The 144,179-nt window shown below is 39.8% G+C and overlaps 2 protein-coding genes and 1 long non-coding RNA gene across 4 annotated transcripts in view; all 3 read right to left on the reverse strand.

The window, feature by feature from the left end:
- Positions 1-385: 385 nt before the first annotated feature.
- On the reverse strand, positions 386-67,061 carry LOC140070975 (mucin-2-like). Of its 2 annotated transcripts, XM_072118129.1 has the most exons (67): positions 66,968-67,061; positions 66,260-66,521; positions 60,994-61,108; positions 60,727-60,817; positions 59,696-59,811; positions 58,606-58,822; positions 57,454-57,579; positions 56,972-57,089; positions 56,471-56,609; positions 55,638-55,748; positions 55,477-55,546; positions 55,216-55,353; positions 54,774-54,938; positions 53,615-53,709; positions 53,403-53,529; positions 52,625-52,880; positions 52,386-52,432; positions 51,761-51,861; positions 51,503-51,654; positions 50,178-50,316; positions 48,744-48,854; positions 48,188-48,367; positions 47,232-47,471; positions 46,966-47,122; positions 46,704-46,835; positions 45,227-45,374; positions 44,569-44,615; positions 43,106-43,303; positions 41,530-41,574; positions 40,700-41,356; positions 38,619-39,074; positions 38,186-38,329; positions 36,802-37,248; positions 36,293-36,436; positions 34,586-35,050; positions 34,081-34,224; positions 33,008-33,472; positions 32,573-32,692; positions 31,110-31,580; positions 30,672-30,791; positions 29,213-29,677; positions 28,651-28,791; positions 25,067-28,042; positions 24,488-24,631; positions 22,973-23,488; positions 22,458-22,607; positions 21,360-21,377; positions 20,248-20,301; positions 18,587-19,156; positions 16,641-17,752; positions 14,335-14,509; positions 13,975-14,222; positions 13,502-13,685; positions 11,940-12,138; positions 11,669-11,844; positions 11,501-11,570; positions 11,246-11,358; positions 10,810-10,841; positions 9,077-9,254; positions 8,885-8,989; positions 7,869-7,909; positions 6,703-6,822; positions 6,503-6,598; positions 5,808-5,936; positions 3,115-3,154; positions 1,879-2,002; positions 386-749 (listed from the first exon to the last, which is right to left on the reverse strand). In XM_072118129.1, exons 1-67 carry the CDS (start codon positions 67,041-67,043, stop codon positions 512-514), a joined length of 15,966 nt encoding a protein of 5,321 aa, XP_071974230.1. In that variant the 5' UTR covers positions 67,044-67,061; the 3' UTR covers positions 386-511. The 2 variants fall into 2 exon arrangements, with proteins under 2 accessions (XP_071974230.1, XP_071974231.1); XM_072118130.1 differs by lacking the exons at positions 24,488-24,631; positions 25,067-28,042; positions 28,651-28,791; ... (3 more) ...; positions 32,573-32,692; positions 33,008-33,472.
- A 25,427-nt stretch (positions 67,062-92,488) lies between these two features.
- Positions 92,489-144,179, reverse strand: part of LOC140070239 (mucin-5B-like) — a 51,704-nt gene continuing 13 nt past the window's right edge. Inside the window, exons 1-40 of the mRNA XM_072116594.1 lie at positions 144,139-144,179; positions 143,613-143,717; positions 143,304-143,373; positions 142,253-142,393; positions 141,288-141,452; positions 140,373-140,467; positions 134,605-134,704; positions 133,852-133,952; positions 133,431-133,582; positions 132,796-132,934; positions 131,261-131,371; positions 123,470-123,649; positions 123,119-123,358; positions 122,301-122,457; positions 122,006-122,137; positions 119,306-119,453; positions 118,366-118,406; positions 117,374-117,457; positions 115,615-116,082; positions 113,258-113,320; positions 111,876-112,601; positions 110,307-110,441; positions 108,731-108,915; positions 107,908-108,082; positions 107,356-107,600; positions 107,089-107,272; positions 106,673-106,877; positions 106,403-106,578; positions 105,974-106,043; positions 105,114-105,223; positions 103,997-104,028; positions 102,124-102,301; positions 101,641-101,745; positions 101,348-101,388; positions 99,392-99,508; positions 95,093-95,197; positions 94,892-95,017; positions 94,518-94,557; positions 94,040-94,163; positions 92,489-92,731 (exon numbers count right to left, since the gene is read on the reverse strand). The exon at positions 144,139-144,179 is cut by the window's right edge and continues 13 nt beyond it. Of these exons, the coding sequence (XP_071972695.1) occupies positions 92,503-92,731; positions 94,040-94,163; positions 94,518-94,557; positions 94,892-95,017; positions 95,093-95,197; positions 99,392-99,508; positions 101,348-101,388; positions 101,641-101,745; positions 102,124-102,301; positions 103,997-104,028; positions 105,114-105,223; positions 105,974-106,043; positions 106,403-106,578; positions 106,673-106,877; positions 107,089-107,272; positions 107,356-107,600; positions 107,908-108,082; positions 108,731-108,915; positions 110,307-110,441; positions 111,876-112,601; positions 113,258-113,320; positions 115,615-116,082; positions 117,374-117,457; positions 118,366-118,406; positions 119,306-119,453; positions 122,006-122,137; positions 122,301-122,457; positions 123,119-123,358; positions 123,470-123,649; positions 131,261-131,371; positions 132,796-132,934; positions 133,431-133,582; positions 133,852-133,952; positions 134,605-134,704; positions 140,373-140,467; positions 141,288-141,452; positions 142,253-142,393; positions 143,304-143,373; positions 143,613-143,717; positions 144,139-144,179 (6,041 nt within the window). The 3' untranslated portion in view covers positions 92,489-92,502. The remainder of the gene's footprint in view (positions 92,732-94,039; positions 94,164-94,517; positions 94,558-94,891; positions 95,018-95,092; positions 95,198-99,391; positions 99,509-101,347; positions 101,389-101,640; positions 101,746-102,123; positions 102,302-103,996; positions 104,029-105,113; positions 105,224-105,973; positions 106,044-106,402; positions 106,579-106,672; positions 106,878-107,088; positions 107,273-107,355; positions 107,601-107,907; positions 108,083-108,730; positions 108,916-110,306; positions 110,442-111,875; positions 112,602-113,257; positions 113,321-115,614; positions 116,083-117,373; positions 117,458-118,365; positions 118,407-119,305; positions 119,454-122,005; positions 122,138-122,300; positions 122,458-123,118; positions 123,359-123,469; positions 123,650-131,260; positions 131,372-132,795; positions 132,935-133,430; positions 133,583-133,851; positions 133,953-134,604; positions 134,705-140,372; positions 140,468-141,287; positions 141,453-142,252; positions 142,394-143,303; positions 143,374-143,612; positions 143,718-144,138) is intronic.
- LOC140070984 (uncharacterized) lies at positions 137,195-138,671 on the reverse strand. The gene is made up of 3 exons (XR_011849021.1): positions 138,549-138,671; positions 138,111-138,360; positions 137,195-137,242 (listed from the first exon to the last, which is right to left on the reverse strand). It is a non-coding gene; the product is annotated as an uncharacterized lncRNA (long non-coding RNA).

Raw genomic sequence — 144,179 nt, forward strand, 5'->3', positions numbered from 1 at the left:
AAGCCGGAGCTGCTGTACATGCGCAGAACTCTGGCTTCCCCAATGAGTGTGCAGAGCCGCAGGATGCTCTGAACTGGGAAACAACATTGGCTCGGGCTACCGTTGCGCGGAATAGCCTTTACTTCCACGTTGTGGCTACTCCACGCTCCAGTAGCCTCAGGCCACTAATTTACATAATATTGAGAAAAGCTTTTTATCCTATTATGCTTATTTGATTGATTAACAAAATATACTATAGGAAAGGGGATTTCAGCATGAACCTACCCGCGGATGTTACTTATTAGGTAGATCTGTGGTGGTAGGTTTCCTTTAATTTGTACATCCTTAAATATTGTGTTACATTCACAAGAGAAAAAAACAGGCAGATAATATGATATAAGTGCTTTTATTCATGGCAGTGAAACATATTCAGCATTTTTAACAAAAACATTTTATATTAATTATATTAATTCTGGGACAATATATTCAGTTTTTAATTGTTTTCTTTATTGCGAAAGGAAGTAGCTTATTTCTAAACTGTACGATGAACTTTCCGTTTTAAGGCGCGCCTAGCGCGGACCGGGGTTTGATCCTGTTCTGTTCCCCCATGTCCACAGTCAGTAGTGATACAGTCACATTTCTCTACATCGATGTAGTCATGGTCCACCTCACTGCCATCTGAGCATTGCAGCTTGACGCGCTTCTGGCTGGTCTGCACCTCCTGGCAGCAGGTACATTTATGTGACATAGCTCTGGCTTCTGCAGAGTACCTGGAGAAGAAAAAATGGCACATGTATCAGTTTTTATTTCACTCTAAACTCCTGCTTTTTTTTCAATAAAGTTCATGATTAAAGAGTAACTGTAAAGTTACTGACAAAAAAAAATGTTTTAGCACAGCTGGAGAGAGCCTTTGACAACCATTCCAAAGATATCTGTATTATGCTGCTGGCTTCACCCTAACCTTAGATACAGCTTGGTATTTCTATAATCATTTCTTATAAAATGATATTCAGCTATTTCTGAAGTGGGCGTCACTTCCTGGTTGTCACATCAGCTAAGGGCACTGAGGCCCGAGCACTGAAGGCTTTCATATTAATCAGGACAACATGTTTGTACTGGGTTGACCTGAAGCATGTCATTCTTGAGTTACATGGCGGTGACATCACTCAAGGTCCTGTGTCAGAGCACTAAGGGCTTTCCCATAAATCAGGACAGCATGTTTGTAATTGGATGACCTGAAGCATGTAATGTGTCATATGCTTGTGAATTCTTTCAATGTCCTGTTTTCTAGCACTCCTCTCCTACTGCCCCTCCCAAGAAGCTTCACCCAACCTCCTCACATCTCCAGCGATCCAGTACGGATTCCAACGGTTACCAGGAAGCATGGCAGAAGGAGAGCAGCCAGATGGACAAGGTAAAACCTCTTAGCTGCTTCATTTGGTGTCTGATGGCAAGGGTTTGGCAATTGGCATTGTATGGCATCTCTTACCCATCACCTTGCAATCATGCGCCTATAAATGGATGGGGAGGGGCTGGAGACAGTGATTCAGGTGTTTCCATCTGGTAAGCGATTCTTCCAACTATCCAGACATTTTGAATGGGCAATAGCATCACATTTGAATTAAAAATCCCAAGTCCTTACCAGTAATAAAAAAAAAACATTCAGATGCATGGATATAGATTTCAGATGCAGGTGGGTGCACCATAAATCTGTGATGATCATAATTATTTGATCAGTTGATCACTATTACATATACATGTGTTTTATGCATTCTAATCCAACCATAGGAAAAAGTAAGTGATGAACCACCACAATATTGCATATATTATTCAGATATTTACATATGGCAAATAATGTTGTATGTATCATTGATTTCCCCTATCTGCAGCATAACTTACATGGAGTAGGTTCCACATGTCCCATCACAGCGAGAAGTCGCCACCTTATTTTCTGAGCGGCAGTTATTGTAGACCATGTAGTCATAATTTATTTGGAGCTCACAGGAAGATGTCTTTTGAATACCTGCACAATAAACAATAAAAAATAAACAATATTATTTTTGTTAACATAACCAATGTAAAACCACCTTTTTATTTCTCAATTCATATTAATTATACTAAGGCCTTATTCATCATGTAACTCTTTGGGTGCAAAGATATATCCAACTACAGTATAATATATTGTTTACTAGCTGTATCTCACGCCGTTGCCCAGGATAGTAAATAGCTGCCAGTCTCTGTCAATGAATATCACTGAGTGTGTCTGTCAGTCTGTCTTTGACTGTCTCTGTCAGTCTCTGCCACTGACTGTCTCTATTACTGTCTGTCTCTATTACTCTGTCACTGATTATCATTGTCATTCTCTGTCAGACTCTGTCACGGACTGTCTCTATTACTGACTTCATCTGTCAGTCTCTTTCACTGACTGACTTTGTCAGTCTCTGTCTCTGACTCTCTGTCTCTCTCTGTCTTTCTCTCTCTCTGTATGTCTCTCTCTATCTCTCTCCATCTTACCTGACACATAAGCTGTCTTATACTCATTGGGGCATATTTATCAGAACCTCTGCGCCACGCCAGTCCCCACGTAGGTGCACTCGCTGCTGCCAGCGACTTTTCATATGTGAAAAGTTGCCGTCTTGGCTGCCTGGCGTAGGATAAACACTGCGCAGCTGGCTGCCCGATACATCCAGAGTCGGAAGCCTCTTGATGTATCCCGCTGCGAACATGCAGCGGCGGGGCTATCATATGCTGGCGCACGAGCGCCAGCGTATGATAAATATGCCCCATTGCCTATAGCAACCAATCAAAGCTCAGAGCTCATATTTATGACCTGTAGCTTTATATATAAGATTGCACTGATAAAAATACTTTATCAGTATTAGAAAACTCCTGAGCCCGAATACCCTCTGCATCCATCTAGGGAGCACCCCTGTGGCTCCTTAGTATGTTCAAAAAGGTTCATTTTAATTGTCCTGAGCTGGAATGGCCCAAGGTGATACTTTTGATAAGGGTGATACTGCTTCTGGTAAAAAGTTATAATCGACATTTTTTTAAAATTAAACACAACCCCTATAAATTACTGCATCAATAAAATCACATAATGAAAACCATAACTACAGTTTTTTCTATACTTACATATTTTACAACATCCGTTAGGTAAAAATTGAACAGTTCCCTGAAAATATATGCAAAAATAATTACAGTCTGATGAAAAAAATACAAAAAAATAAGAATGTATTGGATATAAAACATTTTAAACAGTGAAGAGTTTATCATTATGTGTAGTGTTTTATATAATAGGCTATTGTGCACATGTTGGCATCAGATATTCGAGACATAAAAAGGGCAATATGAAATCATTTTTGGGGCAACATAATTCCATTTGTAAAATCTTGCTGGTAGAACAGGGGAGATCAGACAACCTGATGTATTCGAGATCTCTCAAGTGTGAGATTTCAAGTTGTAAAAATGAGCTCACTTGTTCAAGTACAATTGGTTGGATACAAAAGTAATGTAAAAACTATTGACAGAAGAGTTATACTTAAAGGGAACCAGTCATCAAGAAGGTAATTTTTAGGTTCAGGTTCTGATAGCCTATGGCAGTGGTGGCGAACCTATGGCACGGGTGCCAGAGGTGGCACTCAGAGCCATTTCTGTGGGCACTCAGACCATCGCTCCAGGACAGAGTTCACTAAATAGGACCAAATCCACCTGCAGTCCCATGCAACTTAAGAGATGCTGTTTTAAAGCGACATTTCATTTGCTGTTTGGAACTGCGGGAAAAGTGAGAAGGTGTTGACAGAAGTACAATGTAGGTCATCCTGCTGGACCCACTATTCTTTCTCTACAGAGGTACCCTGGAGAGAAGCTATAATGAGGGTCTGCATCTGTGTTCCTTCTTTCAACTGTATTGGTGGCCTCAGGGGGTCAATACGATTGAAAGACGAGGAAGAACAGGTAGCAATAAGTTATTGCTCAAAATGTCGTGTTGGCACTTCATGGTAAATAAGTGGATTTTGGTTGTAGTTTGGGCACTCTGTCACGAGAAGGTTCGCCATCACTGGCCTATGGCATGTTCATTTAAAAAATGCCATATGAATAAATCCAGTGGTTTTAACCCCTTAATGCCAGAGCCACTTTTTACCTTCCTGGCATGTCCCAATTTTTCAAATTCCTGTGTCACTATAAGTGGTTATAACTTTGGAAAGCTTTAACCTATCCAAGTGATTTTGAAATTGTTTGACACCTTGAAATTCATGTTAGTTGAAAAATTTTGGTCGTATATTTTGCTTTTATTTGTGAAAAAAACGGGTATTTTATGAAAATTTGAAAAATTCTCAAAAATTTTTTAAAATGTTTTACTTTTTCCATACATAGTCATAACAGCAAATAAACTTGATATCTAACATTAACTGAATGTCCACTTTATATGGACATGGTTTTTTTTGCATCCTCTCATTTTTGTTATGGGGCTTTGAACTTTAGGTGCAATTTTTCACATTTTCATTAAAAAACTCAAAATCACGCTATTGAGGATCCTGCTCAGATTTCAAGTCACTTTAAGAGACCTTTATAAAAAGTAAAACTCCATAAATTACCCCATTATAGTAACTAAACCCCTTAATGTAAGTAAAACAACTTTCATGAAATTTGTTAACCCTTTATTTTATTTTACAGGGGATAAAACAAAATTGTGGGCAATTTCGAATTTTTCAATTTTTTGGTTAAATGAATGTGTTTATCAAAAAATGGACAAATTTTCAGAGGATAAAATACCAAAACGCTCCACAAACTTTGATACCCAATTTCTCCCGAGTACAACAATACACCATATGTGGTGCTATAACGGCTAAACAATCTTTCTTTTTTTTTGGCAATTTGGACAAATTATGACTTATTTACAAATTCGGCATTCGGCAGCCGGTGCCAGAAGCTGGACGTAGTACTACATCATGATGTGATGTAGTACCACGTCCAATGTCAGTAAGGGGTTGATCTATTACAGCAGCTTATTTTTAAATGAACATGCCATAGGCTATTGGAACCTGTCTTCATGTCAAAATTAATTCCATGCTGACAGATTCAGATTAAGGATTTCAGATAAATCTTTGTTGTGATCATAAATAGAGGCAATGGTAAATTATAATTTAAAGAAAGAGTTTGTTAAATGGTAATGGTACAGCAAGCCGACAGCTCTGATATGAGTGCAGTGGTCAGACTAGGTTACTGCAGATCAGCTCCCATTAATTTCAATGGTGAGATCATCAATATATTAGCCTAAATGGGTCTTGAACACAGATGGATGTGTCAGATTAATTCTATTCTCTATAGCAGTGGTGGTGAACCTATGGCACAAGAGCTCTCTGTGGGCATCCTAGCACACAGTTCACCAGACAGGACCTCTTCCCGTGATCCGAGGAAGCCCAGGACATGCCATGCTCCATTCTACTTTCAAGCACACCTCCTAGGCTTCCTGGGACTAGTTGAAATGTAGGAGGTGTGCACAGAGCTGGGTTAACATTGGCTTTTGCACCGGGACAAACAATTATTCCTCTTCAGGGGACCCTGGAGGGAAACTACAATGAAACATCAAATTTCTCAATTTTTTTTTCTGCTGTATTGGTGCCCTCAGGATGCTGATACGATTGAAATCTGTGACAGAGCAGAGATCAATAGGTCACAGCTTAGATTGCCATATTCGCACTTTGCAATAAATAAGTGGGTTTTGGTTTTAGTTTGGGCACTCGGTCTCTAAAAAGTTCATCCCTGCCCTATTAAACTACAATTTCAGCTTTTAGTACAGGATTGGTTAGGATGTTGATACTCACAGGTTCACACATGGCCTCATCAAAGAGAGGGCATGAGATATGTGAGACGGATGTGATGAATTGATTCTTTATGACAGAACAGCTGTACATGGTGCAGTTGTCATTTTCATCATGTAGAGTCTCTCCAGGCTGTAGATGAAAACAATAAAGAAGTATGAATCTAAAAGTAAGTACTGTATACAAGAGTCTGAGAACAATCTTGAGATATTAAATTTCCATTCTAATCAGGTGGCTTAAAGGAAATCTACCACCAAGATCAAGGATTTTAAACCAAGCACACTTAGATGTAAGTGTGTGTCCCCTCCACTCTTCTTTAGCTTCTTATTCCCTTGTTTTTACAAAAAAAGGCTTCTAAAATTATGCTAATGAGCCTGAGGGAGTTCGGGCTCCAAAGCTGTTAATTGAGCCCAGAGCCCCTCAGACTCGTATGCATACTTTTTAAAGGCCTTTTTTTGTAAATACAAGGGAACTAGAAGAAACAAAATGAAGAGCTGTTTTTAAAGAGGGAGTGGGGGCACACTAGCATGTAACTTTACTTGGTTTACAATCCTTCATCTTTTAGGTAGATGTCCTTTTATCAGGATCAGTTGACTTATGTGTATTGCCTGATTCTCCCAGATAGTTGATGTCGAGGGGAAGAAGAATTGTTACATTTTAAAGGTATGAAAATAGAAAGGTATGTAATATGTACATACCTGCATGAGTTGGTAAGTATTCTCCTGGCTTAGAACACAGTGGGTCTGCTCACATACCCCACAACAGTCTTGTGTGCTCTTCTTCAATTGGAAACCCTGTGATTAAGATATAAGTAGAATAATATATTATAAGAAATATTTCCTTAACCAAGTTATTTGCCCATATATGACATTACATATACAGTTTAGATTGCACTTACCGTGGGGCACTGTGTATTACATGGTACGTGGGTGCATTTTATCTCTAGCGCCGTTGAGTTGTTCTCACTTCCTGTACACATGCAGCTCTGGCAACTATCGGAAAACACTGGTGCTCCCGGCTGAAGAAACACAATGACAGGTGTGATATAAGTTAATAAACACTATGCAAATACAGTAATAAAATGAGTGAAATCAACCATTTCAAATAGTAAACATACATGTTATATCTCACAACAATTTTATAGTGTATACCTGTGTGGTTATACCATGGCTTGGAAGCAACATGTACTTCTAGACCCATCAATGCCTCACCCTCTCACCTGCTCCCTCAGCATTTGTGAAGTGACCACTTCCCTCTGTAATTTCAGTGCTGAGGGAGCAGGGGGAGGGAGACACAGTGTAACAGCTTGTAAAACCAGATCACAGAGGGGCTATGGCAGCCCTTCGGACTCATTAGCATAATTATAAAATGTGATTTTAGAAGGAAGGAGGCCATAGATAACAAATATAAGAAGATACCACAGCCACAGCCTGGATCTATGAGAAAGTGTCCCTGGTTTATCACAATGGATTTTGATGATAGATTTCCTTCAAATGGAATTTACAATAGAGGCTCCTTAAAGGAAACCTACCACTTGTAGTGGCAGGTTTCCGATGGCAATACCGGGCACCAGCTCAGGGTGAGCTGGTGCCGGAGCTTATTTTAGTTAGTGTTTTAAACCGCGGTATCGCGGTTTAAAACACTTTTTAAACGCTATAGCCGGCGCAGGCAGGTACGCGCTCGGCGCTTACCGTGCACGCGGCTCTCATTCACTTCCTATGTAGCCGCGCGCACGGTAAGCGCCGAGCGCGTACCTGCCTGCGCCGGCTATAGTGTTTAAAAAGTGTTTTAAACCGCGATACCGCGGTTTAAAACACTAACTAAAATAAGCTCCGGCACCAGCTCACCCTGAGCTGGTGCCCGATATTGCCATCGGAAACCTGCCACTACAAGTGGTAGGTTTCCTTTAAGGATTTCTCAGCCTTCCCTGAAATCAGTTGTCTTTCCATGTAATGAACAAATGCCATGAATCCCTTGTAGCTCTATCTAAATGATTTAAGAAATGAGTAGGAATGAGCCAGAGTGGTGAATCATGAAACCATATCAGAAAATGCTGAAACCTACCAAATATTCAGCGTTTCCATGCACACAGACATTCTTACGAACTGCAAAAGAGCAAAAGAGAAATATTTATTTTTTGACAAATAGACAACTGTTTAGTAATTGTGACCTAACCGGGAAATTTATTTCCCACTATAAATAACTTAAGTCTTAAAAGTTTATTAAAAAATTGGGAAAATGAATCCGTAGCCTTAAGCACTTAACCAGAAAATTAACAGTTTTCACCAAGATATGGTAAACATATTTAGCATTTTTTTTGTTTGCATTTTACTATCTATATTAAATAAAAAATCACTATAACCTTCAATTTTTACTCTAGCAACTAGCCTTTATTATAGACTGACATTTGTTAATTTGTTGGAGGATTTCTCTGCAGCAGTCAGATGACAATGCAACAGAAAGTAATATTAACTTCCATATTTTACTTAATATTTTATTAAAAGGAAACAGCATCATTACATACACAGCTGACAACATGGGGCGGATTAAGACCACCATGGGCCCTGGGCTGTATGAATATTATAGCCCCCTAGAAATGTGGTATTCACTTCCTACATATGGTACTAGAACCAAACTTTTTGGAGAATGGAGGATGAGTTTCTTCCTAATTTCAGTCTGCGACTGCAGGACCACTGGGAGACCTTCAAAGGTTCTCAATTGGCCCTTGTGTATATGTGTATTGAAAGCATACACAGATGTATGAGGATTTCATGGGTGAAGGTCCTTGTCAGTATAAAATTGGTGGGTGGATTGGATGGCCATGGAAGGCTTAGGCCCTAGGCTACCGCCCAAACCACCTATTTTATAGTCCACTATTGCTGACAGCAGATCATGCCACTGCTTATCTGCACAGAACATGCCCCTTCACCTCACTGAGTTATCCCCAGACCATTGCGGTCTATGGTATATGCGAGTTCATCGCATAACACTCGCGACTGTATAAGGGGCCTAACTTTGCTGATTTAGATCATGATAGAAATTGACCTCTCTGCGGCTCATGGAAAGATAAGATCACTTACCGCATGTGTACACAGGACAGCAGTGTCCTTCTGGAATGCTGCCAACCATCTCATAGCCAAGATCACAGTTGGGTGATTTTGTTGAGCATAATTTAGTGTCACATTCTGGATGGGGAAAAACATATTATTAGTTATACACACACAATTAGTCCTATGTCATTCCCAATGTCTGTAGATAATCCCATTACTTACTGCACACAGTCTCATTACAGCAGCTATCGGTGGGGCTGATCTGGATCTCGAGATAGAAGCCTTCCAGGGTGCACTTCAATTGTTTCAATGGTCTACATTCATGTTTCTGACAAGTGATTCCACTTCCACCCTCCCGGCAGACACAGTCCTGGCAGTTGAATTCAAACTCTTCTCCAAACTGTAAGGACAAAAATTTTGTATAGAAACTTATCCAAATATATTTAATGTATACTTAAAACAGGTCATGCAATGTGCCAAAATCCACTTTGATTCGGAAACCCATGCAAAAAAAAATGTATATATAACGTCCATACTTTGGGGTAAGCCTCATTTGCACACAGATTTGTCACTTTTAGACATTTTCTTAAAAAGTGAGTGGTGCTTGATGGTGTGTGGCCCCTTGGATCCCAAAAGCTTTACCATGAGCAGAAGTTCAAGGCCCCAAACCTGAGCACACCATTAACAATGCAAGTGCCGTATGCCCATCATTTTCCCTAGGATTGTCACTTCCCGTGACATCATCAAGGAGCGACGATCACAGTGAAAATGGTGGTGAGCACGTGCCAATGGCATTTATTGCTTTGCTGACTACATTTAAGGGGTTTGCACCTGCAATTGTAGCTGCAATCGCCACAATCTGGCTGCAGTTTGTGTCAGTAACTATGGCCTATAGCAGAAGTTGATAGCTGGAGTTAATTTTATTTACAGTTAAAAAGGCTAAATGTTCCAATAAAGTCTTTGAATTAAAAAAAAAAGGCAAACAGTTGCAATACATTTTAAGAAAGCTTGTCCCTTTTAATGAACCTAGGGTATCTTTGGCTGCTTGCCCACAAATGCCACAAAAATTGGCTTTGAAAACTGATTTTTAATTGCATGGTATGTCTTTTTACATATCCTCATGAACTTTAGTGTTTGAAAGATCTGTGAAAAATGGATGTCACTAGGACATGTTCTATTATTTAATGGATCTTTTACATGGTCTGTTACAATAACTACCATGCGCACTGCATTAGGTGCAGCCAAATTCTACCCATTTAAAAATTTTAGTAAATTTGCCTTAAAGGAAATCTACCATTTGTTTTTATGCATTGTGAACCAAACATACCTTGAGAATGCTGTAGCTACACTGACGCTGAAACATATATTATTAAATCTCTGATCTGGTTTTGCTCAAAAAACAATTAAAAATTCAGGACCTTGTGAAAGCTGGGTACAGACTGGCTTCCGTACATAAAAGAGCTGCCTGAATTGTCCAGACAGGACTAATCAACCTGAGCTGAATGACTCATACAAAGCAGCAGGGGGATTGTGCAGCGATTGATTACTTCTGCCTGTCAAGGACAACACAGTGATGACATATTCTCGGCTTATGCTGGGCAGGGCAAGGCTGAAGCAGTGCATAATTAGGGTAAGAAGAGCGCTGGGGCAGGCACAGGAGTGACAGAGACTTATTATCATAATTTTATAATTGTTTTTTCAGCAAAACCATTCAATTAAGGGATTTAACAAGATATATCTCTGCATCAGTGTCACTACAGCTTTCTCAAGATATGTTTGGTTCATATTGCATAAAAGCAAATGGTATACTTCCTTTAAAGTTTCTTAGTGCGCTGTGATTGATTATGATGGACTAAAAAGCAGTTTTACTTTTAGATAATTTTAAAAAATTTACAGCTGTGGAATGAATCCTTTTTGAGTGTGAGAATATTATAGTAAGAAGGTGTGAGACTTACGTGTCGTGGTATGTTGTCAGCACCAACACATCCTTAAAGAACAAAATACAATCATGAGATCCTGATACAAAAAGCAAATAAAGACTGAAGATTTCTGAATTATTTCCCAGATTACAGTATATGAAACCAAACCGATCATCTGCCTTTCCACCACTAATACCAAAATATTAAACCTCAATGAATTACATTCCCCACACAACCACAAGGTCATATGTGTATGCACAAGGTCATATGGGGTACGCTACTATGTGCACTGAAGCTCCATTAACCTGGGTTCGCATGCTGTTATTTTGCCACACCGCTTTCACAGAGATTACCTCGCAAATACAGTAGAAAGCATTAATTGTAACACTAGTGTGAAAAAATATAAAAAATTTAGAAAAATTCTCGATATCTTTTAATTGAACAAACTAACTAATATGCTGTTTCCTCTTACCACAAGTGTCCACGCAGACGTCCACTGCTTGACTAAAGGGGATTTTACCCGGTGGACAGAAGCATCCTTCAACGACACGATAATTCTTCTTAATCATAGCATCTTCTTCTGGACTAAAAGACAACAACAACTGTACTTTATGTCTTTACCTAGATATTCTGTACGTGCAACTGAATCATGCTAGTATATATTTTTGGAAAAACTCAGTCATCCTATTTCATCATAGAGAAACAGATCATTTTCCTATGAACTTACGTGGTTTCACATGTTTTTGATATGGCTGGACCACAAGCCTGGTAGACTTGGTGTGAAGGGCAGGAAATAGCTGCAATGAATGAAATCCAAACATTTCACATAGTCTGTTACTTACTTTTGGAAAAAACTATATGATTTTTGTAAAACTGCTATAAAAGTTAAACTTACGACATTCTGGAACTCGAGATCTCCAGTCGATGCAGACACCTTGATCTCCGCAGAGAAGGGCGTATTGCTGCAAGCTGGAGCATTCGATGTTGGAGTTTTCCACGTGGCAACTATCATAATTACAGGCCTTGTAAAAGTCATCTGGTGACACGATATTGTGGCACTTCTTGAAAGGTCTTTTTAATGAAAACCCAAAAAAAATTATATTTAGAGGAAGTGAAAAATAATATATAAATGAGTCAAAGCTGTAAAAATGAAATAAAATTCTTACGCTTCCAAAAGTAGGCCACATAACGGTGATGGTTTGCAGGGTGTTGCAGTAACGGTCGGGGGTACAGTTGGCTTTAGGTTACCGCATGTAGGTTTCCTTGGATCTGCCACAATCCAGGCATCAGCCATGATTTCACAGTTGGATATAATAGTTCCATTAGGTAATCTGCAGTCATCTTTCTTGTTATTGGTACAAGTACCTGCAGAAGTAGAGTGTATAATTCAATAATTCTACAATATCATTTATAAATATTCCATTTTTAGACGAGTTGTCCAAAAAAAAAAATTATAAAATGAAATGTAAATGGACTTGACAGGGGGACACAAGAAAACCACAAGAAATTCTGGGAGCAGTAGTTTAACCAAATACTGGTCAGAGTGAGGTTCCAGTAATTGAGAGGTCCTAGAATTGACTTTGAAAAGAAGACAAATAGCTAATTTTTAACAAAAATTTCAGATGAAAAATAAAATTATTACATGATGGTCAATGATTTTCAATAATATGATTTTGATATGATGTGATATGATTTTGATATAATATCATTTCAATAATATGATTTTCTCATGGTACATGGTATTGAAGCTTTTTTACAATTAAAGGTAAGAATCAATCAAGACACTTTACATTGTTTAAGTTGTAGTAGACCTAAGACATATGACTGCACGGGGATGATGACATATGATCACTCGGCGATCTCCATCAGTTCCATAGAGATTATTGGAGCAGAACGGTCATGCTTGGCCGTCTGCTCAATTAGTCTGAGGAGTGGGTCGGACCCCTTGTTCTCGCGATCTGGAGGGGTCTCAGCACTGAGATCCCCACTGATCAGGAATTTAGGCCCTATCCTGTGGATAACCCCTTAAAGAAAATCCACCATCAAAACCATCAGAGACATCTACCCATAGATCCAGGCACCGTGACTGTGGTAATCTTCTTATATTTGGCCATTGGCTAATTCCTTCTAAAATAATCCCTCTAAGTGCTATAGCTACACAGGCTGTTACAGGTGTCCCCCTTTCCCTGCACTGCTTGCTGCTGATAGATTACACAGGCAGAGGGAGGAGGGAGTGAACAGGGGGATGGGTAAGACATGTTCTGTTCAGTGTAACAACCTGTGAATCTGAAGCACTGAGGGGCTCTGGTAATGCTCTCAGAGCCCTCCAGGGTCCTTAGCATAATTTTTAAAGTTGATTTTAGAAGGGAGGAGGCCATGGATAACAAATATAAAATGATCATCACAGTCACCGTGCCGTGATCTATGAGTAAGTGTACTTGGTTTATTATGTTTGATGTTGATTTCCTTTAAGTTATGGTAGTTACTTCTTCAAGTGACCAGCTTTCATATTAATGGAATTTTCTATAGCTTAAATTCTTGAAAGAAAGCTCCATATGGGTAATACACTATTTTCTTTTTCATAAATCTATCAGGTGTTAAAAAAAAGGTTTTATTTCGGTAGAAACATTGGTAAATGAAGGAATTTACTTGAACAGAACAACTCAAGGCTTTTTTAATTTATATATCAGGAAAGAAAGTCAATAATATGCTGTAATCAAAAACTTACCGCATTGTCCTTGTGTGTTATGTCCAAAAAGTCTAAAGGGCAAATTAACGGAGAAGGATAAACCATTGTATGTGATATTGGCCTCCAACTCTGGGATCTCCACAACATAATTTATTCCAGATGTATACACTTTCACTCCATATTTCTTGTAGGGTAAACCTACTACATCTTCATTTACAACAACCTGCAGACACATTTATAGAATAAATGTAATATTAGTGTTTAAAACTTTTAATATAGAATAATAAACAGTTTGTGAAATTAAATAAATTGGTCTACAGACAATCTTCTAGTAGAAATCATATTGTACTTCTTTTGGCACAACTCTGGCTCTTTAGCCAACTGTAAATACTAACAATGCTATACCAAAATTACTAATGCTTTACAGATGTTTCTGCTTCTACTTTATAGAAATCCATTACCCCGATATTAGTGTTTCATAATCCATCAAATGTATTCTTGATCCATCCTACCTGTAAACTTAATGGTGCCAAGCGCGCGGCTTTAATGCGTATAATCTGCGTCTCATGCCTGACAATGAGATCACGAGGACAAGAGACTCGGTCTTTGGCTCCACAGTCATAGTTATCAATGTATACACCAAAGTTGTCAATTCTCTTTTCAATCTCCTCCACCAGGGTGTAGGTGCAGTTGCCTTGAAAACTATAATAGGTTCCATCAAAGGTGACATAATGGGGATCTCCCCAGCCTGTGCAAACACCTAAATAGAGAAATGAATATTAAGCATTAGTTACCAAATTTAGACTCTAGATCATATATTGATAGCTAGAAATATATATGTTGCATTAATTTTCCAGAACAGAAACACTCACAATCACATTCCCAGTGCCAGCAGCAAAGGTCATCATCTGGTACTGGTTTTGGTGGACGCCCATTAGCACATGTGATCGGAGGTGGTGGCTCACACTTGAGTTCAATGATCTCAACTGTGTTGTTTTCAAGACATCTAGCCATGGTACAGTTACACAGAATCCAGGTTTCATTATGCTGGAAAAACATACAAATTAGAAAAGTCCCATTAGAAAATAAATGTCTGTAGATTTGTCTCATCTATTACAGAAGAGCACTTATTAAGTGTGGGTGACTATATAGTATACGTACAAAAGCATAAGAGATATTCATATTAATCAAATTCCAACAAAGCTATAGTGCATATAAAGAAATATTTTGTATGAATATTTCCTTATTTGTATTCACTTTTTGGGTATTAAAAGATTTATCCAGAAAAGACATTAGGAGGATTCATGATCACGTGGTCTGGTTACTTGGACTTCTTGACAATTAAAATCTCAATTCAAACAAGAAAGTCTCCACTCAAACAAAAAAGTCTCAAAAAGTAGTACAAGAAAGCACACAATGCAAACCATGTTCCACATTATTCTATCAATTCAACAGTGTTATCTATGACTTAATCTGGTTTGCTACATGGTTATCCATTGACTTAAGATCTTTGCAGAACTGTCATCAAAAGGAAAGGACTAAACATTTTCTTTGCACCACTGCCAATTTGGTTGGATCCATTCTTCACCATTTGTAGGCTAATAAGAAGGTATTTCCCATCATCGTCTTCTTGAAGTCATTTCCATTAAAGGGGTTGGCCAGATTAGTGAAACGGGAGGTAAATATTGCTAATATTGCTTTTACAAATACAAAAAGGGATTTTGAGGGGCATTTCATTATGGTTTAATAATAAAGTCCCTGATGTTACGATGATTTCAGAGTTTACTGGAGTAAATGGGGGATAGGCACATATCACAGTGGTTATTGATGGATGCATAATTTTCTTTGAGTCACTACTTTATGGCTTTAAATCAGGGGATTTAGTAAGATATTTACACCTTACACACACTTTAAAGCTAGGTAAGCATTTAGTTTAATTATATGAAATCTATAATCAAAATCTAGCATGATAAACCAGGGACTCATAGATCCAAGTACCGTGATTGTGGTAATCTTCTTAAATTTGTTATCCATCGTCTCCTTATTTCTAAGAGCAACTTTACAAATTATACTAATGAGGCTGAGGGGCTACCCTAGCCCCTCTTTGATCTGGTGTTACAGGCTGTTAAACTGTCTCATCTTCTCCTTTGCTCCCTCAGCACTTCCCCCTCCCGTTTCCTGCTCAATGCACAAGGGGGGAGGGGGAGGATTATACAGTGTAACAGCCTGCCAATCAAGATGAAAGAGGGCCTAGGGTGGCCCCACAGGCTCATTAGCATCATGGTAAAAGTTGATTTTAGAATAAAGGCGGCCATTTATAACACACATAAGAGGATTACCATAGTCACAGTGCCTGGATCTATGAGAAAGTGCCCCCAATTCATCATGATGGATTTTGATGGTAGATATCCTTTCCCGGGAGACATATGATTGTTTGAAAATGATATAATCTATTACAAGCACCAACAAATATTTCAAATTTATAAACTATTGGAGAAGGAGCATTGAGGTCAAATAAAACACAAAGAAAAATGTTAATGAGACAGGAGTTTTAAATGTTGAGAACTAACAAATGGTTTGCAGGAATAAGAAAAAACGCTCTTTTAATTGAAACCACATAACTATTCATTTAAATTTTTTGAACAGAATTTATTATACTCCAGTTGACTTGCATAAGAAGTAATTTATGGAGAACACTAAATGTAATAAATGTGAGAGATCTGAGGCAGAGTTTTTACATATGTTATAGAATAGCTTTTCAAATTTTTTATTTTCTTTTTAATTGCACATCAGAAATATTCCATATAACTTTGACACCAAATATTTGTGTCACTATCTTTGGTTTGGTGGAAGATGAAGAGTCAAAAAAACTGTTTGGTAGTTTAGTTGTTGAAATGATGAATTTGGCATTTGGCACAGTGGTATAATCTAGTGGAGACTGGAGAACCATGATTAATAATTCCCACTAAGGACCTAACCACTAGGTACCTTCACATTACTGTTTGAAGAAATTATTGTGGTACAGAACAGTACTATTTCAGATCTTCATAAATATCTTCATAAATAAGATCTGGACTTCTTTTAGATAACTTGATGTGACATGGTGGTCCCTCAATAAAATATTGAACTCATATAGGACTTCAGCTTGAAAAATAATGCACATAAGAAGTTAACTCACCTCACGATATGGGTCGAATGGACAACCAGGTCTTTGACTTGTTGATGGAACGATAGATGTTGTAGTTGTAGACTTTGTTGTAGTTGTTGTAGTGGTAGTTGTTTTTGGCATGCTAGTGGGAGTACTTTCTGTTGTCGTGGTGGTTGTGACAGTTGTTTGTGGTGTTGTAGTACTTTCTGTTGTGGTGACAGTTGGTGGTGTGGGTGTACTTTCTGTTGTGGTGGTTTTGACAGTTGGGGGTGTGGGAGTACTTTCTGTTGTGGTGGTTTTGAAAGTTGGGGGCGTGGGAGTACTTTCTGTTGTGGTGATTGTGACAGTTGTTGGTGGTGTGGGAGTACTTTCTGTTGATGTAGTGGTTGTGACAGTTGTTGGTGGTGTGGGAGTACTTTCTGTTGTGGTGGTTGTTACAGTTGTTGGTGGTGTTGTAGTACTTTCTGTTGTGGTGGTTGTGACAGTTGTTGGTGGTGTGGGAGTACTTTCTGTTGTGACAGCTGGAGGTGTGGGAGTACTTTCTGTTGTGGTGGTTTTGACAGTTGGTGGTGTGGGAGTACTTTCTGTTGTGGTGGTTGTGACAGTCGTTGGTGGTGTGGGAGTACTTTCTGTTGTGGTGGTTGTGACAGTTGTTGGTGATGTGGGAGTACTTTCTGTTGTGACAGCTGGTGGTGTGGGAGTACTTTCTGTTGTGGTGGTTTTGACAGTTGGTGGCGTGGGAGTACTTTCTGTTTTGGTGGTTGTGACAGTTGTTGGTGGTGTGGGAGTACTTTCTGTTGTGGTGGTTGTGACAGTTGGTGGTGGTGTGGGAGTACTTTCTGTTGTGGTGGTGACAGTTGTTGGTGGTGTGGAAGTACTTTCTGTTGTGGTGGTGGTGACAGTTGGTGGTGTGGGAGTACTTTCTGTTGTGGTGGTTGTGACAGTTGTTGGTGGTGTGGGAGTACTTTCAGTTGATGGTGGTATTGGAGTACTTTCTGTTGTAGTGGTTGATTCAGTTTCAGTAGTAGGACTTAACGTGGTTGAGTCGCAAGGCCATTGATGAAAATGTATCTTGCATTCATTGCTGCAAATTATTTTATAGCACCAAGGCTTATTTGCAATACCAGTAACAATTATTACACCTGGAATTATAACAAAGAAAGGAATAAAAAAGAGTAAGCATTCTACAGTCCATAGTTATTTGTGTTATAATCAATTTATCATTAATTCACAAGCAATAGAAAAGGAGTTCAAAGTTTATGAGGATGTAATAAAGAAAGAAACTCGAAGAGTACAAAGCAGTTTTGTAAAATGCCGCTACAATCAATGACAATATATTGTGGTGCCAATGATGGAAGTTACAAATAGGCTTAAAAGTACTATTGTACTTTTAACAATTTTACCACTGTAAATCTTTCAACATTGTTCTGCATAAAGGTGGTCCCCTACTTAAGAAAACCCGACTTACTGACGACCCCTCATTACAAACGGCCCTTTTGATTTTGGTAATTTACTGTTCTTTAACCCTAGGCTACAATAAACAGCTGTAACAGTTATCAAAGATGTCTGTAATTAAGAGTTATTGTTAATCCTGGTTCTTATGACAAACCAACATTTTTAAAATCCGATAGTCATAGGGACCCAAAAAATCATTTTTGCCTGGAGATACAATTATAAAGTATATAGGTTCGACTTACATACAAATACAACTTAAGAACAAACCTGCAGAACCTATCTTGTACGTAGCCTGGATACAGTCTACCAGACATGCTTTCCCTCCAATATCCCCCTATGGTAATCTTTAACCTTTCAATTACAGAATTAGCTGTAAGTAAGGTACTCTGAGTAAGGTACTAGATGAAAAAGGATCTCAAGATTTAAAGATCTCAATTGTATTGTATTGTGACTGCATTAAAAGAAGATGTTACTGGATATATCACTTATTTTTGTAAGCCTTGTACCTGGGGATAACTTACCTGGTGGATATGCTGTTCCATTGTACATACAGACGCATTCTGTCGAAGATGTGATGATAGTTTCAGAAATAGTGGGGATTTCTGGTGTTGTTGTAATAGAACTAGTGGAGGGCTTTGCTGTTGTTGGACTAGTTGATGAAGGTTCATGAGTTGTGTATTCAGATGTAGAAGTAGGTGGAGTAGGGGTTGTGGTAGTGGACTGTGATGTGGTGGTTGTAGTTTCAGTTTCTAAAGTTGTGGTTGTTGTGTATTTAGTAGGTGTGTAAAGTGTAGTAGTTGGCGCGGTTGTAGTTGTACTGGTGGGAGTAGATGTGGTGGTGCTAGCAGTTGTAGTTTCAGTATTTGAGGTTGTTGTATATTCAGTAGGTGTGTACACTGTAGTAGTAGTTGGTGTAGTAGTTGGGATTGTGGTAGTAGGGGATGCGGTGGTAGTTGTAGTTTCAGAAGTTGTAGTTGTTGTGGGTGAGGTGGTGGTGCTAGCAGTTGTAGTTTCATAAGTTGATATTGTTGTGGGTGAGGTTTTGGTGCTGACAGTTGTAGTATTAGTTTTGGGAGTAGTCGTACCCTGACCTGGTAAAATAGAAATAAAAACAAAATGAAAATCAAATGAATTTTAACATGACAATTATTATGGTATATAAAACCCATAGACAAACCCATACAGGACTTTGATGAAAGAAGAGAGAAAAGGCAGTGTGCTCTTGTTGATTTTGGAGGGAGGAGGTGCAAGTTACAAGAAGCTATTTCTGGAAGTCCTATGACATAGCAGATGTTGTGCTCAAATTTCTGCCAAAGATTCTTATTTTTTTTAAAAATTTAATTGATCTTTCCTCGATCTTGATCAACTGTATGTCACAGACACATCTCCTAATGGGAAATACAACTCTGGGAGGTAAATTGGGCATGAGGGATGAAGGAGGAGAAATGGTCTACACTGAGCTGCTTTAGACCAAGGGATAGAGTCTAGTATTAGGATTTATTCTTCAGTATTTTCGATAAATAGAACTATCCCTGTTTTCTCTTGAGTAAATAGTGCAGCATTAGGATGACCAACAAAAGACTACTCTGCTTTATACTATGCTGCAAAGATGGAGTCTACTATACTACAGTGTGTGAAGTTTAGATACTGCAAGCTAACAAGTGTTAGTGGACTTACAGTTAGGATATATTTACATGGCGGTATGCCCACTGGGCGGAGAGGAGGAGGAGGTGATCCCTACCCCTCCACAGAAAACAGCGGCGCACGGCCACACACACGGGAAAAGATAGAGCATGCTCTATCTTTTCCCAGTGTACGGTGCGAAACGGTGCCACCGCCAATGCAGTCTATGGGAACGTATATGCAGATGCAAATTTGCGGCGGCATATACAACCCCACAGACTGGCGTGTGAATGAGCCCTTATGTTGTATAGAGGGGCACACTTACAAACATAGGGCACCACCGTAAATACTTAGGACCCTTTCCATGACTACAGTCAGTTTTGAGTGTATTCATTGAGCACTGCCGGCAGCTAAACAGTACAATGCATATATACATATGTATACACACACACATTAATATAGTCTATACACAAGGCCCATTCACACACATGTACACAATAGTGGACTGAGTAGCAGAGACTGATGTTAATTTAAATTTAATGTTAATTGTAATAATTACCACTGGGTTCACTGAGTATAGTTGTACTTCTTGGTGTAAAGATGGAAACAGACTCTATATGAAAAGAATAGTAATGCTGATTATATAACAGGTTTAAAGTTAGCAAGTTAACTCATTTATCTGGATAACCTTTAAAAGCTGTATAAACTTCTTTTTTGATTGTTCCCATTTAACCAGTTTCCATACATAAAACCGTAGTAAAGCCGGTGATACGGGGATTCACAATTTATTTTGGAATAATCTTTTAAAAATCTTTTCCATGTAAAGAAGGTTAGACACATTACTCTGGAACATATTACCACCTGCGCCTTACCTGAGCATGTCACTGATTACACACTAATGTCTGACAACTGTTTCATTGTTATTACTGATACAAGTTATTTATCTAATGAGATGTAACTTTAAATGTTATAAAATGTATGTATACCACTTTTTCTGAAATCTTTTCACAATAAAGAATGATAAACAAAAATCTTTTCCAATATGTGATATGAGGGGGTTCATCGCTCTTGATGTCAAGTAAAATACTTGAAAATCTCTGGCCCTGCTGGAAAAGGTCACAATAGGAAATATTCTATAACATTTTACTAAAGGGCCCATGACTTGCAACGCTTATAGTGATGCAACCTATGATCAAAACAAGTAAGTTTTAAATGGTTTCAGTGATAAAAAGGGGTTGGCCACTTTACCTCATGTACTTTGTAATGTGTGTGTAAGTGTCCGGGCAGGAGGATATTAGGTAATTTACCAATATACATCTATTATAAGTTCTGCTCTGCTTTCTTGATATGTAAAGTGAAGCCTCCTGTATTTTACTTCATCAGCCAGAGATTCCTGTCCATAAAATGTGATCTCTATCTGTAGATGAACAAACACTCTAACAGGACCTTATGATAGTATTCATGATCAAGATCAAGGTCCTGGCAGGGTGATTGTTCATGGACATATAGGGATAACAGACCCTCCATCCATAGATGTATATTGGTAAATTACCCAATATTCTGCTTCCCCACACTTACACACAGAACAAAACATATGATAAAATGGCCAACCCCTTTATCCAAATAAAGTTAAACAATTTCATGAAAATTAATTTTTTATATTCCACTTACCGGTAGTTCCATTTAAAGCTGTAAATCAGAAATTAGAAGAAGAGAGTTAGTTGAGCAAAATACAGTAGTACATGCAGATACTAAAACTACATTGCACGTTTCAAATCTTCAAGGTATCAAAGTATCATAGCAGATAAGGCTGAAAAAAAATGGATCCATTAAGCCCAACTTTTAACCTTACATTGTTGATACAGAGGAAGGCAAAAAGAAAAAAATCCTATAATCTTGATATTAATTCGTCCAGAAATATTCAATTGTCAATTTGGTTATTGACATGGAAATTTGACATTTGCCTATTGTACTAATCCAATGACCAAAGTAAAATATGCTTGTAAAGAACATCCAATGCTTTGGAGGAACCTTTATGTCCTGCATTATTTAGACTCCAACATTGTGTAATGCTTAGTTTTACCTGCAGGGGTGCTATAGGAAAAGCATGCTAAGCTTAAAGGGAACCTACCCCCACGGATCTACCTATAAAGGTAGATCAGGTGGAAGGTGCATCTATAGGACGTGAGGATAGTTAAAAGTTAGTAAAATATTGCGGGGATGTGAGGATTAGCCCTTAAAAGGGCTATCCTCACATCCTATAGATACACCTACCACCTGATCTACCTTTATAGGTAGATCCGTGGTGGTAGGTTCCCTTTAAAAACTTATTGTTAGTTAGTTGTTTTTACACATTTTTTAAAGACAAAAGAGGTTTTACCTTTGTTCTCTAGAAAAAATGCTCCTGCAAAATAGTAATACTTATACTGCTGTCAGACCACCACCTATCCGACTTTATCCCCTACCATGTAGACAGGAGATAGTTAGTATTTACCAAATACTAGATTAAGCGTTAAAAAATGAACAAAACAACAAGTGTACTCTAAAATCTTTAAAGAATATCCATAGTAAAAGAGGTGGTAGGTCCATCAAGCAAGAGGTCAGAATGCAAGAGCTGTGCCAGCTTATCCTTTAAATAGAAATGCACTGATTAAAACATCTCAGTACACTGGTCCATACGTTCACATCCTAATCATTGAGCATTTTCTAGTTTTCAAAAACATGCATATTGCAATAATTTATCCTGTTCCTCCACAAAATGAGTCTTACTTGTAGATGTGGTCACAGATGTAGTGGTCGTTTTGTTGGTTGGAGTAGTTGTGATGACAGTAGTGGGTGTAGTCTTGGAGGTGGTGGTAGTAGGCGATGTACTTGTTGTACTTGGTGTACTTGGTGTGGTCTCTGTGGTGGTTGTTTGACCTAAAATATAAGTAGAAATTTTAGAATACCATGAATCTTGTATATGTTCACTTAAAAAAAACTAATTGGTCATTTCATGTTTGCATTTAAGAAACTTATCCCCAGAATAGATCATGTTTTATAGGTGTTAAAACTTATCATTTTGATAAGGATCCCCTAAACAGTTTGTACATAGTAACATGTTACTAAACCATACTTTATTTAATTTAAACCTTTTCAATAACCATTCAAATTCTGTTTATATCGTCCAAAAATAGTTTCAACTGGTTTTTTCTTTGTAATAAAACAAAAGAGCTAAATAGAAAAGGAAACTTTTACAAATTCCACACATAAATGTTGCTTATTGTTCCATTTATTATTCTTACTTGTAGTTGTGGTCACCACTGTAGTAGTTGTTGGCCTTGTTACATTTGGAGTAGGAGTTTCTGTGGTGGTGGTTGTTGGGTATGTAAGTGTAGTACTGATAGAAGTTGTTGGAGTCTCAGAGGTGGTTGTTGTTGGTGATACAGTTGTGGTTGTAGAGGATGTAGTAGTTTGAGAGGTTGTAGAGTAGCATTCAGGAGGTAAAGGACGGCAGCAGTATACACTGATCTCATAGTTGTAGCACACTGGCATGAACCCAATAAGATCCTTGTTGTTACAGATGAGTCCAGTGGAGACATCACAGGTCACCATCTGTCCCAGCTGGTTGAGTGGTACATCTGGATATTTTTCTGCTCTGCAGGAAATGTTCTCTGGTCTCATATCCCCCTCACATACTATAAGTCCAGCCTTCACAATGTTCTCATAGGTCTCAAAATCTCCTCCATTAGGTTCATTTTTAGGAGTACTGACATCAAACCATTCTGACCAGTCACACTGAGGATCACAGTTTATAGGGGCTAGAAAAAATAAAGGAAAAATAAATCCATGTGTACAAAGCATGTACACAATAGGAGTCCTGGGGAATACATCAGAGTTTAGCCTTCATTCTTTAGGGACTACTAGTACAAATATCAGAGACTCTTATTCGTGAGATCTCCCTTCTATTCTAACTTTAAATACATATACTATACAATCTACTATACTTTAAAGTCCTATTTACTTTTCTTCATGTAATAAACTCCATAGTTCATAAGAATCCATAGTCTACAGGAGTCTAGTCCATAGAAGTCCATAGCATTTGGCTACTCTTTACCTGGAACAGCAGTGCTTGGGAGTATCCTACCAATGCATCAATGTGGGGTTCACCGGACCAATGATCTCAGAATTACTAAGGATCTTTGGCAGTCCTATATAACAGCAGAGTACCCTGGCAGTGGAGTATGAAGAAAATCTTGTTTTGTGGGACTAACTCTAATGGCCAGATTGTGGTACCAAAGGCAAGGCACTTTATGCACGTCAAACCCATTTATATCACTTTTAGAAAATCTGAAACCAATAGACTTGTGTAATTTGAACCTTGACTGTGAATGATCTGTATATTATAATTATTTTCTGTTGTATAAGCCCCTTTTTGTACCACAGGTTCATAAGCTCAGAGTTAGCAATTGAATAAATGCTTTACTCTATAAACTATATTCTCTGTAAATGAGACATATAATATTCCTCATTAGTGAATTATGTCACAAAATTGTCAAAATTGTGACCTTCAACCAATTAAAATTTTGACCTTTGCCTATTTTACTGACCCAATGACCAAAGTGAAAGGTGCTTGTAAAAAACATCCACTGCTTCGGAGCACTTTTTATGTATTGATTTGAAAATTGTAGTGAATTCAAGAGGATTTAAGCTTAAAAAAATACATCTTGTAAATTGATTCACACTTTTTTTTTACAGACAAAATTTATTTTTCTTTTTTTTCTCTAGAAATAGTATTTTCTCAAAATAGTATTACTTACGCGTTGGAGTTGTTTCTTCAGTCTCTTCAGTTGTACATTCTGTGGATGTAATTGTTGGTGGTAAAGTTGTCGTCACTCTTGTAGTAGTGGGGTTAGTAGTTGTTGCCTTTGATGTGGTTGATGTGGATATTGGAGTTGTAGACACTGCATATTTAGAAAGAGAGAATAAATAATTGGTGGAGCCGACATTGAACATTATCAAAGATAATGAAATAGTGAAATTTAGAAGATTAGGCAAACAAATTGTAATCAGTATGCCACTGAGGATTGTGTTGCAATCCAGGTATTTCTTTAGACTATGGAGCACCATTTCACCACTCATCCCTCTTGCACTTGATATCATAGTACCATGGCTCTTAAAAAAATCTCTTTTCAGTATGGCGGTATCTTTAAGGCTAATACTAGTTGACTAATGGTGGAATATGTGGATATGATTGTTCATTTATTTAGATTATGTGGTTATTATCCTTGGCTTGCACCTTACTCTTATAACTTCAGAAAAACACTAATTATACTATAATCAATAATATAATCATAATAAATTTCAATAATTATAATAATTAATATTGTATTTGTTACCTGGGGTTGTTGTTGCTGGTGTAGTGGTTAGTGGTGTCGTAGTTTCAGTTGTTGTGGTAGTAGTTTCTGTAGTAGTAGGAGTTGTAGTTCCAGTTGTTGTTGTTGTTCTGGTGGTGGTCTCTGTACCAGTAGGAGTTGTACTTATAGTTGTTGTGGTGGGTTCTGTAGTGGTTGTAGATGTAGTTTCAGTTGTTGTTGTGGTTTCTGTACTGGTAGGAGTTGTACTTTCAGTTGTTGTGGTAGTGATTTCTGGAGTGGTACTTTGTGTTGTTGTGGTAGTGGTCTCTGTAGTAGTAGGAGTTGTGCTTCCAGTTGTTGTGGTGGTGGTTTCTGTAGGAGTAGGAGTTGTATTCTCAGTTGTTGTGGGGGTCTCTGTAGAGGTTTGAGTTGTAGTTTTTGTTGTAGTTGTGGTCTCTGTAGTGGTAGGAGTTGAGCTTCCTGTTGTACTGGTTTCTGTAGTAGTAGGAGTTGTTCTTTCAGTTGTTGTTGTTGTTCTGGTGGTGATCTCTGTACCAGTAGGAGTTGTACTTATAGTTGTGGTGGTGGGTTCTGTAGTGGTTGTAGATGTAGTTTCAGTTGTTGTTGTGGTTTCTGTACTGGTAGGAGTTGTACTTTCAGTTGTTGTGGTAGTGGTTTCTGGAGTGGTACTTTGTGTTGTTGTGGTAGTGGTCTCTGTAGTAGTAGGAGTTGTGCTTCCAGTTGTTGTGGTGGTGGTTTCTGTAGGAGTAGGAGTTCTATTCTCAGTTGTTGTGGGGGTCTCTGTAGAAGTTTGAGTTGTAGTTTTTGTTGTAGTTGTGGTCTCTGTAGTGGTAGGAGTTGAGCTTCCTGTTGTACTGGTTTCTGTAGTAGTAGGAGTTGTTCTTTCAGTTGTTGTGGTTGTAGTGGTCTCTGTAGGAGTAGGGGTTGTACTTTCCGTTGTTATTGTTGTGGTCTCTGTAGTGGTAGGAGTTGTGGTTCCGGTTGTTGTTCTGGTGGTGGTCTTTGTACCTGTAGGAGTAGTACTTATAGTTGTTGTGGTGGGCTCTGTAGTGGTTGTAGTTGTAGTTTGAGTTGTTGTAGTAGTGGTTTCTGGAGTGGAAGGAGTGGTACTTTCTGTTGTTGTGGTAGTAGTCTCTGTAGTAGTTGGAGTTGTGCTTCCAGTTGTAGTGCTGGTTTCTGTAGTGGTAGGAGTTGTACTTTCAGTTGTTGTGGTGGTGGTCTCTGTAGTGGTAGGAGTTGTTGTTCCAGTTGTTGTTCTGGTGGTGGTCTCCGTACCTGTAGGAGTAGTACTTATAGTTGTTGTGGTGGGCTCTGTAGTGGTTGTAGTTGGAGTTTGAGTTGTTGTGGTAGTGGTTTCTGGAGTGGAAGGAGTGGTACTTTCTGTTGTTGTGGTAGTGGTCTCTGTAGTACTTGGAGTTGTGCTTCCAGTTGTAGTGCTGGTTTCTGTAGTGGTAGGAGTTGTACTTTCAGTTGTTGTGGTGGTGGTCTCTGTAGTGGTAGGAGTTGTGGTTCCGGTTGTTGTTCTGGTGGTGGTCTCTGTACCTGTAGGAGTAGTACTTATAGTTGTTGTGGTGGGCTCTGTAGTGGTTGTAGTTGGAGTTTGAGTTGTTGTGGTAGTGGTTTCTGGAGTGGAAGGAGTGGTACTTTCTGTTGTTGTGGTAGTGGTCTGTGTAGTAGTTGGAGTTGTGCTTCCAGTTGTAGTGCTGGTTTCTGTAGTGGTAGGAGTTGTACTTTCAGTTGTTGTTGTTGTGGTGGTCTCTGTCGTGGTAGGAGTTGTACTTTCAGTTGTTGTGGTGGTGGTCTCTGTACCAGTAGGAGTTGTGCTTACAGTTGTTGTGGTGGGTTCTGTAGTGGTTGTAGTTTCAGTTGTTGTGGTGGTGGTCTCTGAAGTTGTAGGAGTGGTACTTCCAGTTCTTGTTGTTGTGGTAGTAGTCTCTGTAGTTGTAGGAGTTGTGGTTCTGGGTGTTGTTGTTCTGGTGGTGGTCTCTGTACCAGTAGGAGTTGTGCTTATAGTTGTTGTGGTGGGTTTTGTAGTGGTTGTAGTTGTAGTTTCAGTTGTTGTTGTTGTTTCTGAAGTGGTAGGAGTTGTACTTTCAGTTGTTGTGGTAGTGGTTTCTGGAGTGGAAGGAGTGGTACTTTCTGTTGTTGTGCTAGTGGTCTCTGTAGTAGTAAGAGTCGTGCTTCCAGTTGTTGCGGTTGTGGTGGTTTCTGTAGGGGTATGAGTTGTACTCTCAGTTGTTGTGGGGGTCTCTGTAGTGGTTTTAGTTGTAGTTTTAGTTGTAGTTGTGCTCTCTGTAGTGGTAGTCATCGGACTTTCAGTTGTTGTTGTGGTGGTCTCTGTAGTGGTAGGAGTTGAAGTTACAGTTGTTGTGGTGAAGGATTCTATAGTAGTAGGAGTTGTGCTTTCAGTTGTTGTGGTGGGGGTTTCTGTAGTGGTAGGAGTTGAACTCTTGGTTATAGTGGTGGTCGTTTCTGAAGTGGTTGGAGTAGAACTTTCAGTTGTTGTGGTGTATGGAGTTGTTAACTCTGTGGTACTTATTAACTCAGTTGTAGTTGTACTTGCAGTTGTGGTAGTTGCTGTTGATGTAGTGGTTGGTATCTCTGTGGTAGTGATCTTGGTAGTAGTACTTTGAGTTGTCATTGTAGTAGTTGGAGAGGTTGTAGAGTAGCATTCAGGAGGTAAAGGACTGCAGCAGTATACACTGATTTCATAGTTGTAACACACCGGCATGTATCCTGTCTGATCATTGTTGTTACAGATGAGTCCAGTGGAGACATCACAGGTCAATATCTGACCCAGCTGGTCCAGTGGTATGTCTGGGAATCTCTCTGCTCTGCAGGAAATGTTTTGAGGTCTCATATCTCCCTCACACACTTCCAATCCAGTATTTTGAATGTTTTCATAGGTCTCAAAATCTCCTCCGTTGGTTTCATATTTGGGATAACTCACATCAAACCATTTTGACCATGAGCAAACAGGAACACAACTCGGGGTTCCTAAATAAAAGAGAAAACATGTATTAAGCAAATTTTGGCAATTCTTTAGGCACTTAAATTCTCTGACCACAGAACTGGGTACAAGTTTCTGATCACCAAATAAACTCCTAGGATCCCAGTAATCAGGAGAGCGAGGGCCTACACTCCAGTGAAACATGTGAATATATTTTGGTCATGTTCTCCCTAGGACAGGGTTATGTTGTGGTACTATTATACTGCTTGTCCCTGACTCCAGCCACCGTGTCTACCTGTTTTAGGTCATACATGTAATATATATATGTATTGATTGTTTTTATTATTTGAATTGCCAATACAATATATTTTTATACTCTTGTAGTTGGTGGTTGCTAGGCTTAGTTTTCACTTCCAAATATTTGTGTGGGGTTTCTAGTTTTCATAAGTGATGCCTTACAAAAATATGTAATTTAATCAATTAGATTTTATGTTTAGTTTTGATTTATATTAGTTTGGTTTTCCATTTGAAATATCCAATATCTTTAGACTAGAAGAGAAGTAAGCAATGACTGGACTGGATACATCTTTCGAGTTGATCCATATTTATTTACACTCCTCTTTACTCAGGAAGTTGTACAGTAAGTGTTTCTTACGTGTTGGAGTTGTTTCTTCAGTCTCTGTTGTACATGCTGTGGTTGTGATTATTGTTGATGAAGTTGTCGTCACACTGGTAGTAGTGGGGCTACTAGTAGTGGTCTTGGATGTAGTAGATGAGGATGATGGAGTAGTAGACCCTGTATGTTTACAAACAAAATATAAATTAACAATGGGTGGGTGACACTGGACATTATTATTGTGGAACTAATGGAAACATGAAATGGGCTTAGATTAATGGGGTATTCCCATTTTGGCAAATGAATATTATTGTTTGTATTATTTATACAATTTTCCAATATACTTTCTGTATCAATTCCTCATTTTTCAAGACCTATTTTCTAGACAATGAAGCTTTCTATAGAATGACAGCAAGCAGAGATCTAGAAGGTCATCACTTCTGGGTCCCCCACCTATTGGAAGGTTAATGGCCACAGACAATGCTTACCCCAGGTTACCCCACCCTAAACAACCAATACTTTTCTTTCTAACCAATAATACATTAAAAAAAACCAAAATTAATACAATGAACTAGAAAAAGGTTCATAGTTTTATTCTCACTTGTAGTGGTGGTCACCACTGTAGATGTGGTTGGTTCTATAACAGTTGGAGTTGGAGTCTCAAAGCTGGTGGTTGTTGGTGATGTAGTTGTAGTTGTGGTCGTAGGGGTGGTAGGAGTTTCAGAGGTTGTAGAGTAGCATTCAGGAGGTAAAGGACGGCAGCAGTGTACACTGATCTCATAGTTGTAGCACACGGGCATGAACCCTATAAGATCCTTGTTGTTACAGATGAGTCCAACGGAGACATCACAGGTCACCATCTGTCCCAGCTGGTTGAGTGGTATGTCTGGGAATCTCTCTGCTCTGCAGGAAATGTTCACAGGTCTCATATTCCCCTCACACACTACAAGCCCAGCCTTCACAATGTTCTCATAGGTCTCAAAATCTCCTCCATTAGGTTCATATTTAGGATAACTCACATCGAACCATTGTGACCATTCACACTGGGGATCACAATTTGGAGTGGCTAGAAAAAAAAATTAGAAAGGAATATAAGACATTTACCAAGGAAATACATCACAGGAGTTCTAGGGAATAAATCAGAATTTGGTATTTTCTTTTTGTAGACTAGTAGCCCAAATATCACAGACCCTGGATAGGTCAACATCGTCAAATATACTATATTTCGCCATCTAATTCAGTCTATTCTATGTATTCCTGCTTTCATATGTGCCAATTTACAGTTTTTGTTATGAAATTTATGAGAAAATGTTAGGAGTGGATTGTTAGGACTAGTCAAAAATGATAAGTTATCCCCTATCCACGGGATTTCGTCTGATCATTTTTTTCCCCTTTATAATACTCTTTGTCCTTCAGACCAACTAGCACCAATATGGGAGCATACGTGAGCATCCGATGGCTCCATTCACACAGGATCACCTTTCTTGTTATTGGCTGGGATACCAGTCAATGGAAGCTGTTGTTCCATTCATCTAAATGGCAGTGCTATTAAAAATCCAATGACCTTCTTAAGCAGCACCAACTAAATTAATGAAGCTGCAATGCGCATTCATGATTTGCGGCACTTATCATGGCACATGGGTTCTCAAATCTCATGATCAGTGATATTTCAGTGGTAGACAGATATCAGCTACTCTATGGACAGGAATTGACATTAATGTTATCAATGATATGGCAAAGGACTATAAAAAAGAAGTCCTATTTTTCTTATTCTCTCCTTATTTTGATAAAAAATAAAAGTTTTGATCAAAACTTTATGTGTAAAGGTACGTTAAAAGCTTTGAAGAAGCATTTGACAAGAAGTCAAAGTTAAATAACATCAACTGCGTTTTAGAGTGACCTCTTGAACTGGGATGGATTTTTGCACAGCTGGGGAACCCCTGCTATTTTTTTGTAAGGGCTTATCCCCCTATCAAACTTTTCCACTCAAAATAACAGAGTGGAATCTCTATGAAATAATTTGGAATGTCTTTATATTTTACTTGTTCCATGGGTCTTACTTGGAGACTTTGTCAGTGAGGTAGAAGTAGACTGTGTAGCGATTGTAGTCGGGGAGGTGGTAGTTGTCGGTGATGTAGTTGTACTCTGTGTTGGCGTGGTCTTTGTAGAGGTTGTTTGACCTAAAAATAAATGTAAGTAAATATTTTAAAGAAAATGTTGTCAATAATTTCATTTTAGGAGTGAAAAGATCCACAGTATCTGCCATAAATATTTTATAGTTGGGTCAGCATTTTTGGGTCTCACACCAATTCAATGAATAATTGCACTTGAACACTTTTACCTCCTATTAGATGGTGCTAACATGTTTCCTTGAACAACCAATAATACTATTCCTTCTATATAGCAGGATTTAAATAATTAAAAAAAAATAAGATTCTAACACAATGTATGAACTTAGAGCAATTGCAAAAACTAGAAGTCAAGAGTTTTATTCTTACTTGTAGTGGTGGTCACCAATGTAGTTGTGGTTGGTTCTATAACAGTTGGAGTCGGAGTCTCAAAGCTGGTGGTTGTTGGTGATTTAGTTGTAGTTGTAGTTGTGGTCGTAGGGGTGGTAGGAGTTTCAGAGGTTGTAGAGTAGCATTCAGGAGGTAAAGGACGGCAGCAGTATACACTGGTCTCATAGTTGTAGCACACTGGCATGAACCCTGTCTGATCATTGTTGTTACAGATGAGTCCCGTGGATTTATCACATGTCAGTATCTGTCCCAGCTGGTTGAGTGGTATATCTGGGAATCTCTCTGCTCTGCAGGAAATGTTCTCAGGTCTCATATTCCCCTCACACACTTCAAGTCCAGCCTTCACAATGTTCTCATAGGTCTCAAAATCTCCTCCATTAGGTTCATATTTAGGATAACTCACATCGAACCATTGTGACCATTCACACTGGGGATCACAATTTGGAGTGGCTAGAAAAAAAAATTAGAAAGGAATATAAGACATTTACCAAGGAAATACATCACAGGAGTTCTAGGGAACAAATCAGAATTTGGTATTTTCTTTTTGTAGACTAGTAGCCCAAATATCACAGACCCTGGATAGGTCAACATCGTCAAATATACTATATTTCGCCATCTAATTCAGTCTATTCTATGTATTCCTGCTTTCATATGTGCCAATTTACAGTTTTTGTTATGCAATTTATGAGAAAATGTTAGGAGTGGATTGTTAGGACTAGTCAAAAATGATAAGTTATCCCCTATCCACAGGATTTCGTCTGATCATTTTTTTCCCCTTTATAATACTCTTTGTCCTTCAGACCAACTAGCACCAATATGGGAGCATACGTGAGCATCCGATGGCTCCATTCACACAGGATCACCTTTCTTGTTATTGGCTGGGATACCAGTCAATGGAAGCTGTTGTTCCATTCATCTAAATGGCAGTGCTATTAGAAATCCAATGGCCTTCTTAAGCAGCACCAACTAAATTAATGAAGCTGCAATGCGCATTCATGACTTGCGGCACTTATCATGGCACATGGGTTCTCAAATCTCATGATCAGTGATATTTCAGTGGTAGACAGATATCAGCTACTATGGACAGGAATTGACATTAATGTTATCAATGATATGGCAAAGGACTATAAAAAAGAAGTCCTATTTTTCTTATTCTCTCCTTATTTTGATAAAAAATAAAAGTTTTGATCAAAACTTTATGTGTAAAGGTACGTTAAAAGCTTTGAAGAAGCATTTGACAAGAAGTCAAAGTTAAATAACAGCAACTGCGTTTTAGAGTGACCTCTTGGACTGGGATGGATTTTTGCACAGCTGGGGAACCCCTGCTATTTTTTTGTAAGGGCTTATCCCCCTATCAAACTTTTCCACTCAAAATAACAGAGTGGAATCTCTATGAAATAATTTGGAATGTCTTTATATTTTACTTGTTCCATGGGTCTTACTTGGAGACTTTGTCAGTGAGGTAGAAGTAGACTGTGTAGCGATTGTAGTCGGGGAGGTGGTAGTTGTCGGTGATGTAGTTGTACTCTGTGTTGGCGTGGTCTTTGTAGTGGTTGTTTGACCTAAAAATAAATGTAAGTAAATATTTTAAAGAAAATGTTGTCAATAATTTCATTTTAGGAGTGAAAAGTTCCACAGTATCTGCCATAAACATTTTATAGTTGGGTCAGCATTTTTGGGTCTCACACCAATTCAATGAATAATTGCACTTGAACACTTTTACCTCCTATTAGATGGTGCTAACATGTTTCCTTGAACAACCAATAATACTATTCCTTCTATATAGCAGGATTTAAATAATAAAAAAATAAGATTCTAACACAATGTATGAACTTAGAGCAATTGCAAAAACTAGAAGTCAAGAGTTTTATTCTTACTTGTAGTGGTGGTCACCAATGTAGTTGTGGTTGGTTCTATAACAGTTGGAGTCGGAGTCTCAAAGCTGGTGGTTGTTGGTGATTTAGTTGTAGTTGTGGTCGTAGGGGTGGTAGGAGTTTCAGAGGTTGTAGAGTAGCATTCAGGAGGTAAAGGACGGCAGCAGTATACACTGGTCTCATAGTTGTAGCACACTGGCATGAACCCTGTCTGATCATTGTTGTTACAGATGAGTCCCGTGGATTTATCACATGTCAGTATCTGTCCCAGCTGGTTGAGTGGTATATCTGGGAATCTCTCTGCTCTGCAGGAAATGTTCTCAGGTCTCATATTCCCCTCACACACTTCAAGTCCAGCCTTCACAATGTTCTCATAGGTCTCAAAATCTCCTCCATTAGGTTCATATTTAGGATAACTCACATCAAACCATTGTGACCATTTACACTGGGGATCACAGATTACAGGGGCTAGAAAAAATATAAAAAATTATAACACATTTACCAAGTAAACACATAAAAGGAACTCTGGGGAAAAAAAATCAGAATTTAGCATTTACTCTTTAATGACGCAACAGGTTCAGCACAAATAACAATAATAGGTGGGATTCTCTGCCTATTATATCTTCACAAAAAGTGATAAAACTTCTATACTTACCTGTCCTATTCACTTTTCTTCATGTAAAATTGCCTCTAGTCTATGTATCTCTGCTTTCACATATGTCATTTTGCTGTTTTTCTTATACAGTTTAGGGGTATTCAGACAAACACGAATTATCACCTATCTACAGAACCTACGATTGGTCTGATCCATTTAATGTTCTTCTTATTTCTACAGGATCACTGGACCAAGTTCAGTGGGGGAAATAGATTTGGGGGTTGTTTTCTACCCTCACTCCTAGTTTTGGCTTGAAAACTGCAATCAAAAATTTCTATCAAACTTTACGTTTGAATAAACCCTAGTAGATCAGTATGGCCAGACAAAACATTGACAGGGTTTGAGGATAATATTTCACACACCCTTAATAAATTTGCCCTGATGTCTTCATGTAATATGCTCCCAACAAAATGAGTCTTACTTGTAGTAGGGACCTGTGTAGTGGTTGTAGTCGAAGGCTCTGGAGTAGTTGTAGCGATAGTAGTGGTTGTAGTCGGGGAGGTGGTAGTTGTTGGTGATGTAGTTGTACTTTGTGTTGGTGTGCTCTCTGTAGTGGTTGTTTGACCTAAAAATTAATTTAAGTAAACATTTCAGAATACCATGTAACTTATACATGGCTTATATACACACAAGTTATCAGTCATTTCATTTTTTATATAAATTTCCATCCAAAGGATATTCCAATAAAGGTCCTTTAGTTGGGAGTTACCAAATCTGGAAACCCCATCTATTGATAGAAGGTGTTGACATGTTGCTACAACATAGTTAATTCACTTTAATTGCAACTAATAATATTTCTATTGCAGGCCTGAAACAAATACATCAAATTTGTTCAACGCACAAGTTGGGTGTCTTTGTTTTGAATTAAACAAAATAAATATATTGATAATAAATATTGCCTATTTTTTATGCCATTTTATTCTTACTTGTAGTGGTGGTCACCAGTGTAGTTGTACTGGGTCCTATAACAGTTGGAGTCGGAGTCTCAAAGGTGGTGGTTGTTGGTGATGTAGTTGTAGTTGTGGTTGTAGGGGTTGTAGGAGTTTCAGAGGTTGTTGAGTAGCATTCAGGAGGTAAAGGACGGCAGCAGTGTACACTAATCTCATAGTTGTAGCACACCGGCATGAACCCTATAAGATCCTTGTTATTACAAATGAGTCCAACGGAGACATCACAGGTCACCATCTGTCCCACCTGGTTTAGTGGCAAGTCTGGAAATTTCTCTGCTCTGCAAGAAATGTTCTCAGGTCTTATATCGCCCTTACACACATCAAGTCCAGCCTTCACAATGTTCTCATAGGTCTCAAAATCTCCTCCATTAGGTTCATATTTTGGATAACTCACATCAAACCATTGTGACCATTCACACTGAGGATCACAGTTTAGAGTGGCTAGAAAAAATACAACAAGAATTAAGATTAGCTTTTACTCTATACGGGCAAATAAAACATTTTTTCCTATGCAGCTTCTGAATCTTATATAACCAACACGGTAGCATGTACATAACCGAGACACAGACATGGGGATTCATGGATCGAGATAAAAGAGCAATGCAGGTTAAATTTTACATTTAATTGCCTTAAGGGCACACTAGTCAAACAGTAGACACAATATATATATATATATATATATATATATATATATATATATATATATATATGCAGTTAGCAGAGTACAAAATAGAAGGGTAGGACTTCAAATATCAGCAATTCATATGTTAGTTATCTTATGTGTGGACCAAATGGAATAGTTTCCCAGAAGAAAGACAATGGGCGTCAGTGGTGTTCTGATTGTATTAGGTGCAAACACACCCCTGAACTCCCAAAGGAGGGCTTTGAGGACCCTCCTACTTGTCATTAAATCCCGAACCTTGGAGAAGTCATAGCATCTCAAGAAGAAGTCATAGGGTCAGGGTTCTGTTATCATTGGATCAGGATGAATCCCTGGATCGCATTGATACCAAATCTGACACATTTGCTATGGTCCTATCCCGAGAAATTTATATCTTGGGACCCAAAGATGCCAGAACCTAATTATTCCTATCTATTTGATACCCTGGTGATACAGATTCCAAAATTATATTTGTCCTTGGGCTGAGATGGACCATAACTCCATAACCAACATGTTATACTGGGATTTTTATAATCCTTTGTCTTCTGGTTTAGGAATTGGAGGGATGTCTCCTCAAGTCTTTCGGAGTCACTGTGGCTGCAAAAGGTGTTAGTTAATAGCTCGCCCCTACAGAGCCAGAGTCCCTCTGCAGCCTTTGTAGTAGGAAGTTTCCAAGGTCTCATTAGTTATACAAGATAAGGTTAGGGGGAAGTAAGGGATATTAATGGCTTGATGAGCAGGACAAAACCTGGCATGTGAATCTCCCTTGTTTATCGCATAAGGTGTAATTATTTAAGGTGTATTCTAACTATTACGTGTCATCCCCTATCCATAGGATCTAGAATTGGTCTGATTGCTTTACAGCTCCAACCTATACTGTAAGACTATTGGACCATAAACTTTGTAGCAGTCAAATAGCCAAATAGGTAGTGTATTCCCAAATTTGGGTTAGGGGGTATTTTTGTAATGTACAAGACAAATGTACAATTCATTTAAATCGTTCATCAAAAAATATGTCTTACTTGGAGATGTGGTTACAGTTGTAGGAGTCATTGTAGTAGTTGGTGTAGTTGTACTGATAGTAGTGGTTGTAGTTGGGGAGGCAGTAGTTGTTGGTGATGTAGTTGTACTTTCAGTTGGCGTGCTCTTTGTAGTGGTTGTTTGACCTAAAAATAAGTGTGATTAAAAATTTGAAAACGACATACAACTTGTATATGAGGGTATATGAAGGTTTCCTATACTCAGGATATGTCTCAAATGCCTTATAGTTTGAAATAACACTTATGTAACCCATGTCTATTGGATAGATAAGGGCCACCATAATGCTTTCATCTCAAGTTAGGGGGTGTTAAAAAAGTTCACTACATCATTGTTTTTTTTATTATAATCTCACCATGTGAAACTACAAATATTTCTATTTTGGGTCTAAAAAAGGAGAAGAAATACACCAGTTTGAGTTAAGCACACATTGGTCTCTTTGTACAAAATTTTTATACAAAACATTGCTTATTGTTACATGAATTTTACTTACTTGTAGTTGTGGTCGCCGGTGTAGTTGTTGTTGGTTCTTCAACAGTTGGAGTTGGGATCTCAGAGGTAGTAGTTGTTGGTGATGTAGTTGTTATTGTAGTTTCAAAGGTTGTAGAGTAGCAGAAATCTGGTAAGGGACGGCAGCAGTATACACTGATCTCATAGTTGTAGCACACCGGCATGAACCCAATAAGATCCTTGTTATTACAGATGAGTCCAACGGAGACATCACAGGTCACCATCTGTCCCACCTGGTTTAGCGGTAAGTCTGGAAATTTCTCTGCTCTGCAGGAAATGTTCTCCGGTCTCATATCGCCCTTACACACTTCAAGTCCAGCCTTCACAATGTTTTCATAGGTCTCAAAATCTCCTCCATTAGGTTCATATTTAGGATAACTCACATCAAACCATTGTGACCATTCACACTGGGGATCACAAGTTATGGTGGCTAGGTAAAATATAAGAAGATTTGAGTTTAGCCTTTATTCTGGCAAAAATCGAAAATCACAGACCCATATTTTTGGTTTTCCCTTTCCATTATGTAATCACAGACAATGCAAGTCTACACCTCTTTTACTTTTTTTTTTTTACTTAACAGTGTTTCTAGTTTTCATATTGGTGCTTTTACATGTGTCTTCAAGCATCTTTTCCTATCCAGTTTCTAAAGCTAATATAAAGAGTAAATTATTTTAGGGGCATTCTTAATATTAAATGCCATTCCCTATCCACAGGATCTAGAATTGTTCTGATCACTTTACTGCTCCATTTAATCCTATGATACCATTGGAGTAAGCACTCTACCCTTTGTAGAAGTCTCATTGATAAAATTGGAATCTCAGCATGAGTACCCTACATCTCCACTCAAACGGGACACACAGGTCCACCTTGTCATTGGCAGAGAAGTCAGTCCTCAATTCATCTGTATGGGATTATAGAAGCCAATCACGGTCTTCAGAATTACCACAGAACCTCTGTGCTGCACTCTCTGTATACCGTACCCCATTGTTTCCAGTGGTCATACCAACACCAATTAGACATGCATTGCCCTCCTATATATAGATGTCATGTAAAGGAAAAGTTATTTTCCAACTTTCCACTCCTTAACTGGATTATTCCTTATTTTAGCTTAAAAACTATCCCCAAAAATTTTTTACTCCAATCGTTATGTGTACACGCACATAAAACAAGATTAAAACTGTTTTAAGGTAATATTACAAATTGTATGAGAATTGCCATTTTGGGGGTCCCAGTAATGCTTATGTCTTATTTCATTACAATGCTACAAATAGCCAAATAGGCAGAATATTTCCATCAGGTTAATGAGTATTTTTATGTACAGTGTACATTTACAATTCATTTTAATGTTCTTAAAAAATATATCTTACTTGGAGATGTGGTGAAAGATGCAGTGGTCACTGTAGTGGTTGGAGTAGTTGTACCGATAGTAGTGGTTGTAGTCGGGGAGGTGGTAGTTGTTGGTGATGTAGTTGTACTTTGTGTTGGCGTGCTCTCTGTAGTGGGTGTTTGACCTAAAAATAAATGCAAGTAAACAACATGCAACTTGTATACAAAATTATATAAAGGTTTTCAATCCTCAGGATATGCCTTATGGTTGGAGATAACAACACAAAAACCCCTGTCTATTGGATAGATAAGGGCTATCTGAATGCTTTTACTTCAACTTAGATGGTGTTAAAAAAAGATAACTCCATCATTCTTACATATGTTTTTGTTAGGAATTAACAACAGAACAACATAAAAATATGAATTCATTTTATTACAAACAACCTTACTTATTGTTTGATGTATTTTACTTACTTGTGGTTGTGGTCTCAGGTGTAGTTGTTGTTGGTTGTGTAACAGTTGGAGTTGGGGTCTCAGGGGTGGTGGTTGTTGGTGATGTAGTTGTAGTTGTGGTCGTAGTAGTTTGAGAGGTTGAGGAGTAGCAGTAATCTGGTAAAGGACGGCAGCAGTGTACACTGATCTCATAGTTGTAGCACACCGGCATGAACCCAATAAGATCCTTGTTGTTACAGATAAGTCCAACGGAGACATCGCAGGTCACCATCTGTCCCAGCTGGTTGAGTGGTATGTCTGGAAATTGCTCTGCTCTACAGGAAATGTTCTCCGGTCTCATATCGCCCTCACACACTTCAAGTCCAGCCTTCACAATGTTCTCATAGGTCTCAAAATCTCCTCCATTAGGTTCATATTTAGGATAACTCACATCAAACCACTGAGACCATTCACACTGAGGATCACAATTTCGAGTGGCTAGATAAAATATAAGAAGAAATGTATATAAGAAATATATATATAAGAATATGGCACATGTTTAAACAGCAGCATATCTAGATTCTGGTTCTAACACTATGTTATAAGATTTTCAAATGATTGGACAAGGCTGGGCCATCACGCCCATCGGATTCAACAGTTTTCGGGTGTAGAAGCTCAATATAATTGACTCCAGGTGCCTTCTAGAGTCAATTTAAACTAACTGTGTACCTAATGTATAATAAGGTACAAGCCCTCTCATGTCAATTCTTTACCTCCTTATTTGTTATATCAAAAAAGGAAAACAGCTAACCTCCATGCAGAAAAACTGGATTTACCTGGGCCTACTCATTTGGAAGAGGCAGTAATTTGCCGCCAGACACCTCTGTCTTTGGGTCAATGTATGGCCCCTGAGAACTATTGGCATTGAAATATAATTCACCATCACAACATAAGTAGTTGGGTCAGGAGACCCACATACACAAAAGTCAGTGATTAGGTTGTACCGAAATCGGTGGCTTCAACCTATTGTAATTTTCTGTATATGAGAGCCTTATGTCATCTGCCTTTTTATATTGAGAGTGGTAACCACAATTTTATTGGCCAAATGTGATAATTGATTGTTAAACTGATTACGGTAACATGATTGGTCCATTTGTTTTCTTTCTTTTTTTAAGGAGGTATGTAAAATTACATGAAGATCCCTATGTCATTCTATATACAGGCCGTCCCCGGGTTACATACAAGATAGGTTCCATAGGTTTGTTCTTAAGTTGAATTTGTATGTAAGTTGAAACTGTATATTTTATAATTGTAGTTCCAGACAAAAAAAATGTTTCTCCCAGTGACAATTGGAGTTTCAAAATTTTTTGCTGTAATGAGACCAAGGATTATCATGAAAGCTTCATTACATACAGTTTACAGCTGATTATTGCCTGGGACTAAAGACAAAGGTCACAGTGGGCAGAGGGGGTCCATCTTTAATGAGGGGTCATCTGTAAGTGTGGTATCCTTAAGTAGGGGACTGCCTGTATTGTTCACTGTGTGAAAGTCCAAATAAATATACTGGTGAATTTCTTTTTCCCATCATTTTAATTTTTGGTATAAATACAGTAAGGTAGTTTTTCTGAGCAAACGCACTAGAAGTCTGACCTAGTGTAATTTTTACCAACAACTGTCTGATATTCTATGAATCACATATATTAAGTTCCAATGCTGTGGTGAAAATGTATAAAAGTGCCACAGATATATCAACATCAGCCAATATGATAAGCCTGGGACAGTATAACACTATTTAATCTAACTTTTGCATAGTTTAAGTATATTTGCCCCCACTTGTATTTTTTATTGCAATCATTAAATATTTCTCTTTAATAATTAAGGCTTTTATATATCTTGCACCTTATTGTCTTTTCATATTTTCATTGTGCTTTTGTTTTTATAAAAAAGTAGTAGAGTTTATCTGGCACTCAACATGGTAACACCAATGTGGCATAGAAGGTTAACTTTTTCAATGTCTTTTCAGTAACTTAGGGTAAGTTCTGTGGTAGGGTATAGTGCTGATATTATTGCCTAGTTGTGACAGTTAAAAACCTGCTATAGTTAAACATTAGCATTTTTCTCACCTGTTGTTCCTTTTGTAGTAGTGATGGAAGTTGTCGTTGATGAAGTTGTTGTTGGGGAAGCCGTTGCTGTTGAGGTCGTTGTTGGTGAAGTTGTCGTTGGTAAAGTCGTTGTTGGTGAGGTCGTTGTAGGTGAAGTTGTTGTTGGTGAGGTCGTTGTAGGTGAAGTTGTTGGTGAGGTCGTTGTAGGTGAAGTTGTTGTTGGTGAGGTTGTTGGTGAAGTTGTCGTTGTTGGTGAAGTTGTCGTTGGTGAAGTGGTCGTGGGTGAAGTTGTTGTTTCGGGAGTTGTAGTAACTGTACTAGTACTTGTAGTAGTGGTTGTGGGTGTTGTGGTGGTTGGTGTATGACACACAATTTCACAACAGTCTACTCTGATCTCGTAATTGAAACACTTTTGCCAAAGGTTGTCATCTGGTTTCTGCTCACTGTTCCTGCAGATGAGTCCATATGACAAATTGCAATGTACAACCTGGTTTAATTTATCCAAGCTGACGTCGGGTGCATTTACTGCTCTGCACTGAATATCTTCTGGGACATTACAGAATGTATGATGCTCTCGTATCTTGTCATATGTTTCAAAATCACCACTTCCCAAATCATCTCCAGGCTTGCTGACATCAAACCATGAGGTCCAGTGGCACACCTTTTCATAAACACAAGCTGTATAAAAGAGATGAGTTACCCATATTATTCAGATTTACAATATGTAAGATCAAAAGTTATTTCTAATGGTTTACAGCTAGGACTTCATTATAAAACTGATGAAATCCAGACATGATTATACCAGGACCACGATGCTTTGTAATTCCTGTATTACTACAGCAAGTACTTACTTGTAGACGGTGGGCTTGTTGATGTCGAAGGAGTTGTGGTGATCACTGAAAAAGAAATGCTGGTTTTATCTCTCTAAATTTTTCATTAATATTTAAAATTTTACAACCAATGCCAATGTTGATTCAAAAAATATATTATTTCAGCCATTGGTTTTATGCATATGGTAGTAAAAAACAAAAAAAAACTTTAAAGAAAATTTATAAGAGAGCAATTTGACTACATTGTTTACAGAGTTTTAACAAGTGAACCTGCGATTATAGACCTTGAAAGGTGATTGGCCTAGAACCTTGTGGATTCAGTCCCCACTATCTGCACTTTTAGCTCATATTTTAAAGGGGTATTCACATTTCAGCAAATAAATGCCATTATTTTTTTAATATACTTTTTTAATATATGCCATAATTTTCTAATATACTTTCGATTATACTATCGATTCCTCACAGATATCTAGATCTCTGCTTGCTGTCATTCTATAGAAAGTTTCTATGTTTACTACTAGTGGACAGAAATCTGACCATGGTCACACAGGTGCACAGCTCGTTATATCACAGACAGTAATCAGAGCTGTGTGTTATAAGGAGCCGTGCATCTGTGTGACCATGGTCAGATTTCTGTTCACTTGAAGTAAACATAGAAGCTTCCTATAGAAGGACAACAAGCACATATTTAGAAAACTGTGAGGAATTGATACAGAAAGTATACTGAAAAATTATATAACTTTCTGTAATACAAATATATAATTAATTTGCCGAAATAAGAGCACCCCTTAAAGTTTTACTCAACTCATCAGAGTTGAGTTTTGAGACTTTTCAGTAGCTTCAATATAGCGAGGGACATGCTGCTGGCTAAGCGACCACAAACCTGGTGACAACTTTTTTTTATGGTGTACTAAGTATTGTTAAAGGGGTATTCCGGGAATATGAACGTCTGACACAAAAACCCATGATGATATAAATAAATGAATACAACAATACTCAATGTCATTAGTCACAAAACAGAGCTTAAATAATTTTATTTTATGATTTACAAAATTTATGACCTCTCTAAAGTAGGTGGAGTTATCACTAAGATGGCTGCCACTGGAAACTACAAGTTCCATGATCCTTTAGTTCTCAGTAACTCCTCCTACCACTTATGCTCTGCTCCCAGTGATGATGTAACAGGTTTTCTTGCTCTGTTACCATAGTAATGATGTGTAACTGCCATCACCACAACACTGGCCATACTGGATGCACCGCAACCAACCGACAACAGCCAAACTTAGTGGTGATCACATGACTTGCCCAGACAGGTAAAGGACATGTGATGTGGACATGTGACCAGCGGCCATCTTATTTTCTGCGACGGACCACGCGGAGGAAACTAACGGACTGATTAAAGGGCCAGTAGCATTTTAATTCTCCATCACAGTCTATGTCACCAGCATTTTCTGCTAAGGGGAGCAAAATTTTAAATAGCAACTAATTACACATTAGCTTATATTTTGAGTGCCCACTTGTATATGAATTATGCTGATTCCTGGAATACCCCTTTAAGTTATTAACATAAAAGCTTCATCTGATAAATTATTGTTACCTGTTGTGGTGGATGTAGTAGGAGTAGTTGTAACAATAGTGATTGATGTAGTGGTGGGTATTAAAGAAGGACAGGGTTTGAAGTATGGTTTTGCTGTGCCATTTATACATCTGATCTCAATGCAAACATCTCCATGATCTTCTTCACCTATAAGTTCCCCTTCTTCATATCTTGTTCCATTGATTAAACAGAAACATGCTGTAACCCAAAGTGTACATTGAATTATTAGAAATTCAAAAAATCAAACAATAATGCTTTATTTTATAATAATGAATGGTGGGATCAATTGACGATGTCACTGCTGTACTGAACCATCTAGATTCACTGGTTATGGTATGTTAGTTCTGGATCAGGATCCCCTTTTAAGGGGCTAAGGTAAGATGATAGCAATCCCCCTTAAAGGTTTTCTGAACTACTATAGAGGCCATTTCACTTCAGTATTTATAAAGCTCCCATTGTTTCTAAATGCAATGTCCTAACCCATATGACATTAGCTCACACTGAAACCTTTTACACTGCATTATACTATTTAACTGGATGGTTGTTAAACCAAAAAAAGGTGGAAATGTGCTGCAGAGGACACATCCATGCTGTGCTCAGTCTGCCGAAAGGACAAAAATATTGTTAAATCCCACACCTTTCTATAATTCTTTGGTGTTTTTGGCGCTTTTACCTATTCACACCAAAATTTCGCCTAATATATAAAAAAAAAACACAATTTAGAAGTATAAAAAAAGCACAATTTTGGTACTATTCTTAGTAAAATGGTTCAAATTTGGTTTCAATTTTCATATAAACTCTAGTCCCAGTGAGACAAAGGTTCAGAAGGAGGAGAAGTGCAGAAAAATATGAAACTTTTGTGCACCTTTTTTAAAAGTTGATATATTACCCTCTAGGACAGTGATGGCGAACCTTTTAGAGGCCGAGTGCCCAAACTGCAACTCAAAACCCTGCTTATTTTTCGCGAGGTGCCAACCAAAAATTAAAGCAGTAATTTATTGCTCCCTGTTCAACAACTTTGAATCACATTGGCCTCCCGAGGACAGCAACACAGTAGAAAATTTTCATCATTTTAGGTTCTTTCCAGTTTCCCTCTGTACACAGAGAATCGTGGGGCCAGCAGGAGGTCCTCCAAAAATAATTAGACCCTGTCAAATTCTCCCTCTTCCTACGGTCCCAAGTAGCAAAGTTAGTATCAAATATCAAAAGCCGCATCTTTTAAGTTTCTTGGAACTGCAAGAAGATTATTTGAGTCTTGTCTGGTGTGCTGGGGCGATGGCCCGGGTGCCCAGAGAAAGGGCTCCGAGTGCCGCCTCTGGCACCCGTGTCATAGGTTCGCCACCACTGCTCTAGGATAACTGAAGTAAATTCAAAACCCAGATGAAGCAAAAAATTAACACATACAAATGTCCTGACAAGATAAAATAATCAATTCTTACAATACATCTATAATGTTATTCTACCTTCAGGATCGTAGGCGCATTGAAGCTTTGATGTTGATGAACAAATGCTAAATAAAGAAAAATACACTGTTAGGTTCTTGTCTTCTGCACACATGAAAACTAAAAGAATGATACTCAATCAAATAACTATTGCACTATTCTAGTTTCAACATAAACAGGTGCTGGACTTTGCAACTTATAACACTGATGTGTGAAATCTCTTCACTGAAAACAGATCAGCCCCTCTCCTATACTATGAGTCCCTGCTGTAGCAGCTTCTGTTTGAATACTACAGCAGTTACTAAGAGGGAGGGACTGTTCTGTGTTGTGTTTAGTAAAGATATTTTACTCATTAGTACTCCAGAGTGCTTCAAGTCCAGTTACAATCCAAAAATTTGTTCACAGTCCTTCTTTGACAACAAACACAATGATATGGTTACACAGATCTCCAGGACTGCCACTTAACATGATCTACAGTTTCACATGACCAAAACCAATGACCGATTCACTTTAAAATAGCATTTAAATTTTTATATCTATCATTACATATTATGACAACATTATAAGCAAGGATATGAATGTTGTATAGGTTTTATAGGGCTGTGGTAAGACCATCCCTAAAAAGTGATCCATTTTGCGAGTAAAGTTTTGCATACTTTCAGGTTGCTGTAGTTCTTACCAAGTGGTACATTTCTCAGTAGTAGGCACCTCATCACCAATCTCATAGTGAGTTTTATTCACGTAACATCCACAATCCTCCTCAGTTACACAAATTCTTTTTGACTCATCAAATATAGGCCTCTCCTCAGGGCAAGTAGGGTAACAGCCTAAAACCCAGATTATAAAGCAGGTTAAGATATTGGTATAATAATAATTATTATTATTATTATTATTATTAATAACTGTTAGTTAGTTGGTTATGCAGAGAAATTTGTGGAGAATCAAATTAAAAAAGATAAACCTCCTAAACCTCCACTGTTATGGTCACCTCCTGCATGCTCCATACCTCCTGGTGTTTTCTACAGGATATGTCACAGACTTAATACTAAATACGGAAGTTCTACAGTGAACATCATCAATACAGAAGTTGGGTAGGACTCCCAAAGGGGATTTGTAATTATCTATTCATGTGTAATTTTTTGCTTTGTGTTGTATGCTTGTGGCGTTCATCTTAACTTTACTTTGTGGTCTGTGGGGATTGTTCTTCCAAGGACAACATTGTCCACTATTCAACTGCAGCCAATTTAGTATATATATATATATATATATATATATATATATATACCATTTTTGATACATATAGTATATATATAGTATATACCGTATACACTCAAGTATAAGCCGAGTTTTTCAGCACATTGGCTTATGCTCAAGTCTATTTTTTTTTTTTAAAGTGTACTCACCTTCCGATGATGGCGCACACAGTAGAACGTCATCGACGGCACCACACTGAGAGAGGGAGCCGGAGCCAGCACATCAATGGACAGAAGAGGACCTCCCGGGGTGGGGGGCGTCAGAAGGTGAGTACACTTTTTTTTTTCTTAGAGGCTTGCCATTCCTCGTGAGGGGCTGTATACTGGGGGCTGCTGGCTGTATACTGGGGACAGGGGGCTGTTGGCTGCATACTAGGGACAGGGTGCTGCTGGCTGTATATTGGGGGGCAGGGGCTGCAGGTTGTATACTGAGGGGCAGGGGCTGCAGATTATATATTTGGGGGGCAGTGGCTGCAGGCTATATACTGGGGGGCAGGGGCTGCAGGCAAACCTGAGGCAGGAAAAACTATTTTTAATTTTAAACAACCTATTGCACAAAAAGGCTGCATTTAGACAAACATATGCCCGCACTGCTACAGCCGGCCATACGTCCGCCATGATGGAGAGAAGGATGGTTGACCCCTCCCCTTTCCATAGAAATGCACGCCATATGGGCCATAACAGGGGGAAAGATGTGTGGAACCGTATGGCTCCATTCGGCCATTGCCGTCTATGGGAGACGTATGTACGGCCACAAGCTTGCAGCTATACATATGTCCCACATACAGTTTTGTGGACTTACCCTAAGATAAATAACCCCTAGAGGTGAGCAACCTACATCTTTTTACTAAAATATCTCTACAAATCAGCTGTTTGGTATCTGTCATTCAGTAAGATGCTTACCTTCCAGATACGTAATGGTGACATTAGTGTAGACATTGTTAATGGAACGGCAGGTCTTTATGTTGTGATGGCCACAAGGGTGATAATGCCACTCACATTCATCCTTCGGGTTGTAGTAGTCACAAAATATGGCTAAATTGGAAATAAAAAGAAATTTTAACTACAGTTCTTAAAAGGTTTACTCCGTGATCCATCATTCCACATCATACAGATATTATTATAGTGGGTGGGCATTATGATTGGTAGTTAATGATTGACTCACGGCATATGTCTGGTGTCCTCCAGTAGACGCAGGCTTCTGCTTTGGTACATTCCTGGGCGTAGGCAGCAATGGCAGTACAGAAGCACTCGCAGTCTCCCCCGCTATCACAGGAGCAGGCGTCATTCACACAGGCCTCATAAAATGGTTTTGGATCAACCTTAGAATAGAGTAAAAGCAATAAACTTCACGTGTTCATGTAACACTAGAGTATGTCATGCATTTTTATATATGGAGATATGAATGCCGTTTGGGGGTTTGTACTTTACCTTGCTATGACAGACTTTAAATACTTCACTTTTGATAAGTCCGCATTGTTTTTCTGACCAGGAGTGGCGGTGTGGATTCTGACTACAGGGATTGACTATATCTGTAGCATCAGGACAGGAGGAATCCACCTTCCAGCTGTTTCCAAATTCAAGGACATCGGTGACTTGTAACATATGACTGGTCGTAAAGTCATTCTGAGAAATGTCATCAAAGTTTCCACACAAACCACAAAGTTTTCCCTAAAACAAGAGGAAAAAAGAGGTGACATTTTAATAAAAGCTGAAAAAATTCAACATCCGCACAGGATGTTTCAATGTATATCCTGCATGTAAAGGTTTCAGTTCGTATAAAAAAGGGTGAATTTTGTGTGTTTTCTATATATGTTTTTTACCTTTTCTATACTTTTTTATAACTTTAAACTGAAAATAAATTAAGTTAACCTGCATCTTAATCAGGTGAGTTTTGGATTCTGCCTCTATGCTGCGCTCCTAACAAGGCACAGATTACAAGAGGAGCTGGAAGGTGATCATTTGAACCAGAGTCTTAAAGCGACACTGTTACAATTGATCCGGTGTCCAAAATGTTTTTTCGACGCTAGAGTGGGCCCCTTTAGCAACCTCGGGCCCCAGTACTTGTGGGTGCTGGCGCAGGCCTGGTCTTATCAATGTAATGAATAAATGTGATATATATGAAATAGACTAATTCTTTTATTGCTCTGCTGACATTTGTAAAGCCTATTTTTGTGTGAACACCCTGTATTGTAAGACGGATTGTAAAAATTCCCATGTTTGCACATCCGTAAAAAAACACGTGAACAGACCCATGGGGACTTCGAAATTTTATTAGTTCAGGGGTGGTCCTAATTTAGGACTAACCCCTAAACTCATAATCTCAATGTAGAGGTTTACATGAATAAATTAGAATAAGCACAGAATACAGATTATTCTATACATACCTTGTATGCTGGTGACACCTTGATAAAGATAGTGGTTTTCCTATCCCAGATAAGCAGAATTCCGTTGCTTGTTTCGATGACCAGGTAAATCCCCACTTCCCGGGTCAGGTACTGCACATCCTTCACTCCTTCCCCTACTGTTTCCTCGATGTGCTTGTCCGCAAACTTCAGCACAGTTTTCTGCAAGATGTCCATATAACCAGAGGATAGGTGTTACTTCATAACTGTATACAGGTTATTACACCATAGCATTGCTTGTTATATGACACTGATGTATTATATGTCCATTTAAAGGAAACCTACCATGAGGAATCTACTATCATAAGTAGGTCTAATGGTAGATTCCTCCTGCCTGCCTATATCCTAATATGTATTTAAATAATCCTGGAACCAAACCTAACTTGTTAAAAACTTTATTTTAGTTAATATGTAAATTAACTGCAAAGGCTGCTGGGGCGTGGAGTAGTCTTAGCTCCCTGTGCCCTACCATGTTAGTACACAGTAGCCTCCTCCTACTATAATTCTTGAAATATGTTGAGAAAATCCAAATACATACCCCAAGAAAGACTTTTATAGACTTTGAACAAGTAACTCCAGTGGTGCCGCATGGGATGTTTTCTGTGATAATGCTAAAATTCCCTGTAGAATGATTAGGACCACAGTAATCCTGCAAGAATATATGTTATATACATGAGCTTTATACTGAAAATGGGAAGAAAACATTCCACCTATAAAAGATCAGTAAGCCCAGAAATGCAGATCTTAGCATAGCCCACAAACAATTGGTAGTTAATGAACTGCAAATAATAATAATATTTATTTATATAGCCCCATCCTATTCTTAATTTTTATGTAGATATTCAGTAGGCGGGGCTTAACAATGTGCATTCTATTGTAAACGGAGCCCTTCTGCACAGCCAGTTATCTTATAGCAGTAGGACAGAGACGGAAAGCAGAAGCGGAGACACTGCAAATATTAATAATAATATTTAGTCATTTATATAGCGCAATCCTATTTTTCATTTTTATTTAGCTATTCAGTAGGTGGGGCTTAATAATGTGAATTCTATTGCAAAAGGAGCCCTCCTGTTACAGACAGTTATCTTATAGTAGTAGGGCAGAGAAGGAGAGCAGAAGCTGAGACATGGTTGTTTACAGGGACATAGAGAGAATATTTAGTATATTTCTCAATTAATTTCAATTTGAAAAAAATGTAACATTGTATCCTGAATTTTATATTTAGGGGCATTTTCTATGTTTAATGTTCCTTTAAACACATTTTAAGAACTTCACTTATGCTATTTTTTAATGGCTCAAAGTCATCAAAGCTCTGTAACAGAAAGACTGTTCTTGTTACTTTAGTAACCAAACAAAGCTCAACTTTCATTTTTCCAAAGTAGTGTAAGAAATTGTCTCAATATTCATAATCTATAGGGGGAAACTATTCAAGCAGAAGGTGAATGAGTCCACACTAGGTTGGTTCCATTTTTCAGGGGTTAAATTTCTTGGTTAAACCACAAGTATACAAGTTACAGATGTGCTTTTTCATGCTTTGACAGCATACTTTATATTTTCCCTGTTTATTTTGTGTTCTCTCTAATCCATTGTTATCGTTAGAAATGAATAATATGCATTGCTATAGTGTAATGTGCAATGTACATATCTCAAAGCTTTTGATTGTAGAAAAATAGTTCCTGTAGTACTGAAGAATTTAAAAAATATCTCTCACCTACTTTTAAAACCATATCTCATGGAACCCCACCTTCAGCTATCAGGATTCTCCATTCAAGGATTATGTGGTGGAATTTTAACCCATCAAAAATACATATATAAATAATATAATACCTTATGTTATGTAAGATAACGGCAATGGAAAAGTTACAAATATTAGAAATACAAATAATAGAGAGACATGATCAAATACTAGAGAGTGCAAGCTATGGTTAAGGTTAGTTGCTATTTTGAAATACATTGGAAGCACATGGCTTACCTGGGCAGCCACAAATTCACAATTTCCATCAAAGTCATAAAATTTTTCATCAAATGTGACATAATGACCATTTCCATAGATTGAACATGTTCCATAACAGACAGCGTTGGTACACGTCCATTTTCCTCTCTGACATAAGCTGTAAGAGAAAATTTGCAATAATCTTTATCTAGATGATAATTAATTTCATTTATTAAAAAAAGGTGACAGGTTATCCAAAAAATTTGGGGACAAGCTTGGAACTGTACATATTCGGAAAACAAAAGGAATGTCTGGGGAAGCACAATCTAGAGAACTATTGCAGCTGAAAAAAAATCTGGGAGACGGAAGTGTTAGGTTTCAATTATGCAGAATGTAATTCTCAGATGGCTGGTGCATGTTCGGTAGTATATAGGGATAGAAGATCCCTTTACAGAATAAACAGTAAAGTGATGGGCCACAAGAATAATAACCAAACAGAAAGACCAATGTGATTTGGCTAGTAGGCATGAGCCTTGTAGGGTTTTTGCCTTCTTTTGGATCAACACAGATACTATATCTGGCCTATTTAGGGGGAGTGTCTCATGCCTCCTAAGCAAAGAGTAATCAGAGAAGCTGGTGGACATTTTTCAGAAAGGGGGAGGTCGCTGAGTATTCTGAGAATTGGGGAAACAAACATTTCAAAGATGACTTGTCACTTCTTAATTCATGACGGAAGAGGTTACAGGTCTTCCATAACTATGAGTTATTCAGTTATTAAAAAGATCTATGATTGAAGTGAAGGTTTGCTTAAAGGTCTCATGTACACTTGTCATAGGGCCATGTATAGGCAGTCTCCGGTTTACGTACAAGATAGGTTCTGCAGATTTGTTCTTAAGTTGAATTTGTATGTAAGTCGGAACTGTATATTTTTTTTGGTCTCTTTGGTCAACATCCAGAGGTCAGTTTGTAACTAGGGGTTGTCTTTAAGTTGGGTGTTCTTAAGTAGGGGACCGCCTGTACTAGTAATTTTTCCAGTGGCTAACACATGTCCCCATTACTTTCTATGGGTTCATGTCCATGGCCTTTGCATCTTGAGCTGACTGTCTGTGCCACAAGTTCCTATTCCTTTCCGTCTTCGCGGCCCTTGTAGTCTATTTCTACTGTCATCAGCGGATGGGCCACAAACAAGTGATCAGGTTCCCTTGTTTGCGGCACACAAAGTGCACATGTTCGTGTGCATGCGTCCAACTGTTTATTAGATGTAGAGATGATTAAGGGTTGGCTAGAATAACATACCTTTGAATCAAAAAAGAATTTAATTTATCTGCATACAAGAAATTTTGTCCATTAAATTGTGAAGTTACCATGTATTACAGTCCACCTTGACCTTGGTTCCATGGGGATAAATGTCTTTATTATGGACACAGGGACATCTATCTTCAGGGACGCAACCTCCGGCTCCATCATCTAGAAGTCCACTGGGGCAAACACACCCTGAGATACACTCTGTCTGGAACTAAATTAGGCAAAAAATAATAATGCTAAAATCTCTGCTTTACAATTGAATTTACACTTCCTTGAATAATAAAGAAATATCAATTAAAGAGAGAAACTCTACATACATATTCGACTCCAAGAGTCTTGCAGCTCCGATGCACTGTGGATTCTACAACACCTGCGTTGACCTTGTTACAGTCAAAGTAGACTTTTCCCTCAGGGCAAGCTGTAAAGAGACATTGAATGTGTGGGTAATACATCTGCCTGATATCTACGTGTAACTTACCCAAAAAGTGCAAATCCTAAAATTAAAGCTTCTACTTCGCTTCTGGTACATACAAGACCTATAAGCCAGATGCAACTCTTAGACATGAGTAGTGCACATAATCTTTTACCTAACCCTAGACAATTCTTCGTAGGAAACACAAGAATGATTTATCTTATCTAAAATTTTGTATTTATTAAAATATTTATTAATATATTTTTTTATGTTTCTGTTATACATTTCTCTTAATCACCACCTACCTTTTTGATATATTTGTGAGCAAACTTTCTACCATACCAAACATACCAGATACTCCTACTTGTTTGTATAACTTAAGAAAGTGGGACTTATCTAGTTGGTGAATACACTAGTGTAGCCCATAACTGGTTGACTTTTAAAAGTCTGGATCTCACAATTTTTTAACAAATGAATATAAAATTGCGGCATAATAAATTGTAATAGAGTGTAGTAGAATATTTCCTTACTGTCATTGACATGGGTGGTGCAGAGAAGCTTTCCATTATGGCAGGAGCTGTAATAGGAAATAATAGAGTATACCATTAATAATGTAGGTGACAAGGGTACATTTTTGGTTTTAATTAAAGTAAATTTTTAGGTAAGTTTTGTTACCAGATGCAACCATTAGACCAAATGTTTGACTTATCTAAGTAACCTTGAAATTGTTAATATTCGTCATAGACTAAACCTGTTTTCACACACTCACCATCGCTCATCGTGCTTGTAAGTAACATCTAATGGCTCCACGTATGTGCCCTGGTAGTAGCAGGAACACTGAGATAGGTGCACACAATGGTTCTTCTCATTCAAATACTCCCCGTCTGGACAACCACAGCCATCTAGTGGAGTAAACACAGTGGCACACGCCTTCTCCCCCTCTGCCAAGGATCGACAGGTTGGCTGACAGGTGGTCACGTTATACAGATAGACTTGGGTAGATGGACAAGAGCTAATGTCATGGTCTGTAGGGAATAAAATGGGAAAAACAAAAAGTTTTGGGCTTTGGTTGCTTTCTTTTGAATTATAAATTTCACAATTAATGTAAAAATTGTTTCTACTGAAGAACACAATATACATGAAATATATAAAAATGTTACTTTTGAAAGCTTGGCGTCGCTTGAGTAGAGAATCATCTCGATTTCTGATCGAAAACTCTCAGGTATTGTTTAAAAAACAATGGTCCCACTATTTCAAGCCTTGTGTGCTAGTTTTTGTCCCATTAAAATAAGTGGGAAGGGCAATTGTTACAGCTGAAATCTACTTTAGGTTGGACAAGTCCTGCTGTGGAATTACTACAAACTGTTCAATAAATAGGACTGACATATAACAAACTAGTTTTGATACATCAGCCCCAATGTATAAGAAAGTAGAAAAGCAATGGGGGCAATAATGTACATCAGCAGATGTAGGGGACTTTTAATGTTGTTGCTATGGCCTCTCTACTTTAAATAAGCTGAAAAATTGAACAATGAAAATGCTCTTACCACAGATTCCATTCTTCCATCCCCATAAAATGATCCCTTTGGCAGCACAGGCCCTGACATAGGAGGACATAGCGGCACACATACAGTGCTCACTGTCCTTACAGTTACAGGAGTCATAGCGACATCTCTGTGGGTGAAAAAGAAGTTACAATTATAGAAAGAAAAAGACAACTTTATGGTCTTGAGACTTTAAACAGACAATAACTGCCAACCTTGATATATTCAGTGGGGTCTATTGTGGAATGGCACTTAGAGAAGTGCGACTCGTCATGTCCCAGCTTAGAGCACCAATAATCTGCATAATTTTCTGCAAAAAAAAAAGTGAGGCGAGCTTATTATACATTATACACTTTATCAGACTCCTTTATCTCTCAGATGTCACCAGGATCAAGGATTGTAAACCGATCACACTGACATACTGGTTTGTGCACCCCCTGGCAGAATTCAGAGTTGAATTAGAAATTTCTAAATTAATGTAAAAATTGTATCTACTGTAGAACACAAAATACATGAAATTACTTTTCGGAGCTTGGAATCATTTGAGTATAGAAAAATTCCAATTTCTCAGAGGTGTCAACAATTTAAAGGCTCCACCCCTACAGGAAAAGTCTCAGGTATCCTAATCCTACACTCTATCAGATTGCTTTATTTCTCAGCTGTCAGTGGTTACAGGAAAGAAAGCTGATTTATAAAAACTGCTTAAAAGACATCTACCACTAGGATGAAGGATTGGTAAACCAAGCACACTGACATACTGGTGCATGCCCCCTCTGGCAGAATCCACTTTTCTTTAAGCTTCTTATGCCCATGTTTTTAAGAATAAAAGGCTTTAAACTTTATGCAAAAACTATGGATCACAGAGCGCCTCAGGCTCATTTGCATTATTTATAAATCCTTTTTTTTTTTAAATCATGGAATACAAGACTAAAAGAAGAGCAGATCCTGCCAACTGGGACACACTAGTATGTCAGTGTGTTTGATTTACAATCCTGTTCCGGGAGGTAGATTTCCATTACCTAAGGGAAAAAGAAGGAAGTAAAAGAAAGACACAGGGATATAATTTAAGTATATTACAAAGTTTAGTACACTTTTCATTTATGTATTTTGTTAAAATTTTACACCTTTCTTCATATGTTACTTTATCACTCCTACACCGCTCCTTTAATGGAATGAGATTGTGTCAATGATTAAATAGATAAATCAGTCTAAACCTCAAACAACATGTAAACTATACCCAATATATGCATTAAAATATAAAATATATGGTCATGGCACAAAACAAACACACAAAAATAAATCAAACATTAGATAAATCTCCGGAAACTCAGTTTACTAAGGACATTTTGGATGTGGGTAGAAATGCATTCTTACTGTTCTCAATGCTTAGGCTGCATGGATCTTCCAACCAGTCTGATACGTCATGACAACTGGCCTGGGCCTTCCAAGTGTTGGCAAAAGCAGATGCTGTGGCTTCCACAAGACCACCGGATGTTTTAAAGTCATCTCCTTCCTTTGAGTTAAAATTTCCACAAAGTCCTGAAGAAGACAATGAGAAACAAGTACAATAAAGTCTACAGTCTACAATTTCTTATGTAATTGTATATCACGATATCATAAAAATTACAAAAGAAGAGTCAAATAGTCAATCTTTTAAAATATTCTATGTATAGAGGGAAGGCTATCAATCACAGAACAGTATGATTACCTGACTAGTGACCACTATATGACCGGAGACTCAAAACATTTATGAAAATGTATCCAATTTTTCTTTAGGGCACAAATACTATGAATCATCGCCAATGGTTTAACTGACCTTGTAGATGTCTTCTTGCAGATTTATCCCTAGTGATGTACAGCTGCATTGTGGGTAACAGCTGAATCTGCATTTGAAGGCCATTAGTTGCTTGAACAATGATGTTGTTTTCAACCGGCTGCAGGATCGAAAAACTGGCTGTGATGGAAACAGATAGAGACGGTGATAGTTACCTTCATGGTGCCTCTGCTGGACTTCCTTAGCTGATATAATGCTATGGTATTAGTATGCTATAATGTATTGTGATATTTGAGGTTTTACCTGTAACATGTGGTAAGGTGATTTTAAGATCATTGAGGAGCACCGAACCATCTGCTTTGAAGACCACGACCTAAAGAACGTAGCCTGATTAGTTTTCTTCAGTCTTACTCTCACAGTTTAATAATGGGTTAAACTCTCTTTATACACCAGTCTCTACTTACATTCTTCTTGCTGTCTGTTAGGAGGACAACAGATTTAAGACAAGTTTCCTTGTCAGATGAACTACAAGGTTTCAACTCGCCTATTACAACATGTGATTCATTTGTATAACCCTAAAACAAAGTAAAAACATAAAAAAGTTGATTAACTTGACATGTCAAAAAGATGTAGTCATATAGATAGTTAGAAATACTTTTATTACTAGTTAAATTACAACAAGCCCAATGAGACAAGAGATTTGCTGGATCTTGCAGGTGGCACCCCCTGCTTTAAAGGAAATCTACAGCAATTTTGACCGTACAAAGCTGAAGGCAGTGTTAGATATTGCTCCTGGAGATAGGTGTTATCAAACCTTTTTGTGTGTTTAGTAGCAACAGTACTGAGAGAAATTCATTACTATTCCAGGATTGTAGCTGAACTCCTCTTTAGTGCACTGCTGTGTGTGTGATCCCTTCACTGAACACAGTAAATTTCTTCAATGAGAGCAGTACAAGGTATAGTACAGCATAGAACAGTTAAAAATAAACTCCATATACTCTGGTGCTGGTCTTCTTTAATCTTGACATGCCGGGATTGTGAATTTACACCCTAGCGGTCCGGGCTGCTTTTTATAACTCTTTTTTATAACGCTTTTATTTTACAGCTATCCCGACGTGTCAAGATTAAAGGAGACCAGTGCCGGTATAGAGTAGAAGATGAGGATATGTGAGTATGTGTACTTTATTGTTACTTAATAATAAGATCCTTCTTTGAAGATCCTTCCAAACATAAGGAAAATAGACAAGTATGAGATAAATGGATGGATAGATTCATAAATAGATAGATAAGGTCTTGCCTTAGACAGCACATAGTAACAGTTCCCATGGAAAGTATAGGCTTTCCCATCAAATGTGGTGAAATGGGCTCCTCCTTCAATAGAGCAAACTCCAGGGCAGGCGTGATCCGTACAGCTCCATCTTCCAGCAACGCATTGGCTAAAATAGATATAATATTGGATGATCAATCTTCAAGATACACTGGAGTAGAGCTAACTGGCAGTGGTGTAACTAGAAGCTGATGGGCCCCAGTGCAAAGTCTGTGCCAAGCTCCTGACTATAATGTATGGTTTATAGTAATAGTCTTCTCATAAGGGAAAGTGACACCATGAGGGCCCCCTAAACTTCTTGGGCCCAGGTGCAATCGCAACCTCTGCACCCCCTAATGTTACGCTCCTGCTAACTGGGATTGGTAGGGCTTATAAGATATTATAAGATATAAGGTAGGACAAGGAGAAGGAATGCCTATCTATGGTTACAGTTAGAAAGTCATGGAATTCATGTCATCTCTCTGTCCTTACCATTCATCACAGTCATTTTGCATGGTTTGTCCAGGCGCATATAACGTTCCTCGATGCTTGCAGTGACACTCACTGACTGGCACACAGCCCTGGTCGGTATAGTCATCATGCACAGTGCCTAGAAACCAGGTAAAAGAGCATTTTACTCCTACATTGTATTACATCACAATCCTTTTTACTATAGTTTCTAATAAAGTCATTCTTAGCACTGTTTTCTATAATGGGGCCAATGGCAATCCCAGTGACGGAAGAGAGCTGTGCATGGCCAGCGCATAATTCTCCAGATAGGTGGCACCTGCATTTCTTGGACATACATAGGACATACAGTCTCCACTCTAGATAAATAAGTAGGGATCACATGTTATACCTTACTTCCTTGTACAATCAGTTTTATAGCTTTATTATGTTTGCCCAGTACTAGTAGTAAATCATTAAAGTTGTATTATCCTTAGCAGGAATTCTTTATATTCTGTTTGACTTACCCTCGGGGCAGAAGCAGCCGTCCATGTAATGTTCCTCACATAGGCTGTGTATCTCCAGGTGAGAGCAGGAGCTCTTGCAGGGGGAACCACTTTCTTTATATATCATATTTCCTGGACATTGCTTAGCTGGAAAACACATTGAAATTGTAATAAATATATTATGCATTAAATATTAGATTATTAGAATATTATTAGAATATTAGATAGACTCAGTCTCCTAATGGGCAATTAAGTAGTGGGTGATAATTTATACTAAAATATTGAGGTTGGTGAGTAAAGGAAACCTAGTTTTTTTTTACCCTATTGAGGTATCCTGCATTTATAGAAGGGCATTCCCTATTCAGGATTCTCATCTCTTGGCCTAGGCAGTTAAGAACAGGATCTATCCCTAGGACGTGTGTTGTCCAGCGTTACACTGACACTCCCGTTATTTGAATGAACTTTATGTAATGCCACATTTCCCCAGTGGTGGTGCTGTAGGGAGATGAAATTATTTCCCCCGCTTTTATTTCAAGCAATCGCAAATCTTTATTTAGCATAATTATAAGAAACCATTGTGACAAATAGGTATTGCCCAAAGTGGAGAACCACTTCAACGTTTTGAAGAAGACAGATGATAACTGAGGTGTCAGATTAGATAATAGCTTTCTATATCAGACGCAACATGTGTGGTGGGTTAACAACCAGGGCTGAGGCATCACGTCACTGTGGTGATTGGCTATACAAGTCTGATCAAGGGCTTAACTACAGGGATAGCAGCCCTAGCGGCTGGGGTATTCGATGTGAATAAGCTGTATGAATATACATTTGTGATGTATATATGCTGTATGTCTGTGTATATAATGCATGGGTGCATATGGTACTGTATGTATGTTCATATATGCTGTAAGTATGTATATATGGTGTATACACTGAATGTATATTTTTTAAGGGGTAAGTGGGGCTCTCCTTAGCTCTCCTACTTACGCCATTGAGTCTTATGACATTCAAACTAAGACCAAGTCAACTAACACCAGTTGGAGCAGTGGACAGTAACCCAGTGTAAGGCAATTCAGATAGTTAGTTCATCTACATTCATTTTTTTAACCACTTCCTAATCTAAAACGTTTTCCTGAAATTTGACAGTGCATAAAAATGAACTAAAATCCTTACGACAGAAGTTATCAGTCCTCCAGTTTTCGGGACGTCCTCCGGCGTGAGAACATTGTCGGGAATACTCAGTGATGGTACTACACAGGCAGAAGGAGTCTTGAGACTGATTACAGGAGCACATGTCCAGTGTGCAGGCCTGGATATAGTTTTCCAGATTCAGGAGGCTTTCACAATCTGAGAATGCCTCATGCTTCAGGTGCTGTTCACACACAGAGCGCTACAGGGGGAAATATCATTGTGTTATTAACATTTTACATTCAAATTTTCCCATTTACAGGTGGTCCCCTATTTAAGGACTCAAGACTTACAGACGACCCCTAGTTACAGACGGACCCCTCTGACCACTGTGACCTCTGGTGAAGATCTCTAATTGCTTTACTTTACTCCCAGGTTGCATTGAACAACTGTAAGTTGTCTGTAATTAAGCTTTTTTGATAATCCTTGGTCCCATTACAGCAAAAAACTTTGAAAATCCAATTGTCACTGGGACAAAAAAAAAATTGTCTGGAGCTACAATTAGAAAATATAGAGTTCCAACTTACATACAAATTCAACTTAAGTATAAACCAATGGAACCTATCTTGTATGTAACCCGGGGACTGCCTGTACTTTTATAAACATTGAAATCCATGACATATAAATAATCCTCTGAATCCTTGACCTGATACACCATGGAGTAGATACCAAGTCTATAGAACTTACTTTATGCTGAGCTTTAAATAGATGTTGAAGAGACCATGGTCCTAAAGAAGGCACCATGATTTGATTGTTGCCAACTTATTACCTATCCCTGGGTAGTGACTAATTGCTGGGGTACTACTACTGAGACCCCCCATTAGATTGCGGCTCCCATGCCTCTTGAATGGCCCTTTTATCATGTACCTCTGTTAAGTCCATCAGTACCATGAAAGCTAACAGGAAGCATGGGACCCTCATAAGCATGGTTATTAGAGTTCCCAGAGGTCAGACAATTATCTCCGAGGATATGGAAATATCAGAAAGGTATATCTTAACAATAACATTTCATACTTGACCTCTAGTATAAATACATTGGTTAGGCTTCAACATAAGAGCTAATACAGTTACTTACAAATTGGGAGCAATGGGATGTGTCTGTGCTTTGAGTCTCATCCTTGTCAGTGCACTCAACATTTGGGTCATGGATGTTTTGCAAATTCCCAAATTGTATTGGGTTAAGTAATATATCTAAGAAGAGAAAAGATACATTGGATCATAAAACTTTAATTTTTGTACATTAATAATATATATATATATATATATATATATATATATATATATATATATATATATATATATATTCTATTTGGCTTGATAATGTAGTATAATCTGCTGGCCTTTAAACCAATTGCTTAAAGGGATTTTCTCAGAAAAGACAGTATCCTACAGTGAGGCTTTATTCTGGATGTACTTCCTACACAGGGCAAAGGGATACTGCACTTTGTCTGGCACCTTGGTTTTAGAGATTTCAGTAGAGGATTTCTTAAATCTGCTCACAATAGTGTAGGGGTCAGAAAAGTGTACAGGATTTACATAAGTCCCATCCGATGGAAAGGATGGAAGACATGGGCATGCGGCCAAAGAGAAACCTGGAGGTAAACCATCATGTACCACAATTATTATGTAACAAGAACTGCAAAACCCCAAGTCTGCTCTAATCCAGATTATTCCTTTTCCAGCCCAACTGTATTGCCGACTATTACCTTCTTGCCATATGTATTACTACATCTTCCTTCCATATATGTTGTTGGCTTTGCAAACACTAGGGCAGATTTATTAATCTGTTAGTATGACAAAAGAGGTGTGGCCTGTGAAACGGGCACATGGTCTCATGTCAAAAAAGTCAGTGTGCCAAAAGTAATCTTAACAGAATTTTTCCACAGTTTTCTTCTGTAAAATAAGCCAACTAATAGGAGGTTTAAAATATCACTAGAGTCTTATACTACGACAGATTTATCATCCAGCCTCAGACCTTATAAATGGTAATCTTGTGTCTTGTCTAATAAATCTGCCCTACTATGTTATTTCTGTAATTCAGCTTGTCATATACTTCCATGTCTGATAAGTCAAGTAATTTTTTACTCAATTTTACAGACTACTTACTTCCAGAAACAAATTCATCATAAACAGGGACACCATTGTAGTCACCACATAGACCACAGGTCCGGTTATTGAATTTCGGATCCAGTTCCACCTAAGAATGGAGATATAGGAGATCAGTCATAAAGAAGACTAAACCATGATTCATTTTACAAAAAAGCTCAATAAAGTGGTAATTTCTCTACATAATTTAGTTAAATCACAACAGCCCCATCTCAGTCCCCTATATAATAATATGCAGTAAATCTGTAGGATTAGCATGGAACTCACCATGACAGCATCCTCTTTATTCCACATGAGGGTGAGACCCGTCTTTGTATACAACTTGAAATAGGCATCGTTTTTCGAGATGAGGATTCCAAAGCTATAGTAAGGTGTCTTTGCTCTACAGAATAAGAAATATTGCTATAACTTATAATAGAATACACATAAAGAAAATTACTAAAAAAGGAAAGATGTGTCCTCCTTGACTTTTCTTCTTGGCTGGACATGTTATAATCAGTAGTTGTTTCCTTCATCTCGTATGGGGGCCATGAACATAGCTTTCAGCAGAACATTCATCCAGCTGACAGCTCTTCTTGCTGATACTCTTATACACATTCATGTCTGACCAATGTGCATATGTTTCAAAGAGGAATAAGGCCCTGCCAGGCAGAAATGCATTGCTTTAAAGGGGTTGGCCAAGATTTAAAAAATCTATAAAAAGTTCTTGATATGTAAATTGAAGCCTCCTGTATTTTACCTCATCATTCAGAGATTCCTGTTCATAAAATGGCTGTAGAAGAATGTGATCTACCCATGAACAATCACCCTGCCAGGACCTTGATCTTGTATTAATGAATACTATCATAAGGTCCTGGTAGGGCGTTTGTTCATGGACATATAAGATCACATGTCCCTTCATCTGCAGCCATTTTATGGAAAGGAATGTCCGTTTGATACGGTAAAAGACAGAAGACTTCACTTTACATATCAAGAAAGCGGATGGGGCAAATAATCAACCTACCAATGTACAGAGGATCGTACCCAGAGAGTTGTGGTCAATGATTCCTACTCGGAATGGTCACCAGTTATGAGTGGTGTACCTCAGGGTTCTGTGCTTGGCCCACTACTATTTAATATATTTATTAATGATATAGAGGTAGGAATTAATAGCACTGTGTCTATTTTTGCAGATGACACCAAACTGTGTAGTGTAATACAGTCTATGGAGGATGTTCATAGGCTGCAGGGTGACTTGGACAAACTGAATGTTTGGTCATCCACTTGGCAAATGAGGTTTAATGTGGATAAATGTAAGGTTATGCACCTGGGGGCCAATAATCCAAAGGCAAAATATGTCCTTGGGGGAGTAAATCTGGGAGAGTCCCTTGTTGAGAAGGACCTGGGGGTACTAGTAGATCATAAATTGAATAACAGCATGCAATGTCAATCAGCTGCCTCTAAAGCTAGTAGGATCTTGTCGTGTATCAAAAGTGGTATGGACTCTCGTGATAGGGATGTAATATTACCCCTGTACAAGGCACTGGTTCGGCCTCACCTGGAATATGCTGTCCAGTTCTGGGCACCGGTCCATAAAAAGGATGCCCTGGAGCTGGAGAGGGTTCAACGTAGAGCCACAAAAATGGTAAGGGGTATGGAGGGTCTTAGTTATGAGGAAAGATTAAAACAACTAGATTTATTTAGTCTGGAAAAGAGACGACTACGAGGGGACATGATTAATTTATTTAAATATATGAATGGTCCATACAAAAAATATGGTGGTAAGTTGTTTCAGATTAGATCAAATCAAAAGACGAGGGGGCACTGTCTCCGTCTGGAGAAAACAAGGTTTAATCACCGGAGGCGACAGGGCTTTTTTACTATGAGAACTGTCACTCTGTGGATTAGCCTGCCTCAGGCGCTGGTCACAGCAGGGACAGCAGAGAGCTTTAAGAAGGGTCTAGATGCCTTTTTACACCTAAATAACATTGCTGGTTATGTTATATAGAATTGTTTCCCCTAAATCCCTTCCTCATCCAATCCCTTCCCTTCCTTGGTTGAACTTGATGGACAAGTGTCTTTTTTCAACCGTATAAACTATGAAACTATGAAACTACTTTACTGGGGGAGGTCAGACCCAGGGATGGGACGGTCGGGTTGGGGCCTGGATGGAGGATGACAGGTCTTGAAGACGGTAAACAGTTAGTGTAGAATCCCATAACTTTCCCAACTGGTCAGGACTTTTCCTGTTATCGTATATATTATCCTCTCATAGGGTAGGAAAGAATTCCATCTAACAAGAGAGGAAGATCTACGTTCCATCCATCTCCTGACTAACAGTCTTATTCTTATCTCCCCCAGCATTAGTGTTGGAAGCCTCCCACAAGGAGCTCATAGACCTTTTATAGTTTTTCCTAACAATCGTTAGACTGACAAAAATTTCACTCAACATACATATACACACTTGTTACCACTGAGAATATATGTGTTTTTAATGGCTAATGTAGTATAAGCTGACATCAAAAAGCTTCTGTTGGTGGCTTTTCTCCATGGAGAACAACAAATCCAGCATCGAAGTTCAAATGCCTGTTCTGTCTTTTTCTTGGGGTGAATAAGTAGAATCAACCATTTTAACGAAATGTATACTGTATAAGGGTGAACAAATTTTAGATGATCTGTCCCACTGAAATAAGGGTTGTGCCACATTATTAAAATGTACAGTACTAGCTTTAGTCTGTCTGTTGGGTTTTTTATGTGTATCTCTTTTAATGGGGTGTTTTAAAATATTTTTTTCTGGTCATTGTGTATGACTGATGTGATTAATAAAGATTAATTATGTGTACCATATGCAGTATTGGTTACTTTACTTATTCAGTGCTATTGAGGTTTTTTTGGTTAAATATTAGTTGAGTGGTCCTATATTTAGCCCCTTACTATTTGTATTATCAATTTCCAGTGGTTGATATATTTCTGGTGACTAAATGTGGAGCCTCTCCCTTTGCTAACCACTTAGCAGACTATTTCCCTGTACCTGATCAGTGTTCATATGTAAACCATTTTAATTTCCGATTGCATAGTCCTTATAATATAATATAACTTCTAATTCTCATGACAAAAGATTGTTCTTCAAAATTTCCATATTTCCATATTTATGTTCTATTAATTTATTCATTTTATTTTCCCTTATTAGTTTTACCATAATTATAAAGCAAGATAATAAAACCTGCAAAGATATGTTTACAATAAAATTATTGAATAAGATTAAAAGAGTCACAAGAGATGACATGTCGTAGGTTCATTTTGGATTATTACATTTTTTTTTCAAAGAAGGTTAAAGGGTTGACTTATTGGCCAATCCAAAATAGTCTAATGCTATAAATATTTATAGCTTCATATTAAACTGAGTAATCCGATGGGACCCACATCAGGGTGCTCACCATATGGTCTAAGATACACATAAGTCTTGGTGTGGTCATGAAGAAACTCCACTTTAATTGCTTTATAAAAATGGTCAACACCCAAAGGAACACCTTATACAAATGCTGGTCTATACGCCAAACTCTCAAAACCGCAGCTGTTCTTCCCAGAATGCAGTAGAATAAAAATGTGTTATTTGCAGTAAAGGAACTTAAATTTCAGAACTTGGCAACTGCTATAAGACTACAACAATGTTCAAAGCAAAATGTTAACTACCAATACTCAGATATATCTGAGTCTGGGAAAGGTAACAGAGTTCATCCATGACCATTCACCCATAACTCTTTTAGAAGTTATTACTGTATCTGTGGAATATGTCTACAGTTCATTAGTTCAAACTATAAATCTGAAACAATTGCAGATATCCATCAGCACATTATATAAATGTGAAAAGCTGCCCCATACCTGCATTTTGTTATCATTACTCTCCAATGACTAAAGTAGAAATTATAGAATGAAAATATATGTGTGTCATTACAGAAATGACCTAAAGCAATGATGTCAGTGACCAATGCTCAAAAGTTCTACATACCACATCTACAACAAGATTTGAAACTTCTACAATAAGGAAGACAACCTGGTCTTAGCCAGCTCCAAAATACTTTGCATACATTGTTGAGCCCCATTTTAGTGAAATGATTTGAGAAAAGTTGTCCCACCCCACACCAAGTGTAATGAAGGAATAGCATTAGAGGTCCTCCAGGATATTTCTTAGGACTTTTTCCTTGTTAAACCATCCTTTCCAACCTAAATCTCTTAAACGTTTGGGTTCCAATCATTGGAGGGCCATTTTACACTTCCTACCTCAAGATATATTTTGTAAAACCCAGGTCTAAGGATCACTTTGTGCCCCAGTGAAGTAAAATTTCCCAAAATTATAGGAAATATGCAAAATATATCCTAAATGTAGGGGTTTTGGCAATTAGTGGTACTCATTTTGCTCTTCTTTGACCTGCAGATTGGCCAAACCTCAAATTTGAATACATGGTCATGTAATAGGAGTTATTTAGCCGCACACTAAGCATAAGGAAAGAAAATCATAAGGGGGTCCTCCAGGACATTAATTAGGACTTTCTCACTTTTCGAAACTATCCTTTTCAATCTAAACCTTTGATACATTTTGACACACTCCAACAAAAGTATATGCCAGCTCACCTCTACTTGTATACTTATGTTCTGCTGAATGAAACTGTCCCGAGGCACAATGGTTCACCAATTATCCATAGACAAAGAAGATCCAGCACACCGAAATACAAACAAAATTTTCCAATCTTTATTTCATCACATCGTGTACAAGAAGTTATCACAAAAGTACAAATGCTTCTGAACTAAGTTTGCTTAGCTGAAACACGACAATCTGTACTTTTGTGATATCTGCTTGTACTCAATGTGATGAACCTTATGAAGAAATAAAGACTGGAAAATTTTATTTGTATTTCCGTGTGCTGGATTTTCTCTCTGATACATGTTTGTTCGACTCCACAATTCCTACTTCATGATCTATTTTGAAGTGGTATGTAAAGCCCTTGTTTTACCCCAGTGATGTAACAGTGATCTACAGTGATCAGAAGAATAGGGGATCAAAAGGGTTCTTAAATCCCCACAGACTCTCCATGCTCTTTTGTGTGTCTGGTGGGACCAAACCTACTCATAAACCCATATAAATGAATGGAGCTTTGCTCATTCAAACAAACCTGACTATGACACTTATCCCCTACATAGTAACTGAATCTAAGGGCAATATGTGTATGTACTAAGGGCAACATTTGCTGCTTGTCCCTGTTTTTGTGTTACTCAGTTTTGTTCCTAGGCTCCCAAAGAAAATACATAAAGGACAATTTAGATTGTGATCAGGGACCACAAAAAATATACAGCACTGAAAGTTATTTGGAGCTAAAGTATATAAACACATTAAATAATAGTAAATTATAATAAAAAAGATAAAGGATCTTAAAAACAGGTCATAAACAATATATTAGATATTTCAGTCATCCTGTAAATTTGGAAGGCACAAGAAATTGGTAAAAAACTTTCCAACAATTATTGTTCACACTTATAAAATAATATATAGACTCACATGGCCCCATTCACTATCACTATGCTGCTCTTCAGTTGAATGATGACATCTTTGATGGTGACGGTGATCTTGTCTATAAGAGGATGATCATTGATGGCTGATCGGTGAACATGGACAGAGAACTCCTGATAGGAATCTCCACAGTCTGAAGCCAAGTTGTAGCTACAGCTGCCTGGAAACTGGTAGAAGTCTCCATCAAAAGTTTTGAAATGATAGTTTCCCCATGTACTGCAGACGTAGTGACCATGATTACGGATTCGACCTGTCGAGAATTAGTTAGAAAGGTTAAGTGGAGTCTAAGAACAATATATGGAAAATTCCAAAACTATACAGACAATTTAAATTTAATGTAAAAATTGTATCACTAGAAGGCCCCATATGTGGTGAGAACTTCCATAATATGAAGTAAAATTACTCTTTTACATTGCATTGAAATGTTTCTGTCTTCAGACATTAGTTTTATTGTCCAAGGTATTCAGGATGTGTAAACTCTGAGGCTCTTATCTATTGACTACCTTGTTAAACTGTGTATACAATGATAAGTTAAAACCTCTCACTACTACTGGTACATTTCTATTGTGTTCCCTGGTCACTTTATCTCAAATAACTTTCTTCTGCCAAGAAATATCCTAATTAGTTTCTTCAATGACAAAACACAATGGCAGATATGTAACATAAGAGGTATTTTGCAATTTAAAAATGTTTTACCTGGTATGACATCTATGGTATTTGTAAGGCCCAAAGACAGCCATAGGACCCACAAGCTGGCAGTGTGGTATCCCATTGTTTGCCCTGGGGGCGATACACCTTCAGGAGTGTCAGAAGTCTTCGCACCTTGCTCTTATAGGATTATTTGGTGCCTTCATGACATCACAAGAGGAGGAACAGGAAAATCTTTAATCTTTACAATCAAGGTAAACATTCCTTTTCTCTTTTCATATTAGGCCATTTGGGAGGTATACATGCAGAGATATTCATTTCCTTAACTCTGTCAGTGCTGACCAAGCCTTTGACAAACAAGCTGGTCCATTTAGACTATACAGCTAGTGTCAGCTACATTTTCTACCAAGTAATGGTGAAACATGACTTTAAAATACCTTAACATATACTGTAGAGCATAATGGATGGAAGAAGGCAAAACATAGGTAAAAACACAAAAGAAGAGTGAACAAGCATAGAGATGAAAGGTAAAAGATCTACAAAGAACATACTGGTGGGAAATATCATCAGCACTAGAAGACATCACACTCCACAGAGTCTCTTTTTTCATTGAATGTATAGTGTTATCTGTCACACTAGATTTTTGGGGGATTTTTACTCAAATTTATCAGCCACCCCACAAAAACCTACACCCACATTTCAGTTTTTCTGTACTATAGCTTAATACAATTTTTTGTAATGGTTTTTTTATTTAGTTTTTTCAAACTATAACCAAACCATAAACCGTTGAGTAATTTTATAATCATCTATAATCATTCTCTTGTTGTTTAACTGATTTTACATGATTGTCTTCTCTTAGTTGCCTTTTTACAGTTAGCTTCTCGAAGTTTCTTATAGTTGTCTTGTAGTAGTTTCTTCATAAAAGTGTCTTCCTGTAGTTGTCTTCTTCTAGTTCTGTTATAACATTGTCTTCTTAGTTGTCCAAGGCTTCTTCCGGGGCATTGCAACCCTGGGTCGGGCGGACTTGTGAGCTAGCATCCCGCTGCCATTTTTAATGAGCACTTTAACTTTTATTCTGTGAGTATGATGAACTAAATAAATTTTAAACTTGTTGGAGCATACTACACCATCTGCTTGCATATTCCTTTTAGCAATATTGTCTGATAAGAGTAATTGAAGATGAATGAGGAATAACGCGCTGGTGCTGGTCTGAACTGGGATATAATTTCATCAGAAGAATCTGTGGTTTTGGTGTTGGACACTGACACATGGAGAGTGTCTAATACTACAGGAGAGTAATAAGAAGTATTTTGGGAGCTCCGGCTAGAGTGAAATTAATTTTTCTCTAACAGATTCCTGAACTTATTTGAAGACTTTGTGGATCAGTCTTGTTCCGTGAGTAGCTCCGTAGGGGTGAACTGTACACCGCGAAAAATTGTTTTTATCTTCTTATAGTTGTCTTCTTGTAGTTCTGTCATCACAGTGTCTTCTTCAAGTTGTCTTCTTGTAGTTATGTTATTAAAGTGTCTCCTTATAGTTGTCTTCTTGTAATTCTGCCATCACAGTGTCTTCTTATAGCTGTTTTCTTGTAGTTCTGCCATCACAGTGTCTTCTTATAGTTGTCTTCTTGTAGTTCTGCCATCACAGTGTCTTCTTATAGTTGTCTTCTTGAAGTTCTGCCATCACAGTGTCTTCTTAGAGTTGTCTTCTTGTAGTTTTGCCATTACAGTCTCTTCTCATAGTTATTGCCTTGCATTTCTATCATTACAGTTTCTTCTTATAGCTGTCTTCTTGTAGTTCTATCATTACAGTGTCTTCTTATAGTTGTCTTCTTATAGTTGTCTTCTTGCAGTCTTATCATCACAGTGTCTTCTTATAGTTGTCTTCTTGTAGTTCTATCATTACAGTGTCTTCTTATAGTTGTCTTCTTGCAGTCCTATCATCACAGTGTCTTCTTATAGTTGTCTTCTTGCAGTCCTATCATCACAGTGTCTTCTTATAGTTGTCTTCTTGTAGTTCTATCATTACAGTGTCTTCTTATAGTTGTCTTCTTATAGTTGTCTTCTTGCAGTCCTATCATCACAGTGTCTTCTTATAGTTGTCTTCATGTAGTTCTATCATTACAGTGTCTTCTTATAGTTGTCTTCTTGTAGTTGTCTTCTTGCAGTCCTATCATCACAGTGTCTTCTTATAGTTGTCTTCTTGCAGTCCTATCATCACAGTGTCTTCTTATAGTTGTCTTCTTGTAGTTCTATCATTACAGTGTCTTCTTATAGTTGTCTTCTTATAGTTGTCTTCTTGCAGTCCTATCATCACAGTGTCTTCTTATAGTTGTCTTCTTGTAGTTCTATCATTACAGTGTCTTCTTATAGTTGTCTTCTTATAGTTGTCTTCTTGCAGTCCTATCATCAGTGTCTTCTTATAGTTGTCTTCTTGCAGTTCTATCATCACAGTGTCTTCTTATAGTTGTCTTCTTGTAGTTCTATCATTACAGTGTCTTCTTATAGTTGTCTTCTTATAGTTGTCTTCTTGCAGTCCTATCATCACAGTGTCTTCTTATAGTTGTCTTCTTGCAGTCCTATCATCACAGTGTCTTCTTATAGTTGTCTTCTTGTAGTTCTATCATTACAGTGTCTTCTTATAGTTGTCTTCTTGCAGTCCTATCATTACAGTGTCTTCTTATAGTTGTCTTCTTGTAGTTCTATCATTACAGTGTCTTCTTATAGTTGTCTTCTTGCAGTCCTATCATCACAGTGTCTTCTTATAGTTGTCTTCTTGCAGTCCTATCATCACAGTGTCTTCTTATAGTTGTCTTCTTGCAGTCCTATCATCACAGTGTCTTCTTATAGTTGTCTTCTTGTAGTTCTATCATTACAGTGTCTTCTTATAGTTGTCTTCTTATAGTTGTCTTCTTGCAGTCCTATCATCACAGTGTCTTCTTATAGTTGTCTTCTTGTAGTTCTATCATTACAGTGTCTTCTTATAGTTGTCTTCTTATAGTTGTCTTCTTGCAGTCCTATCATCAGTGTCTTCTTATAGTTGTCTTCTTGCAGTTCTATCATCACAGTGTCTTCTTATAGTTGTCTTCTTGTAGTTCTATCATTACAGTGTCTTCTTATAGTTGTCTTCTTATAGTTGTCTTCTTGCAGTCCTATCATCACAGTGTCTTCTTATAGTTGTCTTCTTGCAGTCCTATCATCACAGTGTCTTCTTATAGTTGTCTTCTTGTAGTTCTATCATTACAGTGTCTTCTTATAGTTGTCTTCTTGCAGTCCTATCATCACAGTGTCTTCTTATAGTTGTCTTCTTGCAGTCCTATCATCACAGTGTCTTCTTAGAGTTGTCTTCTTGTAGTTTTGCCATTACAGTCTCTTCTCATAGTTATTGTCTTTTATTTCTATCATTACAGTGTCTTCTTATAGTTGTCTTCTTATAGTTGTCTTCTTGCAGTCCTATCATCACAGTGTCTTCTTATAGTTGTCTTCTCACAGTTAAGGAGTATAATAATAATAATAATAATTCCTTTATTTATATAGCGCACACAGATTACACAGCGCTGCACAGAGTTTGCCAAATCGGACCCTGTCCCCAATGGGGCTCACAATCTAATCAACCTACCAGTATGTTTTGGAGTGTGAGAGGAAACCGGAGGACCTGATAAGAAAAAATATTTTATAAAGTTGTGATACTGTTTCTACAATAAAATCCCCTTAAGTGCCAAGTCTTAAAGGTCATGCATGATTCAAAATTTTGGTAAAGGAATATGCAACACTGTTTTCCTAGATGGTAAAAGGAAATCTACGCCTGTGGTGTTATCTTAAGGAAGGCAGCTTATTATAGATAATTTAACAACATACATGATACAGAAGATCAATAATGAATAATCAAAACATGATAGAAAAAAATACAAATGTTACTATTGAATTCATTAAAAATACAAATTTATGCAATTGTGACAAAATGGCCCAAAAGTAGCGCAAACTGCACAAAGTGGCAAAGTGCAGTTTTCCTGTGGAGTGTGCAGAGTGTGCTAGATTCATAATAAGGGTTGCACGGTCATCATTAATTTGCACCCTGCATTGCTCGGGAAGTGTGCACCAACTTTTTTTTGGTGCACCTTTAAGCGGGCAACACAATTCTGTAGAGTTGCGGTAATAAATGTGGCACAAGGTCGGATTCTACACCAGAAGGCCCCTTAATGTGCAGAAATTAGTTTCGTGTCAGGCATAGTTCAGCCACAACACAAATGTGGTGCTGACACTTCATAAGTCCATGTTCGAGCAGTTTGCACGTTCTTTCAAGTGAAAAGTCCAACAGAAAACTGGTGCAAAGGCTTTTAATAAATGTGGGCCAATTAGTTAAATACAATACAAACACAAGGGACATATAGAAAATAATAGATATATGTGTGGTATGAGAGCAGGAATGGTGGTCATCTTTAACACATGCAAGACAATATCAGTAGGAATTTATTATAGTAAAAAAAAGGACAGTCAATGGCACATAGATAATGGCTTTTAATACCATTAAGGGTTTTTTGTATAATAGTATAAGTAAGCCCAAATTCACACGAACTTGTGCCCACAGTGCCATTCCCTGTGGGCACACATCGGCGCACGGGAGAGGAGGATGGCGCGTGCGTTGCTCAACCCCACCCCGCTCCATAGAAATACACGGTGCTGTATAAGGCTGTATAACGGGGAAAGATAGGACATGTTCTATCTTTTCCCCGGGTATGGAAAGGTACAGTGCCGTTCCACTCCATGCGCCCATTGCCAGTCCATGGGGGGTGTATATACGGTGTCCCTATATACGCCCCCCAACAGTCATGCAACGGGCGTGTAAATGTGGCCTAACAAAAAGCCAAATTTGGCAATGAAACTATTGAACCAATCAATCACCTGTAACCTACTACCTTCTCTTATTGATCTATAGGGAACTACCTTCTTCAAGGGACTGCAAGCATAGTTTTCTTTTCCCCAACCTTGGGAACTAATTTTTCTTGTTCCTTTCCTGGAAGAAGTAGATACTTTTTCCAATGTCCTATGACCCGTAAAGTAAAGCTAAAAATACCTTTAGTTATATTTAACTAATTAATGATTCCACATCCAACATCATTTTACATGATTGTCTTTGGCTTCTAGACTTTCTGTCTAAAGAAGCTGAATGAAATGCTTAGCTATTACTGAGTGTAATGGGGCTGTGTTATATCAACACTCTCACTCTATATGCTCTTTTAGGCTCTCCAGATAAACATGGTACACATAGGTACACATTTGTAAGTCTATACAGGGCCCAATTGTTAACAGTCTGGCATTACAGATTGACCTTAATTTTTTGATAGCAATTCTGGCAAATTTGGCTTGTGGTTTATGTGTTCCCTGTCTGGAAGGGCACATTTTTGGCCTATGAATACATGTCAGACTTTTGCCAAAATGACTTGACATCTGGCATATGCTGAACTTGTCATTTTATACATGACCTACTAACACAAAACACCAGATTAGCGCCAATGTAATTTCCTAAGAAGTAACTGAAGGATGTTGGCAACTGTAAACTCTAATCCCATTTATTAGAATTTAGTGGAATTACAAAAGGTGCATCAATTAGAATTGCATCTATTATATAAAGACAACATTTTGGGGATCATTTACTAAGGGTCGTGCTGCTCACTTTTGTCGGACTGTTTGCCTTTTTCGGGGATTACACGGCCTGGACAGGTATTTAACAGGTGTCTGCGCTGGGATTGTGTCACACGTGATCGGTTTCTGTCACAGCTGCGCTGGCTTCCATGCGACACAAATTAGGGGGCGTGCTGTCGGTCGATCCGAATGATTCGGACTCACGATTTAACTTTCAAATTGTGTTGCAAATCCAAGCACTAACATGCACCACTAAAAAGATGGTGAAGTCTGTGGGACCTGAGTGGGGAAGCGACACATGCAGGATATCGGGCGCACAATCTTAGTGAATCGCAGCACAGGGCACAGCCAATTTTCACTGAGACCAAAAAAATTCTGGCTGGGGTTAGAATGATAAAATATACAGTTCCAACTTACATACAAATTCAACTTAAGAACAAACCTACAGAATCTATCTTGTACATAACCCGGGGACTGCCTGTATACCGTTTTATACCACACTCCAGAAAACATACATAGAGGGTAATGTAGATTTTGAGTTTTGTGTAGCTTTCTTCTGGCTTGGTTGAAAGGAACTGTCATAATGAATACGTAACATGACCCATTGGGGACCAACAGAATGCAAGGCAGCTCTAGGCTAGAATTGGAGTGAATGACTTGATGGTGGCTGCGCCACAGCTGTCACAGTAGCCCTGGGGAGGCCTGATCCACACTCATGAGTGCCAGCAAGGTGAAGCAGGAAGAGGGGAAGGTCGCGTGACAATAAAAGTTCACTATGAGGCACTCCCGTTATTGGTGACAGATCCCAAGAAGATGGTAAAAAGAAGACCCATGATGGGTAAGAGGAAGCACACAGCATTTCTTTTCTTGGGAATGCCAACAGCAGTCGATAACAGTTTAGCTGGCAGGGCTGTTGTAGTGTGGACCCAGGACTCCACACTGTTTATAAAGGTTTATTCTGTCTAGACAGTTCTGAGCTGCCAACCAATAACAGTCTGCTATACCTCGGGAAAGATATATTCATTTCAGGCATAAGATAAACTGTTAACCCCTTGAAATACTTGTTCACACATTCTATCTGGACAGTAGATGACAGCAAGGTATTAATACATACTATAACTGGGAAAGTAGTTAATGGGGATAATGACTTGTAAAGGGGATGACCAAGCCTTTAAGGCACTCTGAGCATGAAGGTGTCATGGAGAGGTCTTGGCAGACCCTATCCAGCCAACTTAGAAGTTAGCTGGGTGTAGAATCTAATAAAGGCCCATCCTGTGGTACATTACACATACACTCACCGGCCACTTTATTAGGTACACCTGTCCAACTGCTCGTTAACACTTAATTTCTAATCAGCCAATCACATGGCGGCAACCCAGTGCATTTAGGCATGTAGACATGGTCAAGACAATCTCCTGCAGTTCAAACCAAGCATCAGTATGGGGAAGAAAGGTGATTTGAGTGCCTTTGAACGTGGCATGGTTGTTGGTGCCAGAAGGGCTGGTCTGAGTATTTCAGAAACTGCTGATCTACTGGGATTTTCACGCACAACCATCTCTAGGGTTTACAGAGAATGGTCCGAAAAAGAAAAAACATCCAGTGAGCGGCAGTTCTGTGGGCGGAAATGCCTTGTTGATGCCAGAGGTCAGAGGAGAATGGGCAGACTGGTTCGAGCTGATAGAAAGGCAACAGTGACTCAAATCGCCACCCGTCACAACCAAGGTAGGCAGAAGAGCATCTCTGAATGCACAGTACGTCGAACTTTGAGGCAGATGGGCTACAGCAGCAGAAGACCACACTGGATGCCACTCCTTTCAGCTAAGAACAGGAAACTGAGGCTACAATTTGCACAAGCTCATCGAAATTGGACAGTAGAAGATTGGAAAAATGTTGCCTGGTCTGATGACTCTCGATTTCTGCTGCGACATTCGGATGGTAGGGTCAGAATTTGGCGTCAACAACATGAAAGCATGGATCCATCCTGCCTTGTATCAACGGTTCAGGCTGGTGGTGGTGGTGTCATGGTGTGGGGAATATTTTCTTGGAACTCTTTGGGCCCCTTGGTACCAATTGAGCATCGTTGCAACGCCGCAGCCTACCTGAGTATTGTTGCTGACCATGTCCATCCCTTTATGACCACAATGTACCCAACATCTGATGGCTACTTTCAGCAGGATAATGCGCCATGTCATAAAGCTGGAATCATCTCAGACTGGTTTCTTGAACATGACAATGAGTTTACTGTACTCAAATGGCCTCCACAGTCACCAGATCGCAATCCAATAGAGCATCTTTGGGATGTGGTGGAACGGGAGATTCACATCATGGATGTGCAGCCGACAAATCTGCGGCAACTGTGTGATGCCATCATGTCAATATGGACCAAAATCTCTGAGGAATACTTCCAGCACCTTGTTGAATCTATGCCACGAAGAATTGAGGTAGTTCTGAAGGCAAAAGGGGGTCCAACCTGTTACTAGCATGGTGTACCATGGCCGGTGAGTGTATATTCTATATATATGTGTGATATATATTCTAGAAATAGTAAACAGTCTTACATGTAATGCATGATCCAATGATAATTCTGGGAAAGGAATATGCAAATAAGTTTTCCAAGATGGGAGAGGAAAACTATGCCTCTAGTGTTTTATTAAACAAAGGACAAATACCCAACTAAGAATCCCAAATCCCATATCTAAGCACAGGGCCATTAGAAAGAAATTTTTTGCTGAGATAAGACACCCAGAGTTTAATGGGGTTTTCTTATTTAAACATCCTATTTCCATATGATCTGTTAAGCTCTCCTGAAAATGCATGAAAATGTCCCAATTGTGAACAATCTATATTTAGCCTGGATAGTTTTATGTAATAATTTCAATAAGTTTGAAAATTCATTTCTAAAATTGGACATTCTTATGTTGAGTCTTGGTGTAATGCAACACTATTCATCAATAAAAATTGGTATGGGTAATAGCGGCACCCAGGCCCGGCACCAGCACCCGGCCAACCCGGGCAAGTGCCAGGGCCCCGGGGTACTGGAGGGGCGCACTCGGGCCCCCGGATCAATTGTACCAGTGTCGCTATAAGACACTGGTACAATTGATCACCATCCGGATCGATCACTTTTCTGCCTCTATGCTGCGCTGGTCGGGAGCGCAGCATAGAGGCAGAATCTACAACTCACCTGTCCCGGTTCCCACGATGCAGCGCTCCACAGGGTATGCGACGGCTTTGAAGCCGGCGCACATGATGACGTCATCGGATCACGTGTGCCGGCTTCAGAGCCGGCGCATACGGGAGGCCCAGGCCGAAGACAGCTGAAGGCGCTGCTCCGGGGGAACCAGGAAAGGTACATTTTTTCTTTTTTCTTTTCCGGAGGGGAGTCAGGGTGTCCGCAGGGGGGGGGGGGTGTCAGTGTGTATAGAGGGGAGGGGGTGTTAGTGTGTCAGCAGGGGGGGGTCTTAGTGTGTCAGCAGGGGGGGTCATTGTGTCCACAGGGGGAGGGGGGGGTTCAATGTGTCTGGAGGGGGTCATTGTGTCAGCAGGGGGGGTTCAGTGTGTCCACAGGGGAGGGGGGGGGTTCAGTGTGTCCGCAGGGGAGGGTTCAGTGTGTCCGCAGGGGAGGGGGGGGTTTCAGTGTGTCCGCAGGGGAGGGGGGGGGGTTCAGTGTGTCCGCAGGGGAGGGGGGGGTTCAGTGTGTCCGCAGGGGGGGGATCAGTGTGTCCCCGGGGGGGGGATCAGTGTGTCCCCAGGGTCAGTGTGTCCGCAGGGGGAGGGGGCGCAGTATGGCCACTGGAAGGCGGTCCAAGGAGGGGCCCACTAAGGCTCTGTCGCCCAGGGGCCCACTAAAACCTGGAGCCGGCCCTGGCGGCACCCAACTGTATAACAGACTGAGTGCATTTTGTATACAGTTGAATTGCAAATTAATAAAAGCCAAACAATAACCAATTTACCACCATAACATACCACCACATGGAAATGCAGAAAATCCAGAGGAAATGTGTAACGTGGGATACCCTATGGGGGACAGAGAAATCCTTTGATTGAAGGAGGTCTCAGACACAATTTTTCTGTGGGGCCCAGGCTTTCCTATTTATGCCCCTGGTTAAACTTTTCAGTATATACACATCTAATGTGAAAAATAGTCTCCAACCTATCCTTCTATACACCAGATTAGCAGTAATGTAGTTTTCAAAGAAAAAACTGAAAGATGTTGCCAACTGAGTAGCTCTAATCCCATTTACTAGAATAGAGTGGGAACATAAAACGTGTATTCATTTATCTATTATGTAGATGCAGAGCAGGTGAAATTACATTCTCTTTGTAAAGAAACCTATAAAAGACACATGTCCACATGTACAATACTAATAGCTAAAACACTGCTAACAAATATCACATTTCATTGCTTCTTTTCCAGTTTTTCCCTCCTCTTTTCCTCTACTGCAATCAATGGGGCACATTTACTTACCCAGTCCTGCACGTTCCCCGATCCAAAGTGTCAGATGAGAGTGCACTGTGCCGCGATATTCTAGGATCGTGCGCCCAATATACTGCATGTGTCACTCCCCGCTCAGGTCACCTTCACCTTCTTCTTCCCGGTGCATGTAAGTGCATGGCTTGCGACACAATTTTAAAGTTAAATCCCGCGCTCTGTCCGAATCAGTCAGATCATCCCGCCCCCTCATTTCTGTTGCATAAAAGTCGGCGCCAATACGCCAAAATCTGATCATGTGCAACACAATCCCCTTCTAAATCCCTGTCCCAGTGGCGCGATCCCCTAAAACGTTGGAAAACCGATGGAATTGCGGCCGCGGGACACTTAGTAAATAAGCCGCAATGTCTCTGAAAGCAAAGAGAGAACAAACGAGGAGGCAACAATACTCCAACAATCAATGAAAGAAGTGGTTCTTTATTCACCTAATGGCATAGCAGCAACGTTTCGACTCACAGTGAGTCTTTCACCAATGAGAAAGACTCATTGCGAGTCGAAACGTTGCTGTTTTTTCATCAGATGAATAAGAACCGTTTCTTTCTTCAATACTTGAGGTGCCGCTGCTTCCTCATTTTTCCTGTGAACTATCAGTAGTGTATACCCACTATGACCAGTTGGTCTCTGGGATTGTTGTCCTTCTTTTATTCCTCTGAAAGCAATGATGAAATCTCTTTTGAAGGTAGACAGATAAGTAAGAGGGAGGCCGAGGGGCGTAAAGATTTTAAAGGGTTGTCCCATGATTGTAACTGAGAATTAGTCGTCATATTAGTTTATTAGTTTATGGACCCCAGCAATCGGGAGAAAGAGGAACCTATAATCCCACTGTGAACAGGATGCTGATCCACCCTCAAAACAATCTGCTACTTTTATTGGACAAACAATACTTATTTGTCCATGACTCTTCCTCTACTTGATCTCTGATCAATGAAGTTGACAGGAACTAGGAGCACTTATAGAGCACACAGGTATAAATAGGATGGTACAGCTTTTTAGGTCTAAAATGGGTTGTCCGACCTACATATTCCCTTTCCAAAGTTAATGGGGAAAAAGTATGGAATGCTAGTTCAATGCCAGCAATCTATATTTTACATTGGTCGGTCAAAATCTTAATGGGGGTTGTCCACTTTAAGCACATTACAGCAAATAATTAAAATTGTTTGTGTAATGAAGAGCTATTCAATTTTCTAGTATACTTTCTGTATCAATTCTTCATGGTTTTCTAGAACTCTGCTTGCTGTCTTCTTGCTGTCATTCTACTGGAAGCTTCATTGTTTACTTCCTGTAGATGAACACTGGTCCATGGTCATGTGATGTCCCACAGGTGCATGGCTCGTTAGCATCACATAGCATTGATTGCACTGTGAGTAATAACAAGCCATGCACCTGTGTGACATCACATGAACATGGACTGGTATTTATCAGGAAGGGAATAATGAAGCTTCTTATAGATTGACAGCAAGTAGAGATCTAGAAAATCGTAAGGAATTGCTACAGAATGAAAACTGGAAAATTTTATAACTTTTCATCACACAAACAAAATTAATTATTTGGTAAAATATACTTAAAGTGGACAACCCCTTTAAACTTCTTTCAGATCTGGATAATGTTTCTCTTGATAATAAAGCCCTTTACGGAGAGAAGGCTAATATCAATTAGATACTATCCGGGTCTGTAAGGAGTTACGTCATTAGAGATTTAGCTGGTCCCTTTATGTGGACATGAGAACAGGAAGTTGATTTAGACCCAATAGATTGATGGATGGGGGTAAAACAGGACAAAGAAGTTTTTTCTTTAAAACAAAATATATTACTTCATTTACTGTTATCAAATGGACTATTGATTAATGAAATAAACACATTTTTTTAAAGTTGATTTACTATTCAAGACACGTCTTTCACTTGTTAAGCTAGTTGTGAGAATCATCCTAAAACCAAATGCAACATTTTACACCCAAATTGCACCAAATTTTGCTGCATTTTACACCACTTTGAAAGGTGCAAAACTTATGCCCAAAGTGCCTTAACTATTTAGAGCAGAATATAGCAGATGATGTGACCACTTCCTTGTATAAGATTCCTTTAACGTGAGGCACTCTAGGTTGTGAGCTGTGTAACCTTTGGGGTTAATAATTACAGATAAATCTGCTTCCGTCACATTAATTTAGGGACTAAGTGACATATTAATGGGTTCAAAGTCCATTATCAGACTAATGCACAGTTCTTACTACTTTCCTGCCAAAATATTAGACGGATACAGTTAATACTAAACCAATGGTTTTGGTAGGTTATGTTAAAGGATATACAACCCTGGATTCCATGTTCTACACTGACATTTGCATCAGCATCTGCATCACAGATTCTGTATGTTCCAATATAGATGATGGGAAGGATAGAGAAGTGTGTGGTGGCACTGCCCTGGGGTTTCCATTTATAATAAAAAACACAAAATAGGCCTCGAGGTGGCCATGAATGTTGGTCAAACCCACCAATTGCAGCAGGATCATCTTTGTATGAAGGTTCCCTAATGGAAATAGGTGAGGAATGCTGAATTGTAGCATGACGGATGTTTTTGTTCTCAGATCTGACTGATCACCATAAGTAGCTTACCTCCCTCTCTATAGATATGCCCAGTTGGTAAAGTGCACCATGGAGGAGCTAAAGAGGTTGCCGTGTCCATTGGCAATTAGTTTTACCTAGTGCAGACATGTGGTCCATGTATAAAATCCTACACAAAGGGGGTCATTTATCTTTATTCTTTTTCCAGTTTTTTCAGTTTTTTGTTTTCTGAGGAAAAAAAATATATAATAATATGACATAAGACATTTGTGCGACTTTTTTGCGACATTTGTAACAAATGTCTCAAAAAGAGATCTGAAAAAAATTATTTGTCCAGTCCCATATTTACGGGCCGTATGAGCCCGTATATACGTGACGTTTTTCATCCGTATGCAGCACATATGTAAACCGTATTTTATACCTCCACATAGACTACTAGGGCTTACGGAACTGAAATACGGGAGAAAATAGGACATCCTCTATATTTTTATACGGCTAGTATACGGTACGCTACGCTATGGTGTCAAAAAAAGTAATATAAATGGTTGACGTATTATCCATTAAAATGAATGTGGCCGTATGTAACCCGTAAAAAAACAGTACTGTATGGTATGGTTACAGCCGTTTCCATACGTCCGTGTGAATGTAGCCTAACACAAAGAAAAAGTGAGATTAATAAATTACCAAGGAAGCAGATGGAAAAAGACAAAAACTAGCCAAAACACACAGAGATAAGATAAATGACCCCCATAGAATTGAATAAATTAATGTAATATTTATTTTTGGATACTGCAGTGCTATGTGCTTCAAACCCAGGTTGACGTTCAGGTCAAGAGATGAATGTAAACCAGCAAAGGAGGTGTGAAGTCCAAGGCAGTGTTCTGCTAAGAAAACTTGTAGATGTTACCGATTACTATTAATCCAGGTGAAGTATACCTCTTATGTGGTAGTAGCATGAAAGGGTCTCTAACCCTGCAACACTTGACAAAGAACTTAGTGAGCACCTGTTGAACGTTCTGGTCTTGCCACTGAATTCAGCCATTCTGGTCTGAAGTTATGGAAGTTCTCAATTCTTACTTTGATCTGCCCCGTGTTCTTTGCCCAAAGGTCTGTTTCCTGGGCATAATGAATCATCTAGTGCGTTGTCACTATGATAATATTTCTTCCATTTTGCCCTATATTATACATAGAGATGAGCGAACACTAAAATGCTCGGGTACTCGTTATTCGAGACGAACTTTTCCCGATGCTCGAGTGCTCGTCTCGAATAACGAACCCCATTGAAGTCAATGGGAGACTCGAGCATTTTTCAAGGGGACCAAGGCTCTGCACAGGGAAGCTTGGCCAAACACCTGGGAACCTCAGAAAAGGATGGAAACACCACGGAAATGGACAGGAAACAGCAGGGGCAGCATGCATGGATGCCTCTGAGGCTGCCTAATCGCACCATTATGCCAAAATTATGGGCAACAGCATGGCCATGACAGAGTGACAGAATGAAGCTAGATAGCATCTAAAACATCCAATAATTGACCCTGACACTATAGGGGACGGCATGCAGAGGCAGCGGCAGCAGCGGCAGGCTAGAGAGTGGCATGGCGACATACCCTAAATGGACTCAGGCTTCAAACCAATGGGTGGCAGAGAGGAACCAAAGGAGGTGAGCAAGAAGCGCTCAAATAATATCGCTACATGATAAAAGTTTGCCAGTATATTTTGTGGATTACACAGCAGGGTGGCGACAAAGTTAACATGGAAGCCATGAAAACAACCCCAAATTCTGCCTGACACAGCTCGTTTGATAAGGGGACCATGTATGCTTACAGTTCATGCCAGTCGCTGCACTTGCTGCCAGTCTCCTTTCGAATAGTTTAAAATAATAATAACCCTCATCCATAAAGCTCTGTATAATGCTGCACCCCCCTACCTCTCCTCTCTTATCTCAGTCTATCGCCCAACCCGTGCTCTTAGATCCGCCAGTGATCTTAGATGAACCTCTACCCTAGTGCGGACCTCCCACTCGCGTCTCCAAGACTTCTCTAGAGCTGCACCAATTCTATGGAATGCTCTGCCCCGGACTATCAGACTAATACCTAACCTCCAAAGTTTCAAACGTGCTCTTAAAACCCATTTCTTTAGGCAAGCCTATAACACTCATTAACTGCATGAAGTTTTAACTCTTCTACTAACCCGTCCTGTGTCGTCCTCCCATCTGTTATCCAGCAACCAACAGGCACCAGACTTCTCTGCAGTCCCATTCACCCTGGACCTGGTATATAAGATGACGGCTGAGTGTTTCAAGCGACAGCAATTCCATTTATTATATTTTTTTCTATTCCCTAAGAAGAATGGCTTGACCATTAAATATTCTTTTACCTCGTGTTACCCCATCATCTTCATAAACCGTAAGCTCTGGCGAGCAGGGACCTCACTCCTGTTGTTCCATACAAATGTTGTGCTCTGTTACATTACATTTGTATTTGTTTCCTATGATTTGTAAAGCGCTGCAGAATATGATGACGCTATATAAATAAAGATTATTATTATTATGGAGGCAGTGAACTAGTAGTAGATTAAAGGTGCTGCAACTATGTTAGTTGGATCTTGTGATGGAGCTGGCGCTCTGCAGCCAGGCGAGCTTTCGCCAATCCAAGCCCCTGTTTCTAGGCTACTCCCCAAACAGCACTTCTAAGAACCTTTTGTATAAGATCAAGTGTAGTAGCGTTCTTATAAGTTTAGGATATGCCGGGTGAGGGGAATGTAAACAGATGCGCAAGAAGCGCTGAAATAATATCCCTAAATGGTAAAAGTTTGCCAGTATATTTTGTGGATAACACAGCAGGGTGGCGACAAAGTTAACAACTTTGATGTGGAATCCATGAAAACAACCCAAATTTCTGCCTGACACACCTCGTTTGATAAAGGGACGATGTATGGAGGCAGCTATATGGACGACTTTTGGAGGTAGCAATGGAGACAACGTGTGGAGGCTGCTATGGAGACAATTTAATTTGGATAGTGCCTGTATGTGGCAGTCCCAAACATTTTTCAAACCAGAGGAGCAGGTAGGTGGCCCTCCAGTAAAATGGAATAGATTGAGTGCCTGTATGTGGCAGTCCCAAAAATGTTTCAAACCAGAGGAGCAGGTAGGTGGCCCTCCAGTAAAATGGAATAGATTGAGTGCCTGTATGTGGCAGTCCCAAAAATTCTTCAAACCAGAGGAGCAGGTAGGTGGCCCTCCAGTAAAATGGAATAGATTGAGTGCCTGTATGTGGCAGTCCCAAAAATTGTTCAAACCAGAGGAGCAGGTAGGTGGCCCTGCAGTAAAATGGAATAGATTGAGTGCCTGTATGTGGCAGTCCCAAAAATGTTTCAAACCAGAGGAGCAGGTAGGTGGCCCTCCAGTAAAATGGAATAGATTGAGTGCCTGTATGTGGCAGTCCCAAAAATTGTTCAAACCAGAGGAGCAGGTAGGTGGCCCTGCAGTAAAATGGAATAGATTGAGTGCCTGTATGTGGCAGTCCCAAAAATGTTTCAAACCAGAGGAGCAGGTAGGTGGCCCTCCAGTAAAATGGAATAGATTGAGTGCCTGTATGTGGCAGTCCCAAAAATGTTTCAAACCAGAGGAGCAGGTAGGTGGCCCTCCAGTAAAATGGAATAGATTGAGTGCCTGTATGTGGCAGTCCCAAAAAATTTTTAAAACAGAGGACCGGGTAGGTGGCCCTCCAGAAAAATGGAATAGATTGAGTGCCTGTATGTGGCACTCACAAAAATTGTTTCAAACAGAGGACCGGGTAGGTGGCCCTCCAGAAAAATTAAATGCATGAAGTACTATAGCAAGAGCCAGTGGGCCCTGTCAAAAAATAGCCATTTTCCTCTGCTTTACTGTACAAAGAGGAGGAGAAGGAGGAAAATGAGGAGGAGGAGGAGGAGTGGATCAATTATTCAGGTTGAGCTTCCTTCACCTGGTGGAGATTGGAAATTCTGAGAAATCCAGCCTTTATTCATTTTAATAAGCGTCAGCCTGTCAGCGCTGTCAGTCGACAGGCGTGTACGCTTATCGGTGATGATGCCACCAGCTGCACTGAAAACCCGCTCGGACAAGACGCTAGCGGCAGGGCAGGCAAGAACCTCCAAGGCGTACAGCGCCAGTTCGTGCCACATGTCCAGCTTTGAAACCCAGTAGTTGTAGGGAGCTGTGTGATCATTTAGGACGATGGTATGGTCAGCTACGTACTCCCTCACCATCTTTCTGTAAAGATCAGCCCTACTCTGCCGAGACTGGGGACAGGTGACAGTGTCTTGCTGGGGTGACATAAAGCTGGCAAAAGCCTTGTAAAGCGTACCCTTGCCAGTGCTGGACAAGCTGCCTGCTCGCCTACTCTCCCTCGCTACTTGTCCCGCAGAACTACGCACTCTGCCGCTAGCGCTGTCAGAAGGGAAATACTGTTTCAGCTTGTGCACCAGGGCCTGCTGGTATTCATGCATTCTCACACTCCTTTCCTCTGCAGGGATGAGAGTGGAAAGATTTTGCTTGTACCGTGGGTCCAGGAGAGTGAACACCCAGTAATCGGTGCTGGAATAAATTCTTTGAACGCGAGGGTCACGGGATAGGCAGCCTAGCATGAAATCTGCCATATGCGCCAGAGTACCAACGCGTAAGAATTCACTCCCCTCACTGGCCTGACTGTCCATTTCCTCCTCCTCCAACTCCTCCAACTCCTCTTCTTCTGCCCATACACGCTGAACAGTGAAGGACTCAACAATGGTCCCCTCTTGTGTCTCGCCAACATTCTCCTCCTCTTCCTCCTCATCCTCCTCCACCTCCACCTCCTCCGATATGCGCTGAGAAACAGACCTCAGGGTGCTTTGGCTATCAACAAGGGAATATTCTTCCCCCGTCTCTTGTGACGAGCGCAAAGCTTCCGACTTCATGCTGACCAGAGAGTTTTTCAACAGGCCAAGCAGCGGGATGGTGAGGCTGATGATGGCGGCATCGCCACTGACCATCTGTGTTGACTCCTCAAAGTTACTCAGCACCTGACAGATATCAGACATCCACGTCCACTCCTCATTGTAGACTTGAGGAAGCTGACTGACCTGACTACCAGTTCTGGTGGAAGTTGACATCTGGCAGTCTACAATCGCTCTGCGCTGCTGGTAAACTCTGGATAACATGGTCAGTGTTGAATTCCACCTCGTGGGCACGTCGCACAACAGTCGGTGAGCGGGCAGTTGGAGGCGGCGCTGCGCTGCCCTGAGAGTGGCAGCATCTGGGCTGGACTTCCTGAAATGCGCACAGATGCGGCGCACCTTCGTGAGCAAATCAGACAGATTGGGGTATGTCTTGAGGAAACGCTGCACTATCAGATTTAACACATGGGCCAGGCATGGCACATGTGTCAGTCTGCCGAGTTGCAGAGCCGCCACCAGGTTACGGCCGTTGTCACACACAACCATTCCCGGCTCTAGGTTCAGCGGTGCCAGCCACAGATCAGTCTGCGCCGTGATGCCCTGTAATAGCTCTTGGGCGGTGTGCCTTTTGTCGCCTAGGCTCAGCAGTTTGAGCACCGCCTGCTGTCGCTTAGCGACGGCACTGCTGCTGTGCCTAGAGCTACCGACTGATGGCGCCGTGCCCACGGATGGTAGTTCGGAGGAGGAGGTGGAGGAGGGGTGGGAGGAGGAGGAGGCATAGTAGGCCTGAAACACCTGGACCGAGGTAGGCCCCGCAATCCTCGGCGTCGGCAGTATATGAGCAGCCCCAGGGTCAGACTCGGTCCCAGCCTCCACCAAGTTAACCCAATGTGCCGTCAGCGATATATAGTGGCCCTGCCCGGCAGCACTCGTCCACGTGTCCGTGGTCAGGTGGACCTTGTCAGAAACGGCGTTGGTCAGGGCACGGATGATGTTGTCTGACACGTGCTGGTGCAGGGCTGGGACGGCACATCGGGAAAAGTAGTGGCGGCTGGGGACCGAATACCGAGGGGCGGCCGCCGCCATGAGGTTGCGAAAGGCCTCGGTCTCTACTAGCCTATAGGGCAGCATCTCCAGGCTAAGCAATCTGGAGATGTGCACATTAAGGGCTTGGGCGTGCGGGTGGGTTGCACTATATTTGCGTTTCCGCTCCAGCGTCTGGGGTATGGAGAGCTGAACGCTGGTGGATGCTGTGGAGGATCGTGGAGGCGACGATGGGGTTTTTGTGCCAGGGTCCTGGGCAGGGGGCTGACTAGCAGCTGACACAGGGGAAGGAGCAGTGGTGTGCACGGCCGGAGGTGAACGGGCTTGTTGCCACTGAGTGGGGTGCTTAGCATTCATATGCCTGCGCATACTGGTGGTAGTTAAGCTAGTAGTGGTGGAACCCCTGCTGAGCCTGGTTTGGCAAATGTTGCACACCACAGTCCGTCGGTCATCCGGTGTTTCCTTAAAGAACCTCCACACTTCTGAAGATCTAGCCCTCGCCGCAAGAGCCCTCACCACGGGAGCTTCACTAGTTGACAGTGGCGCTGATGCACCAGCTCTGGCCCTGCCTCTCCGTCTGGCCCCACCACTGCCTCTTCCAACCTGTTCAGGTCGAGGACTCTCCTCCGTCTCAGAAGCACTGTGTTCACCCGGCCTCTCAACCCAGCTTGGGTCTGTCACCTCATCATCCTCCGATCCCTCAGTCTGCTCCCCCCTCGGACTTCCTGCCCTGACAACAACTTCCCCACTGTCTGACAACCGTGTCTCCTCATCGTCGGACACCTCTTTACACACTTCCACTACGTCAAGAAGGTCATCATCACCCATAGACTGTGACTGGTGGAAAACCTGGGCATCGGAAAATTGCTCAGCAGCAACCGGACAAGTGGTTTGTGACTGTGGGAAGGGTCCAGAAAACAGTTCCTCAGAGTATGCCGGTTCAAATGGCAAATTTTCCTGGGAGGGGGCAGACTGGGGGGGAGGAGGCTGAGGTGCAGGAGCTGGAGGAGTGGGGATTTCGGTGACATGGGTGGACTGCGTGGAAGACTGACTGGTGGTGGACAAATTGCTCGAAGCATTGTCAGCAATCCACGACATCACCTGTTCGCACTGTTCTGGCCTCAACAGTGCTCTACCACGAGTCCCAGTAACTTCAGACATGAACCTAGGGAGTGTAGCTCTGCGGCGTTCCCCTGCTCCCTCATCAGCAGGTGGTGTCTCACCCCGCCCAGGACCACGGCCTCTGACCCCTGCAGTAGTTGGACGCCCACGTCCCCGCCCTCGTCCTCTACCCCTAGCCCTCGGGTTAAACATTTTTAAAATGAGAGTTATAACTTTTTTTTTTTTTTTACTTCTTTTTGTTTTTTTTTGTGTTTTTTTGTGTTTTTTTTTTTTTTTTGTGTTTTTTGTTTTTTTTTGAGTTTTTAAAACCAAACAATCCTATCCTATTGCTATGGCTATTTTCTAGCCAAGTATCAAAGGAAGCACACTACTATGCCAGATGAGATGACACTGAGTTAGTGCCTAATAGAAATCCAACCCCTACTGAATTTTGCCACTTCGGCCTTTGCTATGGATATGTGCGCCACTAAGCGCAGAACACAGCGGTCGCAAGTCTCACTACAAATTGCTCAGAATTGGCAAGTACATGCACTGCAGAAACTACAGCCACCAGCAGATCAACCAGAAATCAAATATATAGAACGCTACTGTAGGCTTCAAGAAGCTGTTTGTATTCTCCTATGGCTATTTTCTAGCCAAGTATCAAAGGAAGCACACTACTATGCCAGATGAGATGACACTGAGTTATTGCCTAATAGAAATCCAACCCCTACTGAATTTTGCCACTTCGGCCTTTGCTATGGATATGTGCGCCACTAAGCGCAGAACACAGCGGTCGCAAGTCTCACTACAAATTGCTCAGAATTGGCAAGTACATGCACTGCAGAAACTACAGCCACCAGCAGATCAACCAGAAATCAAATATATAGAACGCTACTGTAGGCTTCAAGAAGCTGTTTGTATTCTCCTATGGCTATTTTCTAGCCAAGTATCAAAGGAAGCACACTACTATGCCAGATGAGATAACACTGAGTTATTGCCTAATAGAAATCCAACCCCTACTGAATTTTCCCACTTCGGCCTTTGCTATGGATATGTGCGCCACTAAGCGCAGAACACAGCGGTCGCAAGTCTCACTACAAATTGCTCAGAATTGGCAAGTACATGCACTGCAGAAACTACAGCCACCAGCAGATCAACCAGAAATCAAATATATAGAACGCTACTGTAGGCTTCAAGAAGCTGTTTGTATTCTCCTATGGCTATTTTCTAGCCAAGTATCAAAGGAAGCACACTACTATGCCAGATGAGATGACACTGAGTTATTGCCTAATAGAAATCCAACCCCTACTGAATTTTGCCACTTCGGCCTTTGCTATGGATATGTGCGCCACTAAGCGCAGAACACAGCGGTCGCAAGTCTCACTACAAATTGCTCAGAATTGGCAAGTACATGCACTGCAGAAACTACAGCCACCAGCAGATCAACCAGAAATCAAATATATAGAACGCTACTGTAGGCTTCAAGAAGCTGTTTGTATTCTCCTATGGCTATTTTCTAGCCAAGTATCAAAGGAAGCACACTACTATGCCAGATGAGATGACACTGAGTTATTGCCTAATAGAAATCCAACCCCTACTGAATTTTCCCACTTCGGCCTTTGCTATGGATATGTGCGCCACTAAGCGCAGAACACAGCGGTCGCAAGTCTCACTACAAATTGCTCAGAATTGGCAAGTACATGCACTGCAGAAACTACAGCCACCAGCAGATCAACCAGAAATCAAATATATAGAACGCTACTGTAGGCTTCAAGAAGCTGTTTGTATTCTCCTATGGCTATTTTCTAGCCAAGTATCAAAGGAAGCACACTACTATGCCAGATGAGATGACACTGAGTTATTGCCTAATAGAAATCCAACCCCTACTGAATTTTCCCACTTCGGTCTTTGCTATGGATATGTGTGCCACTAAGAGCTAAACACAACGGTAGCAAGTCCCCCTGCTAATTCCTCACAAAATGGTAATAGATGCAAATTAAAATAAAAAAAGTATAACGTTATTGTAGCCCTAAGAAGGGCTGTTGGGTTCTTTGAGAATCACTCCTGCCTAACAGTAAGCTAATAGAACACCCTAACGCTTTCCCTGACCAGCAGCAGCTCTCTCCCTAGCGGCATCCAGAGACAGAATGATCCGAGCAGCGCGGCCAGCGGCTAGTCTATCCCAGGGTCACCTGATCTGGCCAGCCAACCACTGCTATCGACGTGTAAGGGTACCACGTCATGCTGGGTGGAGTGCAGAGTCTCCTGGCTTGTGATTGGCTCTGTTTCTGGCCGCCAAAAAGCAAAACGGCGGGAGCTGCCATTTTCTCGAGCGGGCGAAGTATTCGTCCGAGTAACGAGCAGTTTCGAGTACCCTAATGCTCGACCGAGCATCAAGCTCGGACGAGCATGTTCGCTCATCTCTAATTATACACATAAGCTGGTTGTCGTGTCATGAAAGGAACAGGATACCCCTGCTTTAAAGCAATGGATGCTGCTCAGTACCGCACAGTTTATATCCACAGCCGCTGTCCCCAAAAATTCGAGCCAGGTGGTGTGGAACTTCCCATATGACTGGATAGTGTCTCTGTATTGTGAATTCTCTGGAGCTGGGGCATTTTGGAAGGGGGATTTGGTGCATCTATATGTTGTGGTTGTAGTGCTGAGTAGTATGTTTTGTGGTGTAGGGTCAGGAAATAAGAGTTCTCCTTACAGAGACTGCCAATTAAGACCACCATATAGGTGTGTGGAGTCTTATAGCCATGGATGCTCCACTAGGGGATTCTGGGAAAATATGCAAAGTTTTCCAGGATGGGATAAGGAAAAACACGACTCTTTTAGCTACCTTGTAGGGAAGCTCCCTTCGACCTACCCGAATCGCACACACATAGAGGGGGCCCCCTTAAGGGCAAAGTGGTGGGGGCCCCGGGGAGCGCACCCTACACGCAAAACCTTCAATCAGGCCCTGTGTGTGCAATTTGATAAACAGTAGTATGTAAAAGATTACTGATAACTGAATGTTAGTAGATAATAAGGGAATAATCAGGGGATGCCCATTGGATGGTTGAACCCATGTAAATGGCTGCATTCGGACACTTTTCATATAAAGTTTACAGAAGTTCTTAACTCTAGTTCTATAGAATTCACCTTCAAAGATATATAATACAGCATGATAAATTGAGTTTTACCAAGTCTCTGCTCAGCAAATGCATGGACTTCATTTATTTCCTGGCTCTATAGGCAGGAGGTCTCCATAGTTGTGGTAGCCACAGAGCCCCAGTGCATGATGATGGAATAAGATGGAATAACCTTAATGTGAATGTTCATTACATTTGGGAAACTCCTTCCCTTGCATGATTTACATGTACGTCAAATGTTCAGGAAGGATTTACTGTAATGTGTCAAATAACCACAATTTTGGCAATACCTTTGCACTTGTTCCTGCCATCGGAACCCTTGTGAGACATTGTTTGCTACAATATGAAATGGCCACATCCTTAAGGATGGAGGATGTTGAGGTCCTGGTGGGTTGGTATAAATGATAAATGATTTTATGATTGAGGATTATTTACTAAAAAACCCTTTCAGAAGTAGTTTGTGGCTCAATAAAATGATGTATCGTATCTCTCAAGTGTACAAAGTAGGAAGCTCTAAACTGATGCCGGAGTAAACATTCATGACAAAGCTAGTTCCTGCTAAACTCTTAATCTGCCTCTTATAAGTTTTCTTCCTTGGAAGACTTCTTCTAATCTGCATGGCATCTCCTGTTGCTATGTTCACCATATTGTACAGGATCTTACAGTCTTATATTGGAGGATGGAATATATTATCACGTCCCTCTGTGTGTTCTGGTGTCACCCATTTATGAAAGTAAATAAGTGAAGCATGGAGATTAGTGTTGACATAAGATTATACAATGTCTAACCATGTCATTTATGAGATCGGATCTATTATCTGGTGGAATGAAAGTTTTCCTTCAGGTCTTACATCTCCCCGTGCTCCGTGCGTGCAGGCAAAACCTGATTATCAAGTTTTTGACTCGGTTTCAACATTTTTTGATGAATTGACATGAAGACATTGTATAAATATTTATTGGTCTTAGCACAACATCTTAAACAAATATAAAAGTTACTGAACACGGGTGTGAGCTTTCCCAGCTGCTGTTTGTTTAGGGTTTATAGTGCTAAATATATTTCTATTCCATATAATTGAACTCGTCACATAAGTCAGCACACATTGCAATATCAAGAGCAGCATGAGAGCTTGGACAAAAATGAGTATTTTCCTTGTTTGGTGGAAGACTCATCGCTTGAATAAATCAGGAAGTGGGAAGCCTAAGAGCTTATTCACTGGAATATTTTCAGTCTGTGAATATAGACCATAGGGGAGATTTATCAGTGCTTCTATGCCCCCTCAATGTGGGCAAGTAGGGAGCGTGAAGGGGCATAATCACCGGCAGAGTGAGCAGGCACAAGTTGTTCTTTACCCGTACCTGTGCACTTCTTATTAATCTGCAAACATTCACCACTGAATGTTCACAGGTTTCTACTAAAAACTACCCCAGGTCACGTGGCTTGTGTCCATGTTGATTTGAGACATTTGCAACAAAAAGTCTCAAAAAGAAGCCAAAATTTGTGCCTGCCAGGACAGGAAAAACTGAACATGTATCACAAGAAAAAAGACAGGATCATACATAAGGTGCAAAAAAGAGCCGCCAAATGTCTCAATTATACACCAAAGAAAAAAAACTATGATACATGTCCCCCAGTGCTTCCCTCTGAAGAATCACATCTGTAGTTTTATATCCCCGGGTCAACTACTCCCTACTGGAAGTTTCACAAGGATGTAAGGGCTTCTATCCTCTAGGGCTCATTCAGTCAAGAAATACAGTTGGCACATAAAGCCATTTTAGGGATTAAATATATTTGGCTAAATGCTTCCTAAAACTGAACAAACAGATTGTGATTAGTGTATTAAACCATGCTTTCAGTGGTAAAAAGTACAAACCAGTGGTATTGCCTAAATGAAAGATTTTCATTGTAGTGTCAGGGAAAAGTGACACCAGTGCTGTTTTTATGAACTGTCAAGGGTCATAGGTTTGAAAGTTCATTGAAATACACAGCAGCCTCTGCCTGCCTGCCCTTGTCTGGGCAAAGGGGTATCAAGAAGAATGTGCCAAATGTCAATCTTGATAAATCCCACCTTAACGAAGAGTTGTCTATCTTTTTTAATGCTGCAGATTTTGCTTCAAAAAGTTATACCCAATCTACAGGATTAGGGATAACTTCCTAATTAGTGAGGATCTAACAGCTTGGACCACCAGCAATCATGAGAGCTGGATCCCCAATAATTATTAGAAGGAGGATCTTATTCTCACTCAGCCCAAATGACCAAAGATTTCCAAGCACAGCACTCGGCTATCTCCGGTTGTTACCATAGAACTTAATGCAGCAGCAGGTTGCATGCTTCGACCAGCCACTGCACCCATGGGTGAGAACAGGATCCTCATTCTCCTAATTACCGGGGCTCTAGTTCCTATGATTAAGGTTGATCCCAGCTACAACACTGCTCTATTTTTTAAGGATCCATTGTATGGTCCATTAAAATAATGCCCGTGGACACTGATCCATTAAAAAGTATTGCATTTTGTGCAGCAGAGTGCTGTCCCTTCAAAAAACTGATGGCACACGGGACAATTTTCACTATTTTATCTATTGAAAAAGAATGCTCACATAAAAATGAAATATGACATAAGTGTTCTTTTATTTAAAAAGATGTTGCAAATGATCGGTAATTTATCAGATTACAGATGGTTTCACAGAGAATTTCTTCTTAATCTTGGCTTAGTCTTCCCACGTTGGTCGTAGTATTAGATCTCATCTCTTCAGCTGATTTGACAACGTCACAGCCTGAATTCATGCAGTCACATTTCTCCACTGCGATGTACTCATGTTCTACCTGACTTCCATCAGAACATTGGAGCGTCACATGTTTCTGGCTGGTCTGCACCTCCTGGCAACAGGCACATTCATGTGACATGGCTTTGGTGGTCATAGAGTACCTGAAAAAGTAGAAATAATAAAACTATTTAAAATATTAAAGGGATTTTCCAGACAAAAAGTGGTCATAGAATAGGTCCTCAATACCAAATTGGTTGTGGTCCAAACACCCAGCACCCCTACAAGCCCCAAAGTCTAGCTTAACACCATGTTCTATATGTCTATGTGCCTATTTCTAACAGTATAAGTCTAAGTATCTGCTAAGCATCAATCTACATGTCAGGCTACATCTTTCCATCCTGCTGCGTGTATGGTCAGCAGAGGTTATTAAAATCTGTGGGGATGCAGATGAAGAAGTACTACACCTCCAAAAGATCACTTCTCAGTGGCTTATACAAGCATCATAAAAAAAATATTTACTACATGAGACCCTTCTTTTAGCTAAAAATTGTTTCCCTCACATTCCTATAAAATTAACTTAGTTATCTTACCTGGCTTACAACCAGATAGAGCTGGGGTCAAATAGGGCGTAGCCTGCTCATTTTAGTGAATGCCTTCTTCTCACCAATCAGCACTTTATGTCATGTGACCAGGGCAAAGTTATCTAAGGGTCCTTTGCCCACTAAGATTTTCAAAATGTTCCTCATGTGTGTATCTGTTCACATGAAATTGTTATGCCTCCATGGAGGCATTGCCACCAGTAGAAGTCTATAGAGCCATGCTATGATTTCATGTGATCAGATACATACAGTGGGTAAAGGACCTTCGATGACATTACCCTGGTCACACCTTGTGCACGTGGAGTATGGATTAACAATGAATCCGAAAGAATTCCCGGCACTACGAGGTGTGACGGGACTTCTTTCGGATTCATGGCTGTATGCCACATAAGATAACTAGGTTAATTTTATGTGGATGTGAGGGAAACAATTTTTAGCTAAAAGAAGAGTGCCATTTAGTTCATAGGGCTCTATGAGAAACTGTTTCTGGCTACATTTGTAAAATGTGTGGTGCACCCAATAGTCCCAAATATTAGCAGCTGATTAGCCAAGAAAAGATTATTGGTTGGGTCCTGGGTATTGATATTTAGCTAAATACCTCCTCTTTTTTCACTCCACTTCTGGTATCAGAACTGCTGGACGTTTGGATGCAGCTTAATGGTGTTAATACAAATCCACCTCCATAAGCTGTTCCCCACTTAACAAATATTGGTTTGGATGTATAAATCTCCCCTTTTTGCTATTTACATGTGAATAGCTGCCAAATTGGTTCCTGATCTACAGTCCAAACAGCTGCTGGGAGGCTAAATAAATATTATATGTCTCAGAATGTATTTACAGAGCTAGTAAAACAGACAAATGAACTCTTACATGGAAAATGTTGCACATGACCCATCACAGCGGGACATCTTCACCAAGTCTGTGGTACGACAATTGTTGTATGACAAATAGTCATAGTATTCATGTAGCTTGCAGGTTTTCATCTTTTTTACACCTGGAAAGTGCAGATCACGTTTAAAAAAAAAACACAATCATTTTATATCACTGAGTTAATAATTTTGCAGGTTTTCACTTTGAACAGGGCCGGCTCCAGCCGGATGCCAGAACATGAGTTCACTGCAATGGAGCCTACTGTCACTAATGAGGCTGCATCTGTCACCCAGGGGTCTACTGAAACCTGAAGCCGACCCTGGCTTTGAACATTGAATATAATTTAATAGAATTTCTGATGTTTTGGGGTTTTCAAAATGTCTGCTGCCTTCTCTTATAAGCTGAGTGTAGTAGAAGACGTGGCCAACTAATCCACCTAATGTTGCCTCATAAATTTTAAAAGGAACCCTATACTTACAAACTTTACAGCAGCCATTGGGTAAAAATTCTGTAGTTCCCTACAATAAAATGATATGGATTAATTGATACAACATTTCATATGCAATTAGACACCTATCCATTCACTATTGCCAATATATGCTAAGATTTGGGTACTAACATATCATCCATAATGTATGTCATGTAACTTTATCCCCTTCTTGCCGCCCTCACAGCACTCTTTTTGGAGCATTCTATAGAAGAAACCTTCATCACCTACATTTACTGAAATACTGAAAGGCTGAAAGCTCTTAGTAATTGTGGCGTGCCATGCACCAGTGTGGATGTGATGTACAAGTCTTCATACATTCCCCTAAATGAGTCTTTACACATAAGAACTTTTATTGTACTCACAGGTTCACAATCATCTTCATTGAAATGGGGGCAAGAGATTTGTGACACGGAAGTGATGAACTGATTCCGGACCACGTTGCAGCTGTAGACGGTGCAGTTATTTTCGGTAGGAAATATTTCTCCTGGCTGAGAAAATCCACATTACGTACTTATGTAATGTGAGCATTTTACATACAGGTACTACAATGACAGTGATCATACCTTAATAAGATGGTATGAAGCACTGGAACCATTGAGGGTCAGTACACAGTGGGTCTGCTCACACTCTCCACAACAATCATCTGTGCCTTTCTTCTGCACAAAGCCCTGTGATAAAAAAGGAAAAACTTCTATTAGGTTGTAGTCAGAAAATTGTTGGAAATTTCCCCCACTGCCATTTTGGAGGTATCAAATTTTTATGACTAAGAGCGACCAGTTCGCTTGAAACGCGTAGGAATTTTGGAGTAACACTATGGACAAATGAATGATTGACGAAATAAAAGTCTAAAAAGATCACTTTTGCTGGCTGGACCATCAACTTTATTATTTGAGGTGTTTTTGCCTTTGCAAACAAGGCGGGTTCCGTGCCGACATTCATGTGATCCAGGAGGTGAGCTGGGATAAAAAACTTTCCTTTGTTTCATCAAATTTTTATGACCTTATAAGGGCAAACAATTCAGGACAAACAAAAGGCTACTCACCTTTTGTCATGCTTTCTGGTAACCATGGGAAACTGTATAGGATGGCCAGGGCCGGTTCTAGACAAAGTGGGGCCCTGGGCAAAACTAAAAGTGGGGCCCCAAAATAAAACTATTTTATGACCAGTCACAGTCAGCAAGAGGCTCCTTTAGTATGATAAAACAAACTGTAATATGGGAGAATTTTATAGGAGATAGATAAATGATAGGGAGATTTATGGGCAGCATGGTGACTCCGCGATTAGCACTACAGCCTTGCAGCGCTGGTCAACATCTGCAAAGATTTTGTATGTTCTCTTTGTGTGGGTTTCCTCCGGGTCCTCCGGTTTCCTCCCACACTCCAAAAAATTACTGGTAGGTTGATTAGACTGTGAGGCCCATTGGGGAGAGGGACCGATATTTTCAAAATTGCATCAAAGATTTTATAGACATAGGCGCCTTCATGCAATTTTGATTCAAATTGAAACATTTTATTAAAAATGCTTAAAATTTGACTTTGATGGCAAAAAATTTGATCCAAACAGAAAATGTTTACCTTCACATCTCCTAAATGTAATACATGGACATTTGTAGAGTTCACAAATGTGCCCTATTGATATGTTCACATAAATAAATCCACATAATATCACTAAAACTGTAATAACTAGATATCTGCTTTTCAGCTAGACATATTTAGACAGTCACAACCTGCAAAGTATATCAATAAAACAGAATAAAAAGTAAAGGCGCCATAAAACCTATAGTATTTTGAAAGCAGACAACCAGGCAATGCATTTGGCAATTAACATTCAAAATTTCCTCTAAAATATGTACAAATCCAGATACTTATATGAAGAAAATCTACTTTCCTAAACCAGTAAGATGTGAGGAGATCATACATACCCCACACCAATATATTCACCAAAATATGCAGCAAAGGGAACTGCAGAAAATTCACACAGATGTATCATTGTCTGTTCCTTAGACAATGGTGACCAAAATAAATAACTATATATCCATAAACCGAGCTAATGAGATAATAAAAGTCATGTATAGATGTCGCCATTGTATTAGCTGCACAATAACAGAACCCTCCGCGCTTCATAAGTATGAGAGTGAGAACGTCATAACATGGGTGTAAATAATGGAGGATAATGGGAAATAAAAACTTTATTCCAGAACATGTTTGTGTTTTTGGTGTTACATATAACTTTATGGACATGTTCTGGTCACGGTGTAGTCACATTAGGTGAAGAGGATTGAATGTTCATCGTATCAGTCAATTTTCCCAACAAAAAATAACTATCACAAAATAAAAGGGAATAAGAGGGAAAGGGCCACATTTATCACTTTTGTGCACCTAAGTGTAGTAGTTGCGCCTAAATTCGGGCGCACTGTTTTCCAGAATTATCACAAGCTACAACCATCTGTGATAAGGTAATTTTCTGCCTCTTATTAATCACTTTACTTTAACACAGTTTAGGCGCAATTTTGGCACAGTTTAGGCGCAATGTTAGATTCAGGCACTTACATGTGATCCTGCTACAAGCTCCTCTCTGCTTCTCCCACATCCCAGAATGAAGATAACACTCACAGCAGCACCCAGGTGTGTGACACCCAGCACCCAGTGACCTCCTCAGCAGGGGCTTCTCCTGGAGGGGATCCCCCAGTGCTGGTCTCCTGCTGCACCCCTGTAATTCTGCACAATATCCCCCTCAGACACTGTGCAGAATTACATGGGGGACACTTGTTTGTAGTATCTGCAAAATTCTGTAACGTTCTCTTCTCTCTTGCTCTGAGCTCAGGATTCTGCAGAATGTTTTGTAAATAGAAGGTATTGAACTGTAATTAGAGTCTGCAGCTCCTGTCTGCAGAGTATCTCATGTCTGTATGATCTGTTCTAGTGTCTGCAGTGTCTGGATGAGCTTTGCTGCTAGAAATGAGCTATTCTGCAAACGGGCTCAGTGCTTTCTTCTCAGTTAACGCCACGTTCGGGCTGGAGTGTTTTCGCGCCTAAATTAAAAAAGTCGCAAGTGATGAATATCATTAGGCGCAGCAAAACATCTGGATTGCTAGGATAAATGAGGGAAAGCTGGTTATTTTTGCTGCGCAGCTAGTTTGGCGTTTAGTCGCAAAAATGGTGCAAAAACGGTGCGCCTGAATGAAAAGGCGCAAAAACAACTGAAAAAAACCATTGATACATGTGGCCCAAAGTGTGTTCTTAGATAGTTCTGCATAGAGAAGGGTTAAAAACATGAATATTAGTTGATATTATCCCTTCTCAAAATGTAGTAACATATAAAGTGAATATTTCCATTATCTGTGAGGTGCAGCAGCTCCTGTGTGCAGGAAATGCTCCCTGCAGCCTGATGGCTAAGAATCTGGATTGGGGGGGGGGTTAATTTCAGGGGGCTGTATCTCTGGCTCTGTGACACATAGAACCTTACTTCTTTTTTCCTATGAAAGAAGAGAGTCTCCTCTTTTATATGAATTTGTGTTACTAAAATGTAGGAAAACGGAGATATTAACTGTTAAACTGCCGTTGGGAAGGATTTTTATATATAAAAATGGCACCTGATATTCTCACTTTAAACCTGAATATCTCTGGATCCAGGGCACCTAGAAACAAAATTCAAGATTCATTTGAAAGAAGAGATTCTCTTTCTCCCAGGGGCCCTGGGCAATTGCCACCTTTGCCTACCCATAGCGCCGGCCCTGAGGATGGCGGGAGATGAGAGATGGCTTGTTGGGAGGAACAGTATTAGCAAGAGGGGAAGAAAGAAGGACCTGGAGTGATGTCACAAGCATGTGACTCATCACATGCCTCAGGTGGTCCCAATCACAAGCATGCTGTAATGATTGATGTGAAAGGCCTTAGGGCCTTTAGTGATGTCACAAGCATGTGACTTATCACATGCGTCAGGTCATCCAATTACAAACATGCTACCCTAATTCATATGAATGCCCAGTGCTGCCCTTAGCTGAAGCGAAACCTACTTCAGGAATAGCTGGACATTATTTTATTAGAAGGGATAATACATATACCAAGCTATATCTCAGGATAGAAAGAAGCCAGAAGCATGATATAGGTATCATTAGAATTTTTATCAAAGTCTATGCTAAAATACATTTTTGTCAGCAACTTTACAGTTATACTTTAAGTTTTCCATTCCAAAGGTTGGCCTGATGGCTGCTCCATCTTTAAAACAATCTTTTACATGGGCAAACCATTTGCCCCTCTAATCTTGGAACATCTATAATGGAAAGGCATTTACTTACTAGTTACCTGTAGTTCTCACCCTTCATTCATACACTTATCCCTTATCCTGTGGATTATCATCAGCAGGACATCCCCTTTAAATAGTGCAATAAGTGGAAGTAAAACCTCCTGGCCCACTAGAACAGGAGGTAGACAGCTCACAGCAAAGTTTGGGTCAATTCTAAACCAGGTACCAAAGCAGCTGAACAGAATATAAACACAAATTGTGGCTACATCTACAATTTGTAGGTACAACTTCTTATGAAGTTTACCCATGGTATTAACAAATATGCTATCTATAACTATGATAGAAACAAATTTTTTGTGTTCCCTATTTCAAGAAACCAATGGCTGCACACTACCAATCCTTTTAGGAGACGGCTATATCTATGTCGATCCCAATCAAAATGGAATAGCAGAATGCATGACCCAATCAAATAGGAGCTATTAGACCCCAATGTCGTGACTGAGAAGCTCCCAATGATCAGATGAATGAATACTGATCGCTTTTGTTATCCATGGGGATAATTTGTGATTGTGGGAAAACACCTTTAATGTTTGGTTTATTATCAGATTTGCACTTACCTGTGGGCACTGCATAGATGGGAAAAGTTTACATGTGATCTGCATTCCTATGGATTGGTTTCCATTTTGTTCACACATACAGCTCTGGCACTTATCAGTATAGATTGGAGCTCCAGGCTATGGAAGGAAAATGTCATTTATTATATCAAAATAATGTGGTTTATTACTCAAAAATATCTCCAAAAATAATATGCATTATTAGATTATATATTCAACATTCAAGTAGCCAGTGTTTTTTTCATTAAAAACTAGAATTATTAAAATGACAGGGATATCCATTTGAAATTTTATACTTGATTTTTACACTATTTATTTCTCTGTCCATATGACATATGACCTCTGCTAAACAGTCTGTCACAACTATGGACACCTAATCCCAAGGGAATCCATAATTGGTCTGCCAGTGTCCGTCATGAGGATTTCTGTGCAGTATAGTTGCTTTGAGATTCTTTTAGAATTAGAACAGGGTGTCAAAATATAGTTAAAAAAAAATGTTTATCAGGTCATTGGGGAAGATGACCTAATAACCTATCTGTCTCGGCCAGAAAAATGAATTAATTTTCACCTGAAATGCCATACACCACATTTATTCAAGCATTTAGACCATTTTTAGCCATTTTTCCAACATAAAAGAGGCGTGTACTCCTCTAAGGGGTGTGAATGAACATTAAATAGCCATGTGCCATAAAATTCAATGTTGTGGCACAGTAAACTAGACCAACTAATAGGAGGTGTAAAGTATGACTCACCAGTCTTATCCTGCACCAGATTAATCATCCAACATCACACACAGGGATTAATCTGGAGCAGCAGAGAACTAAGTAGTTGTACTCCGCTGTGGTCTAAAGACCAACACAGTGGGGGTCATTTACTAAGGGCCCGATTCACGTTTTCCCGACGTGTTACCCGAATATTTCCGATTTGCGCCGATTGTACCTGAATTGCCCCGGGATTGTGGCGCACGCGATCGGATTGTGGCGCATTGGCGCTGGCATGCGCGCAACGGAAATCGGGGGGCGTGGCCGAACGAAAACCCGACGTATTCGGAAAAACCGCCGCATTTAAAACCCGAAAAAGTGTCGCTTGGGGAGCGCTTACCTTCACCTGGTCCGAGGTGGTGCATTCCGGCGCGATGAGATGACTTCCAGCGCAGCAGCGCCACCTGGTGGACGGCGGAGGAACTACCTTCTTATATCCTGGGCGGACCCGAATCCAGAGCAGAGAATGCGCCGCTTGATCGCGAATGGGCTGGGTAAGTAAATTTGCCCCATTATTACAGCTCGCCATTGTTGGCTGTCAATAGTAAACTTGTAGACAATCAATTAGGGTTGGTTTCATAATTTTTTTTCCAAATCAGTGATTTTTCACTGGACCCATTTTGGCTTATGGACATATACAGATTGGGTTTCTCTTCCTGGCTTCTGTGATTTTTCACTAATCAGTTTAGAACCTGTTCAGATCAGAGGCAAAAAACTGAAAGGTAAAAATGCCCATTGAAAATAATGGGTCAGTAAGGCATCAGTGAAAAATCACTGAAGCCAAAAAGAGAAACAGAATCTGTATGTGTCCATAGGCCAAAATAGCTTCAGTGAGAAATCACTGATGTGAAAAAAACACCAAAGTTATAATACCCTTAGACTGTGGCTTCGGCATGTGACCATGGAAACTCATAGATCCCCTTTTGCAGACCACCAATCACATTGTTGGGCTTCAGAAGGATGCAAAATAGACATATTTTTCAGTTAAGCTAAATGGGCTCTGGAGTGGGAATCAAGTAATTTGGGATGATAAGGTGAGTACATAGGTACATATTCCGTTCCATTACCGGGTATCAACTGTCATGGGAGATCTCCTTAAGATGTACCGTTACAGCAAAGTGTGCAAGTCATTTATTAATATTGTATTGTTAAAATACCAGAAAAATAAAATTTAACATCTGTTTTAAGCTTTTCTTACCAAATATTCAGCTTTGCCATGCACACAAACATTCTTTGGCACTGTAAAGATAGTAATAGCTTATTGTACATCTTTTCTCCAATATGTATCATTAATAGAACATTATAAGAGAACCATTAGACAAAATCTTGTTATATTGTTACTCTGTTACTGTACAGTATGTAGATTAGTAACTTCTATATACTGTAGGTAGTAACGTTTAGACAAAATCTTTTTATTTTTTTACTCTATTACTATACAGTATGAAAATAGTATCTTCTATATACTGTAGGTAGTAACATTCAATGACTTACCACATTGATACACATAGCAGCAGTGTCCCTCTGAAAAACCACCAACAGCTTCATAGCCGAGTTCACAGGTGGGAGTCACAGTCTTGCATCGGCTTGGATCACATTCTGCAAAATGGAGCACTAGGCTGTCAGTGCTGTCCCAAAAGGCAAAATCATTTTACAACCTTCGTTTTTAATGCCTGAATGCAATTGAAAATAAATGAAAATAAAGCTATTTTTCAAAAAGTCTTCATTGAAAATGTTCATCTCTATTTGTGTTCAGGATCTGTGCAAACCTGTAAATTGCTATGGTGACAGACTACAAACAATCCCTATGTAGTCTGTTACTAATGATACACCTTACATTGTGTTCATGCTACATAAAATCCTAAGGGACCTAGTTAAATACATATTGATCATTTGGACAAGTCATTTAACTTCCCTAAGTTATAATGGAAAACACAGTGTAGACAATTTTTGCCAAGATAAATAATATGTACTTACTGCACACTGTCATATTACAGCATGGATCAGCGGGGTTGATCTGGACTTCAGGGAAGTAACCTTCCAAGTCACAATGTACTTTGGCCTCCACCTTGCACTGGTGTTTCTGACATGTGATGCCACTACCACCCTTAATGCAGGTGCAGTTTTGGCAGCCGAATCGGAACTTCTCTCCAAACTGTACAGACATAATCCAGAAATAATTAAAAACATGTTCTCCTTATATAAAATACTGCATTATTCAGAAGTCTAGGTGTGTAAATAAGAGACTCGGACCAATATATTATAGATGCTGTAACATTTGTCTTTGGCATGTTTTGCCTTTTTTTGGTCCTTTTGGCTTTTTTTGTTTCTTTACCATTTTCTCAACTTGGTTTAGTGTGTTTGCAAGTTTGTGAATAATTTGCTGTTTCACACTTTATAAAAAGTTTCAAAAATACACCACCGAAACAGTGGCTTAAAAAAAACCTCATGTGACTTTTTGATAATAAGCAACCCTGAGCCACACTTCCAATAGACATATCTTCTGAACTGTGGCACCTAGAAACTTAGTGGGGGCAGTTATCAAGGCTTCTATGCCAGATATGTAGCATAGATCCCTGAAATAATCGGAATTGCTAGCAAACCATTGGCAATTGTGATTATTATCTACATTACGCCATCTCCATGCCAAGGGGGCTTGGATTGGTGTAAATGGGGGAGGGGTTGGCCAGTGCTGGAAAGGAACGTACAATCACTGCAGCCACCAAACTTTCAATTGTGAAATTTGCATTCTGCGCAAATTTCTAGGCTACCTAGTACCTGGCATAGAAATATAAAAAAAATATAAGCTTTGCAGCCACCTAAGTCTTTTGAAGTATCCAACATCAATGGAGGGGCAACAGAGGGATGCTTGAGGGGCAGGGATGTCACTATACATATATATGTAAACTTATGATAAATCTCCCCCTTAGTTCTGATTTCATTTTAGACATTTTATGTAGAATCCCCCCCCATCACCTCATCCTCCACCTTCCCTTTAATACCATACCAGGATTTTATTTCCAGGTGCCACAGAACTTCATATAACCACTGTTAAAGTTGCGGTCAGGAATACAATTTTCATCTGTAGCTCCTACTACCAACTAAAAATTTAACTGTGGATATCTCTGGTTTTGTTCCACCTACAAATACAATACTTGGAAAATATTAAAGATGAGATGAGACTCTCCTCTTTAAAACTATGCATGAACTGTATTTCTAGGTGCCACATTACAGAATTCATATTGATGTCTGAAATGTGTGTGTCAGCTGAAGGCAGCTGCTGTGAAGGGGGCCATCCAGGTGTTGTAGTGGGTCAGCACAAGGCATTCCTGCCCTGCACCTGTGTACTACCTATACCCTGAGCAAGGAAATTGGGCCTTGAGTAGAATTACCCTGCCATACAACAGCCACCGGATGTATCAGGAGGACAGTGCACTATGCCCTCTCTGAGCAGGTTGATGAAGACTCTGTTCCTACTTAATCCATCCTTCTTAGAATTTCTACTCCCTAACACCTTGAACTTTTCGACCCTCTTTCTAGCAACCACTTAAAGGAGTTGTCTTATAAATACAGAAAGTTCAGATTTCCATATTAACACAACAATATGACACAATAATGTCTATATTAACAGCGCAGAGGGCAGTCCAATGCTGAGCACCCCCTTTACATGCCAGAGTGGTCTCACTAACAAAGGTGCCCCCCTACTCTGACATACCCAGCACATTTTTGACATCACTGACCTCCAATTTATTTGGACAGAATATAATAAACAATTTTTCAACTATAAAATAACGTTTTTTAAAGAGTTTAAGTCTTATACTTAGAAAAGAACTTAGAAAATGAAAAATACCTTTCGAGGAATGTTATCAGGGCCAACACATCCTAAAAGAAAGCACATTTAATATATATTATAATATAAAAGGTACTCAACTATTTTCTTAAGGGTTTCATAAGAAATACTTTTTCTGATTGGTTTTGTTATTATTGGTCATTAATATCAGATTTGTATGGCTCAAGTCAGTGGTGTAATGTGAAGATGCTGAGCTGTAATGCTAATGTTGCACCAAACCCACATAATGCATGTATAATGTATCCTTTATTGCCCAAGTTTATTGAGGTATATAGGCATAAGCTGCAATACCAGACCCATCCATCATATAATGTATAATATTCTGAGGAGACTGCGGGGCCTCAGAATCATGAAAACTGTTGTTAATTCACCAGGGAAGATAAAGGAGAACAGACATGTCTGCTTCTCGTTACAATTTCCTCCAATACACAGTATAAAAGCTCTTCTCTGCTCCCTCACCTTATGTCTCCATCTACCCACCCATATAGATTGTGAGCCCTCACGGTCAGGGTCCTCCTTCCACTTGTTTCCTTACTTTTTGTATTTTGCACTTAAATTTGTTCTTGTCTTAAAGGACATCTACCACCAGGATCAAGAATTGTAAACCCAGCACACTGACATACTGGTGTATGTCCCTCTGGCTGGATCTGCTCTTCTTTAGGCTTCCTATGCCCTTGTTTTTAAGAAAAAAAGGCTTTTAAAATTATGCAAATGAGCCTGTGGAGCTCCAGGCTACATTAACACCTATGGAGTCTAGAGCAGTTCAGTTTAATTTAAAAGCCTTTTCTTGTAAATACCAGGGAGTAAGAAGAGCAGATCCTGCCAGAGGGGGCACACACCAGTATGTCAGTGTGCTTGGTTTACAATCCTTGGCCGTGGTGGTAATGTCCTTTAATGTAATGTATGTGAACCCCTTACTGATTTACAGCATCATGGAATTAATGCTGCTCTTTAAATAAATAGTAATAATCTCTAAATAAATATTGATTAGATCAACATTATTCAAACCCCCATCAATCTGATATTGAAGACCTGTCCTTAAAATTGGTGATCAATATTTGCAACCTAGAAATCCTTTCTCATTATTTTTAAAAAAAAACTTCCACATGGATCTTACCACATTGAGGGACACATACATCCACAGCTGGGCTGAAGCGTATGGTGCCCCGAGGACAGAAACATCCTTCAACTAAATGTTCATCGTCTCTCGTTTTCCACTGTTCTAGGCTACAACGCAAAGAAAAGTTATAAACAGGGCATATAAATATACAAGGGATTTGACATTACTAATTTTTTATAATGATATAATGTGGATAAAGTAACTTTGAAACTCATTTGGATTTCTGCACTCCTTAACCTAAAAAAACAGTATGGTAAAGATAGCCAATGCTTCAAGAGATATCTCCTGATAATAATAACAATAACAATAATAATTCCTTTATTAATATAGCGCACACAGACTACCCAGTGCTGCACAGAGCTTCCCAAATCAGTCCCTGTCCCCAATGGGGCTCACAATCTAATCAGTATGTTTTGGAGTGTAGGAGGAAACTGGAGGACCCGGAGGACAGCCATGCAAACACGGAGAGAACATACAAAGTTTTTGCAGGTCTGATCTCATGATCTCATGTCAGTCTCTCCTTCCAGTCATTCGCAGATTTCTTCGAGCAACTCCATATATCTTCTATACTTATCTGCCTATAGTCATAGGCATAGCATGAAGCTTGTGGACTGAAATGAAAAATCTGCATTAGAATCCTCACCAACTATGTTCCAATTATAAAACCGGGTTTTCTCAAATTATAGGTCAACTTTTAGTCCTTTTCAAGGACCAGATCTAAACTGCATCACCCTTACCAGATATGGCCTTTTATAATAAAGTATACGTACAAAAACTTTACACTACACTAATTTGTACTTTTATAACCTAAATAAGCTACTGCAATTAAAAAAAAAACATTTTATGGTAGATCTTACTTGGTTTCACATGTTCTTGGTTTGGCCAAACCACACGCATTATATACTTTGTGCGAGGGGCAGGATATGGCTAAAGAGAAGGAATGATATAAAGTCAACAAACTCTCAATTTGCAGGAAAATGAATTATCACCTAGAGGAGACCACCATAGTGGATAGTACATAGGTTAAAGATGGAAACCAGCATTGGAAGGAATACAGGAGATTACTATAGTGGACCATACATGGACATGGATACAGAAGACCACTATATTGCACAATACATTGGTCAACTTGGAGTCCACCTTAGTGAACCGTAAAGGAAACAACCAAAGTTGACCATATATGGATCCACTTTAAAGACTACTATAGTGGACCATACAGGAGACCATCCATTGATAGTTTTACATGGGTTCCATTGTAGGGATTTTAGAGCAAGAAATAAACTTACAGCATTCTGGGACTTGACTTCTCCAGTCAATGCAAAATCCTTTATCTGCACAGAGCTGAGCGTAATGCTGCAAACTTGAACATTCAATCTTGGATCTTGAAATATGACAAGCATCATATACACAGGCCTCATAATAATCATTTGGTGGTACAACCAGGTGGCATTTCTGGAAGGTCCTTCATAAGTAGAATAAAATAAAAGAAACAATTAATTATTCTGATGTCTGAGCCAAAAAAGGCAGACATGATCATATGAAGAAAGAATACTTACGGTCCCATAATGAGGCTGCAAAGTGAAGAAGGTTGACAGGTAGGAAGAGAAGGAGGCACTCCAGGGGGTAATGTAGACTCTATCTGACCACATTCAGGTTTATGGGGGTCTTCTATGATCCAGGAATCAGCCATGATTTCACAATTTGATACAATGATACCATCACGTGTCCTGCAGTCATCTTTCCGGTTGTTAGTGCATGTGCCTGTTTTACAAAAACAGTGTCGAAATTTGTTGGAAGGTCTTGGAGAGACTCCCACCAAACCCTCTCCAAGTCTGGCAATCTAAAGATTCCCTAGCAGGAAATACGTCTTAAAAAGTTCATGTTTTAGTTTTATATTTAGAAATATTTTAACATCTCCTGACATTGTTTGTCCACATTACCGTAACAAGTCCTAATATTTTCCAAAACTTACCACATTGTCCTTGTGTATTATGACCAAATCGGGAATAAGGCAGTTTGATATAGAACGTCAATCCATTGTATGTAATATTGACTCCAAGTTCTGGTATTTCAACCACATAATTGATGCCCAAGGTATAAATTTTCACCCCATAATTCTCATATGGGGTACCAACAATTTCTTCATTTACAAAAACCTAAAAAATGAAAAAAAAAATATGTACAGTTTCAGCACAGTGATGGTAAACCTAATGATGCCAGACATTAGCACAATCTTTACCTGTATTTCGATCTCTTCTGAACCATCAACCACAAGTTGGATTTCCTGAGTGTTATACTGAATAATCAAGTCACGAGGGCAGGAGACTGAATCATTTGTATCACAGTCATAGTTATCTATGTATATGGCAAAGTTATTCTTCTTTACTATCTCCTCCACTAGAGTATAAGTGCAGGTGCCTTGGTAAGTATAATAGGTGCCATCAAAAGTCCTGTAGTGGGGATCTCCCCAGCCTGAACAGGTACCTGTACAATGAAATCCACATCTTTAGTTTCTGACCACAATAGAATATCTAAGATCTACACCAGTGGCGTAACTTGAAGCTGATGGGTCCCAGTGCAAAGTCTGTGTCAGGCCCCCGATTAGAATGTATGGTTTATAGTAACAGTCTTCTCATATGGGAAATTAACACCATAGGGGCCCCCTAAACCTCTTGGGCCCGGGTGCGATCGCAAACTCTGCACCCCATCTAGTTGTGCCCCTGATATACCCCATACAAGATGTAGTTACACATAAAATAAGCGAATGGTAATTATATACATAAATACTCACAATCACATTCCCAGTGCCAGCAGCACTTGTCCTCATCCAGTACAGCTTTTGGTTGGTCCCCGTTGGCACATGTGATCATTGGTGGAGGCTCACACTGCAGTTCAGTGATTTCTACCATGTGGTTTTCCAGACATTTGGCCATGGTGCAATTATCCAACATCCATGTCTCGTTGGGCTAAAGAAGTATCAATTTGGAGGAAATAATAAAAATCCTCGAAAAATAATTTTTAAAAGAAAGAATCAGTCATAAACCTATAATTTTGAGAACCTTCAGTATTTAGGGTTATTGTATAAGGAATGAAAAATATTTTGGAAAAAGCCATGTATCTCAGTGAACATATTACCATAGCACCATAAATCAGGGAATCCTGGAAAATCCTTTGGGGACCAGAGAGAATTGCCAAAAAAAAGGAGTCCCCTGTGTCGGCTCCTGGTTCCTGCATTCTAATGAGCTTTCGGCACTGATAGCCTGGCCTTCAAACACCAGGGGTCAAAAGATCTGCTTCGACCAATCAGTGACCTCCTCGGATTACCTAAAATAACTTGTGATATAAGAGGACATGGAGGATATAAGTGACCTCCCATGGTGTGAGAAAGCGATGGATTTCCACCTCTTGAGTGCCAATCAGGTTCTCAGGTCAAGCTGTTAGTTTTGACCACAGCTACTTGGTGGAAATGGGCAATGTTTCAATTAAGGTTCATTGAGCTTGAATCGCCTAAATATTTGACTCTTATAATAACATTTTATAAAGAAATAGTATCCAGAGTATTCAACTAACTTGTGAGCTGTTACTTGATAAATAATATATGTAAAATTGCCCACCTCTCGGAAATGTTCGAAAGAGCAACCACGTTTCTCGGGTGTTGTTGAAACCTTAGGTGTTGTCTTTAACGAACTTGCTTGAGTAGATGTAGGACAAGTCAAGTTTCTCCCTTCAATTCTACACTCCAGAGTGCAAATTACTTCATAGCACCAGGTTTCATTGGTAACTTTGCTGATTATTTCCCCTGGGGGTTAAATATATGTATACATTTTATTAGTAAGTGGCAACTACTTAAGTCTTAAACCAGAGTATACCCCAAACAGCCATAACATTAAAACATCTGTATAATCAGTAGTACAATACATTTTGTGATGTAAAAATAGATCTGAATAGGGCCGTAATTAGGAGAGTATATATATATAGAGGTGGTCCCCTACTTAAGAACACTCGACTTACATACGACCCCTAGTTGCAAAGGGACCTCTGGATATTGGTAATTTACTGTACTTTAGTCCTAGGCTACAATAAACAGCTGTAACAGTTATCAATGGTGTCTGTAATGAAGCTTTATTGTTAATCCTGGTTCTTATGACAACCCAACATTTTTAAAAACAATTGTCACAGAGACCAAAAAAAATCTGGCTGGGATAACAATGATAAAATATACTGTTCCGACTTACATACAAATTCAACTTAAGAACAAATCTACAGACCCTATCTTGTATGTAACCTGGGGACTGCCTGTATATATATATATATATATATATATATATATATACGTAGGGAAAGTCCAAAACAGCACATCAAAGAAATAGCAGTGGTGGGTGCAGGCACTCAGAACCAGGCTTTAGGTCCTCCAGAGGTAGGTAATTGAAAATAGGCAGCACTCCAAGGTATTCAGTGAAAAAGCCTGAAAAAGGCTCCCTGGAGCCGAAACGTCGCTGCTTATGTACTTTAATGTACTCTAACATGGAATAAAGAACACCGCTTTTTCACTGAATACCTTGGAGTGCTGCCTATTTTCAATTACCTATATATATATATATATATATATATGTATATATATAAAACACATGTATATACAATGACACACATTTATACACTCATATATACAGACATTTATATACTTACTGTATATACACACACATAAAGTTCTACACTTATACACATGTTCATGCACTCATATATACATTTCTACACTCATGCATACAATATATTTATATATATAACACACTCATACAACATATATACAATATATATATATATATATATATATATACACATACAGTATATACACATCACATACACACATAGGGGGAGATTTATCACTCCTTCTACACCAGTTCTCCGGCATAGATGCAACTAAAATTGTAAATACAGTGCAGGGCATAGAAGGGTGCGGCGACGGGCACGGGGCCTTCCTGCCCAGTGCCTGTGTTCTTTTGCAAAATCTGCAAACTTTCTGAGGTTCATTGAGCCTTAATGAGACATATGTGACATTATCACTGGTTCCCCGAAAGTCCTACCTTTGATTACTATTACTATGTACTAGTCACTAAATACCATAATACACTTGCCCATTTCCCCTGCTTGTGTCTTCCAGTTCTTTTACTTCCTAATGTCCTACCTCCTTACCTGGGAAGTATGAATCTCCATTATACACACAGATACACATGGTAGAAGATGAGATGCTTGTCTCTTTTATACTGGTTGCATGAGTGTGACCAGTAGAAGTCTTGGGGACTGTTGTAATATGTGATTCAGTGGTCTCTGTTAAATAGAAGTAAAATAAACCTTACAGTTGATTTTATCTAAAGGGTAACTGTAGTGATTCTAAACTTTTTTCTTAAGTTGCAATAGCTGAAAACTAAAATTTTTCCAATATACATTCATTACCTTATAACAGCTAATATCTGCTAATTCTCTGCTATCATCCTGTTTCAGCGCTCCCCCTTCAGCTTGGCATTATGTTTGCTAAGAAGGATCCGTAGAGTGAAAGTGGTGGGAACAGGAGATGCAGTCTACAGACTGCGGGGTCACAAAAGAATGCAAGGCTGGGGCTATGCACTGAGCTATGGTCTCTGCTCACTAACAGCTTCATATCTGATCTGTCTACACTCTGGTCTTATGTTCTCACAGTAGCTGTTCAGTTTCACTGTAGGCTTTAACAGGGCTATAATTGTGTTAGTGAAGAGAAGGGGGGATGAGCACAGCAGTAAAGGTTATTTACTTCTGTATGTGCTCTGTCTCCTCAGTTCTCTGTACTCCTACTGTCCTGGGAAGAGTGATGCCATCTGCTGAAAAACCTGGCTGACACATCCATCACAGCAGGGTGTGTGTTTATTAAGTCATAAGACCGAATTAGATTATAGGTCTATCTATGATAATACTCTATAGGTGTATATGTGTTTGTATTAATCTGTGTGGTAGAGCTACAAGTGCTAGAGATGAGAGCTCAGTATTATGGGAAGTGAGGGGAGCTGCCTTGGCCTCAGTGCTCTTAACTGATGTCAGAACCAGGAAGTGACTGCCCACTTCAGGATAAGCTAAAAATGATTTTATTAGAAGGGCTGATAGATATACCAAACTTAATGTCAGGGTAGAGAACTGCCAGCAGCATGACATAGATATCATTAAAATTTTTGTCAAAAGCTTTTTTTGACCAGAAAACTTCGAAATTATGCTTAAAAGGAAATATACCAGGGGTTTTGACAATACATAGTTGTAAACAGTGTTAAGTAGCAGCCCTGGAGATCTATGTAACCATTTATGAAAATTGCAATTATATTCCAGTATTGTAGCTGGTTTTGGAGCACTGGTTTCTGAAATCTCTGCATTGAACACAGCACAGCCCATCCCCTCTGTCCAAAGAATAGTAGCAGACTCTGGTTAGATATTACAGCAGAGGGGGAGGGGCTGTTTGATTACAGTGTTCAAAGTTCAGCTTTAATTTTTGCCTTCCACTTGTTCAACATAGTGGAATTATCCATATGTTTACAGAACAAGTAATGTATTAAAAGCCTTCAACATGACTGAAAAACCCTGGAAGAAGCCAGAAGAGTGAACCCCAGTGTCAGGTGGCAACAAAACATATTTTTATTTATAAGTTTTTTTTTTTTTTTTAAGTTAGATACCCCAAAAGATGTGGTAACAGAGCAGTTGTAAGTGTTTATTAATTTTCTTTCTAAATTTAGTTTGACTGACCTGTTAAGAAAGGAACTGTGCTTTTGGTAGATGACATATGGCCTATCGTTCCAGATATTGTAGCTTCAGAGTAATCAGTTGAAGTAACTTCTGTCATCAGCATTGAAGTAGATTTAGAGGATGAGGGTGGTGTAGTCTTCATCGGTTTTGAAGTTGTATTTAGGGTCTGGGTAGTCATGTCTGGTGTAGAAGTAGTGGTTGAGTATTCTGATATCACTTTGCTTGTAGTATAAGGGAATGTGTTAGTTGAACGTGTAGACATGACTTCTGTTTTGATGGGCATATATTTAGTAGTTGTTTCTGTACCCTCACTTGTAATTAAGGATGTCAATGAAGTTGTAGTGGATACAGTAATATTCATGGTTGGTGTAGAGATGACTTTATTAGGTTCCTCTGTGAATGGTGTTTTATTAGTTGCAAATACTATTTTAGGTACACTGGTTATAGGTGTAGTGGTAGAAGCAGGACTTGTTTCAGGAGATTCATATTTAGTTATTTTAGCTATAGATATGGTGGAGCTGGTCAGACCTTCACTTATGGTCGTTGGCTTATTAGTTGTTAAGATTGTGATTGATGTAGAAGTAGGAGTTGGTTTGATGGTAGCTACCCAAGCTTCAGTAGTTGTGGCTGGTGTGGATTCAGACCCGGTGGATATTGTTTTAGCTTTACTTACACTAGCAGGCGATGTTACTGTGGTTGTCTTAGTTCTAGATGTAGTAATGCGAACTGTAATAAGAAATACTTAGATTGTAAAGACACAAAAGAGCAAAACCAGAAATCACAATGTTCAATTAATACAAAATACAACTGGACTAATCTGCTTGTTTTACACTCCGTATAATAAATACAACTTGCAATTTATTCACATGGCTATGAATAATCACAGATATTGGGGCACATTTACTAAGGGTCCGAATCGGGTTTTTACGCCAGGTTTTCCGAATGTTACGGTTTTGCGCCGAATTGCCCCAGGTTTTTGGTGCACGCGATCGGATTGTGTCACAACGGCGTGGGCTTGAATGCGACAAAAGACGGGGGGCGTGGCCGTCGGAAAACCCGTCAGATTAGGAAAAATTACACTATTTGAAAAAAAAAAAAGTTTCGCTTTACACACACTTACATGCACCAGGAATAGGATGGTGAACTCCGGCGGACCTTGGCGCAGCAGCGACACCTGGTGGACATCGGGCGCACGATCTTAGTGAATCGCCGGACGACCTGAATCCTCATCGGACAGGATCGCGACAGGACCGGGTAAGTAAATGAGCCCCATTGTAATATTTATAAGCTGTGCAACACTCAGCACTACTACAAGTATTACTTTCTTAAGTCCTACCCTGGGCTTCATTTATTACATATGTATATTTTCGTGATATATTTACCATGTTCTGGATTTAAGGTTGTCTTTGATGTTGGTAACGGTGTCCCAATCTTTATATTAAATGCTAAACAGAAGGGTAAAAAAGGAAAAAAACGTAAATGTTTGAAAGGCTGTTACTTTAATAGAATATAACAATTGATAAAACCTATTTTCTTATCAATTACTAATTCTTATACTGTCATTAACTAATGGAACACCGCAAACTGCATAATAATACAGGCGGTCCCCTACTTAAGAACACCCGACTTACAGACGACCCCTAGTTACAAACAGACCTCTGGAAGTTGGTAATTTATTGTACTTTAGTCCCAGGCTACAAAAAAACAGCTATAACAGTTATTAAATGTGTCTGTAGTTAAGATTTATTGTTAATCTTTGTTCTTATGACAAACCAACAATTTTAAAATCCAACTGTCACAGAGAACAGAAAAAATTTGGTTGGGGTTACAGTTATAAAGTATACAGTTCCGACTTACATACAAATTCAACTTAAGTAAAAACCTACAGACCCTATCATGTACGTAACCCGGGGACTGCCTGTATAGGTATTTGCAAATTAACAGAAAATATAAATATTATGTATCTAGAGAGAGAGGTAGATATATAGGTACAGTATATGATGTATGAGTATTACATCTACATTTCTAATACACATATACAGTGCTGCACTGAGCAAATTATATTTGCTGGTGATACTTATCTTACTCTATACTTATACTGTGGGATACATCCTCCTCTTCAGCCCCTCCCCCCTGACAGCAGGAGGGAGGAGTAAAATTCTCCAGCAGGAAGTGATTTGCTAATGCTGATATTCAGCATGTCTCCATATATGGACAGTTATATAACTGAGAGAACAATCACAGTGTAGTTCATTAGACACCAGGGATAGGTGCCATACAACGTTTTCTAAAATATATTTTCCAATGTATCTTATAACAGTGATGGACGCGCTCAGTGTCGAAACCTACAGCTTTCCTAGTATAAATATTGAACATGCCCAATAAAATAGAGATGTGAACATAGCCTGAGATGCTCACCTGATCAACTCAAAACTAGCATGTGAAGCTGATGTGTAAGGGTTATTCTGAGCATTATCAAATTTTGTGTAAGCTGATGTGTAAGGGTTATTCTGAGCATTATCAAATTTTAGCGTAAGCTGAAAATCTTGTAAACATTTAAAACCTGAATGATGTCCATCATTAGTACACCGGAATATGTCCCCATTTCACCAGAAGTGGTAATGAAACATATAACACTTAACTTTTAGAGCAGTAAAAGAGGGACAGAAGCAGTGGCAAATAAAGCACAAAAGTTTTCATATCCTAAGCTACGCCCTTAACTTTGCCCAACCCCCATTAACTTTGCCCGATTTTTTAAATAAGATTCCTCTTTTGCTGCCCTTCCTGTACCTAAAGTCCTCCCTTTCCCATTGACAACCCACTTATAATGCTCTCTTTTCTGAAGCCTCCCCCAACATACGTAAGGGTAAATACAGTCCTCTCAGCCAATGCTTTGTGTGGTCAAAAGCCAGCAGGTGCAATGACTACATCACACTGTTCCTTTTGGCCTCAGAGCCGTACACATGAGCAACAAAGGCAAAATGATAGAGCGGGAACAAAGATCTAGGATTCACCTCCCATTGCCCAGAACTGCATGACAGACCATAAATCCAAATTTTTGTTCAAAGTGGTAGATGCTTTTACAGGTGCCTTCGCTCCCTTCCACATTCTGCATTCTCTTTTAAAGGACATCTACCATCAGTTTGACTAGAACTTACCAGTATAGACTAGAGCTTACACATTTGTCTTCTTGAGCAAGTACTGGAACTGTTATTATGTCATGGAATGGGGCAATAGTGAAGAAAATCTGTTTTTAAAAATATGCAGATTAGCCAGTGGTTCTCAGGCTTACGTCATTTGAGCGCCTTCGTCACCACCATATTTTAACTTATGCACGCCCACACTGCCATAGTTCCACCTGCTCCTGCCCGAAGAGCTTGGAGAGATCCTGTGACATCAGAGAGCTGGGGTTTTGAAAATGCAGGGCATGTGCCCTTTCCAAGCTCTTCGGGCAGGAGCGGGCGGGGCTATGGCAATAGGTGTGCATAAATTAAAATACTGTGACGTGAGTCTGAGCGCCTCCGGCTACTCTCCTTTTTTTTTTTTTTAAATGTTTTTCTTGAATATTGCCCCATTCCATGACATTATAAGAACAGTTCCAGTAACTGCTCAAGACGACAAGCATGAGAGTTCAGACTGATGGTAGATGTCCTTTCATAAGCTTTGAGGAAGACTTTGTGAGCATCATCTGACAAATAAAAGCATCACTGGGAGTTCTGGGAGCTTATTCATCACTTACTTGTTGTTGGAGAAAAGGTCACATGTGTAGATGTGAAATGTTTTTTGATAGGGGTGGAGCCATAAGTCTGAGAACTTGTTTTTCTCAACTTTGTGGTGGTTGTTGATGCAAACGATGTGGTTCCATTTGTTCCAGCACTGCTGCTTGTGGTTGTATGTGAGCACTTATCTGACGCTCTACAGCAGTAGACACGGATCTCATAGTCAAAACAAATTGGCTCATTTTTCTGATCTTTGTTATCACAGATGAGCCCATCAGAGACATCACACTTCACAGTCTGCTGCAGCTCATGTAGCTCCTTGTGTGGCCAATGTTTAGCTCTACAAGAAATCTGATCTGGATTCTCACATACATCATAACCAGAATTTCTGATATTACGGTATGTTTCATAATCCCCTCCATTCTCATACGTTGGGTAACTTACACTATACCATTTTGACCATGAACAGACTTGTGTACAACTTTGTGCTGAAAGAGATGTAATAGAAATAGGAGAATATGAGGATGATATAAAACATGACACATTTCCAGTATTTACACACAGAAGGGTGGCCTATCCTACACACTAATAACAAGATCCGGTAAAAATGATGGATGACAAAGTTCTTCTCTGCACCCAAAATGCTACTCTTGGCCATTTCTTTGGTGTGGCACAGCACTGTTGTATCTATCATATAGATACCCCTATTCACTGTATCCACTAGACGAAAACTAGGCTATCCCAGAACCCTCGGAGTGAGATCCCTATTATCTGAACTTGAACAAAGTTGTTATACACTTAGCGTACCAGAATCATTTGGCCAATGAGCGCTTTTCTGTCTTGATTTTCAGTTGTATAAGTTAAGGCCCTCATAAAAAATTTTTTTGATCCAGATTACTCTTGTAGGGAGCTAATTTTTCTTTCACTAACTTAAGTGTGCCTCACTCTCAGATTTGGTTTTCTTTGGGTTTGTAGAGCAAATTTTCTATAGTAAATATTTTACATGTAGTAGAGTCATCTGATGAAGAGCTTAGTCCAAGACCAAAACGCGTTGTACAGATAAAGGATTTATGCTAATACTGCAGAATTCAGATTTGGATTGTCCACTTTCTGTGTCTTATACTACATAGTATTATACTATATAGATTATATATCTATGTACTTTCTCTCAATGTGACATACAGGATAACCTGACACAAACTCTGTGGCTTATGGACAATGGACATTGCACTGTGACTATAGTGTTTGCTGCAAAAATTACAGCTGTAGACAAGATTTGAGATGGTGTGATCCATACCAATGGTTGTAAGAACCAGTCACATCATTTTTTATTTCATTTTTCATACCTTTCATACCAATTGAATATTTTACCTATAAACCTTTGAGGTTTCTTTTCCTTTATTTGCATTAAAAGTAAAGTTTAAGGTTACAGATTTAGTATTTTCTGTTTTGTGTGATTATTATAGCTATTCGGCTGACGTGTGTCCGCCGTACCGTGGCATGACGGGCACACCCCGCCCCTCTCCATAGAGTAACATGGGGCACGGCGCCATATTCTGAGAAAATATAGGACATGTCCTATCGTTTCACGGGCTAAGGAACAATACGGTGCCTCACTTATGCTGCCCCATACCGGTCCCGTAGGGTGCCATGCGCCCATTGCCATCTATGGACGTATATAGGTCGTATATACACCGGCCGTGTATATGGCAGTGTGAATGCAGCCTTAGTCTGATGCCATCTTATTGATAGGCTAAAATTCTCCTGTAGCAGTTTTACCTTTTGTGACTGCAGTTGGCTTGATGGTTGGGATTGTGATGGATGTGGTGGTGATGGGTGTCGTACTGGAACAAGAAGAGACTTCTGCAAGTGGAAATTAAGATTAAAATTTTTTAAAGGAAAACAGACATCAGGAAGTAATAATGTATATAATAGCACATTGTTTTAGTGTATGTTTTTTATCTCTTTCTCTAACAATCCATAAAACCTTGAAAAATTCCATAAAAGAACCATAAAGGAAAGAAAGAAAATAGTGGCACTCATCATAAATGTTATGTCCATAGCCATTAGGGGTTAGGAGTAGGGTGGTTTTCTGGGAACTAAGAGTGACAGCTGTTTCAAGCCGGTCAGCACTTTCTCAAGCTCATAAAGTGTAAAACAGCTATCACTTGTGGCTCCCTTCTTCTTTTTAAGAAGAAATGCAATGAAAGGTGAGGGTAAGGGCGACTATTTTTTTCTTTCTATTATGCTCGCTGTGTACCGATATGGATATTGAGTAGACCACCACTGCTTTTTTTCCCCTATTGTTACATAGGCTTTGTCTACTGATTTCTTCGGTCCATCCTAATGCCATTGCCCAGTGTGCCTCTTTCTCTAACAATCCATCACACTGGGAGAAAAGTTAAAGAGGAAGAAGGCACCCTGCACCACCACACACCAGGTAGGAGATGGATGGCATAGTGGATGTGACCTGGAAGTGATGGAGTTGGAAAGGGAGGGAGAAAAAAGTATGGAGGAGGAGACGGGAGAGGTTACAGGGGAAATCCCTCTCATCTTCCTACCTTTGTGTACTTTGGCTGATTTACATAGAGAAAAAAAAACCTTCTCATGTTGGAATAAAAGTATGGATTATCAAGATAAAGAGTGTATTTTAACACTTGTGCTTTGCTGTTCAAGGTAATGATTGCCGATTTAGTGGAAGAGAACGACTGAAAGGTTCTCTTTAAACTCCAGCAACAAATCTTAAAAACAAAATTAAATGTAAAATATACCTAGCTTTTCACAGTCAATATGTCCATTAGAAGAGCAGACACTGAAACAAGAGGAAAGAAAATAGATAACATTGTATTTAAAATATTTGAATAAAATAAAATGCTGCCTTGTCGGCAAAATTGAAATCATTTGTTTGAATTTTTATCAGTGCATCAATGGCAAGATCATATCTACGTCTGTGTCTTTATTCTGATGCAACAGATTTAGTTGTAGTTATTCCAATATAAAGTAAATAGCTAGATATTGGGAGCAAGTGTGGACTACCCTCAATGTACAAAAGAAATAATTAACATATGGATAAAACAGAAACCTCAGTAAAATGAAAGATCACTGGGAAATTGTGTATATATGGGTTATGAGGTGTCCTGCGTCTCTTATACTAGATGCATGACTAGAGGATGGGTAGGTAGATGGTCAACAGCTGTCTCCACAGCTTAAATGTACCTATGCCTATGACTCGGGGTCACCAAATTTATTGCCCAAGGCCCTACCGGGGCCATTTGTACATGTTATCAAAGAAACAATACTCCTGTTATAAATCTCAAGAAATACATAATACAAAAAAATAAAATAAACACAAAATATCAAAAAATAATCATTTGTGTTCAAAACAAAACTGTGGACTACAGGCAGTCTCCGACCTAAGGACAACGGAGTTACAAATGACTCCCTCTTGATCTTTTTCTATAGTCCCAGGCTGTAATTATCAGCTGTATGGTGTCTGTAATGAAGTTTTGTCACAGGGACAGAAAAAAAATTTGTCTCAAGTTACAGATATAAAATATACCGGTTCCAACTTACATACAAATTTATCTTACGTGCAAACCTTAAGAACCCAAATTGTACATAAGCCGGGGACTCTACCTGTACACCCATTGAATATAGTGTTTGACCACCCTGAGTTTGAGATGCAGCCTTAATAAGACTTTTTTTTTTTACCATTTATGACATTTCTTATAATGCAGAATTTCAGCTCCAGATTTGTAATGGACATCATTAATATAACATCCGCATTCTTCCTTGGTCACACATTTCTTGCTTGTCTCGTCAAAAATAGGCTTATTCTTAGGGCAGGTTGGGTAGCAGCCTTGAATTTCAAAAACAGGACAATTAATCATATAAGGGTGCAAATTTAAAATGAACTTAAAAACACAAAAACTGTAACATATATATATATAAATTTGGAGGTTGAAAATAGTTCAATCTTAAGAGGCTAAGAATCTATTCTCTTCCCATCAAAGCTCACTGCTATTTTGTAGTTTTGCCTAGAAATGATAAACCTAGAAATGTGATGATCCACCTGAGTCAATGATTGGCTTAGCAGACAATCCCTACTGTTTCCTGTTGTGTCAAGACATAAGTAGGAAGTGCAGGGAAACAGTGCCCCAGCCACAGTGGGAGGCACAAACAGCATGAGAGCGGGGAGGGGTCAATGTGTACTTTCTTTCTATGTGAAATATAGTAAGGACCACAAATTCATGATGAGTCTTGCCAAAAAACGTCCTTTTATTTACATAACCCGCCTGTCTTCTCGTGTTGGAACATGCATTTTAATGCGTTTCAACGCCAAGCGTCTTACTCATAGACTGAGTAAGGTTATGAGTAAGATGCTTGGTGTCAAAACGAGGTAACCCGACTGTCTCCTCGTGTTGGAATATGCATTTTATAGAAATAAAAGGAAGTTTTTTGGCAAGACTCATTGTGGAACTCCTTCATGAAGTGCTGGTCCTTACTATATTTCAAGTTGTTACCAGACGGCTGTGGCTGGATCGATTTCCATGCACCGGGAGGTGTCCAGGAGCTTCAGTACCTAACAGTGGTCCCAAGGTGGGGTGAGCTGGCACCTTTGCTCGTCAAAATCTGTACAAGCGTCTACCCTGTATACTCCTCTGTGTCTATAGTCATGCTCCACCTTCAGCTCCCAAAGAAGGTTGGCACCTGTTCTTGATGCCACTTAAATCGCACTCACCAAGGGTTATATAGTCTATCATAGTGGTGGCGAACCTTTGGCACGGGTGCCAGAGGTGGCACTGCCATTTCTGTGGGCACTCAGACCATCGCCCCAGGACAGAGTTTACCAAATAGTACCAAATCTTCCTGCAGTTCCAGGCAACTTAAGCGACACTTAATTGACTGTTTGGTGTTGATAAAAGTGCATTATCTTTGGAGCTCATCATTCTTCCCCTACAGAGAGACCCTGGAGAGAAGCTACAATGATAGTCTGAATTTGCCCTCCTTCTTTCAACTGTATTGGTGGCCTCAGGGGGCTGATACGAATGGAAGATGTGGAAGATCAGGTAGCAATAAGATACTGCTTAAAATGCCATGTTGGCACTTCATGGTGAGCAAGTGGGTTTTGGTTGCAGATGGGGCATTCTGTCTCCAAAAGGTTCGCCATCACTGGTCTATCATGTGCTGTTCCACTGCACCACAGAAAAGGTTCGTAAGTATTTCTAGTCTTTCTGTACTTAATATTCTGCTAGTTACTTCTGTTTGATCTAAAGCTTGTTCAATCCTGACAACTACAATCTTGATATTTGTACCTCAGTGTACAAGACCAGCTTGTTCCTGATTCTGTGTAACCTGCCATGTCCCTCTGCCTGTTTCCTGACATTGCTGGTATACTGCCTGCCATGAGTTCAACTGAACTCAACCTTTCACTTGGTCCTTTGGTCTCATGCTTTGGTGTCTCTGTGCGAGCAAGGCCAACTACTTTCCTCACCGGGACCAGCAAAAGAGAAAGTGGCATCACTACCACTACATATCAAAGTCCAGAGTTCTGTTTAGGGGGGAAAGGGTGAAGACCAGAGAGGTCCAGGGTTCAGAGCTGGTTTAAGACAAAGTGTGGCCCTGTGAAAAACAAAAAGTGGGCCCCAAAATAAAGCTATTTTATGAACAGTCAGATTCAGTAAGATGCTCTCTTTAGCCCTGCACAATAATAACTTGTTGTAGTTTACAAAAGGTAGTATGGTAAGACAATCTGTAATATGGGAGCCTAGGAGAATTTTATAGAAGATGGGCAGATAATAGGTAGATTGATAGTAGAAGATAAATATGAAAGATGATATTGATTTATAGATAGACAGATTAATAGATGCATAAATATAAAGTAGATTATAGATAGATATGAGATAGATAGATAGATAGATAGATAGATAGAGTAGAAGAGAAATAGAAGTTCAATTGACAGATGGATATATAATAGATAGGAAAAGATACATATAATAGATATATGATAGATAAGTAGATAAAAGATATCTAGATAAATAGATAAACATAAGGCTAGATAGATAAATGGTTAGATAGACAGATATATAGATAGGAAACAGACAAGTTATAGAAGATAGATAACTAGACAGATAGATATATAGAAAGGAAATCTCCATAAGCATCTCAATCCGGGCATTCAACAAAGGGGTACTAAAGGAGCAATATATCCTCTGCCTACAAAAGTCCACAAAAGTCCCCCGCTCTTTAGAACAGGGGGCCCTGGTCAAATGCCCAGTTTGCTGTCCCCTAACGCCAGCCCTGCCCTTGTTGGTGGTCCAGTTATAACAGTATGATAGCACAGTTCCCAACCAGCTGCTTTTTACAAAAACTATATAAAATATATAGTGAAAGTGCTGCAGGGACACTTACCTTCCAGATAAGTAATGGTAACACTAGTGTAGATATGGTTAATGGAACGGCATGTTTGTATACTGTGGTTGCCGCATGGGTGATAATGCCACTCACAATGACCATTAGGGTTGTAGAAGTCACAAAACATGGCTATAATAAGACAAAATAATTTGTTATATTTTGTTTAAAAATGTAAGGAAACTTCATTGAGGGGGGAATGAGTCTTAAGACTGGATCTTAACTAAAGGATTTAATAACCAATAGAAAATGTATAGATATGACTTCTGGTAAATCCAAGTACTGGAGGACTCACGGCATATGTCTGGTGTCCTCCAGTAGACGCAGGCTTCCGCTTTGGTACATTCCTGGGCGTAGGCAGCGACGGCAGTACAGAAGCACTCGCAGTCTCCCCCGCTATCACAGGAGCAGGCGTCATTCACACAGGCCTCATAAAATGGTTTTGGATCAACCTAAAAAAATATATACAGTTTATTTCTCTCTTTGTCTGGATTTAGATGCAACCCAAAGGCATTTTTTTCAGGATAAGAAATGCATTTATTATACATCCATCAGGATTCTACATGTTTTTGTTGTATTGCCTTTTACTCATGACTTAACTTGTCTTACCAATGATTACACTAGGGGTGGTACATTTTATTACCATTACATTAAGTAAGACTCTATTCACACTTCTTTTTGAAACAATTGCCCTTTTCAGGGCAGTGACAGTAACAATGCGGGTATACCCATACCATCTTGTAGCACAATGACAGCAACTACAAATATATATACCCATACAATCTTCTAGTGCAGTATACCCATACCATCTAATAGTTACTTCTTGTTTATACCAATATCAATCTTTTTTTTTTATGTTATTATTTTCAGTACTTTTGCTACCCCATTTTTTGCAGGCCAATTGCCCTGTTATTTTCCCTATTTTGGATCCCTCTAACCGTAACTACTTTCATTTTACAAACATTTTGGTTCACAAAGTTTGGTTCCTTATTTATTTCATCGGGGATTTATTTCATTGGGGTCTGGGTTTCGATACCCAAACTTTTGTCCAAGGTTGGGCCAAACTTATCAAATCTGAACTTCAATGGGCTCACTCAACACTAAACTCCATACCTTGCTGTGGCAGATCTTGAATACTTGACTTTTGATAAGACCACATTGTTTCTCAGCCCAAGAGTGTCGATGAGGATTCTGGGTGCAGGGGTCGGCTACTTCAGTTGCATCAGGGCATGTGGCATCCACCTTCCAGCTGTTTCCAAACTCTAAGACATCAACCACTTGTATCTTGTGTCTGGTTTTAAAATCATTTTGTGAATTATCATCAAAGTTCCCGCACAAACCACAAAGTTTCCCCTAGAGAAATGAAAAAGTATAAAGCATTGGAGTATGATATAGAAAAGATATAGAAAGAAGAGAAGTTATTTGCTGCAAATGTGAAACCCCCTAACTAGAGATAAGTCTTACCTTATATGCAGGTGACACTTTGATGAATAAAGTGGTTTTCTTGTCCCATATTAGAAGGATGCCATTACTTGCCTCAATTACCAGATAAATCCCCACCTCACGGGTCACATAATTCACCTGTTTCCCTCCTTCTCCAACACTTTTTATTACATGTTTTTCTGATAATTTCAGCATGGTATTCTGCAATATGTAGACATATACAATTAGTGTTTTCTTGATATGGAACATAAAGGATTAAAGCGGTATTCCCACGAAGACAAGATTCTTAAATATACTCAGGATAACAAAATAACACATTCTCTAGTTCAATGTTATTTAAAAAAAAAAAAACAGCATTTCACAGACAATATCAGTCACAGTGTTTACATTTTGGTTGTCCCTGGATACGACCATAAACTTCTGACTATGATCAGGTAGATTCTTCTCTTGAATACCTTCTCCTGTATTGCAGGAGCAGGGGGAGGGGCAGGAGGCAGAGAGTACACTAAAGACAGAGGCACTTCCTGTCCAGCAGCATGCAGAGGAGACAGCAGCTCTACATACAAAATAAGCAGTGGATCCAAGAGGAGGGGTATAGCATCACTGATTGTGTGTTTTATAGGTGAGGTATCAGAGCTGGGTGTATCATTGTATCTTATATCCATCTCATGACTTTAATCTGTCTCCTATCTCTTTTTCTATGTGTCAAATACTAGTAGAATGTTTAGAAGCTGAATTAAAGTGTAGATAAACCCTGTACTCTGATAATCTAAGCACATTGTCAGCATCTCATTGCATATGAGATCTTCTCAGCTTATGACCACCCACACTACTGAATTTTACTCTGACCATCACTGATTGATAGGAGAAAAACAGCAATAAAACTGAGTAAAATTGCAAAGTAAGGGGGTGTGAGATAGTGACTGGTAAGGTGGAGGGAAATCGCTATATTTCCCCTAGATTTCTCTCATATGTCTTCTAAGGGACAGGGGGTGTACATCTCACCCAGGGAAAACTGAGTGAGATGTAGAAGATCCAGGGAGACTTGATGTCCTTAGCAAGACATAGCTTGCTAAAGGATCTGGTAAATCCTATTTCGGGCCTGGATTTTTGGAATGACTGGCAGGCTGGTAGTGGGGCTGGTCATTCCCTTCCTGTCCAGCACTGGTTTTCCTGGTTGCTTCAGGAAACCCAGGTGTTGGAGCTCAGCTCCAACTAGAGCTTTAAAAAGGATTGCACTCTGTGCTTCAGGGGGAAAACATGTGAAGAGGCAGAACCTGACTCTATTCTCCTGCACTGAGGCCTGCGAGCCTAATACGGACTGTGTGTGTCACGTGAGGTAAAACCCACGTTGTGTTTTTGTTTCGGGTGGCTGGTAGTACGCCCCCCGAGTAGTCAGGGAAGACTCTGTGTTAGTTAGAGTTCAGCCGAACAGGTGTTTATTTTAGCCTGAAGTCAAGGCTTTATGTTTATTTTGTATTTGTTTTCTGCTATTAAAGCAAGGCAAAGCCTGTTTATAGCCAAAGCTCTTGTGTCACTGTCTCTGACTGCGATTCTGGACTAATTTTACCGCTTCTACCAAGCTAGTCCCCACATATGGTGGAGGATGCGGGCATAGTAACGCAGTCTTAAAGAGACATACACGTATTTTTTTTTTCTCTCCTTTTTTTTTCCCTGGATTAAAGCTGCGAGAGGGTCCGGTATGATGGAGGACTTTGTTAAGCAGTTTGGACAAGCCATCCTACAGCAGCAGCAAATGATTATGCAGCAACAGCGAGCTTTTGCCCAGGCTGAGGAAAGGCAGCAACAAGCCCAGGCCAAGCAAGACGAGATGAATCGCCTCCTGGTGGAGAAAATGGCCTTGCTTGGTGAGACACTGTCGCCCGGCAGAACAAGCTCTGGTGTGCACGGGACTCAAGGAGTGTCTACTTCTCTAAGGGCCACAGTACATGCCTCTCTAAAAAAGATGACCGCCACAGATGACGTAGAAGCGTACCTTATGGTCTTTGAGAGAGTGGCAGAGCGTGAAAAGCTGCCAGCCGACCAGTGGGCAGGTGTGGTAGCACCTTTGCTGACAGGTGAGCCACAAAAAGCTTACTATGACTTGAGTGAGCAGGACGCTAAGAACTACATAAAGCTTAAAGGGGAGATCCTTGCACGACTTGGAGTGAACATGCATGTGCGTGCAGGGCGTGTGCACAGTTGGACTTTCTCTGAGACACTGCCACCACGGTCGCAGATGCATGATCTCATACACCTTGTAAAGAAGTGGCTGCAGCCGGAGGAAGCCACACCAGGCCAGATAATAGAGAAGGTGGTCCTGGACAAATTCATCAGATCCCTTCCTTCTAGGATCCAGCGCTGGGTCGGACAAGGAGGACCTACGACGGCTGATGAACTCGTGAGTCTCGTGGAAAGATACAGTGCAACAGAGGAGCTACTCCAAACATCTCCCGGACGTGCCAACCCCAGGGACAGCAAGTTATCCAGGTCAACTGGTAAGACTGTACCTACTGTTAAAGGGGTGAGAAATGTCTACCGGGGAGGTGGCTCAGAGGGGGAACAAGCAGCTGGGTCAAGTAGGTCTAGTGAGCCCTTAAGAACCAGACAAGGGTCTCAAGGTGGTGACGGGGGCAGCATACGTTGTTGGCGCTGCCGAGAACCCGGACATGTGATTGCTACTTGTCCCCTCACGACCGAGCCCATGGACTGCAACACCGCAGGACCCGTGTCTCTGTTTGCAAGACCTGTTTACTCTGCAGAGACTGAGGCAGAGCCTCAAGTGTGTGCTGTGAAAATAGGAGGCTGCGCTGTGAATGCACTGTTGGACTCTGGGAGCTTAGTGACCCTGGTACATGGCTCTCTGATAGACCCTGGATTGTGCAGCGGACAAACTGTTGGGGTACTTTGCATTCATGGAGAGACCAGATATTACCCTACGGCCGTGGTCATGTTTGAAACTCCCTGTGGTGCAGCTTCCCACAGTGTGGCTGTGGTCAAGTCACTAATGCACAGTGTGATATTGGGAAGAGACTTTCCCCTTTTCTGGGACTTGTGGCGACATAAAAATGTATCAGTTGACAATGTAAGTTCCGTGGTTAGCCCTGAACCCTTTGACCCTGACAGTGAGGTTCCAGCGGTAGGGGTGACCAATAATGAAACCGAGAATTTTCCCCTAGCGGTACTAGCTGGTGATACTGAGGAACAGGAGGAAACTCCCGATATGCCTGAGTTGGAGGTGTCCCGGGATAATTTTGGGACCTCTCAGCTAAGAGATCCCACCTTGTTAAAAGCCAGGGAAAATGTGAAGGTAATAAACGGTGTACCACAATACCCAGGGGCTGAGAAGGTATTTCCTCACATGGCGATTGATCGGGAACTGCTATATCGGGTAGACAATGTACGTGGGGAAATTGTTGAACAGCTGGTAGTACCCCAACCGTTCCGCAGGGTGGTGCTGGATCTGGCTCACAAGCACGTGCTAGGCGGACATTTGGGATGTGAAAAAACCCGTGAACGTATTTTGCAGCGCTTCTTCTGGCCAGGGGTTGTAGTTGAAGTACAAAGGTATTGTGAGACCTGTCCAGAGTGTCAACTAACCACTCCGGTGTCACATTTCAGGAGTCCTTTGGTCCCCTTACCCATTATAGAGGTACCATTTGAGAGAGTGGCAATGGATCTGGTTGGTCCCCTGGTAAAATCAGCTAGAGGACATCAGTATATCCTTGTTGTCGTAGACTATGCTACACGTTATCCCGAGGCTGTGCCACTAAGAAATACTTCCTCTAAGCTAATAGCCAAGGAACTATTTCACATGTTCTCCCGTACAGGTATCCCTAAAGAGATCCTTACAGACCAGGGAACCCCCTTCATGTCTAAGGTAACTAAAGAGTTGTGTAGGCTCTTGAAAATTAAACACTTGCGTACATCTGTATATCATCCACAGACGGATGGCCTGGTTGAGAGATTCAACAAGACCCTGAAGGGCATGTTAAAAAGGGTGGTTTGTAAGGACGGTAAGGATTGGGATTGCCTGTTACCCTATCTAATGTTTGCAGTTCGTGAAGTACCGCAATCCTCCACTGGGTTTTCCCCATTTGAGCTGGTGTACGGTAGGCACCCCCGCGGCCTCCTTGACATTGCCAAGGAAACCTGGGAACAGGAACATACACCCCACAGGAGTGTAATAGAGCACATTAGTCTTATGCAAGACAGGATCGGTGCAATAATGCCTATAGTAAAAGCTCACCTAGAGCAGGCTCAAGAGGCCCAAAGGCGGGTATATAACAGGTCGGCTAAGGTCAGAACTTTTAACCCTGGTGATCGCGTTTTAGTTTTGGTACCAACCATAGAGAGTAAGTTCCTGGCTAAGTGGCAAGGGCCGTATGAAGTTTTGGAGAAAGTAGGAGAGGTGAACTACAAAGTATATCAGCCAGGGAAGAGGAAGCCAGAACAGTTGTACCATGTAAATTTACTAAAACCCTGGAAGGACAGAGAAAATTTGTCAGCTGTAAGTTGGCCTTGTGAAGTTACTCCGCAGGTCCTTGCAGTAGAGGTAAACTCTCATGGTAACAGCATACCCGAGGTTCGTATATCCGAGTCCCTGTCCAAGGCTCAGACGCAGGAAACTAGAGAGTTCATCTTGCGAAACGCTGATGTGTTCTCAGAGACGCCAGGCCGTACCTCGCTGATAAAACATGACATTGTCACCGAACCACAGGTACGAGTTCACCTAAAACCGTACAGGGTACCTGAAGCTCGTAGACAGGCCATTTCGGAAGAAGTCAAAAAGATGTTGGACCTAGGGGTTGTTGAGGAATCAAATAGTGAGTGGTCAAGCCCCATTGTCCTGATTCCTAAACCAGATGGTACGCTGCGTTTCTGTAATGACTTCAGGAAATTAAATGAGGTATCAAAGTTTGATGCCTATCCAATGCCAAGGGTGGACGAACTAATTGAGAGACTTGGTCATGCTAGATATTTTTCCACCCTTGACCTAACCAAAGGGTACTGGCAGGTGCCGCTTACTGACAGGGCAAAGGAGAAAACTGCATTTGTCACCCCAGAGGGTCTTTTCCAGTATGTTTGTTAGCCTTTTGGGTTGCATGGGGCCCCAGCAACCTTTCAAAGGTTAATGGACGTTGTCCTTAAGCCACATCGTAGATATGCCTCGGCTTATCTTGACGATATTATCATTTTTAGTGAGGACTGGGAAAGTCACTTGGCAAAAGTCCAGGCGATACTGGATTCTCTTAGGGCTGCAGGGTTAACGGCCAACCCTAAAAAGTGTGCTCTGGGTCTTGAGGAGGCACGTTACTTGGGCTATGTCATTGGTAGAGGTGTGATAAAACCCGAAGTAAATAAAGTAGAGGCTATCCAAAACTGGCCCCGACCCTTAAACAAAAAACAGGTAAGAGCTTTTCTGGGAATTCTGGGTTATTACCGCAGATTCATACTAAACTTTGCAAGTATTGCAGCACCCTTAACCGACCTTACCAAGGGGAGTAATTCGGTCATGGTCAAGTGGAACTCAGAGGCTGAAAGTTCATTTCAGGAATTAAAATCTGCCCTTTGTAGACAGCCAGTCCTAATAACTCCTGACTTTAAAAAAATGTTTGTCGTGCAAACGGACGCCTCTGATGTAGGGTTGGGTGCAGTCCTTTCACAGGAGGTTAGGGGAGAAGAGCACCCGGTCACGTATCTAAGCAGGAAGCTTACACCGGCAGAGAGAAATTATAGCATTGTTGAACGTGAGTGTTTGGCAATCAAATGGGCCTTGGAATCCCTGCGATATTACTTACTGGGTCGACACTTCAGGCTGGTGACAGATCATTCCCCTCTTATGTGGATGAGCCAGGCTAAAGAGAGGAATGCAAGGGTCACAAGATGGTTTCTCACTTTACAGAACTTTAAGTTTTCAGTTGAGCACAGGTCAGGCAAACTGCAGGGAAATGCAGATGCTCTGTCCAGAACACATTGCTTGGTGGCTAAGTGTGTCCGCCCCGACAGGTTCGAACAAAGGGGGAGGGTATGTGAGATAGTGACTGGTAAGGTGGAGGGAAATCGCTATATTTCCCCTAGATTTCTCTCATATGTCTTCTAAGGGACAGGGGGTGTACATCTCACCCAGGGAAAACTGAGTGAGATGTAGAAGATCCAGGGAGACTTGATGTCCTTAGCAAGACATAGCTTGCTAAAGGATCTGGTAAATCCTATTTCGGGCCTGGATTTTTGGAATGACTGGCAGGCTGGTAGTGGGGCTGGTCATTCCCTTCCTGTCCAGCACTGGTTTTCCTGGTTGCTTCAGGAAACCCAGGTGTTGGAGCTCAGCTCCAACTAGAGCTTTAAAAAGGATTGCACTCTGTGCTTCAGGGGGAAAACATGTGGAGAGGCAGAACCTGACTCTATTCTCCTGCACTGAGGCCTGCGAGCCTAATACGGACTGTGTGTGTCACGTGAGGTAAAACCCACGTTGTGTTTTTGTTTCGGGTGGCTGGTAGTACGCCCCCCGAGTAGTCAGGGAAGACTCTGTGTTAGTTAGAGTTCAGCCGAACAGGTGTTTATTTTAGCCTGAAGTCAAGGCTTTATGTTTATTTTGTATTTGTTTTCTGCTATTAAAGCAAGGCAAAGCCTGTTTATAGCCAAAGCTCTTGTGTCACTGTCTCTGACTGCGATTCTGGACTAATTTTACCGCTTCTACCAAGCTAGTCCCCACAGGGGTTAAAAATTATCTTTATCTTCTAAACATCACTAGGGGATTATAATATGAGAAGTTACTTTCCTGGGTGAACCCATTAAAAAGGGATTTTTTTTCTAGGCTAAAACAAAGATTACACATCAATAGTATATGTTCTCAATATGGCAGGGGCACATCCCTCAAATAAGCTGATAAATAGATGATGGAACAGGAAGCAGTCAGATCCGTTCTGTACGTAGTGGTCAGACCAGGTAATGCAGATTTACTCCCTTTTATTTGAATGGGAACTGAGCTGCAGTGACTCAGTTTACCCACTACACACAAAACAGAACCGTCTACTTCCTGTTCCAATCTCTTTTTATCAGATACTAACAACAGTTTATCGGCTGGGTGTTGTATTTTGACAAATCTGATATTACAATGTTTCACATAACATTATTATGTAATGCCCGGGAAATCCCCTTTAACTTAATACTTGTATTTCTCATAAGATTTTTCTTAGATCTTTGCAAAGATCTGTCATTTTTCATTGTTATGTGTATAAACATATTGAAGAGTGAAGAAATCAGGCGATACCTTTTTGAGGCTAACTGAGTATATTTGATGGTTAGCTTTGGAGAATACTAGTTCTCTTCGTCAGACATGATGTTATGCATGAAACAGAAAATTCACAGCATTTTATACACACTAAACAGTGATCATCAAAGGAAATGAAAAAAAATCTAAAACAACAGTTTTTTGTAATATCCTTTGATGATCACTGTTTTGTGTGTATAAAATGCTGTGAATTTTCTGTTTCATGCATAACATCATGTCTGACGAAGAGAACTAGTATTCTCGAAAGCTCACCATCAAATATACTCAGTTAGCCTCAAAAAGGTATCGCCTGATTTCTTCACTCTTCTTCTGCTCTCCGTGGCTAACACGGTACAAATGTACACTACTATAAACATATTGATAATTCAATCAATGAGTCTCCAGAGTAATTATGTAGGGCCTCAATGCAGCTTTTAAAGATGCTCCACAATTATTATTTCACATGAATATTGTGATGTATATAGTAAAATAGACACTTCAACAGAGAAGACAGGTGCATTTGAAGATTTCATACATACCCCAAGGAAGACTTTGACAGACTTTGAACATGTAACTCCGGTGCTTCCACATGGGATATTCTCTGTGAGGATACTGAAGCTGCCACCAGAACCACCATTGTCACAGTAATCCTAGAATTCATTGCAAAAATGGGCATAAAATTTGACGATGTAATGAGTTGTATTAAATTAGTGAATATAGAGTAAGGGGGCAACAATATTTAAAAAATCCAGAGGTTGCTCTTTACATCTGCTTGTTTCTAGTGGTTCTATTTCGATCCTATATTGAAGTTAAAACGTTATACAAGTTTTCAGACAACTGGTTGGAACATCTTGGAGCATCTACCACCAGGATGAAGGACTGTATGCAAATGTACCTGAGGCTCATTTGCATACAGTCTTTCATCCTGGTGGTAGATGTCCTTTAAGGAACAAATTATTAAAGAGAACCTACCACCACGAATCTACCTATAAAGGTAGGTGGATGTAAGGGACGTGAGGATAGCTCTTTTTAGAGCTAATCCTCACGTCCCCGCTAACTTTTGGTACACTTTATTGAGCTAATATGTAAATTTCGTTATGCGGCTACTGGGGCGTGGAGTAGCCGAGCACGAGGCTACACAGCGCGGCTACTCCACGCCCCAGTAGCCACATTACTCCTCCTACCCTGTTGCGTGCGGCGCGCAGCTCCTCGTAGCTGCGCGCCCTCGTCCGTCATGATGGCGTTCCGCGCATGCGCAGAACGCAGGCCGGCGGCTGAGCAGTCCCAGCTCCGAGGCCGGAGCTACTGCGCATGCGCAGTAGCCGGCTTGTCGGACGAGGGCGCGCAGCTACGATGAGCTGCGCGCCGCACGCAACAGGGTAGGAGGAGTAATGTGACTACTGGGGCGTGGAGTAGCCGCGCTGTGTAGCCTCGTGCTCGGCTACTCCACGCCCCAGTAGCCGCATAACGAAATTTACCTATTAGCTCAATAAAGTGTACCAAAAGTTAGCGGGGACGTGAGGATTAGCTCTAAAAAGAGCTATCCTCACGTCCCTTACATCCACCTACCACCCGATCTACCTTTATAGGTAGATTCGTGGTGGTAGGTTCCCTTTAAGCCCTGCCTCTTAAAATAATCCTTCCCTCTCAGTCTCCAGATGTAGATGAAGCAGATCAGAGCGATATTAAACCTTGTTTGTGTCAGGCTAGGCCGTGAGGATTTACTAAGCAATGAATCGCCATTTTTCTGGCAGACAAGGATTATTAAAACCAGGGTTTTAGCTGATCTAGCCCCTCACTCCACTTTAGGTATGATGCTGAAGGGGTGGGGATAGGGAGCTGTGAGGTCGGGGGCATGAATGCCATGGCCTACTGAGCTTACTATAGTCGCCACTAGAAAACGGCGGCGCTTGCCCCTGATTGTTAGACAAAATTTGACTTGATCTAAACCAGGCAGAAAACGGAGTAATGCATCTTACTGCCCTTTTAGATTTACTAAGAGGTTGGTCCCCCAGGATCATTTAAGGAGGGGTAAAAGGTCATATTCAACTTTGTTGCATATTGAGAAACATACCTGGGCAGCCACAAATTCACAATTTCCATCAAAGTCATAAATTTTGTTGTCAAACGAGATATAATGACCATTTCCATAGATTGTACATGTCCCATGGCAGACATTTTGTGTACATGACCATCTTCCTCTTTGACATAAGCTGTAAAAGAATAAATATATGTAATATACTACCCAATGGGGCGCATTTACTTAGAACAGTGCAAACTGTACTATAGGCAGTTTGCCTGTGTATAGTGCAGGGGGCACCAGATTCAGGATTTCTGGCACACGTTCTTCACGAATCTGGTGCCCTGCGCACAGCCCGACAGAGTGCTCCTTTAACATTGGCCGTGCACCACAATTCTGTCAGACTTTGCATATAAAAGTCTGGTGCATGTTTCGACTGAGCATCGGAACGCTCCCTTGAGTGCATTAATTTGTGTCACATGATGACTACTACAGAGCCAAAGAAGGGTCAAGTGCGACACAACTGTGGCACAGACACTTCTTAAATACCTGTGCAAGCAGTTTGCACTACAAAGAACGTGCAAAGTCCAACAGAAAACTGGAGCACGGCCCTTAGTAAATGTGCCCCAGAACCAAGAACATTACATGAATTAGACAGAAATTGTAGCATATTAAGCTTTTTTTATTACCATGTATTACAGTCTACTTTGATCTGAGTTCCATTTTGATAAATGTTTTCATTATGGACACAGGGACATCTGTCTTCAGGGACGCAACCTCCGGCTCCATCATCTAAAAGTAGATTGGGGCAAACACACCCTGAGATACACTCTGTCTGGTACTATATTAAAACATAAAAATCCATATATTAGAGGGGCTTTATTAGATTACAATATTGATAATCTATCCATAAAATAGATTGTTAATATCAATTATGAGCATTTTTATCATTACCAAGAATGTTGGCAGAAACTGACCAAAGGGTTGCGTAAAAAAACTTTGAAACACCAAATAGTTGTGAACCCAATTGGATCTTTGCAATTGGAACCCTTGGCTTCCCCGCCATTATTTATTATTGAGTTATTTAAGAATAAAGTAAGAATTGCTTACATGTTCAACACCCAGAGTCTTACAGCTTCTGCGTAGAAGGGCTCTGGAAAGGGAGTTCTTACTCTTGTTGCAGTCAAAGTAAACTTTTCCTCCACTACAAGCTGTAAATAAGGTAAGAAGAGTTCTTGAGACTTTCTTCAATAATTTTTTTTCCAAACTTTTTTTTTACAGTATATACATACATAGTGGTAAAAAAATATGAAAATAGCTGTAAGAAGTTGTCTCCAGTTCTTTAATTCTAGTCATAGCCAGCCATAAACTAACCCCTTTGTAGTGTAAATGTTAATTATACTTTAGAGTCCAGACAGGATCTCCCAGAAAGGAATGTATATTATGGGGTGCCTGACAACCCTGTGAGGTCCCTATTTGTCAAAGGCTACGGGGAAATCTGCAGGGGCGTAACTACAGTGGTAGCAGCCAAAGCAGCTGCTATGGGGCCTGCAGTGTCAGGGGGCCCTGGTTACCCGACCTTCCAAACTAAAGAATGGAGGATGTGCACCATTATATACATAGTTATGTGTGTGTTTATATGGTGTGTATGCATGTTTATATACAGTATGCATAATAATAATACCATGTTTATATACTATAAATGTGTGTATATATTGTAGGTATTAATGCATGAATATGTAAATGTGTATGTTTGTAAAAAAAAAAAAGTGCAAGTATATAAATATGTATATATTTAAGGGGGGGGGCCTATTCAGAAGTCTGCTATGGGGCCCTGCCTCTCTTAGTGACGCCCCTGGAAACCTGCTTGTACAGAGAGTGTGAGCATTGACATCTCTTCCAGGCACATTTCCTGAGCAAGGGGATCAAAGGATGGAAAAACTTTGGTGTATTTCTTTCCCGCCTAAAACACACAAAGGAACAAAAGAGGAAGCCATATTTGTCCCAGGGGAAACCCTTTGTCAGTCTTGAGAAACCCATCATCACTGGAGAGCTGCCCAAATTGACTTTGCTGCGTTCCCCAGTCGAGGTAATTCTAACTATTCCTAGTAAGGTTATTTTGTTTCTTTTGTCTCATTTTATTTTCATAACATTTGTATGTATTGAATGTATATTGGTTGTAACCTTTTTTTTATCTAAAAAGTTCATATTTTAGGGGTGTATTGGACTTCAACATATATTAAAGTTTAACCCTAATAATACTCTTCTTGTAACCTTAGGGCATCTAAATTTCTGAAGAGATTTACATTACCAGGTTCTTATCATATTTAGTGATTACATGTTCTGTGTGAATTACCAGTGTGTTATCTATGTGGATGAGGTACCTACAGCCTTCTTAGTTTAAGTAATTAGTGGTTGGTGGGAGTTTGTTATCTGGGTGCTGAGAGAGCTTGGGAGTAGATTTAGCGTAAAGATGCAATCTTGTGTAGGTGGGTGTAGGTTTATGTTGTGAATTGCAGGACTACCTAGTGTAAGTGTACCCTGTGATTGAACTCGAGAGTGGGGGTTCATCACATTCATTATCTATACTTTTCTATAAATCACTAGCTCATTCCTTACATGGTGGGGTGAATTAAATGATTGGAGAAATTTATCAAGTACACAAGTGCCAGCACTTGATGTTTCCCCGCCCCCCTGGTGGAAAGGGATCTACTAAGAGGGTCCTGCCTCTGGCCATGCGGCAGGCAAATTCTATGCCAGGCCCTCCCTGGAGTAGAATTGTGCTATAACCTGCACCAGGAACTGTGCCGGTGCATGGCCATACCCTTACCCGCTCACTTAACGTGGATGTGGCCTAAGGGGAAGGGGGTGGCCATGCACCAGGCGTTGCAACATTTTCAAGGGCTGTATGCCAGGAAATTTTTAATTGTTCCTTGTTCCTGTTTGAAAAATCTATTGCATGGTGATGCTAGACACTACAAAATATAAGTATCTTTGACACTTTCACCTTCTTTAAAAAAAAACCTCTGTGTATATCAACAACACAAGCAATTATAAAGTATGACAGATGTGCTTTATTTTCTAGGAGTTTTTCCTTTTTGATCTCTAATTCTCAGTTCAATCTGGGCTGATGGATGTAGACTAGTCGTTGGGAGAACTGAACCTTTCGCTGAACCTTCCCACGAAGACAATATTCTTAACTATACTCAGGACAACAAAATAACAATTTCTAATTCAGTGTTATTAACAAAATGCAGCATTTCAAAGATATAATGCCATCCTGACTCTATTAGTCATGGTGTTCACAATTTTGGTTGTCCCTGGATACGACCATAAATCTTCTGACTGTGGTCAGATTCTTCTCGTGAATGTCTTCTACTGTCTGCACACTGCAGTGTTCTCTACCTCCTGTCCCCTGCATTACAAGACCAGCTCAGACACAGTGCAGAGACTTTACTGCTTCAGTTAAGCAGAGCTGACTGTGTATTATATTGATTATTATAGGGAGCTGAGCTCAGTGTGTCATTGTGTTTTATATCCATCTCATGACTCTTATCTTTCTTTTTCTATGTGTCATATACTAGTAGAATATTAAAAAATTAAATAAAAGTGTAGATAAACCCTATCCCTGATAATGTAAGCACATTGTTAGCACACAGCATCTCATAGCACAGAGGGATCATGTAGTGTCTGCTTAGAGAGTTCCCGCCCACACTCTGGGATTTTACACTGACCATCACTGAGTTATAGGAGCTAAAACAGCAATAAGACTGAGTAAAATTATAATGTAAGGGAGTTAAAAATTATCTTTATTGTGTAAACATCACTAAGGATTAAAATTTGAAGTATCTGTGAAGTATCTTAATAAAGCACCTGTGCGTATATAGAAAGCTTAAAAAAGTATAAGCTGCATCAGCCTCTATACTTGTGTTGCTCCTTCTTTCTTACTCTGATGTCAGTTAAGGAAAGAAAGAAAAGGGACTTGTAATTGGTGAAAGAAGCAGAATATGATTTGGCAAGCTTTGTGTAGCGCTGAGGAATCTGGGTGTGCTATATAAAGGAAATATTATATTATTATTATATAATATTATATGTATTATAAAATTTCTTGTAGTTACTTCTGTGGTTGTATTATCCCAATTTTTGAAAAGGTTAGCAACTGTATAAAAGAAAGTTAACGCTTGTGTTGCACTTGGGATTATAGGGGTTTGTCTGTAGTAATAGTAATGTGTAGTAGCAGTACAATCACTTCTATCTGTGATGTATTCTTCACATAATTTAGTGTGGAAGACAACAAGGCTATTAATAAATTTCATATGAACACTGGATCATTTTACATTTTAAATGCTATTATTTCAGTTATATACGCATAAATTATATATATATATATATATATATATATATATATATATATATATATATAATTTTAAAGCATTAAACAGGTTATTTCTTACTTTTATTGGCTTTCTCAGTGCAGGCAACAACTCCATTTTTACAGATGCTATTGGGAAGAAAAATATTCACAGTAATATACATTATACCAAAGTGAGTGAAGTAGCTGAGCACATGCATAAATATGTGATAATACACATCATCTTCCTGAGGGACCATTTTCTAGAAAATATGACAATGGCAACATTGTATGTGGAGTTAGTCACCATTATTAAAAGGTTGTCCCCCATCCTAATGTATGTACCTACATCATGGAAAATAACGCTATTATCCAGACAGTACAGAAAGTGAATACCCACTTAATACCACCCTAAAAATACTGCCACAATATAAATAATACCACCACATAATATCTATGTTAAAATATTCTGGGTGGTAATTGGCAGCTTATCTTCACATAATCATAGCGCTCCTGGTTATTTCCTAAAAATGGCAGATCTGGTCGAAGGACCAATTCACTGCTCACCAAAACTGATTTTGAATTTTAGACTATAAAATCCCAAACCTTAGAGCTTATTCTATAGAAGCAATGTTAGCGATAATTCAATATTTATGCCACTACACATTACCATCCTCTATTCTACTGTAAATATTTTAGTGGTGGTCAGCCCTAGCGCCAGCACCCGGCTAACCCGGGCAAGTACTGGGGACTCTAAGCTGTATTATGTTTTCAAGATTATCACCACTACATATTACCAATCCAAGTATAATGCTTTAATAATTCATAAAAGTTTAATGATGTAGAATCAAGCCCAATAAGGAAATTATATGTAATATATATTATACACATACAGTAAGACATTGTGCTAAAAAACCAAAAACAAAATGGATCCCATGATTGATGATTTTCTAGCACTTTGTCTCAGAACATACAGTAATATAGTAAAGTATCACATTCAGTCCTGTCCCACACTCACCAGTGCTTATCCTTCGTGATGATTGTCTCATGAGGTTTCAGGTAAGTATCGTAATAATAACAGGAACACTTGGATATGTGTACACATTGGTTATTCTCATTCAAATACTGCCCGTCCGGACACCCACAGCCATCTACTGGAGTGAATACACTGCTAAAACTTCCCTCTGCCAGGGATCGGCAGGTTGGCTGGCAGGTGGTCATGTTATACAGATAGATCTGGCTGGATGGGCAGGGTGTAATATCCTTGTCTGTGTAAAGGGGGAAATAGGATGCGCTTCATTATCTTTCTTATAGCTTAATTGAATTGTGTAACTATTACACATAAATTATTACTGTAACATCAATTAAATTGTAAAATAAATCTTTACAATGAACTTTCAAAAAACAATAGAAAAGTAAACTATGAGAACTACAATCCTTGTCATTAGTCCCTTACCACAGATTCCATTCTTCCATCCCCATAAAATGATCCCTTTGGCAGCACAGGCCCTGACATAGGAGGAGAGAGCGGCACACATACAGGGCTCACTGTCCTTACAGTTACAGGAGTCATAGCGACATCTCTGTGGGTGAAAAATATCCATTTAATATATAAATACATTCTTACTACTACTAATATAGTTAACATTGACCCATCATTACATCACTACTGACAATAGATGATGTCACAGCTTATCTCCTCCCCCTCCCTGTACAATGACATCTATATAGATAACACTGACCTATCATTACATCACTACTGACAATAGATGATGTCACAGCTTATCTCCTCCCCCTCCCTGTACAATGACCTCTATATAGATAACACTGACTCATCATTACATCACTACTGACAATAGATGATGTCACAGCTTATCTCCTCCCCCTCCCCGTACAATGACCTCTATATAGATAACACTGACCCATCATTACATCACTACTGACAATAGATGATGTCACAGCTTATCTCCGCCCCTCCCTGTACAATGACCTCTATATAGATAACACTGACCCATCATTACATCACTACTGACAATAGATGATGTCACAGCTTATCTCCTCCCTCTCCCTGTACAATGACTTCTATATAGATAACACTGACCCATCATTACATCACTACTGACAATAGATGGTGTCACAGCTTATCTCCGCCCCTCCCTGTACAATGACCTCTATATAGATAACACTGACCCATCATTACATCACTACTGACAATAGATGATGTCACAGCTTATCTCCTCCCCCTCCCTGTACAATGACATATATATAGATAACACTGACCCATCATTACATCACTACTGACAATAGATGATGTCACAGCTTATCTCCTCCCCCTCCCTGTACAATGACATCTATATAGATAACACTGACCCATCATTACATCACTACTGACGATAGATGATGTCACATCTTATCTCCTCTCCCTACCTGTACAATGACCTCTATATAGATAACACTGACCTATCATTACATCACTACTGGCAATAGATGATGTCACAGCTTATCTCCTCCCCCTACCTGTACAATGACCTCTATATAGATAACAGGGACCCATCATTACATCACTACTGACAATAGATGATGTCACAGCTTATCTCCTCCCCCTCCCTGTACAATGACATCTATATAGATAACACTGACCCATCATTACATCACTACTGACAATAGATGATGTCACATCTTATCTCCTCCCCCTACCTGTACAATGACCTCTATATAGATAACACTGACCTATCATTACATCACTACTGACAATAGATGATGTCACAGCTTATCACCGCCCCTCCCTGTACAATGACCTCTATATAGATAACACTGACCCATCATTACATTACTACTGACAATAGATGATGTCACAGCTTATCTCCTCCCTCTCCCTGTACAATGACCTCTATATAGATAACACTGACCCATCATTACATTACTACTGACAATAGATGATGTCACAGCTTATCTCCTCCCTCTCCCTGTGCAATGACCTCTATATAGATAACACTGACCCATCATCACTACTGACAATAGATGATGTCACAGCTTATCCCCTCCCTGTACAATGACCTCTATACAGATAACACTGACCCATCATTACATCACTACTGACAATATAGTTATACTAATACTATAGCCCAGGTATAAATCTCCCAGGATAATAGAAAGAAAATAGAATTAATTTTTTTTTTACTGTAAAGTTTCTATTTTATTTTTATAAGGCAAACAGAAAATGTATGATGCATTCCTTTAGAAATATCTGCATCCATAAAATATGATTCAATATACTAACCTTTATATATTCAGTAGGGTCTAATGTGGAATGACACTTGGCAAAAGGAGACTTTTCATCTTCCAGCTCGGAGCACCAGTAGTCTGCGTAGTTTTCTGAAAAAGCCAAACAAGTGAGACACCTAAATTTTAATTGCTCTGAGCAAAGTTGTGTTTACATCTGCATCAGATGTTCTGCAAAATGTTCTTAAGAACTTCCTTGAAAGGCAGTCCCTTATATATTTAGTACAGGTTTCAAGAAACCATGGAGAATGTATTTGCATATTTGCTTCCCAGAATCCCCTATGTCCTTTAAGCCTCCACTCGCCTACAAAGGTGACCTTTAATAGCAAATCCTCCTTATGAGTTTATTTTTTTCCCAGACGTGCATCTACAGCCTCTTACCTAGCCAAGCTAGTTCTCTACTCTGTGCTGATGAGATGCATAAACATTGAAACCGCTCTGTCCACAGTTGGAAGTCTAATCCTTATGGAATACTGTATGTATACTGGTTTGGATATTCCCCTGTATCACGTGATTAGTTGAGGCAAAGTTTTCCTCTTGGAAAATAGTACTTGCTCATTTCTTTCCCTTAAAAGTAATGTGAAAGCGAAAGGATTAAACCTGCTGGACCCACTGCAAAATCAACACCTGGACCTCAACTAATATTTGATTGCTTCTTGTGGGGACTGTATGTGCAATACCTCCTCAGCCTCCTGGCCCAGTAGTAACCACAAGGAAAGGTATCAGAAACAATATGAGGGTATTTAGACAGTTGTCTGGTGGTTTCATAGTAATGTATGTTACATGCTTTTCTAAAAAGGATGGTCTAAAACTCCATAGTTTTGAGAACATTAGGTACCACTCCCTTAATTAACTCCCATGTTTCCATTAATTGCAAAATGGTTTACAGCTACACAATAACCATTGTTCTTACTGTTCTCAATGCTGGCACTGCAAGGATCATCCAACCAGTCAGAACTGTCATGACATATGGCCAAGGTCTTCCATGTGTTGGCAAAGGCAGATGCTGTGGCTTCTACTAGACCTCCAGATGTTAAAAAGTCATCTCCTTCTTTATAGTTGAAATTCCCACAGAGGCCTTCAGGGAAAAAAAAAATTATGGAAATACATAGCATACTAAACTGCTGACCCTAGTCTTAGTCTAGAAATGCCAACCTGGTAGAGATTGACATTTCATGAGTGATCATTTCTCGTGCCAAGAATAGGAATCGAAAAATATGTGGGGTATCAGTACATAGGTGATAAAGGATTTTTTTCAGTTGACTGTAACTGTTGACTGTATTTTTAAACAATTTTCATAAAAAATGTTTAATTAACCAGATGACCCCCTTTAGCACAACCCCTATTATTACTATATAATTATACATTTCATTTAAACAACTTCCCAACTTTGACTTCATTTGACATATTGGCCCACATTTACTAGAAATAGTGCAGTCTATACTATATGCAGTTTTCCTGTGTATAGTGCAGAGGGCACCAGACTCGGGATTTGTGGTGCAAGTTCTTCATGAATCTGGCGCACCATTTTTGTTGGTGCACCTCTAACATGGGACATGCAACACACTTCTGTCGGATTTTGAACGCCCCTTTCAGTGCAGAATGTTGCGTCAGGTCGGGGAAAGTGCAGCATGCGCCACAATTATGTTGCGTGTGCCACGAATAATAATCTTAAATACATGTGCAAGCAGTTTGTCACCTGCAAAGTCTGACACTGGTAAACTGGGCCATCTTCTTTTTAAATGGTGGTAGGTTGATGTAAAATTGCAATTGAGGCAATCCATTTCTATTTCTATGGATTAAGCCAAAATATAAAATATGTATAGACAATGACAATACCCCCTGTAACCCTTTTGTTTTCTTGCAGTTGTAACTGACCTTGTAGATGTTTTCTGGAAGCCTTATTTTCTGTTCTAATATACAGTTGCATTTTAGGTTTTAGCTGAACTTCCAATTGGAGTCCATGAGTAGTTTGAACAATGGCGTAGTTTTTACAGGGTTCCAGTATTGAAAAGTTGGCTGTGGAGAAAAGACAAAATCTAGACAATTCACCTGATATCACCTTATGTCAAAATCAATGTAAATGCTCCCAAGGGAATCGGGAAGAGCTATCATCAAAGCTGCAAACTTCTAGGTATGTACAGGACTGGGGGCTAATGTGAGCTACATGCACACAAATATGTTTTTGGCAATGTGATTGATGTTGTTTCAACAGGGCTCATACACATGCCTGTGGTTTCCATGGCCCCCATGTGTGATCCAACTGCTGAGCCGCACATTTTGGAGCATGTTCTATTCCTGCCCTTGTCGTGTAGTCCTTTTCTACTCCTATCTGTGCATGAGTGAAACTTAAGACGTCAATGACACACCACCCTAAAGAGACACAAAGTTGCATGTTTTTCGGCCTTATATTGCACACTTAGTGGGATAAGACTTGTGATTAGACATGGTTGTTCTGTGTAGTTCATTTGTCTTATTCAAGTAAAAGAGATGAAACTACATTTCCATGATCCAATACCAGGTATTATAAATGTAGAGGCCTTGGTCAGCAGGCATGGTCAGCTCCAGGTTTCATTAGGCCCCTGGGCGACAGCTCCTCAGTGGGCCCTATTGCAGTGAACTCACATGGCAGCATTCAAAATTCAGAAACTAAAAGTCTCCAGTCCTAAAATATTCCCTAATTTATCATTACAAACAGCCACATCATGGTTATTTTATATAAACCCCCCTTCACACCCTATGGATTCATTAGATACAGCCCCCCTCACCCTCATGTATTCTTTATGTACAGCCTTGTGCGGGCCCCCCAGCAGTTCTGGGCCCGGAACATGCTGGGGTTGGACAAGTTGGACCAATTTCAAAATGAGAGGAAATTAACATTCACTATATAATTCTATATGTGTTCTTAGGACATTATGGTAAACATTACCTGAGACATGAGGCAACGTAACTTTGAGGCCATTCAGTAAAACTGTTCCATCTGCTATTACCTTCACAACCTACATGAATGCAGGAGTTAGTCAGGAGGCTACTAACAGGTAGTTTTGTAGACTGAACATGTACATAGAATCTGACATGAAAATATAGATTATAAGATATTTCCCCACCACACTCATGTCTCAAGCGCACATAGCAAGGCCATGATGCTATGTTTCCAGTCCATTTCAAGCACTTTCTACATAAGGTCTTTATGGTGTATAATATGTTGCTACCGGTTTATCAGAACATGTATACTCACATGACTCCAGTTATCTGTCGAGAGTGTCACTGACTTGAGGCAAGTCTCTCTCTCGGAGGAACTACAAGGCACCAGCTCACCCAAGATAAGATGTGTTCTGCTTTCCTACAAGATGAAAAATTGTAAGCAGATCACATTGAACAGTTTTTATCTTAGGAAAACTTATCAAGGATGGAAGTATAAATGAAGATCCATCTCCTTAAAGTAAATCCCATTCTTTCTCAGGACAATCCTTATTTGTTGGAAGATTACCTTGACAATAAGGGGATTATAAAGTATGCACTTGTCAAGACGCCTAGCAATCAGTTGTAATATTTGAAGACCTTCAATAAATTTGCAATTTCACTAAAGCACCAATACAGGATAAATTAGGCATAGTGCTCATTTAAATCTATTGTTGTCTACTTAATACAGGTCAGGCCCTCTAGATCTAGAAGCACCTTTTAAAGGCTCTACAGTCTGACTATGAGACAAGGCTCCTGAAAGAGGACACCTACACCTGTATTAACCCAAATTCACTACTAACTGTAAGCATGGGTTTTACAAACTGGACATTTCTGCGTCCAC

The sequence above is a fragment of the Engystomops pustulosus genome, chromosome 7 (genome assembly GCF_040894005.1).
Source record: "Engystomops pustulosus chromosome 7, aEngPut4.maternal, whole genome shotgun sequence".
NCBI classification, from domain to species: Eukaryota; Metazoa; Chordata; class Amphibia; order Anura; family Leptodactylidae; genus Engystomops; species Engystomops pustulosus.

Coding starts and splice junctions, on each gene's coding strand:
- LOC140070975 (XM_072118129.1), bottom strand. CDS start 67,043: ATGGGATACCACACTGCCAGCTTGTGGGTCCTATGGCTGTCTTTGGGC. Junction 48,855..50,177: donor GTGAATTTGTGGCTGCCCAG/GTAAGCCATGTG, acceptor ATATTCTTGCAG/GATTACTGTGGTCCTAATCA. Junction 11,571..11,668: donor ATCTCGAGTTCCAGAATGTC/GTAAGTTTAACT, acceptor CATTCATTGCAG/CTATTTCCTGCCCTTCACAC.